This window comes from Manis pentadactyla, chromosome X, assembly GCF_030020395.1.
Source record: "Manis pentadactyla isolate mManPen7 chromosome X, mManPen7.hap1, whole genome shotgun sequence".
NCBI lineage: Eukaryota > Metazoa > Chordata > Mammalia > Pholidota > Manidae > Manis > Manis pentadactyla.
In genome coordinates, this window is record NC_080038.1 from 66,662,313 (window position 1) to 66,806,491 (window position 144,179).

Genomic DNA, 144,179 nt, shown 5'->3' on the forward strand with positions numbered 1-144,179 from the left:
CTCTCCATTTTTTCCCTCTATCTATATCAAGATAGCAAATAAACATGAAAACATGATAAAACTCATGCTGTTAGGGAATTGCAAATTAAAACCACAATGAGATATCAATACATACCTAGTTGAACGGCTAAAATAAAAAAATATGTATAATACCAAGTGCTGATGAAGATATGGAACTAGAACACATATATTTGTGGCAGAAATGCAAAATGATACAAAAACTTCAGAAAAATTTGGCATTCACTCCCACTTGAAAGTTTAAAGCAACTTTATTCATAGTTGCCGAAACTATAAACATCTCATGTCTATTAATTAGTGAATGGAGGAGAAAGCTGTGATACATTCATATAATGACATATAACAATAAAATAGGAATGAACTATTGATTCACATAACATGGATAAATCTTAAATTCATTTTACTAAGTGAAAAAGCCAAACCAAAAAGGTCAACATTTTGCATAATTTCATACATATGACCTTCCAGAAAAGGCAAAATTATAGGAATGGAGCATATATCAGTAGTAGTTTTCAGGGATTTTGAATGGGGAATAGGGGTTTACAACAAAAAGATCAAGAGAAATTATTGATAACTGTTCTGTATAGTATTGGAATGGAAGAATACATGACTCTGTACTTATCAAAACCCATAGAATTACGCATCATAAAAGTGAATTTTACTGTATATAAGTTAGAAATAAACATCTCTGAAAGAAATTTTGCCATCAAATGAGCAGAAATTTAGAAAAAGTCCATGTTTTGGTGAACATGTTGAGATGCACATTTATATACCACTGACAGGAATGTAATTTGTACAACTATATTGAGGATAATTCAACAACACCTGTCAGGTGCCCTAATAAGACTCATCATCCAACTTGGTAATTCCAATTTCAGAAATTTATTCTAAAGAAATAATCAGAGGCACATAGAAATTAATGTTCAATAATGTTTATTACATTTTAATTTTGTAGGCAAAACTGGTAATATCCAAAATATCCAGCAGTATGGAATCATCTAAATAAATTTTGTTAGATCCATATGAAATATTATGTAACAATACTGAGTTTTCAAAGAATGCTAATTACATGGAAATATGCTTATTTTCAAATGGAAAAAGTTAAAGAACACATACAATATATCAATTTTTAAAAATTGTTTTTTTAAAAAAGAGCAGTGTTTTGAGTTACTGTTTTCTAGGCTGTAAGATTATAGGTGTTCCTTTTTAATTTATACCTTTCACTTTATTTTTTAATGAAGATCATCTGTTACTTTTAGCAAGGAAAAAACTTTGTATTTTTAAAAACAAACATCCCAGCCCAATCCAGCCAAGCCCACAATCTATTCAGTTGCTATCTTCACTCAGAAGTGTACACTGTTGTGTCTTGGATGCCTGTTGTCCTCTTGTTCCTTGAGGTACTCACTATAGATGAACACCTGCCAAAGTGAGAGAGTGTGGCAGCATCTCTCCAAGAGCATGAAACCTGTAAGTTAAAATTGCCTCATAAGCCACAGGCTCATACTGGTATCAATCTCCTTGACCTATGTAGGGACAAATCTTTAAAAGCTATAATGTCCATCTTATGTAATTGGAAGTTTCCCCTCTTCTAAATCTCTTCTATAAAAGCATCTTTTATAACCCTCCTCCAAAGCAGCTCTTTTTATTTTAGATATCCCATCATGGTCTGGCAGGTAACAAATAATAAGTTCAAGGATTGACATTTCATTGTATTATTTCCTTATGCCATACCTGGTGTTTGGGGTTGCCTGGAGCCATTCTGCCCACTGCCTCTGGCCCAGCCTGCCTCTGCCCTTGCACTATCTCTTCTGTCCTTGACTCCTTTAACACCCTGTCACTGAACCAGAGAGCTCTTCTAAGTTGCAAATCTTGTTCTGGATTGTTTCTCAATAGCGGTTACCAGAAACCTCCACAAAAGCAATCCTACCTGACGAAAAGTGGCTGGCAGTGATTCTCACAAGTAGCAGTAGCAGTGGTGCAGTGCAACAACCCACCTTAAAAAGTTTCAGGTTTATGCATCAAGTCCCAGTGATTACTCCACTGAAGTAAAGGATTTTATGACTTCCCTCACTTTCCTCCCCTCTCTCCCTCCATTGCTAAGGGCAATAAGGAGTTCACTCCTATGTTCATTTATGAACATCAAAGATCACAGGTTTGCTTCCTTCTTCCTTCACTCATGCAGGTTTCTAGGTCCAACATCCACTGAAATGGCAGGCATTTGTTACTCCATTATGGGATTTCATAGCCTCCTCTACTCCTCATTATATCCAAAGGAAAAAAAAACGAGTGACACTCCCAACACTGGCGGTTCATTCACTCATTCACAATAAGGCTCCTCCCAGGTGGGGACTGTTACAGATGGCTTTGAGGAGGGAAAGGAAAACACCTGCTGAAACCCACTGAGGTGGACAGGGTAGGAAATGAAAGGTGGTTGGAGCAAGGAGTGCACTAGGACTCTGAAGAGAGGCAAGACCCAGGATACCACACCAGATGTGACCAAGGGTGTCCTGAGGAATCACTGAGAATGTATTTGAAAGATACAAGACTTTTCACTTTCCCCATTCCCTATTCTGCCCATTCCAGATTGAGAAAAAGTAACCAGAACTCCTGATATTTACTATTAACCCTTAAGATTTCCTCTTTATATACTATGTCTTAAGTACTAACCTCTTATAACCATTTTAGTACAGGGGACTGCCCTGGGGCAAGCCCTCTAACTGGTACTTCACAATCAGGTGAGACATAAGAAGTAAATCCTGAGGCTGCAGTCTAGGGTAGCTGGCCTCAGCTATAGCTTCTGGCTGCCATAAGATCAGGTGGAAGTGGGTATCAGGCTGATTAACTGAATATTTCCCCAAGTGTAGAGGTAGCTATGACAAATTAAACTCCAACCTTAGCATTCATACCTCTCTGAGTCTTAAGAGATGGGGAGGAAGTGCTAATTAAAGACTGACTCCCAGTGGCATATACATGGGGCAGAAAAAAAAAGAATATGAGCACAGGAATAGGGGTTACTTTCAAGTCATTTGACTGCCTTCCTTTCTTGAAGCTGGAATCCTTTATTGCTGAGCCCAAACTCATCTCTGGTGGCCTACATTCCAGCATTTGGAAGCCAGCAATTTCTACTATTGGAGGCCTAACAGGGCAATTATTATGCCATATTTTGGAAATTGTTTTTTGTTGTGAACATGGGGTGCTCTTTGTGGGAAGTATAGTTCATATACACACATACAGTACAACTTCTGAAAAGAGAAATGAGCCAAGAGAGCTAAGCATACAATTGAAAAGAGCAACCTGTGGTCTGAAGTCTCAAGTGAGTGATGCTTCTGCTGAGTCATGCTTTGTAGAACTGAGATGGAGAAGCTGTAGTTATCCTCTGCTTTTTTCCTTTTCTTCTCCCTCATATGAAGTCTTCTACCAGTTTCTCCTGAGGAATATGAAGCAGCCTACACAGGAGGGGATAGCCTGTCTGAGGGCTTAGTCACTCTACCGCAGTTGTTCTCAACGTTTACTGGAATATCGACTTATCTGAAGACTGTAACAGAAGAAAAATGACTGCATACAGTATCAGAGGGTTCTCAGAAACTCTCTTCTCTAAACTTTACCTTCCAAATCCTAAGGGCTGTCTTTCTGCATTAATCTTCAGCCCTCCTTCCCAACAACATAGGGAACATCTACAATATACCCACTAAACAAGATGCATCCAGACCCTACAATAGCTTTTACAAAGTGGTTTTGTTATTCATGCACTGATGTGAGCTTTCTTTTGTCTGCTCTATCTTAAAAGTGCAGTAAGATAATAGGACTGTGTTTGTTCTAGTTAATCAGTATGTTTTTAAAGTACTGTGCCTGTTTTTTCCCAAAGGGCAGTACTAGCTCAATCCTCAGCTCAGAGGCTCAGAAGCCAAAGTACATTATGGAACACAGCCAACAAAGGTGTGCACGATGTAATAAACTTAGGTCAAGATGAAGGAAATATTTTAATCCTAAGGAAATCTTTTTAAGCCACTTCAAGCTGACCAGTCTGCTGGTCTTCAGAGTTAAGGAGATGGTCACACGATTCCATCAGTGTTTAGGGCCTGCAGCTCCTCCAGCTGTCTTGCTATTGCTGCTCATTCTCTCACACCTGAAATGTGACAGACCCAAAAGGTGTAAATGGATAGCACACAACAAGGTGCCGGGCATTGAGAAGGCTCTCAAAAAAAGGAGGGGATCGTTTTAGCTGGGCATTACGGCAACCAACTCTTCAGTGCAATATGGAAACCACAGGTTTTGTACATCCTAATAACCCCTACCACTACTCATACTACTATCCCACTACATCCTCTCTTCTCTTACATCTTCAGTTGCCATGTGCCAACCTCCATATCATTCCTTAGTGACTGACCTATTGTATATGACCCACAGTATTTGTTCCCAGCCCAGTTTTTGCTATAAACCTGGAACACTTCAATAGCCATGTAAATAACCATCTGACTTCATAGCTTCACAGGTTATCTTGACCACTTCTGTTTTCAAATCTTAACATTTCAAAATCCGCTGATTATAGACCCTGTCATGCCAGTTTTCCAAGTATTCAAAATCAATCTCATTCACTCTAAGGCCTCTTTTTGTTCACAGAATCTGAGTTCTCTTCTGATCTAACTTCCTTCCATATAGCCTGGATTCTCAAGTCCATACTGTCCATTCTCAAGTCCATAACTCCTCCTTGCTATCTGTCCACCCCTCAATCAAGGTGAGTCCAAGGCAACCAGATGTTACTTGTGACCCTGGCCCAAGACCACTTTAAATTTTCCTGAGCTTCAGTTCAAGTTTCCAACTAGGTTCTCCCTTTGATATACCATGAGTTCTTCTGTTAATGGTTCCACTTCGGCCTGTAGGCCTGAATATTTCTTTAGAGACTGTTTTTTCCTCTATAATCTTGTCCCTGGTGCACTTCATCTCCATCATGCTCCTCTACAAATCTTCAGGTACTTCTCCTAACTCCTTTCCCTATCTCTATGCTCCCCTGGAGAGCTAATTCCTTTTATCTAAGACTGAAGCTCCACCCATGTTATAGAGCCATAGGTTTCACCCTCCCACCACTACGTGCACCATCTTTCAGGATCTTGTTCCATGTGTTCTCATCTCTGTCTCCCACATCTACGATTCCCTTCTCAGTCCTTTGTGCTGTGCAATCTGCAGTCACACTCAATTTTATCCCATATTAAAAGGAGTGTATATGACTCATGGTAGGGCCCTGATGGCATGATTTTACTTGTACTCTAGTTGTCACATCTTCTAACACAAAGGCTTCTCCTAGCACAATGATTAATCACACTAAATAAGAAAAAGGAAACATGAGCCGGTTGAGTGGTGAATAGGAAGTGGAGGCATATCTGTCACTGTATGTTAAGAGGACATCTGAAGTAAAGTTGAAAAGGGAAAATTGAATAGAAGCCACAGAAGCAAACCCCACACTGTCAGGTAATGTTTCTGATCAATGATCACCATGGTCCTACCCAAGGAGCAACTGGCAGTACTTGTAGTAGCAGCAGTGGCAGCCACGCAACATCTTCAAGCAGCCAAGACTAAAATACAGGGCCTAGAAACACAGTATTTCATGGAAAACACAGTATTAAATATGACATATATGTGGCATTTGGGCTGCTACTCCCTCCTCTCCCACCCTCACCAAGCATCACCAGTTACAACCTTTCACACTGAGCTGAGACCTGGCTTCAGAATTTTTATAGATAACCAAGGCAGCCACTGTAAATCAACTGGAGATGGTATTTGATGTATATTTGCTATCCTCTCATTACACAGCAAGGTCCTCGGCAAAAGAATTAGCAGAAAGGAGGAGGAAGTTTCAGGAAAAAGCATACTGAAGACAGCTTGGATGTTGTAGGCAACTGGTGGGGACAAGCTGAGCCCATGGAGATCACAGAGCAGGCGCCCAATTAATGTCTGTTGATGATTCATTTTTTCATTCAACAAACATTTAATGAGACCTACAATGTGCACTGGATGAGGCACTGCGAATACAAAGGCACTGTCCTTGCTCGTAAGGAATTTAGTCTGATAGATGAGAACCATAGACACGGACAATGATAATACAACCTGATAAGTGCTAGGACACTTAGCAGGTTGTATTATATCCATCCGAGTAGGATTTCTTCAGAAGAGCACAACTCCAGGTTGCTGTTGTATCCATGAAGTCCTCCCAGCCACCAGGGACTGCTGTTGTTTCTGTCATGCGTCGAGTATCCAGGAACTAACAATGATAGCTGTAATTTACAGTGTTTACAGAAAACACTTTACAAATATCCTCATATAAACCCTGAAAATTAATTATTATATCAGATGAAGACACTGTGGTTCAGTGAGGTTAACTGACATGGCTTAGATCACACAGGTATCAAATAGATGAGTAAGGTTTTAAATCCAGTTTTGACTAACTACAAAGCATTTTCTACTTTTCAGAGATAACCTTTATTTAAGTGTAACACAACTTTTAACAGTTTTCTATTTGGAAAAAAAAGCAAAGGCAATAGATCAGTGAACAGGGCACATACACACAATTTATCTGGTTTCCCAAACTATTTGGCAGAAAAAAAAAAGGCAAAGTGGCTTCACACTTATATACCATTGAAAACCTTGGGGTCACTTAGTTTTTCTTACTTTCTCACACTCCGACATCCTCATTCATGATGTAAAATATAAATAACTCGAGTTAACTATCTTCTTTTAATCCATGTCATGGTCACCATTCATTATCAGCAACAAATATAGTTGATTTGGCAGTTATCATTTCCAGACTCTTCTAAGAAATTTACATATAAATTCCATTAAATCCTTATATTCCCCTTCCCCCAAATCAGTGCAATAAAGGTTATTACCCCTATTTTACATAAAAGGAAATAAAGTCCCAGCGAGGTGAAAAACCATGAACAAGACCACGTTGGTAAGTGTAGAGCAGATTTGAACCCAGGCTATCTAGTCCTGACACTCAAACTCTCACTGTACTGCCTTCATGCCCTATACAGGACTTCTTTTCCCAACCCTTCTCCACCCTACTGCCCTTCAGAATGGCTAGTAACATAAGGTCCACTGAAAATACATGTCTAAATATAACCTCCCATCAATAATTGTAGTCACAGAAAGCCATTCTCTGAATCAGTTTCACAAAGAATATTGTATTTATATTACATTGAGAAAAGAGAAAATAAACATTGGATGTTTAAATTTTCAATTATTGAACATATTTTGCTTGGAAATGTAGCCATGAACATTCTTAAATCCCTCTGTAAAACAAAGCAATTGAGACAATAATAACTAAGGCCATTTCTTCCCAACAGGCACATGAAAAGATGCTCCATTTCGCTAATTATCAGGGAAATGCAAATTAAAACCACAATGAGATATTACCTCATACCAGTTAGGATGGCCAACATCGAAAAGACTAGGAACACAAATGCTGGCGAGGATGCGTAGAAAGGGGAACCCTCCTACACTGCTGGTGGGAATATAAATTAGTTCAACCATTGTGGAAAGCAATATGGAGGTTCCTCAAAAAACTAAAAACAGAAATACCATTTGACCCAGGAATTCCACTCCTAGGAATTTACCCAAAGAAAACAACTTCTCAGATTCAAGAGGATATATGCACCCCTATGTTTATTGCAGCACTGTTTGCAATGGCCAGGATATAGAAGCAACCTGGGTGTCCATAGGTAGATGAATGGATAGGGAAGATGTGGTGCATGTGCACAGTGGAATACTGCTCAGCCATAGGAAGGAAACAAATCCTGCCATTTGCAGCGGCATGGATGGAGCTGGAGGGTATTGTGCTTGGAGGGGTGGGTCAGGTGGAGAAAGACAAGTGCCAGGTGATTTCCCTCATTTGTGGAGTATAACAGCGAAGCAGGGCTGAAGGAACAAAATAGCAGCAGACTCACAGACTCCAAGAAGGGACTAGCAGTTACCAAAGGAGAGGGATGGGGGAGGGTGGGTGGGGAGGGAGGAAGAAGGGGATTGTGGAGCATCATGACTGGTGCACATGGTGTGTGTGGGGTCACGGTAAAGACAGTGTAGCTCAGAGAAGACAGACAGGGACTCTGTGGCATCTTACTACACTGATGGACAGTGACTGAAATGGGGTATGGGGGGGTGACTCGATAATAAGGGTGAATGTCATAACCACATTGTTTTTCTTGTGAAACCTTCATAAAAGTGTGTATCAATGATCTTAATTAAAAAAAAAAGAAACTAAGGCCATTTCTTCCCTGAATGGGCTTTAGATATAAAAACTCCAGTTTTGGTAAAAAGTCCTTTGGAAGACATGTGACAGTGACAGTAGGCCTACTACTTACAAGAAGGACAAGGAACTTAGTAATACTCTAAGAGGTCTGAAGCTGTTTGGATGTCTTCCCGAAATCAACATTTCATATACGACTGCCACCCCAAAAAGAAACTAGCAAAAATCTATGCAGCCAAGATCTAGTCCAGAAGGAACCAAAGTAACACGCATTCAGAGAACACAAGAGGGTCTTTCAAGCCCATGGATAGGGGTGGGGGCGTGCACATTTACCAAAGTCTGAAGGCCTTGATTTTTCTCTCTTTACCACCTTAATTTTCCCATATTCTATTATATCTGTTTTTATGATCTCTTATTAAGAAGGTATCCCCGCTTCTACACTCCCATTCTTCCTGGCCTTAGATCATTTATCATCTTAACTACTACTGTGTCCTGATCTCCCTGTCCAGGTTTGAAAATCTTCCAGAACATACTGCATACTGCTGCCAGAGTGGCCATATTAAAAGCATACCCTTCTTAAAACACTCAAAATGAAATCCAGATTTCAGGCCATACTATATAAAGATCTATTCACAGCCTACATTTCCAGCCTAATTTCAGGAATTGTCATTCCCACATTTCAACAATTCCCAATGTCCATGCCCTTGCTTAAAAGGTCCTTCCCTCTGTTTTCTGCCCGGCCAAACTTTAGTTCTTTTAAGAATCAACTAAAGCATTGATTGGCTCCTCCAACCTCTGGCATCTCAGACTCTGTCAAATGATTTCTCTTCTGAACCCCACGGTGCCTTGTACATACCTCCATTGTAGAGCATACCATACTGCTGTAAACATCTGTGTACATGTTGAACTCTCTCACTAGACTGAGAACTCCTTGAGGGCAGGGACTGTGTCTAATTCATCTCCATATCCCCATCACCCAGCAAAGTGCCTGGCAGCTCAAAAGGCAGCAGAGAGAAGCTGAAGATGTAGAAGAGAGAACAATAAAGCGATATTCTTGAGTTGGGGCACAATACAAATATGCTGAATAAATTGAAGCTGTAGAAGAAGAAATTTCAGCTCAGTATTACAAAGAGTCTTGAAAAAAGAGACAAGTTGACACAGGAAGGTGTTCCCCATCCGCAAGTGCAGTTAGTTACCCAAGGCAAGACAATTTGTTGGGTTTGAATTAGGTTCAAAATAAGCTGTTTTGGATGAGTCTTTTACATTCCTATCTTTCAGGCTCTCAATCTACAACCTATGCCATAATAAAGACAGCCATTGTCTGAGCCTATGAGTCAGTCCCATGAGTGAATGGTGGCTCCCAAAGTGTAGGCAAGGGCTGAGACCTCACTCCCATCCATTCTAGACTGATGGCAAGCTTAAAACATAACCCATTCTTTGGTGGCCTGATTCCCATGTGACCCTTGAACCTGAGCTGAAAGTACTCTAAATGCTTTCAAGGCCACCAAGGACCTCATGATGCAAAATACTTTCTACCACCTGCCACCTAGCCTTAGATTTCCTGGTTAAATTTTTTGTGCTTTTGATCAGTGTTTGTTAAAATGCCCCTTAATCTAAGGTCGTAAGCTGTCATCAAGTGTATACTAAAGGATGAATAAAATCAATGTAATCCTTCTGTACCCCATGAAATAATTTAGTCTGACGTTCCTCTTCCCCCAACAACAACAAAAAAAGAATGCCTCAAAATGTCCTGATTTTTAATTCTGGTACTCAGTTTTCCCAACTGCAAAATATAGAGGTTGTATTGAATGATCTCCCTGATCCCCTTTATTCCAGAGGAACCAGTTTCTTACCTTTCACTTATAAAGTAGATGTGTGAATCTATCCTTGTAATTTCACGAGATTTTTATAAGGTTCAAATAAAACCGTATTTTTCAAAGGCTTCTAAATGATAACAGGCTATACAAACGTAAGGAATTACTATTGCAAATTAAGATACATAAGAGGAAAGGGGTATTAGAAGTATGCTCTGCTATTAATTAGAGGAGTTACCTTAGCAAATTTACTCTATGTCTCTGGGATGCCTCAGAGCGTTGTGGTGATGACTAAGTGGGTGCATGTGAAGTAAGCACACAATAAAAATCAGTTTCTTTGACTTGATTTAGATAGACTCTCAGGAATAAATATGATCTTCAAATGCATGTAATCTAACCTCTCATTCCATGCAGGGAGATTCTCAAATTCCATCCCAAGTGGTCATACAAACCACTGAATCACTTCCAAAAGTTATATTCATCTTTGGACAGTTCTTAAATCTGTTTCTCCACTAACTAGAACTGCCTTCAAAAGTAGCACAACCCAACTATCCCTGACACCATAAAAGATATGATTAAATCATCAAACCCTCCATTTTGGAGGAGCTGTCTCCCACAGTCTAAACAGCTCTGATTCCTGTGGTGCCTCTCATAGAATCTGTTTGAATTCCTTTTTATATCCTGTTGTTCTCCTCTCAGAGAGTTGCTCTTAAAGCTAGAAACAAAATCAAGGATTCTTACCTCTATGATTCTAAGCTTTTGTAGTGAGAACACAACCAGTTGGCTCTATACTGCAGGGTTTGGAGGACTTCAATGGGCAAATACTCTGTAAACAAAAGCACTAATTTCCAGAAGCTTGCAATATGGAGGAAGCACTTCTAAATGGGAAAAGGGGAGGGTCAAAGGGATGCTAACAGCACTAAAAATAAATGGCTTACCAAATAGTAACATTAGCCATCAGCTCTGTTCTTACTAAAACAGGGATATGGAATATTGTAAATAATGTGGATCCTAGGGCCATCTGGAAGAAACAGTAACATCATATCCAAAAAAATACATTTTGTATGACCTTCTATGCTTACAAGTCTAGTCTCTTTAGATGACATCTTCTGCACTTTCCCACAATAATCCCAGTTCCAAAGACATCTGCCTATTTCTTTCAGAAACTCAGGGAAAATACTGAAGATAATAAATGAAAAAGACACATACATACACAATACTGAAGACATAAATAAAAAAACATACCACATTCGTGTATGAAGTTATAAAGATTATAGCTCTCCAAAAATTAATCTATATATTCAATTCCATTCCATTTGCAATTCCAATGGTACATGTGGTAAGAACTTGGCAAGTTGTTTTTACAGGTCTCCTGGAAGAATAAGTACAAGAGAATAAAGAAAATTTTAAAAAAAAAGAATGCAGGACTTACCCTCCTAGATAAATTTGTTGTAAAAAACTAGGCACATAGGAAAGGACAACAGCAATATTGTCTAATCACAATGCAACACAACCTTTATTTTTTATTTTAGTTCAAACCAGAAATCCTCAACATGCAGCATCATAGTAAATAACTACTGGGTTAAAAAAGAAATGTAAATTATAATCAAACATATTTAGCAAACAAAAAAGCAAGAACACTACTTATGAGATTCAGCCAATACTATACATAAACAGACTTAAGTTCTATTATAAGATAATGAAAAAGAATTGATCTCAGTAAAGATAACATAATGGGAGTTAAACAAAGAAAAGGGGACAGAAAGAATGTGTATAATGCCCAAAAACATGCCAAATTTGATGAAAAAATAATAATCTGTTACATGCAAGATCAATGTACACCAAAAAGGATAAACTCAAAGACATTCAAATCTAGACTTAAGATTGGTAAATTGTCAAACTGACTTCACAACCTTGAATGAAGCAAGAGAAAAACTCATCATGTACAATGTATCCTCAACAAGCTAAAACCAACATCTCATCATAAACAATAGACAACAGAAAATAGTGGGAAGATATATTCAAACTACTGAGAATATAGGAAAAAGAATGTCAATCGAGAATTCCGTATCCAGTAAAATTTTCTTGATAAATGGAGAAATTAGGACATTCCCAGGTAAACAAAAATTAAAATAATTCAGTGCTAGCAGACATGCCCTATAAGAGATACAAAACGGAGTCATTCATGTAGAAGTGGAAGGACACTAGAGAATAACTCACATGTATCACATGTACATGAAAAATAAAGAGGACCAGTAAAAGTAACTACATAAGTACACAGAAAAAACAACAAAATCTGCTTACTTGTCATACTTTTCTTCTCATTATTGACTTAAAGACAGTAGCATAAAGGAATAACTAGAAAATTGTGATGATGTGCCTACATTGTATAGAGATATAATTTGTATTATAATAACAGCACAAAGTAGAGGAGAGGGAACAGAGATACAGTGGAGCAAATTTTGTACCCAACTGAAATTAAGTTGGTATTAATGTGAAATCAGTTATTTTAAGATAAGATTGAAATACCAGAGCAAGCATGGAAAAAAAAACCCTCCAAAATACAGTAAAAAAAACAAGGGAATTTAAAATATACAATCCATCTATATGCTTTCTACAAGACACACATTTTAGATTTAAAGACACAAAAAGTCTGCAAGTAAAAGAATAGAAAAAGACATACCAGGCAGCTACTAAGCAAGAGAGGTGGAGTAGCTATACAAATAAAAAACAGAATTAAGCAAAAAATTGCTACTAGAGGTAAATAAGGATATTTTATTATAATCAAAGGACCAGACTATCAGGAAAATGTAAGAATTATAAACATATAGGCACCTAACAAAAGCACCAAAAATAAGACAAAAATGTTGGAAAAAGAAAAAATAGATAACTCAGCAATAAGAACTAGAGATATAAATACTATACTTTCAATAATAGAACAACTAGGCAGAAGATCAACAAGGTAATAGAAGACTTCAACAATTCTATAAAACCACTTGACCTATTGAACATCGACAGAACATCCTCTCAACTGCAGAATACACATTATCCTCAAATGCACACACAACATTCTCCAGGACAGATCATATACTAAGACATAAAACAAGTCTCAATAAACTTAGAAGAATTGAAATCATACAAAGCATGTTCTATCACAATGAAATCAGAAAATAATAGAAATTTGGAAAATTAATGGACATTAAACAAAAAACTCCTAAATAACCAATGGATCAAAGAAGAAATCACCCAACTAGAAAATACTTTGAATGAAAATATAAATAGAACATTTAAAACTTAGGGGATATAACAAAACAGTGCTTACCGACAGAACTGTAGCTAAGTACCTACATTAAAAGTGAAGGTTTCAAGTAAATAAGCAAACTACCTTATGAAATTAGAAAGAGGAAACTAAACTGAAATGAATCAGTAAGAAGGAAATAAAATGAGTTGAAAATAAATGAAAGAAATAGAAAAAAATAGAGAAAATCAAGGAAACTAAATGTGGTTCTTTGAAACAAACAAAAAAAAGTTGTAGCTAAACTAACCATGAAAAAAAGAAAATTAAAATAAATATAATGAGAAATAAGAGAGGGACATATTACCAATTTTACAGAAACAAAAAGAATTACAAGGGAATACTCTCAAAAAGATTATGCCAATTAGATAAATGGACAAAACCAAATCTGACTCAGGAAGAAAAACGTGAACAGACCTGTAAAAACAAATTCAGTAATTAATCTACAGAATTCCTATGAAGAAAAGCCAATGAACAGATGACTTCAATGACAATTCTGTGAAACATTTAAGGAAATTAACACCAATCCTTCACATAATATTCCAAAAATTAGAGGAGAAACACTTCCCAACTCATTCTGAGGCAAGAATTAGCCTGATAGCAAAACCAGAGATAAAGCAAGAAAACTATGGAGTAAGTTACCTTATGAATATAGACATGCAAATCTCCCAAACACCAGGGAAATAAGCCTAGAAATGAATATGAAGGACTATACACCATGCCCAAATGGGTTTTCTCTCAGTAAAGCTTCAATTGGTTTAATATTTGAAAAATCAATGAATTTAATACAACATATTTGTAGAATGAATATGAAAAACCTCATATTGACAAATGTATAAGAAGCACTTGACAAATATTATGACAACCATTCATGATTAAAAAACAAACTTAAAGTAGGAATGGAACTTTTTATACTTGACAAAAGGCATCTACAAAAGTTGTACAACTATCATTGTCATTAATGGTTAAAAAGTAAATGTATTTTCCCTGAGACCAGTAATAAGACAAAAAAGATGCTCTTGCCAATACTGCACAGGAGACTATAGCCAGGGTAATTAGGCAGGAAATAGAAGTAAAAATCAATGAGATTGAAAGAATTATCTGTGGTCATAGGAGATATAATCTTATACATAAAAATCCTAAGGAATCTACCAGAAAAAAAAAATCCTACTGTTAAAACTACTGGAACAGAAAGCAATTCTAATGAGTTCAGAAAGGTTGAATACAAGATCAATAGAAAAATAATTTTATTTCTATACACATCAATGAACAATAGAAAATGAAATTGAGAACAATTCTATTTTCAGTATCATAGGAGTAAAATACTTGGAATACATTTTTAAAAAGAAGTAGAAGATTATTTACATTGAATTCATACTGCTGAAGGAAATTGAAGATGACTAAATGGATGGAAAGACATGTTAATGGACTGGGAAAATAGTGAACATGGCAATACTCCACAAAGAGATCTGTAGATTAAATGTGATTCCTATCAAAATGCCATATTTTTTAATAGCAGCTGACAAAATGATCCTAAATTTCATATGGAAACTGAAGGTCCAACAATCATGCAAAAGAACCCAACTGGAATATTTGTACTTCCAAATTTTAAATTTTACCACAAAGCTACAATAATAAAGACTGTGCGGTCCAGACATAATGATATAAAGATAAATGAAATAGAAATTAAAGACCAAAAATAAACCCTTGCATTTAGAAGCACTGGGTTTTCAATAAGGGTATCAAGTTAATTCAATAGGAATTAGTCTTTTCAACAAATGGTGATGGGAAAACTGTTTATCTGTGTCCAAAACGATAAAGTTGAAACTTCACGTCACACTATATACATGCCAAGTGGATCAGACCACAATATACGAGCTACAACTTAAGTTAGATAATGGTTTGTTTGTTATGATACCAAAATCAAAAGTGACAAAAGAAAAAATAAACTGGATTTCATCAATATTGAAAACTTCTGTAACTGCAAACAATACCATCAAGAAAGTTAAAAGGGAACAGGATGGAATACATGCAAATCACATATCCAATAAGGGTCTATTTTCCAGTTATATAAACAACTCTAACAATATGACACAAAGACATATAACCCAATTCTAATGAATAAAGGATTTGAAGACATTTCTTCTTGAAGAGAATGTAAAATGGCGCAGCCACTTTAATAATGCCAATTACTCAAAATGTGAAAGAGCTGTGATATTAAGCAATTCCAATATTAAGTGTATAATCATGGAAATGAAAATGTTGACATAAAAACTTGTACATGAATGTTTATTGCACCATTATTATTAATAGACAAAAGGTGGGAAACCCAAATATCCTTCAACTGATGAATGTGTAAAATTAGGTTAATGCATAAAGTGGAATATTATTCAGCCATAAGAAGGAATAATACGGATAAACACCCAAAACATCCTAAGTGAAAAAAACTAGACACAAAGGTCACATCTTGTATGATTGCATTGATATGAATGCCCAGAATAGACAAAATCCTTAGGACGAAAAGTTAGTTTAGTAGCTGCCCGGGTTGCTGAAAAGGGAAAATCAGGAATGACTACTAATGGATATAGGGCTACATTCTCAGGTGATAAAAATGTTTTACAGTAAGGCAGTAATGATTGTTGTACAACTCCACAAATATATTAAAAGCCTCTGAACTTTACAGGGTGGGTTTTATAGTATATGAATTACAACACAATAAGAGCTATTTTTTAAAAAAGAAGTTATTACATTATTTAAAGTTACTTTGAAAAGTAGAGTTGTTAAGATAGGTGTTGCTACTGACAGGTTGATGATAAACCCATTGACAGGCTGTCCCCAAGTAATGGTTACCGGTATCTTGGCCATAAGTGAAGGTAAAGTATTTGTACCAGCATCAAACTATCCAATATATATAAGCAAAACACATATACAAGAAAGCAAACATTAAAGATAAAGGAGTACCACATGGAGATTAGCTCTACTACTGAAACATTCTCATCCACTAGGAGACATTAAGTTTTCCAGTGACACCATGAAGTGAAAAGATGATCTCATAGTATAGCTGGGCTAAAGAATGACCTAATAAGAGCAGTAGTAGAAGCAAGATTTTGGAAACAGTCATTAAACAGCCTCAGAAACAGAATAAAGGTACTCCTACGTTTGACCGAAGTGGTAAAAGAATCTTTGGACCATATCTATAATACGAAGGAACTGCTGAGCAAACAACTAGACAGCACATATTTTTAGTAACAAATACAAAACTTGCTAGAAAAGTCCAAGACCTACCAAATATATTTGAATCACCTTGACGACTATGGTTTAGATTACTACTATTCAACAAAGACAGAGGAAATGGCTGCTCACAATTGTAAAGTTCTGGGGTACACTTTTTTGATCAAGTTATTAAGTCAACGACAGTATAATAAATCGTGGACTTATGATAGCATAATAAGGCAAGTGACAGTACCTCCAGAGCCACTTCAATCATGGTTGGCAGATTTTAATACCTAGTGTTTTGCTAGTAGACAAAATCCAGACAGTCAACCAGAGGGCAAAAGACTAAGTAGTTAATACTATTAAAATATACCTAGTCTAAATAGCAAGTCTGAACTAAAAGTAAGCCCTGAACAGTTATGCACATAAGGCACTATTATATGTTGTCACCCAGGTGACGACATTCAAGTGCACCATGTCCACAAGATTTCCCCTGGAAAAATAATGAAATGAAAAGTGAGATACAGCTCAAAGTATGTGAAGCAAATATAGCAGTTGCTAGAGAACACCAAAATTAAACCACCACTCATCACTACATCATATGTATGGACACTGGATTAATAAAAAAAATAAAATGGCAAACAGGGCAAAACTATAGCAACAGAACCTTAACACATACTGTGCGTTTTTGTGCCTTGTCTGCTTATCATAGGACATGTGCTTACTGGGACAATGTTATATTTAACAAAAGCCAGCTTTAGTTGCTACAATATAAGTACACTAAAAGTATATGAAATAATAATACTGAATATTTTGGAATATTAAATTATTTTAGAATATTAAATTAAGCCCTTAACTCCCTCAGACATTTTTTATGTGGAGTAATGTACTCCCATGAGGTTGGCTGGTTTTAGGAGAAACATACGATCTTTGGTACTTCATATATAACCATTTATTTTTAACTCGCTAGTGAAAAATTTTAATTTCTAGTGATAAGCCAGAGTAACGAACCTAGTAATTAGGGATACTGAATTGAACACTTGTACACCAGCACTATGCTATTGTGTACACAAACACCAAAGTCAAACTTTATGAACCACAACCTTTAACTGGACAAAATCAAGAAACAAGCGCCTTTGAAATTCCTCACATGTATTTTTGGCTCACTAGTAGTCATCAGGTTACCCTACTAACCGTCAGAACCAAATCTGTGATGCAAGCAATGCAAAATAATTTCAAAAGGGCGACGCGCTGTGGAGTAATGCAGTACTACAGGATACGGGGGAAAAAACTATTCATTGTACTATTGTGGCAACAAACCTTGAACTACTTCCTGACAACAGGATTACCAAATCGAGGGCAGAAACCGAGTACTATTGGAAAACAGTCACTTTAATATGCTAACAATTTAATTACACTGACCTACTTTAAAAAACGCCTCTAATGTCAGCGAATGTGGAGGTAAAATTAGCAATATTAGAAGCAAACAGCTTCTATCAAGACTAAAATATTTTTTGCTCTAATTAGTTCTATCAGATTGTAACATTAATGAAAGTTTCTTATAACCTAATTTACAATGGGAGTGGTGGTGAACCTAACATCAAAAAGGCTCTGTATTTGGGGAAAATCGAGTAAAGCAGGATTTCCCTTGTGTTTCCTTATTGTTTACTAAACTACACAAAATCTATGTGAACATTTCTTGGAGTATTAAGAGTGAAAACACCACTCTTATGTTACGGAGGACCTATAGTAATTGGCAAGACTACAAATCATATAACAAAAGTGAGCTATAAACAGGAAAATCACACTCCCAATTATATCTAAACCTGCAATAACAAAATCACAATGCCCGCTAAAACCCTGCAATAGTTGCTATTACTGTAGCAAGTTGGGAATAGTAATTCCTGAAGGGAAATATGCAACCAATACCATTAATACGAACTATGAAGAATTAACTACTGGTGAATTTCCACAATCACTACCCACAGGAATGAACAAAATTTAGATGCAGTGTTAATGGGAAAGGCACTAAAGGTACCAATAGCCTTATTACTACCTTTAAAAGAAAAAATTGGGCATGAAATCCCTACTCATTAGATTTCTAATAAAAGCTCAACAATCATACAATGTATTACTGACTCCGAATGGATGAAGCACACTTGACTGGAAAATTGTCGACCAGTTAGACGGGTGGCTTTGGCAAACGGTGGCGCCGCGTAAACAGAGGCCCTACGCAAGCGCTATAATGGTTGTGTCCACAACACGACGCCAAATTCCCACTTATCTCATATTTGATTAGTAGTAAATGGCACTGCGGATGGCACTCATTTCCAATATTCACGTCAACTTCAACCATGTAAATTCCCAAGGGGAAAATGTGCCAACTGGGTACCATTAAATGGTATCAAAACAAAGAGAATCAGGCATATATGTATAATGAAATTCACCCATGTGTATTTCATTATAGGTCCTTCAGAACCAAGTTTAGTATGCAAACTCACCTGCCAATGATCCCGTGCAGGCAAATTACATTATCAACCAGTTACCTAAATCCCAAACAGTGCTAAATCTAAAATTTAAAAATATGCCAGCATAAACACTATCAATTCGAGGATGGGGCAGATGTACTAAAATTATTTGCAAATGACATTAATAGATAACATTAATCTCTTGAAAACATTAGAAAGAATTGTCTTCTGATTCATCTGATTTATAAAGTACAACGAAGGGAAGGCAAATGCACTAGAGATTTATGGCAATGCCTTTTTGTCCAAGACATTAAAAATGACTACCCCCCAAAGTACACGTCAGTAAAGGACAGGGAAGTTGCGGTGAAATTTTTTTTAAGCCTATCGTACTGACCCAGACTCAGGGAATCCAAATGAAACGCAACTGGAAAACACCGAGACCTTGAAGTATGTCACCCCTAAAGGGACGTCGCAGAGTGCACAATTAAGGAACTAATTGTATCATTTTTAAGCCTCCATGCAGTGCCGACATATATAAAGTAGAAGAGGTTACTTGGTATGTTAGTAACGACTTAGCGAGAAGACCTACGGAAAAGCATAGCCCAATAGCAAATGGCTACATTATAACAAATTTCAATTAGTGGCTCAGTATTACAAAGTTGGTCACAAAACCTGTATTTTCACTGGATAACATGATTGTCTTGCCTGTTTGCACAGGATAGAATAGCCCAACTGACCACTTCTAAGCGAAATCAAATAATGTACCTAAAAAGTGTATGGTATATCCCTGTGTATTCACATGAATCAAAGGCCCATGACATCTTTTTTTTTAAAGTAGCAAAATTTTACTAGAACCTTATAAGCGCAAGGTTTGGAACCGAGGTTCTGTACCAGATTGCCAAAATGGACAAAACTATGCAATTACATAGGGAAAATCACTTTCCTTCTCATTTGTCCAGAGAAACCAAAATTGTGAATTGATTACAACCATATCCATGGCAAAATAATCCATTTGCTATGTTTAGCTGCCAGCTGAATGTTAAATCCCACTGGAATGATCAGTTCAGCTAGAAGTGTTACAATAGCACTTTGTCTAAGATGCTTACCTTCAGGATAGCACTCCAGAAGTGGCTGTCAGCAATACAGCAGGATTACATATACTTAGAAGGGGTAGATGTTTAATTAGAAAGGGGGTTTCACTTGGAGCTTTCAACTCAAATATTCCAAAGGTGTTTATCACCAAAAAAAGCACTAAATCTTAGCTGCACTACCAACTCTGTATAAACTTAGTAAAATTTTACTGTCAGAGGCAGAATGCTTGAAACAAATAGTAACAGCTACTAAAGGTACTAACAGAAATTTAACAGTGAAAACATAACTCAGCTCATCAAGGAAGAGTTGAGAACCACAGCATTCAGAAGTTCTTCAGTTGGTTAAGACAAAAAGTGCTAGCACTATACTAAAACAGCCTCTTAGCCACTTGCAGGAAAACAACCTGAAAGCCAACGTGTGGATTCTATTGTAAACATATGATTCCCAGAGGGCAGAGACACTACTGGTGGCAAAATTGTATTAGCACTTTTTTGGATATCAAGTATGTCGAAGATAGGCATTAACACTGCTTTGCATTAATGAATTTCACCACCTAAGACTGTTGCCTATTTGTTCAGTGCTGGCAAACTCCCATCCGAAGTTTTGCTTCCTAGCTCACTTGAGGGAACACTTCATCAATGTTGTCATTAGGTGATTCAAATTTTTCTTTAGTCCTAGGGTGCATGATATGGGGCATTTCACAATATGCTGCAGTCCTAGAAAGTATCTTTGTATGGATGTTGTCTAGGACAGACTACAGGAAGACCTGTTTCTAGTTCACATAGTCTAGTGCAATGTGGCAATGAAGGTAAACTAACCTTAACTTCCAACGGTGAGAAAAATCTTCTGCAGCACAGCATGGGGCTCCTTTGAATCATTGCAACAGCCAAGCAAGTAAGTGTATTCATCCCACCCAAACTCCAAGGACACAGTAAAAAGCATTTATTCCCCCCCTCTTGTGGAAAATTCACCCAGTTTGTAGATGGTCCATACATAAAATGCTTAATCAAAGCTTCAAGTACATCAAGTCTTTCCTTTCTTAAGTGCTTTTAACATGTGGTTGATAGTGACATGTGAGCCAGAAGTGCAAAGTAAGCTCTCAGGGTTCCTTTTAAAAACTAAGCATGGTAAGCACCTCATCCAAAGGACAAATAACTCGATCCAAGGTGCACTGGCCAATTTGGCTGGTAGTCATTGAAGATAAACTTCATCAGTGTTTGTAGGCATCTCAAAGCTATTTGGGCCAAGTGTGCCACAAACAAAAGCTATCAGGCTCATTTCTCCTCCTGATGAAAGCAAGGGCAGTCTTTCTTTGTCCTCATTCCAAACCTATTCTGGATTATTCTTGAGGTCAATGCCCACAACATTCCTTCTTGGTGAAAACCATCTCACTTTATCCTTTACCACATGCTCTAATCCTAACATAAGGTATGGGATTTTATTTTGGAGCCTCATCCAAGACCTCCTAACTTTAGAGTACATGCAGCACAACTGCACTTAGTTAAAGCAGGGCAGTGAGAACTAGAAATGAACACCACAAGTTCGGAATAGTAGTGTGTCTGGACAGCCTTTCATCCTAATAAGCAGAATCCAGTGGCAAGTACAGCTAAACCACAGACATTCCATACCAAAGGACAGGTGGAATTTCACCAAGACCCCTAAGACTCCTCAGGGGATGCAGGACCTTGTCTACATGGTGTACTATTCCCTGGGAAACAAAATGTTAGGTGTTGGTTCCTTTTATCTTACAGAGGCATTCTCTTCTTTAAAGAATTCGGCTTCCTATATTAGGTGAACAGAGCTGCAGTATCAACTAAAACTTCTCTGCCCTTATCTTCGAGTGTCTAACATGGAAACTAGTTAGTGTTTAAGGCCAAATTACTGAAGCAGATGATCTATAACCTAATGTCTGTAGTTGTATCTGTGGCCTCAATGTCCTATACTTAACAGACAGTATGATTCTTTGAGGCAGGTGAAATCCACCAAAAACTCTTTAATATCTTAACATTCCCAATTTGCCACTGTGGTCCCCACCCATCTCCCATCAGCCCCCAAGTTGAACACAGTGGCAAGTACTCAGGAAACACTGGCAAGACACAGGCTAGCCCATGAATCCCATGAGGCACAAGGCCAGAGAAAGGGTGGAGAGGCCACTTGGATATAATAGCAGAAGCAGCTCAAGCTGGGGCTTCCTACGTAGAAGATACAAGATACTGAAATGGTCCATGAACTCCAGTTTCAACACACTGAGCATCCTGAGAGTGAAACCGGAAGTGGGAATGGAATCATTATTTTCAAAATCACTGCTAATAACTACACTGCTTCTAGATAGGACTGGGTAATAGAGCTGTAGCCATCACTAACTTTGGAGACACTTGATAAGTGACAAAATCCTGCATCACTCAATTCCTACTGGACATGCACCCTTCCCTCCATACTTCCCCAAACACCTCTGATACTCCCCATCAGCCTGATGTCACATACCCATAACACAGGAAAGCACTCGTCCCCTACTGCTTTGGTGGTCTAAAAGATAGCCAGAAGTGGTCCCTTTTCCAGTGTTTGAACTCACCTACAGCACACACAACTGCCCACCCCCAAATTACACAGAACCAGGACTGGTGAGGGGGCAGAAGCATGGCTGGGCCTTGCCAAGGAAATGGAGTGAAGATGCGTGCTGAGATCACATTTCTTCTTAGACTAATGCTTGATTTATTCAAAGCGCTATGCAGTCTTTTCTTCTTTGCAACACATTCCAGATGGAGCCTCCATCCCTTTCCCTCTTTTCCTCTTTTCCCAAACCCTCAGCCCCCACCCCTAGCTACCTTCCCTACCCAATAACTCTCAAAATTCCCAAGAGCATCAACTTGTATGACAGGAAATGTTGACCAGCTATTCACTATCCACACTTTCACATCTTTCCTTATTGTTTCTTAATAGATGAGAAAGCAAGACTAAATCCCCTTAAACATCAATAGCAGAAGTACTGGAAGGGCTCACATGGTTTGCTTGAGTTCTCAATCTAGCTCAGGGAAGGCTAGACAAGCCAGTTCACATCCAACCCCAAATATCTCAGTGTTCACACTTAAAAACTGATGGGACTCATAGGCAATCATCTATTCAGCTGTAATATTCTATAAAATGCAGACTTGCATTCCTTCTCTTAGACCACACACTGCTTACCTTGAGGCTCAGGAGAGGCACTGTCCAATCCAGAACAGCTCTGGTGGCAGCAGTGGCCCCAAAAGCCTTGGATGCACCAATTCTTCTGAAGCAGCAACAGGTTGTTGACCATGGGGAAGTCTTATCATGCCAAATGAGTCCTTGTCCTACCACCCTGTTCCTTGGACGTGAAGATACCTCCCAGATTCTGACTAGAGCTATTTTACAGTTTTGTGTGAGAGGCCATTAGGGACCCAGCAGCAGGGTAAACAAAGTGGTGATAGTTCCTGATATTTGGCATTCCTCAGGGGCAGGGCAAAAAAAAGCAACTTACTGAATAGACTGTCCTAATTTACAGGCACTATGAAAGAATGATATATCACTGGTGATGTGGTACACGGCTCAAGATCAGTGGGGGAAACCTGCAAAGAGCTCCCTAAATCACCCTGCTCATCCCTTTAGTAGGTCAAGCTCAAAATTCCTGCTGCTGTGATCATTCATTTACTTAACAGCTAAGCTACTACTAAACTAGAACTGAGTCACATGGGATTAAAGCCTCACAAGCTGAAGCAAGGAGGCAAGGCACAGAGCATAAGCTAGAATCTAGAAACAGAAGCCCATGACAAGGCAGCCCACCACACACAATCACCATTTAAGAGGAAAAAGGAGAAGTTTTAAAATGAGACCGGTGAAAGAAGGCATATAGACACCAAGGGGCACACAACTCATTCTTAAAAGACCATAAAACCACTCCGTTGCCTGGCTCCAGAAACAGACCCCAAAAAGCCAGCACACAGAAGGTGTACCATACCACAAACTACAGCTGTGTCAATGATGCTCCTGAGATCCCAGGAGACCATGATCACCACCCCCAACACTTTCATATTCCAAAAGGATAAAAGACCCCACACACTCACCCCCATCTGCTCTGCTGTGAATTTTATGAGGGTTTATTTCTTTAAGCCTGCCAGCTTTAACTAGGCAGGTGGTTAAGCTCTGAATATGAAGGACTAGAGGAGGAGGAGGTTAAGAAGGAAGATTATTAAACAACAGCAACAACAAAGAATATGAGACATTAAATGGATGAATGGGGGCAAGAAGGAATGATGACTGCATGTGCCAGAGGAAAGACAATCAATCAAGAATCTATGTGGGGCCTTGTACATAGGGCCTAAGAGTGTAGACCCTGCAGTATGATCACGTGGGTGCAAATCCCTGCTCTACAAATGACTATGTCACCTTTCACAAGTCACCTAGATTCTGTAAGCTGCCTCAATTTTCCCATCTGTAAAATGTAGATAAAAATACTCATAACACCTAAAGGAAACCCACTGCCAGTATTAAATGTTTTAATGTATCAACAGTGACTGACACATAGTGAACTCTCCAATAAATGTTTTTGGCTTCTGAATCTGGGATCTACCAAGTCACTATGTTTTGCTGTTTCAAACTTGATACAGGTATGCTATTTTCATGAAGGCCATTGCCAGGTAAGAAAGTGGAGTCAATATTGTGCCTAGTATACACTTGTGTATACTACAACTGAAGTGACTCATGCAGATGAATTAACAGTGCGTAACTTAAGGGCATGAAAAAACTTAAGAGCTAGAAATTTAGAAACGTTAAATTGAAGTTACAGCTGATAGCCAATAAATAGCTAAGGAGTCCCTGAAAAAGGAGTAAGTCCTAATTTTCAGAAATGCTGTAGTCCACACTGTTGATGCAGGTCTGACACCCAAAGCCTATCCTCTTCCTACCCTGTTCAAGCAGGTCTGTCAAGACAGTGAGCATTAACAGCCCCAACCCACAGAGGTATCCTTGAAGAACAGACAGTGTGCTCAGTTCTCCCTCTGTGCACAGCCATTTTCTTTCCTACCAAAACAAAAACAAAAAGAAAAACTTATTTAGAAAAAAACCTGCCATACTTCAGTTGCATCGAATGCTTAACTACTGAGGAACCATATGTATCCCATACACAAGTGTGTGAGTACATATGGGTCCATCTGTTGCCAGCCGAATATTAGGAAATCTTCGTTTGTGTGAAGGTTAGCCATGCTTCTCTTCCTTTCATATGAGCAAGTTAACTGAATCCTAAACAACTCAAAGCTTTCCTTGGAATGTAAAATGCCATGAACTGAGCTTTCAAATTCAAACTGTATCTTAGAAGCATTCTAATCTTGGTTTAAATTATTTCCTCTCCAATTCGCACTTTGATTCTATGTACAGTATAGGTGACACTAACATGAATTATAATTAACTCATTAGAGGATACAGGGAAGAGAATATCCACAAGGCCCACGGCAGATAATAATCAATAGGAACACAGACATAAGATACTCAGTTTGGCACAGTAAAACTATGCTATTAGTGGGTTTTCTTCAAAATCAACCAACTGGACAACGCATTACAGTTTATTATTTATTCTGTACTTAAACGAATACAACTTTTTCCCTCTTAAAGAGAGGCTTCTTCGCAGCCAAATTACATACCATGTGACAGAACATTTCCTCACCTGACTTAACTCTGCAATCCTCAGTGGACGAGATGAGAAGTCAAATGGCGACTGAAGACCTAAGGTAGAGAGGCCTGAACTTCCAAAGCTAAACCTGGAAAGAAACATCTAGGGCAATACTTGATGGCAGGTTGGCTCGCAGGTATCTCTTGGTCCCAGTAGCCAGATAAAGAAACCAAAAAGCAGTTCCCTACTTGGGAAGCCAATGGACTACTTTGGAACAAGTCTCATTCTAAAGGGCTTCTTCCATGGAGTGTGGTTAAGTTGCAAAAACATGTGTATAATAAGTGGTAGGATGGAGACATCAAAAGAAGATATACCAGAGAGGTCACAGGGATTTAGGGAGCCCAAAGATGACACTGTAGTATCCTGTGGCAATTAAGAGCTTAGGCTTTTGCACCATAACATAAGGGTTCAGAAAAGGAGTGTACAGTAATTTCCTGGCTGTCCATTCCTGGTCAAGTTTTTAACTTCAATTGGTTTGATAACCTGCCTTTGAAATGTAATAAAAATGATACTAACATCAGAGTTGGTGAGATTACATCAAGTAAAAGTGAAAAGAACAACTCTATGTTTGGCTACCTCTGAAACAAACCAACTTTGGCAGGAAATGGCCTTTATTAAGGGGAGTTTCTGGGCAGTTCATTGTGACTGCCCTGTTTGAAAAACAGATGTGGAGACAAGGCTCACAATCCAGGTGTTTCTACTACAGAAGCACCTCAGTTAATCCTTACACACCTATCCTATAAATTCTGACAGTATCTTTGTTACTAGTTCGGCATTTAAACTTTAAAAAAAAATTTTTTTAAGTCATTTCCTGATCTTCCTGAGAGCACAGTCACCACTGGGCATTGAAAAGGACCTCATTTTTACCTCCAACTAAAGTGTCACCGATAAAGATGAGAGAGAGCCTACACTGCAGAGACTATGGGGCCGAATTGCTTGACTCACTCTGTGACATTTGGGGGCATGTTACTCAGTATAACTGATCTCAATTACCTAAGCTGAAAAAATACAGGATAATAGGAGAATTTACTTCCTGGGCATTAAAACTGAGTTAATGCATACCTAGTAAATATTTACTCTGCATTGAGTCAAGATGAACTAGTGTTAGCAAGAGACTATTATAAAATTAAAAAAATGTATTATATAAAACGGCCTACTACCTAGAATGGAACAAAGTAGATGTGATAATTAAGAGGTATTTAAATGAGAAGAAGGAATTGTTGTATTTGGTAGAAAGTGCTGAAAAAATGCCTCCTAATTCCAGTGGACTGAAGTTTTACACCTTAATAATCCAGAGCCAATTTCAAGATTTTTATTGCAGGAGTTAAATAATTCTCTATTGTACAGTTTACTATGACCAGCTTAATTAGATTAATAAAATGTGGAAACAGTTAACCAAAAACATTACATTCAGTTTCTAGAGCAGTACTTTTCATTAGATAGTGCATAAATAAAATATGTACCAACATATGTGGTGAATAAACAAAATGTGGCACAAAAAACAAACTGAATGGATAACCACAATGTGGTGTATACATACAATGGAGTATCATTTGGCCTTAATATAAGAAAATAAAGTTCTGGCAGGGCAACAATACTTATGAACCCTGAAGATATGCTAAGTGAAACAGGCCAAACACCAAAAAAGGACAAGTACTGTATTGCTCCAATTATCTGAGGTACCTAAAACAAGCAAATTCACAGAAACTGAAAGTAGATTAGAGGTTACCAGGGACTGGGCAGAGGGTAATTTTGATGAATGTACCATAGTAGTATTAGACAATTTAATTACACCAACTTAAGTAACTTCAGATTAAAGAAATAAAAAGGATGATACCGTTAAGAAAATGTGAAATCATAGTGTTTATCTTTCTCTGACTCACTTCACTTAGCATAATATCCTCTTTTGACTGTCTTTATTTAGAAGCTTTTTGTACATTAATGGAGATTAGCACTTAGTAATATGTGTTGCAAAAGTGTTTCCAAGTTTCTCATTTTCTTTTGTCTTCATTTACAATGCATTTTAACATGAAATATTTTATTTATGTAGCTGCATTTATAAATCTTATTTTATGGCCTCTGAAGACACAGCAAGATAAAGGTGCATTTACAAATCAGTGAGCTTTGGATGGACTAACTATAGAATAATTAAACAGCTGGGAGAGAAAAAAGTAAACCCTTTTCTCTTAAAAAAAATTAATTAAGGATAAAAGCATGGAAAAATAAGAAAAAAATACATAAGCAAGTATAGTAAAAAATTGGTCTTGGGATTTAGAATTCTTTTCTAAAAATATACCCAAAGCTAAGGATTTAAATACATTCAATTCAATTCAATTTTATGTCTTGACATTTATCAATCTTTTACATTAAGAATTTTGGTAGTATTAGGAGGATAGATACCCTTAATATTTAAAGCACACTTTAAAGTGGAAACATTTTAATGCTGTTTTAGAAGTGCTTTCCATTATAATAAGCCTGTCCTCCCTTGGTACCTACTACCTAAGGGATAATTCTTTGTCTGTGAGCCCAAGACTACTACTACACTACTTTCAATTTCCAAGTCCCAGCTGACTAGCCCAGGAAAGAGCCAGCAGAATGATCAGCTGTCAAGCATTCATTTTAAATATGCATAACCAAGTAAGAACTACAACTGGATCTCTAAAGATTCACAGAGAAACAAATTATTAGTCAGCAGAACCTACTGGGTAAAGAAGTCCACAAGGAATCAAAGGAGAGAGCAACATGGTCAGAGGCATGAGGATGATAGAGCAAAAACACAGAGTAAACATGGCCAATGAAAGAAAGATAGATGGAGGAACAACCTAAGACAGGCACAGTCACAGGGGGGCCATCAGGTGAGAAAATGGGGATCAACAGAGGTGAGGCTTAGAACCTCCCCCCCCCCCCGTTCTGAGCGAAATCTTCTGCATACGTGGATGTTTTATTGCCCTTGTCTAGCTTGGATTAACACATAGTCTACAGGCACACACCTGATCATCTACATTTGCTCTCTTACAACACTAAACTCTGTTTTCTACCTTTATCTCGTATCTACCTACCACTTCAGCATTTTATTAAAAATAATAATAAAGAGAGAAATGTGGTATCCACATATAAATCAAGTTTAAAAATCAAATGAATATTCATATTTGAACTGACTGTTTATAGTTCATAATGCATGAGCAAAACCGAAAGCTTCTGTGATGACTGCCCTTGTAATGTTCACCATGTAACTTATTCACTATGTAAGAATTTGTTCTCCATGTAAGAACTTGTTCGTTATGCTTCAGAAGATTGGAGACTGATGAAAATTAGGCTTGGGGTGGATTAATGATTGTGCATTGAGCATTGACCCCCCCTATACAGAATTTTATTGTTGTTAACAACCATTTGATCAATAAATATGAGAGATGCCCTCACAAAAAAAAAATACACACTTCCAATTGTAAAATAAATAAGTAACTGGGATGTAATGTATAGCATAAAGAATATAGTCAAAATATTGTAACAACTTGGTATGGTGATAGCTAGTACCTAGAATTATCATGTATATAAATGTTGAATCACTGTGTTGTACACCTGAAACTAATGTAATACTGTGTGTCAACTACCCTTCAATAAAAAATAATTATCTAATAAAAAAGAAAGATAGATGGTTTCTTTCTCCAGGTGCCTCCATTTCCTGTTGGCTTTCTAGTTCCCATTCCAGAGGCATAGAAACTCATTAGTTCTCTTGGTGGATTTTCCAGTAAAATCTCTATATCCCTACTGCTCACTACCCCTTGTAGACTTTCAAAATTATGATTCCCTCACTATATCTATCATTTATCATTTGCATTCTGCATAACAAAAACCTTACAAAACCAGGATCAAAATATAAAAATGTATAATACAATAAATCTAGCCTTTGTTTTCCCTGTGGGTAGCAGAGCTCCAAAAAGCCTGAGTGACAGAAGTATTCTTTTGTTATTCCTAAAAAGCCCCCTTTGACCACACCTGAGTTTATGCTAATGAGGTGACTCAAGGTGGGCCCTTAGTTTCTGGGGTGCAAGGATGGCCATGCCAGAAAGACCAAGCATATGAAAAGAAGGTTAGAACTTTCAGCTCCACCCCCCAGAACTCTGGGGTGGGGTGGAGGGTTTGGGGTGTGTGTGTGGGGTACTGTAGACTGAACTTTAATCCAGTGGCCAATGACATAATAAGACCCCCAGGTCTTATTGGGCACCCAGGGCTCAAGGAGCTATGATTGGTGAACAATTCAATATGCCAGGAAGATGACATGTCCTGAGTCCAAGGGGACAGAACATGGAAGCAACTTATCCAGCATCCTCCCAGAACTTGTCCTACGCATCTCATTCACTTGGCTGTTCCTGAGTTGTATCCTTTATTAAAACAAACAAACAAACAAACAAACAAAAAGCCCTGTAATTCTAAGTATGGTGCTTTTAGAGAGTTTTGGAAATTATGCTAGCAAATTAATGAACCTGAGATGGTTATGAGACCCCTTGAATAAAACCAGCTGGTCATTAGTACAGGTGGCCCTATGACTTCCTGAAGGGCAGCCAGTCTTCAGGGAGACTATATACCCTTAACTTGTGAGATCTGGCATTAATTCGGGGTGGTTAGCATCAGAATTGAATTGAATTGCAGGAAGGCCAGGTGGTGTCAGAGAACTGGTGTCAGAATAGTATCAATCTCTCACTGTGTAACAACTAACTAAATGATTAATTTTTTTCCAACACAGTGTATTTTTATTAAGGAGAAAACAAAAAAAAACAAAGAAACCAAAACATCCCAGAAGAAGTGACAATTACATAAACCTGCCTCAAAGATAACCAAAGTGAGCATTTTTGGTGTATAGACTTCAACATTTTTCACTTTACCAGGAAAATGCATCAAAGAGGTTACAGCAAGTCCTTCAATTTCTTATAAAGAGAAACTGATGCCCAGATAGCACGACACCCAAAGTTTAAAATTAATAAGGTTCTCTCAGTTAACTATTTTTAATAGGATGAGGAGAAAAAAAAGAGAGAGAAAAACCCAACCCAGCCAATATATCAGATTTTGTTAAAATACTTTACAAATAACCATAGGTCACTTTTTGAGTGACCTAAAAGGCTCTCCAAAATTTTTTTACAGTGCCCAAATAGGACAGAGATTATATATTTAAAATCACTTTTAGCAAAGTGGCCCAGCCCACCCTCTTCCCTTAAGCACAGTGTGAATGTGATCAATTACAGAATGCTCTAATTTTGATCTATTATTATACATTTGACCCATGCACACAGAAAAGAGTTAACACAGCAGGCCTGAGACTATCCCCAGAAAGGCCTGCGTGCAAGGCTGGGCCATGGGTGGCATCTGGGAACTTTACTGGTACACGTTCCCTACAGTGACAGAAAATTTTCCCTAACTGGTAGGGTTGGCTCACTGTGCCTAGACTGCTTGTGTTAATAATGTGGATTGTGCTCAATACCTACTTTCCTTCTGGAAGACTGGAATTTTGGTGTGTGCTAAGCAGAAGGTGGCTGCCTATGTGACCAGCCCACTATAAAAACCTCGGGTGCTGAGTCTCTAACAGACTTCCCTGGCAGAAACATTGTACACAGGAGGTTGCATTTTGATTGTGGAGTATGCACTCACGGGAGGAAGAGAGCATAAGGAAGCTGCACAGGAATTCCTCCAGACTACAACTGTGCCTTTTTTCCTTATGCTAATTTTAGAAAGGCTGTGTATCCTTACTATGCTGCTGTTGAGTACAATTCATATGTTGAAAGTCTTGGGATCTAATGACTCCCAACACACCATCTGTTTTTTGATATTGAGATACCAGATTATGTAGGCAAAATTTATTTTCCTCCAAGTTTCGAAATTTAGTTTTTATAAACATAATTAAATATAATACATATTTACATTATAACAATTGGAGGTTTTTGGTTATTACTGTCATATTTTTTTAAATCACTGGATTAGAATTGTCAGTAAATGAGGTCACAGCTGTAGAATGTAAAGTGCCCAGCTTAGTAACTACTTCTGACTTAGAACAAAATGTAAAGCTGATTTTTAAACAAAATACTGTTATTTTCCTAGCTACACAAGTTTTCGGTTTTTTCCAGCAGGGGTGAGCAGGAGGAGCTTTCTCAAAAAAAAAAAAAAAGAATATGTATATATTTGTTTCCTAGACTTGTTCCCAGTGAGACATTTTTAAGGATCAGAAGTTCTTTTAGTTATTTAGCTATTATTCTCAGTTAAAATATATCTTCTATACTATTCTCAGTTAATGACATTTCTACCAAGTTCCAGGCTACTAATAGCAGTCACATGTTTTTCAATTACAAAACTTCATGCAATTCTTTCTACTGAGATGACCTTAAGGAGTGTAAAAATCCTTTGGTGACCTATTGTAGCTAACTTCCAGCAACAGTGCCTCAGGCCCAAGACAAAGCATATACATGATGCTATCTCTGAACTGACAAAAGTAATTCTCTAGGTACAATCAGAATGAGGGAATTTCTCCTAACAAACTGTAACTACTGATTTTTATTATTGCATTCTCTTCTCTAATACTTCCAAATGCATACTTACACTGAGGCCTGCTGTGAGGAACATGTTCACATTATCAGTCTTTCATCAGGTTCTTTTCCATGGGAACAAACCATGCTTCAGGGCCCTCAGAGAATGGGCTGCAGCTTCTGTGACTAAAAATCATGGTTGGTAATGAAATGATGAGTCAACTGTGCAAGGAAAAATTACAAGGGCATTCATTATAGCTGATATATTATGAGAGGTAAATGATCTTTGACACTCCAATTTCTTAATTTCTATAAGAAACATACCCATCAATGTAACCAGAATACTTATTTCCATATGAAGAGCATATTCTTTTCCTGTGGCCAAATTATGACTACACAATTGCTTAATCAGCACAGAATCTGGACAGGTGACATAATTAGATAAAATAAATGTTCAGTAACGTCAGACAAAGGCAGCCTCACATTCAAGAGGTCTATACACCGAAGGTTTAACAGTGATTTTAGGTGAAATAGAATTATAAGCTTATCTTGAGTGTTTATATCTTGTGTTATCTGAGTTGCTTATAATAAGTACCGCTTTATAACCAGGAAAAATACGACTTCCATTTAAAATAAGCTATGAAAAATAACCAGTTATTAAAATTAATAGAAAAATCTAATTGTGGCTACATCTGGCATAAACACCTATGTAATAACATAAGAAACATTGGGGATTCACATGATGAAAATTATGACTATTAGGACATAAAAAGACTTGAATAAATGTCTCTAGAAAGAAGAAATGTTGCAAACATGTTAATTCTGACCAAATCAATTTATAAATCAAATACTATTACAATATCCCCAAGTAAATTTTTTTAAACAAAGCAGAAATTTACAAAGTAATTCTTAAATTCAAGTTAATGATGAATTGGAGAACACTAGCTAAGAAAATATTGAGAAAGAACAAACAAGTTTTACTATAAACAAAGAGGGAATAGACCAAGCATCAGCAAACTACAGCCAGTAGATCAAATCTGGCTGCAGACACACTTTCATTATCTGTGGTTGATTCTCCCAGTGAATAGTTGCAGTAGAAACTGTGTGGCCCACAAGCCTAAAGTATTTACTATCTGGACTGTTTGCCAACCCTTACGAAAGATACTTCAATTATGCTGTCATGCCCATTGCCTCTTCTCTAAGTTCATGAAGGCCAAGAGAAGGCAAATTTATGAGGTTCTAGGATTCATGAGTACCACAAGGAAGCAGTAGCTATAACTTAGAGAAATAAAGGTCAGGGAAGCCCATTAATGGCAAAAGAAGCCTGAATACTGGTAAGGACCTTTAAAAATACTGATGCCCAGGGCCATTCCAGACCAATTAAACCACAGTAGCTCACCCTGGTTCATTTTTAAAGTTCCCCAGTTTATTCTAATATACAGCTCTGATAAGGAACCACTGAGAGCAAGGAGGAACAACAAATGCAGAGTGGCTGAGTGATGTCAGTGGTGCAGCACAAGTGTAACAATCCAAAAACACCTGCTTTGGTGCCAAGAGCTGCCTGAATCCAGATTCCATGCTCAATATTGTTCCTATATTTAGATTCTCATTAAATTCCAGTCTTCCATATTGTTCCACATATTTACACACAGTAAACCCCTATGAGTTAGGCTGAAGTGATTCCTCATTTCTTGAGGCCAAAAGGGCCAAATTACTATAGAAATTTGTATCAGATACATAGTTGCATGAAACAGAACCTCATTAGGAATGTAAAATATTTGAAATTTTTAGGGTGTGACTGTGGAGTGAAAATCATACACAAACCCCTCCCTACATGGCAAGACAAAGCCATTAATTATACAATTGCCTTTGTGACTCATACATGCAACCATTTAGGGTGAGGTGAAGCTCTAACTGGTAGTGGCTGTATTAGAGCAACTTCAAAGAAATGAGCACAGCAGAGCTTGACAGTTATTTCTCTTCTGATGACAACGTGCAAGTTCTGATATAACCATGAGGTGCTGACCTTGGAAAGCATGATTTTGTCTCTGCTACAGCTAGACATGGTGCTCAGTTACCATTCCAACAGGCATGGCATAACATGGATTAGACCACAGGTTCTCAAGTTTGAGAACCACTAAACTAAACATGCCAGTTCAGGTTCCTCCCTAACATACATCCACTTTCTTCTAAGGACCATCACCCCTGTTTCTTGTCATAGCTGTAAAACAGCCCTTGAGGACAAGGTTTTGTTTCACATTATCCAGTATTACTGATAATCATATCCTCTTCACTGAGCACAGGTCATGGGACCAATCCATACATTGTCAGCAACCTATGACATGTCTAAGCATGAAAAAGCACTGTGCAAACAAAGATAAACTAGGCCACTAGACTCTTATTGGTAATTAGCAATGAAAGCTGAGGAAGATGAGACAAAAAACAGATTATAAGGCAGGAGAAAAGAGGTGAATCAAGTCAATCACACAGTAGAGAAGGCCCACAAACTCCATGTGCTTAAGTCCCTAGAGCTACCACAGATACAATTCCATGCCACATTATTCTTAAGATTACTATGAAATCCCCTACCTTCCTGTATCTTACCAAGTGTATCTATACAATAAACATCTATTTCTTGAGCTAAGCCTATGTCTTATTTTGTGAAACCAGAAATCCTACGTAATTTAGAAAACAGTACAGAGCTGGGCTCCATGAACAGAACTTTGGCAGGAATCTGAAATATTCAGACCTGGTTATTACTTGGTAGTGAGGTAGGGAGCAGATAAGCTCCACCACAATCCAGGTTGGAATGTTGAGAGCCTACAGGAACTATGGCAAAGTTATTATAACAGGACCACACACATCCAATGAAGGTAAGTTTTGGCACAATAACAACAACAGAAAAAATTCAAGTGGCCAAGGAAGATGACAAGACAGGTGGATGCTTCTGAAATTGGCAGGTAAATTACCAAAATGGCCTCATGATATTCCTTCAGACTACAGCATCTGGCTGTGACTTTGTTACTCTCCAATACTCCCGCTTGAGTTAAGAGTTGGAAAAGTATACAGAAGCATCTTCAGAAATGAGGAGGGGCATATGTCCTTAGAAGTCAAGATGCAGAAATGCAATACAAACACATATGAATCAAGTTATGGCCAAGCTCATAGGCCATGTAAGGTAAACACCCATAGTTCTAGAGAAGGGGCAGTTCTGGACAGCAGTGAATTTTTAAATATGACCTGTTCTAACCTGTACATTCCAAAGCAGAATATACCAGGTGTGGGACACAACCCAAATGCTGTGATACTGCATGACTCAAAAAGTGACTACCCAAGCAGAGGTAAGCTAAGCTACTGAAAATCTTGCACTGAGGAATCAAGTTTGTGAAATGGAAGGAGTAAGGCCCATAGCAGAGAGATGTGAACCTTAAAAGGACAGAGTTGGGAAACATGACACAGAGTTGAGGACTCAAAGCAATAAGCATGGTTTAGTGATGAGTAATTGAAAATTTGTGAGGAAGTAGAATACAAACAAAGCTAGGAAATAAACTAAAACTTTAGTAAGTGACAAGGAAGGCAAAAAAGCAAAGACAAAGGGAATTAAGATGTGATGTACAGCATGCTGTCTTCAGTTACTACTGTACTGAATACTGCAAATTTGTTGAGAGTAGATTCCAGGAGCTCTTAGGAAAAAAAAGTAACTACGTAGAAGGTAAGTTAATTAGTTTGATGTGTGAGTACAGTAATCATTCACCATATATATCAAATCATATTGTATATCTTCAATATAATTTTTATTTTTACAAAAAGATGTTAAAGGTGGCAAATGTGATAAATGATACAAACCCCTGTTGCCAACATTTCCAGCTATGTCTTGGAACCATTTCCAATCCTCAAACCATTTTCCTCAAAGAGGAAACTGAACTTGGTTTTTTTCATTTTTAAAATTATCTTTATTCAAATACAGAATTTTCTTTTTCTGGATCCTTGTCTAACTTAGAGGCTCGCCATGCATAGCCATGGGTGCTCCAGAGTGCCAGGCTGGAATTAGAATTGGGCTATCAAAAATAATCATAGAAAAGTAAACTCGAAATGGATCAAAGACTTGAATGTAAGTCATGAAACCATCCTCTCTTAGAAGACAACATAGGCAAACATCTCCTGAATATAAGCATGAGCAACTTCTTCCTGAACGCATCTCCTCGAGCAAGGGAAACAAAAGCAAAAATCAACTCATGGGACTACATCAAACTAAAAAGTTTCTGTACAGCAAAGGACACCATCAACAGAACAAAAAGGCATCCTACAGTATGGGAGAATATATTTGTAAATGACATATCTGACAAGGGGTTAACATCCAAAATATATAAAGAACTGAAACGGCTCAACACCCAAAAAGCGAATAACCCAATTAAAAAATGGGCAGAGGATATGAAGAGACAGTTCTCCAAAGAAGAAATTCAGATGGCCAACAGGCACATGAAAAGATGCCCCACATCACTAATCATCAGGGAAATGCAAATTAATACCACAATGAGGTATCACCTCACACCAGTAAGGATCGCCACCATCCAAAAGACTAAGAACAACAAATGGTGGCCAGGATGCAGAGAAAAGAGAAGCCTCCCACACTGCTGGTGGGAATGTAAGCTAGTTCAACCATTGTGGAAAGCAATACGGAGGTTCCTCAAAAAACTAAGAATAGAAATACCATTTGACCCGGGAACCCCACTCCTTGGAATTTACCCAAAGAATACAATTTCTCAGATTCAAGAAGACAAATGCACCCCTATGTTTATCGCTGCACTTTTTACAATAGCCAAGATATGGAAGCAACCTAAGTGTCCATCAGTAGATGAATGGATAAAGATGTGGTATATATACACACTGGAATACTATTCAGCCATAAGAAAGAAACAAATTCTACCATTTGCAACAACATGGATAGAGCTGGAGGACATTATTCTCAGTGAATGAAATAAGCCAGGTGGAGAAAGACAAATACCAAATGATTTCCCTCATTTGTGGAGTATAACAATGAAGCAGAACTGAAGGAACAAAATGGCGGCAGACTCAGAGACTCCAAGAATGAACTAGTAGTTACCAAAGGGGAGGTGTGTGGGAGGGCGGGTGGGGAAGGAGGGAGAAGGGGATTGAGGGGTATTATGTTTAGTACACATGGTGTGGGGGATCATAGGGAAAACAGTGTAGCACAGAGAAGGCACATAGTGGATCTGTGGCATCTTACTACACTCATGGACAGTGACTGCATTGGGGTATGGGTGAGGACTTGATAATATGGGTAAATGTAGTAAGTACATTGTTTTTTCTTGTGAAACCTTCATAAGAGTATATATCAATCACACCTTAATAAAAAAAAGAATAATCACAGTTAGCAAAGGGAACTGAAGCTGGAAGGATGCACAGCAGGCTACCACAACGCACAGGTGAGGCCATGGAGAGCCACAAGCAAGCAAACTTCATGACAAAGGCAAGGCCCTAAGTTAGCAGAACCTATGAATAAGCTATGAGGTGAAGAAAAGAAGAGAGAACAGAGGAGTCTGTTACTTGAAAACAAAAGAGCCTACAATACCAAACTGCTAACTGGATTCCAGCTACAACCAAGCTGCCAAGAACACGAGTTTTCTGGAATAGGTTAGGGTGTCACAGTAGGAAATAAGGAAGTGGAAATCCCCCCCAACCCAACACAGAATAGAATGATAATAGCCACCTGTAGTCCATGACAAAGCTACTAATTATAGGCATTTAAAGTCATCAACAACTGGAGGCTCTGAGGATCTGGCTACTGCTACAAGAGAGCAACTTCAAAGTTTTTCTGTTAAAGGCCAGGTAGTAAATGTTGAAGGTTTTGCAGGCCATATGGTTTGTCACAACTACCCTACTCTGCCCCTTTAGTCACAGATAATACATGATGTGTGGTTGTGTTTCAATGAAGCTGAAATTTGAATTTTGCGTAATTTTCACATGTCATGAAATATTATTCTTTTGATTTTTTTCAACCATTAAAAAATATAAACACCATTTTTCACGCATAGGCTGTAAAAAACCAAGTGTGAGGCCACAGTTTGTGGACACCTGATATACAAAAATGGAAGGTTGCACCAAAGATGGTCGTGCACCTTTTTTAAAATTTGAAGATGTTTAATTTTTAATATACCCAAGGATAGTAGTCTGATGACTGTGTCAACTTTGTTTAATGGACTATTCTTGTTCTCTGTTTTACTTTTACCATCTCAACCAATTTTAAACGTACAGTTGAGTAGCATTAAGTATATTCACATTGTTGAGCAATAAATCTCCAGGCCTTTTTCATCTTGCAAAACTGAAACTCTATACCTATGAAACAAATCCTCATTTTCCCCCTCCCCCAAGCCCCCAGCAACCACCAAATTTTTAAGAAACACCCTGTATGAGCCAAAGAAGACCTATCTACAGGAAGAATCTAGTCCACAGGATGCCAATTGGCTCACAATGTTTCACGTAGTGTCTTGTAAAGTTGTTTAATCCACAGTAAGAAATACACTTACATTGGACCAAAGATACACAGATAAACATATAGCTGGAACAAAACTTTAGCTCAGTATTTACCCCTTCCCAGATGGAGTCTAGTATTTTCTTATTTTATTTCTATTCTATCTTAATCTATTCTTTCCTAATCTAGTCTACACTAAGCTATACAATTACATTCAAAATAGTGACCTAGTTTAAAACACTACCCTAGGGAAACTGCCGGCCCTCAGGCAGAGTTGAATGGGTAGTGCTACACACCCATATTTCAGGCCACATGGGAAAAAGCTAACACTACAAGTAAGTCAATATTATGAAGAAGCAGAAGCTATGAGGTTATTAAAGCATTTATAAACATATTGTGTTGGCCTGGTGCATTAAAAAATTTTTTTAAGCTAACACAGCTCAAAATCAGGCTCCTTGTAAAGAGCTAGAAATCCTGTCAATATTGGACTGCATTTCCACCGGGCAACAATCAGCAGAAGCCATGGAGTAACAGCCTTCTCCTTTGAATGAAAGGTGCATATTCCAGTGGACCACAATTCCAAATAATGCATACCAATACCCCTTAAGAGCATCAGCGGTTCTCTGCCACCACATTTGCACTCTTATTTTTTAGGAGCAGAGAATCTCTTTTCCAATGTCTCTATCAAAAGTCGATTAAACACACACAAACACTAAGCAATGTTTCAAAAATGAAGAAAATAAATATCAGAACCATCTTACACGTTTACCCCATCTGGACCCTACAGGCATTTGTGATTGCAACTACTGAAATAAAGAGTGGAGAAGCCAGTTGCTAATGCATAAGAAGCTAGAATATATGAAGCAGAGTGAGAAAAGCAGAGACTGAGTACAATCATTCCATGAACTGAAAAACAGGAAAGTAAAGACTCACAAACTGCTACTGTTGGTATATAAATACCTAACTAAATAAGCTGGGATAAGTCAGGCCTAGTAAATTTGTGTTCTCAGGAATTAGAATTGGGCTATCAAAAGTATTCATAGTTAGCAAAGGGAACTGAAGCTGAAAGGATATACAGCAGGCCAACACAACGCAGAGGTGAGGCCATGAGGGCCACAAGCAAGCAAAATTTATTACAAAGGTGAAGAAGTCCTAAGTTAGCAGAACCTATGGATAAGCTATGAGGTGGAGAAAAAAGAAAACCAGGTGGACAGGCAAAACAATAGTTGTAAAAATAAGAGAGAAATAAGACACAGAAGATAAGCAGCAAGAGTGAGTAGCTGTGTCATAAATGGCACAATTCTAACACAAATATCCACAAACTCCTGCTGCTGAGTTTCCTACAGCTTCTCTGGACCTAAGTCCCATCCCTAAGAAGCATAACCATATTAAGGTCCCCCTATATTTGTAATTTTATGTGATCCCAGTCATCATTATCTCTCCATGAGTGGCCAGCCAATAACCTGTCATTAGCTTACTGGAAAATTTGTTTCTAGCAATCAGAAGTGCCTAACCAAACATAAAAAGCAGAACAGCCCTCAGGAGAAATGCAATTTAGGGCTATGGATGAAAATGGCTATGATCTTGTGGAAAAATCCCCTGTTTTAAAGATGTTGTACAAACCAGTTTGTGACATCATGGAATTTAGACTTTATACCCACCAGAAGGTAAGATTGGAGAGACTTGGTAGATGCAGCTTTAGGGAGCTAAACCAAAGAGAATATAGTTTCATCATGTTGCCCAAGCCCAAAATCCTTCTAAAGGAAACAGTACTGCAAAGAAGCCTGTCTGAGAAAGTCTTCTTGTGACCAACGATCCCTCCTCTAATCCATGGCCGGTCAAATCAAGAATATAAGGATCTGAACCAAGGAGAGACATCCACAAACTGGTCAACAGCCTATGACTTGTCATGACATGAAAGCTGTCCCCAAAAAAAGGGTAAGGTGAGAAAATCAGATTCAACTTAGAACCGGGGAAAAACAGAGGAACAGAAATTCGGCAGCTGAAATGAATGGATATGCAATGAAAGAACATACCACAGCCTACATAATAATCATGAAGGATTTAAGAGCAAGTTGTAAGCACAGGATTCAGAAGCTAAAAAGAAGCAGAAACTATCCATCAGCAACAGGATAAAGAATAGAGGAGGAGGAAGCCAGTTGGCAGCAGGAAAAGACTCAAGGGTGTAAGAAAAGTAGACTATACAGTTTTGTGAAAGTGTCACTTCCAAAGATGGTCAGGTGTGATATTTCTGATGTCCCATGACTGGGATGCCTTCTAGTTTTTGAGCAAGGATATATTTATGATAGCTGAACTGTGTTAGTCTAAACAAAAAGAAAAACGTTTGCACATAGCAATCAATGTGGGGAAAGTGTCCTAGACCTACCAAGGAACACTGCTACCTCTGTAGTCTCAGAAAACTTAACAACCCACAGACAATCCGATTCTCAATTTAATGACAACTAGGCAGGCATAGAGAACAACAGCTAAAGCAGATAGTCTGCAAAGAGAAAGATGAGGTAGAATGAAGGCCATGCCTATAGAGGTTGTAAAAGCTCAAATTATGAATAAGAAAAAAACCTTTAAATATTCAGTAGCTAGAGGAAGACAGACTTTGAGAAAAGCAGTTGTAAGAAGGTGACAGGCAGCAAACTAGAGAAATAAGTTGAATCCCATTAATGATACCGCAAGAGTTGAGATCTATAAACTTCTTAAACTGATCCTAATGAGCCCACTTCTTAAAAATAAAATTTGGATTGCAAGGAACAGACCCTCAAAAGGAATGGAACCATTTGGAATAGGTTACGTTGAAGCAAATAAAGCAAACAGTTAAGTAAGTCACTTTCACATCCCAGAACATACAAATGACTAATAATGCAAAGCATGCCATCTGGCCACCACCTGTACTCTCAGAAACTTAAAATTGTGAAATATGGACAGAAACAGGTCATCAGTAGCAGAGACTGGAGGTGACAAAATGCTGTAAGAGGTTAAGAGGGGAGATGAGAGGCATGCCAAGTAGAAACTATGAAAGCAGAAGGTGTAAAAGTAAAATGTCAGAGAAGGTATTGGCAAACTACAGCCCATGGGCCAAATCCAGCCACCATCTTTGTTTATAAATACAGTCTTGTTGGAACACAGCCGTACACACATGTATTGTCTATGGCTGCTTTCATGCCACATGGCAGAAACCATGTATGACCCACAAAGTCTAAATTATTTACAATCAGGCCCTTTACAGAAAAAGTTTGCCAAACCCTGTCACAGAGGACAGCATAGGCAAATGGTAGCAAAACTGAGAAGATACACACAGAAACAGGCAGAGATAACATTTAAGTCATGTTAAAAGCAGAGCACTGGTACAGCTGCTGTGGAAAGCAGCTCTGGAGGTTCCTCAGAAAACAAAAAAATAGAAATACCATTTGACTCAGTAATTCTACTTCTAGGAGTTCACCTGAAGAAAACAAAATCCCTGATTTGAAAAGACAGATGCACCCCTATACTTATCACCATATTATTTACAATAGCCAAGATATGGAAGCAACCAAAGTGTCCATCAATAGATGAATCCATAAAGAAGTGGTACATATACATAATGGAATATTATTCAACCATAAAAAGAAAAGAAATCCTCCTATTTGGAAAAACATGGATGGACCTGGAGGGTACTGTGCTCAGTGAAATAAGCCAGGGGGAGAAAGACAAATACCATATGATTTCACTCATTTGTGGAGTATAACAACAAAGCAAAACAGAAGAAACAAAACAGCAGTAGAGTCACAGACACTGAGAAGTGACTGGTGGTTACCATGAGGGAGGGGTTGGGGTGGGTAATAAAGGGGCACAAAAAATCTCAATCATAATATAGACTGGTCACAGGGACGGTAGTAGAGCATGGAGAATATAGTCAATGATTCTGTAACATCTTCCTATGTTGACAGATAGTAACTGCACTAATGGGGGTAAGGATTTAATAATACGGGTAACTGCTGAACCACTGTGTTATATACTTGAAACCACTGTAAGACTGTATATCAGCGATACTTCAATTAGGGAAAAAAGAACAGAGAACTGGACAAAAGATTCTGAAACTTCTGTTGAGATCCCCATGAGTACCTTTATTATAAGCCCCTGAACCTTGAATGTGCTGGGCATTTAGAAAAATTAGTTACATGCCACACACGAAAGAGATCCACAAAAGAAAAGACTTGTATTTAAAAGTAAACTAAAAAATTATGAACTGTAAGAAGACATATTTACCTTCATTGTGAAATGCAAGTGGAGAATAAACAAAGATATTTGAGCTACATAAAAATTAACAATTTCAATGCCAAATTGGGGAAAATATGTACAATATATGGTAGATTAAAAAGCAGTGTGAAAAAGAGACTCAAAAATAAGACGCAAGAAAAAATTTCAATTTTTCTACCTCATTAGGAATCAAAGAAATAAAAACTAAAACACCAAGAGAAACTACTTTTCACCTTTGGAATTGGCAGATTTTTAAAAAACTGTAACATAGTGTATTGGTGAGAATATGAGAAAAAATGAGCATTCTCATATACTACTAGAGTAATTGTTCATTTAATCCAGTCTTAGGAAACACGTATACATGCAAAGATTTATCTAGAGATGTTCATATAAGCATTATTTACACAAAATTAAAAGGTAATAATTAAACAAGGGCCCAAATATCAGATACAATAAAATTTTTATATTCAAGCAGTGGTATATTATGTGCCAATTTTTAAAAGGCATAATTAAAGCATATTTAATGGCATGGTACAAGTTTGACGTCTACAAAATTTAAAAGATTGGGCAACAAGACTTCATTAATGACCCTAACTTCAACAGTTGACAAAGACTGCCACCCCAACCAAAACTCACTTTTGAACATAGAACCAAAATAGTTAAAGAAGAAATAGAAAGTAACATTAAAACTAGCAAATTTAGCAAATCTAATTCAACTTTCTTCTACAAATGCAAGGTAGCTTCATTATTAGGAAAGCTATTAAATATTACAAATACAACAAAAGGTCAAAGAAAAGTATTTACTTCCATGTTCAACAACTTACTTGACCGAAATACACGTTCCTTTGTCCAGATCACATTTTGAGATATCAATGGAAAGATGAAGTCTTCCTAATCCTGAAAGCCAAATTTAAGGTTTTACATAGCAAATCACCAAAACAACAGCTCCCGACCTTTACTGTTAGGGTAGTGATTATATCCAAAGTAACCTCTGTATTAGATTCATTTATGGACCTAAATAAGATAGAAGACACATGCTGGTGAAGAAGGTAAATACTGGAGCTGATAATGTAAGGATAAGAACATATCCTTATGCCATGGACATACAATGGCGAAATGACAGCCTCTTCAACAGCTGGTGTTGGCAAAACTGAACAGCTACATGCAAGAGAATGAAACTGGATTATTGTTTAACCCCATACACAAAAGTAAACTCAAAGTGGATTAAAGACTTGAATGTAAGTCATGAAACCATAAAACCCTTAGAAGACAACATAGGCAAACATCTCCTGAATATAAGCATGAGCAACTTCTTCCTGAACCCATCTCTTCGAGAAAGGGAAACAAAAGCAAAAATGAACTCATGGGACTACATCAAACTAAAAAGTTTTTGTATGGCAAAGGACATCATCAACAAAACAAAAAGGCATCCTATAGTATGGGAGAATATATTTGAAAATAACATATCCGACAAGGGGTCAACACCCAAAAAGCAAATAACCCGATTAACAAATGGGCAGAGGATATGAAGAAACGATTCTCCAAGGAAGAAATTCAGATGGCCAACAGACACATGAAAAGATGCTCCACATCACTAATCATCAGGGAAATGCAAATTAAAACCACAATGAGATATCACCTCACACCAGTAAGGATGGCCAGCATCGAAAAGACTAAGAACAACAAATGTTGGTGAGGATGCGGAGAAAGGGGAACCCTCCTACGCTGCTGGTGGGAATGTAAGCTAGTTCAACCATTGTGGAAAGCAATATGGAGGTTCCTCAAAAAACTAAAAATAGAAATACCATTTGACCCTGGAATCCCACTTCTTGGAATATACCCAAAGAATACAATTTCTCAGATTCAAAAAGACATATGCACCCCTATGTTCATCACAGTACTGTTTACAATAGCCATGATATGGAAGCAACCTAAGTGTCCATCAGTAGATGAATCAATAAAGAAGATGTGGTACATATATACAATGGAATACTATTCAGCCATAAGAAAGAAACAAATTCTACCATTTGCAAAAACATGGATGGAGCTGGAGGACATTATGCTCAGTGAAATAAGCCAGGAAGAGAAAGACAAGTACCAAATGATTTCCCTCATTCGTGGAGTATAACAATGAAGCAGAACTGAAGGAACAAAATGGTGGCAGACTGAGAGACTCCAAGAATGAACCAGTGGTTACCAAAGGGGTGGGGTGTGGGAGGGTGGGTGGGGAGGGAAGGAGAAGGGGACTGAGGGGTATTATGTTTAGTACACATGGTGTGCGGGATCACGGGGAGAACAGTGTATCACAGAGAAGGGGCATAGTAGATCTCGGGCAACTTGCTGCACTGATGGACAGTGACTGCATTGGGGTATGGGTGGGGACTTGATAATGTGGGTGAATGTAGTAACCACACTGTTCTTTCATGTGAAACCATCATAAGAGTGTATATTAATCATACCTTAATAAAAAAATTTTTAAAAAAAGAACATATCCTTATGATAATGTAAGGGTAAGAAATAACATAAAGACAAAGTCACTTTTAAGCTATGCAAGGACAGACCTGTGGCAAGGAAGAGGATCCTCTAAGGGATGGTAGGAACATGGCCCATGAAGATTCTATCACTCTACCAAGAACTCAAGCCAATATCTAAGACTATGAAGTTGTGCATACAACACATGGATCACAAGACACTTTCTAGTGCTAATTCAAGTATAGCTGTTATTATTATTGTATTATGCACATGCTGAGTAAATATCCCTCTGAATGTTTGCTTTAACACACCACCTCAGTCTTTGTTCTAACGTCTTCATTTGTGTATGTAAACCAGAGAGCAGAGATGGCATGCTACGGCCCATGGGCTGACTCCAGGCTCCTACCTCTTTTTGTAAATGAAGTTTTACTGGAACACAGCCCTGCTCATTTGTTTCCATATGGTCTATGGCTGCTTTCATGCCACAAAGGGGGAGATGAATTAAAATTAGGGTAAAGTCATAATTAGGAAACGTGAGTTGTAACTTTTTCCATATTTGAGAGCAGCTCAATTTTAAAAGTTATTCCTGAAAAGAGGGGAATTAATGGGGGAATCATACAGGATAAATGAATAACTACAATGCGGCATATAAAACATAGCTCTGTATATATAGCTCAATTTGTGAACATGCTTTCTTGGTGAGCATAATTTGAGTGGGAAGAAATTCAGAGGCAAACTGATTACAGTGAATTGCCATACTTTCTAGGATCAGCTGTAAATCCAAGTCCCACAGAAAAGAAAATGGATTTGGGGCAAGGATTTATAGACATAGTACATTTAGCCCTATGACAGGAGTTGGGAAACTGTGAAGGGCCAGATGGTAACATTTCATGCTCTGCGGACCATACAGTCCCTTCACAACTACTCAGCTCTGCTGTAGCATGAAAGGCAGCCATGGACAACAGTGAATGAGCAGGACTGTGTTCCAATAAAACTTCATTTCTAAAAACAGGCAGCTGGTATGTGGGCCATAGTTTGCCAACTCTTGGTCTATGCTAACTACCTAGATATTATTAGCTTCCCGACAATAAAATTTATTGAAGTATTAACTGACAGTACTCTTGTTTCCACTTGATATGAACCAAAAGTAATTTTATCAGTATTGTTTGCTAACAGAACCCAAGTATATATGGAATTACAGCCAGGACGTGATGACCTGCACGGCAGGCTGCTCTAGTCCCTGACGTACCTGCACTGGAGTTAACACTCTACAAGTGATGGGATTTTTAGTTGTGACTTTGACTTGTGATTCCTTTTGGTTTGGTGCTGAAGTATAACCTCATAGAAACTCTCCAATATAAACATCATGCAAGAGGTTGGGGGTAATAATAAAAGGTGGGAAGACAAAGATAAACAAATGGTAAATGGCTGTGTTAGAGAAAAATAAATGCTCCTCTATCTAAAGTGGTCATCCCTAAAATTTAAGGGACCTACACATACCTCACAACATCTCTCTTGCACATCTGAATCTCCCTTTGACAATGAACTTTTCACATGAGCCCCTATGTACTGGAAGAAGACAGTGATGAGAGCCCAGGAGGCAGAAGGTCCCAGGAACTAAGAATGTCCTCACCATGTTCCAGTGCTTAGAGTATATTAAGGTTGTTTAGATCTTGGAGTGTGACACATACAGCTCCATCACTGGCTCCCTGTTTTATGTTGGTGACATCACCTCTCTGATTCTCAGTTTTATTACCTGTAAAGTAGGAACAAATCCTACTTTTAATGTTAAGTTAAAATGAGACAACAAATGTGTAAAAACTTTAGAACATAAAAGCACTTATAACTGATAAGTGCTATTATTATTATATGACTTTAGAAAGGAAATTTTCAAAAGTTGTGTGGGTGCTAGATGACTAGCGTAAAGAGAAAGGCAGAAGAAAACAACAGACCTGTTGTCACAAAAGGAAAGGAGGATGGATAACAGGGATATGGAAGAACTAGAGAAAGAACTGGAATTCAGACCGCAAAAGTCAGATTTATATAACCTATTTTGGCCAATATGGAAAGATAGGAGGACTTTTTTTTTTAACAGCGTGCTAACATTCTTATCCCTATATGTGAGCAAGGTCATTTCAAAATCAGTTGTGGAGGAGGATGGAGAATAAAGGGATTCCCTTTGTATCAAGGACTATTCCAGGCTTCTCCTCAGGGTAAAGCCAACTTTTATATCATAAGGTTCCCTGTGCAGACTAATTACCTAATTCTGTCAGTAGGAATTATCCATACACTACTCCAGAGCCTGTATAAGGAACATTATTCTGTGAAGGCACCATCTCAAGACCATTCTCATGGGAAATGGTTTTCTTTATTACTTTCATGAAAAATGGCAGATACCAGAGAATGATCTGGCCTTCAGGCATTAACTCTGGATGGAGGTGCTACTAGCTTAAAGTAGGGCAGCCTCTGCATATTTCTCCCAAGACAGATGTTGCCTAGTTTAATTACGAACCTTTTCAGTATTCCCTGAAGCCGATTAGGGGGCTGATCCTGAGAAGCCAAAAATGAACGTTAGTCCAATTGGTTTAAGAGGAGACCAAGCTAGAAGACCCTGCTGCCTCATATTACTGAGCCAAAGTGCTATATACAGGCTGCTCTTGCAACAATGAGCCTCTGACATAAATTGACTTTTGACAACATGTATGCAGCTACTAAGTTTAATAAAGACAAACTTTCAACAAGTTTGGTTTGAAAGAACAGACTCTCCCTTGAAGGGGAGTACGACTAGTATCATGTTTACATTACTTGTGACAGCAGTTTATGCCACCTAGTTTACCTGGGAACCATTTCAGTTCTTCTGATCTTCCAAGGAGTGATCACAGACTTGGTAAGCATATTATCTACCCCAACTGTTTTAAGAAAGCTGTATTAAAGAATAAACTGTAGGCTTTAAAAGTATTGGTCCCTGGGAGGTAGTACAGCATGGAGAAATATAGGCAATGATTCTGTAACATCTTTCTGTTGATAGATAGTAACTGTACTAGAGGGGGTGAGAATTTAACAATGTGGGTAACTGTTGAACCACTGTGTTGTACATTTGAAACCAATATAAGATTGCATATCAAACATACCTGAATTAAAAAAAAACCTAAACATATTCTTACCATACAATCTAAAAAAGGATTGGTCCCTAGAAACATTTCTAAGAACCTCACTGACAGGAGTCAGGGAAAAGTCAGCCTTTCTTTCCCTACTTACCTTAATCACGTGTTAATCACTGAGAGGACTCCCTCTTCTGCCTGTTCACACATGTGGAAGATCTGGTAGACTTCTGTAAAATGCTTTTAAAAGATACCCTTTACAATTCAGCCTCGTAAGAGGTTATAAAAAGGAAAAAGACTACTTTCATCATCCATGACCTTCTCATATTCAGCTTGGTCAGCACTGAGAGACAGTGGCAGGTATTAAAAGGAAGAATAGGAGGTGGTGGAAAAAAACACAAGCTGTTGCTTAGCGCAACCCAGCTATTTTTAATGTAATTTTCACATCATAATGGAAAAACTTCCAATATAACACTTAAAATACATTCCACACTTACCAGTATTTATTTCTTTGTCTATTCTCACAAGAATGAAAGTTCCATGAAGGCAGCACTTTGTTAATATCTAGAACAATCTCTAGCACTTAGTAAGCTCTTAATAACTGTCAGAAGTCTGCTGAAGGAAGGGGTGAAGTACTACATCACAACCATCTCCTCTCTACCATGAAATGGGGAACCCCACCCAAACTACCAATAACTTATCAAGGCCTCCCAACTGCCTTGCAAGGACATCTATGGCAGCAGTGATTTACTCTGGCTTACTGATGAACCTACTGGGCAGGAAGACTCAGTAGGTCAGGTAAGTGTTGGTCTTGACCAATGACAAGGCTTCTGGTTGCCCAGGAAATCTACATTTTTTAACAAGTCTCCCAGATGATTTTATGCATAATCAAGTTTTATACTAGAGAAATTTCTTTCACCAGTGAAGCACAAATCAGAGGCTATTATAAAAATCTTGCGGTGTGGAATAAGAACATTTATCTCACATGACCTCCTCGGACTTACAGGGAATCAAGAGGAAGCTGTGGGTAAAAGACACAGTACTGACCTGGATTCAAATCCATTTTCTGCATCAACTAGCTATATATAGTACTGGGCAAGATATCTAATTTTCCCATCTGCAAAATATGGGAGAATGGGAAAGGGAGAGGTTAAGTTCTTTACTCTCTGCTGCAGTCTGAATATTTCAAGATCTTTTTTCATTATCATAATGGGAAAACATTAAGAAATTGCCTAGTGCTTATTTAAGACTACCTTCCTTGCCCCTTCCCACTAACTGGGCAAGCCCATCAAAGCCACTACTTACCAAGACTTCACAATGGTTTGATAACCACCTGCAAGACGCTGATTTGATCCTTTTTCAATTCTCTAGTAACCTTGCTAGGCCAGGCAGGGCTCACCTCTTCACCAGTGACACGGTTTCTAATCACATTTGGTGTCACCTGTAGGAAAGAAGGAAGAAGAAACAAGTGTTCAGACAGAACAGTCAAGGTTTTGAGATCTAGCTTTAATTTTACTTTTACCACTTTAATCAACTTACCCAGCCCACACCAGATATCTCAGATCTTACTCTTGCTAAGCATTATTATTAGCATCACAATTACGTTCTTAATCTGGCAAAAGCTACTGCACTGCCTACAATTATTAACTAATAAGAATTCTTGCCTCCATTTTAAACAAGGAAACTTGGATACAGTGGCACCAAGTAACTATACCAAATGAAGTATTAGAATTCAGATATGCACTCTGATGCTGATCTTCCTAGCTGCCTCAAAGTTCTTCTTCCCTTTAGACCTAAATATCCCTATCTTTGGATGGCGATAACTTTGATCTCCTAAGGGCCCTTCTATGTCTGGTGGTTAAGACCCCCCATTCTGTATTCCTGAGGTAAGAGCCCCCTAAAAGTGAATGAAACCTCCATTCAGTCATCAGGTGGCATTTGGTTCACACTGAGGAGGAAAGGTAACAAAACTCTGAAGTCTAGATCAAGGCTTGTCATTTATAATTTCAGTTCCCACCAGGACTCACCTCACCTGTGTGTAAAAAGGAACTGAACATATCTGTTCCCTTATCAGCTGCCTGGGTTATCCAAAAGATCACAAGGAACAAGGTAGGCCCATGGCTAGTCCCCTACCTTCAAGACATTCACTAGTAGGAATGAGGCTCTTAGACCTAGACCCACACAGGACAAGCCAAAGTCCCCCAAGGGCCTTTTCTTTCTAAGGGAGCAGCCTATTGCCTCTAAGTTTCCCTGTCCCTAGACGCTTAGCATAAAAACTATCCAGAAACCTGTAATTCAGCGATGGCCTGAAGCCCAGGTTATTAGTTATTATCATTAGATGCTGACAGCACCAGCTAGTGCAACTAGGTTTCCTGTTACGCGGTGAGAAGCAGGCAACCCTCAAACCCCAGGAACAGCCAAGAAGCAATTTCTTTGGGGCTCATTTTTAACTACTGCACCTGCCACTGGCAAAAAAGTATGTCTTATAATCTACTAGTGATCATGAGACCCAGGCAGAAAGGTCATGCTGCCAAGTGTGTAATGTGTGTGTTGGGGGAACAGGAGCCCTGCTGAGTTTGAGCCATCTCTTTACTGGATAAAGTAAAGCAGCCATTACTAGAGCAAGAGCTGCACACCCACAAGCAGCTGGGGCCACTAGCAATTATTTAGCTTCCTAAAGCCTAGAGAGACAGGGGTAGGAAAGAAATGTAAACAAGGCCTAATTCAGAAATAAATAGTTAAGTGTAAACCCTGATGCGTGAAGTCCCTGCACCAAGGAGCCAAGAATAGAGTAGTTGGTAGGTAGGGCCTTTCTCTGAAGACAGACATCTTACTTTCACCACTCCTTTTTCCCACCCAACCCAGTTCTTTTTCAAACTAAACTGCTCCAGTTTCCAGCTCCCTCACCACCCCATGTATTCCACTTCTGTTAAGGTCAACAAATTTCAAAATGGAAAGTTTCAATGTATGTCTAACTTTTAACATCATAAATGCACACTGTGAAAAAAAATTCCAGAAACAAATTAAGGATAGAAAGTAAAAATCTCAGAATCCCAGAAAGTTTTAACACTTGGGGTATGTTCTTCCAACTACTTTCAGGTACATGTACAAACATGAACTTTTATTTTACAAAAATTAGAAAACCAAACTACCGCTCTGTAGCCCTTTTTTGCCATTAATATACTGGGTACATCTTTCCAAGTCAAATATTCATTTACATGCCTATTTTTATTTTTAATGCCTATGCTTTATTATTACATGACTATACCAAGATTAATCCAAATTCCTGTTTGTGGAGAGGTAAGTTTTTCCATTTTTACTGCCATGAACATTGTGAACATTCCCATTCCTAAATCTTCTAGAATATCCTTGGAATATTCCTTCAGAGTTTACTTAGAATATTTAGAGTTTATTTAGAGTATTTTAGGATATATCCCTAGAAATGAAATTGCTGGGTCAAAAGGACATGCAATATTTATTTTGCCCACTAGTATATATTGCCAAAGTGTCCCTACAAAGAATTACACACTAAAATGGGACATAACCCACCAAGACTAATATAACATTTTAAAACCACGGCCCATGTGATAGGTGTTAAATGTAATAATGAATTTTTAATGAATACATTTATTACTCAGAGAATTACTAAGGTGAATAAGATATGGCTTCTGCCCTTGAGCTTAAATGAAGGGAGAGAGACACAAACAGGTAGTGGTGTGGGCCATGATGCTTATGCTGTTTGACAAGGTCCAGGCCCGAGGTGGAATCCTGAAAGCCAGGAAACCTCATAGCTGGCCCCTGCTAATTCCTGCACTTATTTTTGCAGTTATGATGTTGGTGATTGGGCTCATATATGGGAAATCTTATGTATCTAAGATTGACTCATCTTTAGTAAATAACATAACCCAAAATTTTGATCAAAGCAGCAATTCCAGAAGTGAAAGCAGTGTTACGGGACCAACTGTTCCAGGCATACTGCCACAAATAAGTGAAGCAGAACAACCCAGGCCTCTCTTAAAACTAGATGCAGTTTGTCCTCCCTTTTGTAACAATTTAAACAAGACTAACCAGGATTTCTTTACAATATTGGCAGAGAAGAAGTTCTGGGAACCTGGGACATGGAAAAACCCATTCTTCCAAGAAACTTCTATGAAACAGCAAAGTAAAAGAGATTAATAGTCTCCACTGCCCAGGGTCCCCCTTATGTTGCTTATAATATTAGAGGATGCCTCTGGTATCCCCCTCAAAAAAAGAATTTATGAGCAAAATAGGAAGACTTACATTTACAAATATCCCATATATAGAAGTTTATGATAAATCTATGACAAAATATTACTATATTAATGGTAAGGTAGTAAGAGCAGATTCAGTGTCATTATATAAAAGATTAAAGAGGACTGCAAGGCCCTGGTGCCTGTGGACGCAGGAGGAAAGGTGTAAACATCTGAAATTATGGAATGAATATTATGAAAGAATAAGGTGTTCCTATTGTATTCATAGGAATGATGAAAAATGTCAAAACTTACAGGTAATAGTACCATCCCTAGACTTTGGATGTAAGCCTAAACCCACATGTGTAGGATAGGATTTAATTAATAATATAACATTACACTCAATAACCAAAAGACATATAGCTTAAATTTTATATAACCTGTTTAAACTTTATATAGCCTTAGACACATATCTTAAACTCTATATAACCTTACACGCTTAAAAGTAACAATCATAACCCAGACACTGTCTCACACCATTTTCTGTCTAGCACCTAGCACGTAGCTCAGATGAATCATTAATCAAAACAGACTAAGAAAAACTTAAAAATTAAATGTTAAAAGGCTACTATTAGAGGAAATGATGATATTTACTTAAGGGTAGTAAGCTGGAATTATGCAGAAACTGACAAATAAGATTGTATTATTAATAATTAAAGAAAAATGTTTAACATTATGTAAACCTTAAAAAGATATAAAAATAAAGATCCTGCTGCTTAATGTCAGGAGATGCTTCAAACTTGATCGGCTGTTTCATCTCCTCATTCATCTCCTCACTCGCCGATGCTGTCCTTTCCTTCATGACCCACACCTCAGTTGGAGCTTGACTCCGGTAAGGTAGCATTTACCATTACCACATTCATGAGACAAATAAGATTGCAATGCAGTGTGACCTAATTAACTCTGTGGTTATTGATAATAGAAAAGGTCCAAAAAATATTATTAGACAGTAGTCCAAATTAAAAATCTATTTGCTAAAATTCCAAGGAGTTGTGCTAATGCTGAGTATCACCCTCAGTGGCATTTCGATGTGACTTTCTTTCTCCATCAAGTCTTAAAGGAAAGAACCAAGTAGAAGCCCCTCAGGAAACCACTTGACCTATGACCACAGAGTGAAAGAAATGCAGGCAGTGTATTATTGGAAGCACTTATTGTCACTGGACCTGGACTTCCATCTTTCCTTTTCCAACTAGTTCTAGTAAACAACAGTGAGCTGGCAGCCATTTTCTTTCAGAAACAAAATGGCTTCTCTCCCTGGGACTCTCATACTCAGGTAGATCTGTTCATATATAGTTAGGCTGCAGTGGTATCCATGCCAACTTGGAAAATACAAATCAAAAGAAACTATTTTTCAGCACCATGATGGGGGAGATACAGATGAGATCAAAATGGATGACAACACAAGTATTCTGAAAATCTATCCAACAAAGATGGATTAATATGCATTAAGCAAATAATAGCAAAATGTTAACCATCTAGGTGGTAGGTATGTGGGTTTCACTGCATAATTCTTTCAAGTTTTCTATATGTATGTTTCAAAATTTTCATAATAAAATACTGAGAAGAATCCAGCAAACAGCTTGAAAAACAATACTGTAAGGTCTTTCCTTCCATTTTACTGCTAGAATGAGACTATCGGATATTCTCTCCAGTTTGTTTTTCTGATGTTTCCTGCATCAGACTTGGAGCTTTCCACCTTTTAATTAAGTGGAATGAATCACAGTGTTCTCAAAGGCAGGTGACCAAGACAATGTGTGGTTGGTTACAGAGGATAGAGGGGAGGGCCCTGAGTTTTCGGAAGTCCAGGCTCTCTACCTGAATAAGTCTGAATAAGTGAGTATTTGAGGAAGTCCATTTCTTAGTTTAAAAATCAGCATTCTGATCCTCTAACATTTGCCTGAGTGTACCTTTCTATCTTATCTCACATTAATTCCCTATTTCCCACATTCTCGTTGCAAAGTTGTGTAGGAAAGAGGGGAAAAAGGCATAAGGCACCAAGGCATGATAAGTCCATGTGCTTCAAGTTAGGATATAACAAGAGGAATTTCTAGCATTGAGGCCAGAAACTTGATATTGAAGTAAACAGTATAACTGACTGCAGGATCCTGGGGGAGGCCTTATAATCAATCTCCCAGTTTTAAGTGTGTCCTGGCTGGTCCACTGTAAAATAGGAAAAAAGACTTGTCATGTATAATAATGAATGGGGTAAATAAATCAATTTTTGAGAAAGTATCTCAGATGAATGGAGAAGGAAATTAAACCATCACCATGATGATCCAAAACAGGGTAGACAATCTTTTTCTATTAAGTGCCAGGCTTTGTGCGCCACCATATATCTGATGTAGCTACTCAACTCTGCAGTTTTTAAGCCAAAGAGGCCACAGACTAAAACAACAGATGAGCATGGCTATGTTCCAATAGAACTTTATTTGCAAAACCAGGAGGCCCCATAAACTCTATTTGTGCCCCCTCCCCCCTCCCCCACCTCTGATCTAGAATGTAGGAATACCATTTGGAGGATGACCTGAGAAGGAGTGAAAAGGGAATGAGTCTAAAAATAGGAAACATTTAGTAAACACTAGGCAGTGAAGATGAGGCTCCAGATCTGGCAGCTATCACCCAGGTCCTACACCAAGGAAGAGATAATCAGCAGTAGCAACACCTGTAAACATCAAGGGCTGAAATCCAAACACAAAAATTGCATTAACTCAGGAGAAACTCTTGAGAAGATAAATATACATACATATATACATACATGCATTCCTAGAAAGAAATAGCAAGTTTCTGACCACATACATTTTGAAGAAACAGTTGACAGTCCAGAGCCTGTGGAGATCACGTGTTAGCAGACACACAATAAATGTTTGTTGATGAGTCATTCATTTATTCATCCAATAAACATTTACTGAGGCCTACTAATGTGCCAGGCTGGCCTCTGGAGATGAAGACACTGACCCTGCCCTCAAGGAGCTCACAGTCTAACTGATAACACATAGGAAGGGAGACAGGCATTATACACAGACAATTACAATACAACCTGATAAGTGCTGTTTAACACTTATCAGGTTGTATTATAATAGCCAATGTAAAATTTCTTTCCAGGGGGCGCTGCTTCAGGCTGCTGCTGGCTGTTAACATCAAGAGAAGGGAGAAAAATTGTAGAAATTGAAGGTTAAATGCTTTTAGGCTATTTCAAATATCCAGGCTCTCCTTAACTCCTGATCATAGATGAATTTGGGAACTAGACACTGGCATGATGTAAAATGGGACTTCCATGAAGATAGGCACAGACTTCCAGTAAAGGAGGTTCTCAACCCCTTCCTCTACAACACAAGCTTTGTTGTTGCTTTTTTTTCATTTTATTTTGCTTATTATACATCTAACAACCTCCCCACTACATACGTAAGCCTGGTTTAACATTTGCAACTGGCAAAATGCTAAAAAGTGAGAGCTTACAACTAACTGGATTAACCCAATTTAACCAGATAGCAAAAAGCATTAAGTAACAGCTCACTTGGCACCTCTAAATGCAATAATCCCTACCCTTCACTGAAAAAAATAAAAATTATAATGTTATTAAATATAAGAGAAGTATACAGCTCATAGAATTTAGAAAAGTTTACTTAATAATTAAACATTCTCTGAACCACAAACAACAGACCCAGTTTCAAGAAACCAGAATGATATGCCCCCACCGCATCCCCCAAGACCTTTGAGAATATCTAATCTAAATCACCAACATATAGTAAGAAAAATGAAACAGAGAGGTAACACCTTCTTCCCACTCTTTTCGAATTCAGTCAGTGATAGTAAGAGACTCCTTGAGATTACTAGGGTTAACTAGTCATCTGGTTCAGGTGTTTTTATACAAAGATAGGACAGAATTTTTCTATGTCCCACACCATTCTTAATAAAGCCAAGGTTTTTAATGTCTCATTTTTGTCTGCACCAGCAAATTGGGCTGATGACACCAATAAGGTGTTGCCATTTACACTGAGATCCCTGTCTTGGGAACCCATGTCTCTGAAGCCACTGTTTTATATGCTTAACATACAATTTTCCCCTAAAGTCATTACATTGCTCTTGCCTACAGTTCCATTCTGCCAATTGTCAGCCCACACCCACAATGCCTTCTCAAGTGTTGCCGTTTGTTCCTATTAGCATTTTACATTTCTCAAGAGCTTAGTGTTGTCTATAAATGTGGACTTTACACTATGTCCATGATCCTACCCTAGATCATGCATAAATACTCAAAATAAGATCAGTCCCTGAATGGATGGGGAAGAGAGGACTACTGTTTTGTGTTTTGCCTAAGTTGGGTTCTTAATAGGAACAAAGTGTTGCCACATCTTCTCCCCACACCACTGCTGAGCAACACTAAAGACTGCTTTCCTTTTTAGATAAAAAGAAATGGCTATCTACTTAAAGAACAAACGTTATTTCAAAATGGCTACCAAGAATGTAATATTCCTTGCAGCAATTGTCTTTGGTATCACAAACATTTCTGCAGACTCAATGGCAACAGACCTACCAGCAAAGTATGTGCAGCAAATGAATTATAGTACCCTTAGAGGTAATAGAGATACACAGAGCACATAATACAGAGCTCTTACAAACAGGTAACATTCAGAAGCAAATCCAATAGTTCACAAAAGGAAGTAAGAGCTAATAATTAACATTTGAGAGTCCAGCTTCACCAATAGCCAGAGAAATTTATCATAAAACAAAAGTACCACTTTTACATATAAAGTTAGCAAAAAAATTTTTTTAAATACCTTAAAGAGTACCAAAATTGACAATTTTTTGGAATGCCGTTATGACAAGTCTTTATATTGTTTAAACTTTTTGATGAATAATTCTAATACTGAAACTCCATTCTATAAAGAAATAACTCAAAGTAGATAAACAAAACTAAACGAAAAAACATTCATTATATAATTTAAAATACTTCCATACGACAAAATATCATGAAACCACTAAATGACAATCACAAAGAAAGCATAACATAGGAAAATGCGTGTTATAATGTGAAATACAAAACACGATATAAAATAGTACAAATATAAGGTCAATCGTAGAAAAATGCAGAAGGAATGGAAAGAAGTTAACACATTTGTTTACACTAGTTATCGCTGGGTGGTGAAATTATGTTTTTTTCTCCCCCAACCTGATGGTTATTCTCAAAGCTACAATGAATAGTAACCAAATTTCTAGACGGAAGGAACTACTCAAATTTAAACAATTGAAGAAAAATCACAAAACAAGCTAGAGATTTGACACATGATTTCAAATCCCTACTATCCAAAAATTAAAAAAACAAAAGGCAAACAATAACCTCGAGCATATATTTATAATATTAGAGGAATCTGAGTAATAAGCCTTTATTTACACAACACATTCAAATAAATAACAAATGCTAAAGTAAAACTCCAACGGGTAAATCAGTATAAGACATGAACTAACATTACATGAAAGAAAATAAAACTAAGAAACATGAAAAACAGAATCCAAGCTCACTAATAACCAAAGAAATGCAAAATCAAAGCCATTCTGTTTCTTATCCATAATTTTTTAAACAAACACTACTCAATGCTTGAGTAAAAACTGGTTGTTAAAAATGTTCATACCCTTTGATGCAGTGGTAAATTCCTACTACATCAACCAATCTATCCTAACTAAATAATAAGAGAAATGCATGTTTTTTCAGTCTTTTATAATAAGAAAAATAAGCAACAACCTTTACCATTGAACATTCGTATTAACACACCAAAATTTTAATAATGGTAAGAAAAAATCTTTACTGCAGCAAATGACTGGTTTTCTCAAAGCATCAGACCAACTCAAATCAGGCAAAACAAAAAGGGTGTGTCCAGGGTGCCGCAGTCGGCCATTTTAAACTGCAGAACAAAAAACACAGAAGGCTGGGTAGATACGGATGGCCCCCTACTAGGCTCCACATCAAGAATCCTTTACTTTTTGTGTTCTACGTCTGTAACCCAGTAGACCGCCCTGAGTAAACAGCAGCAAACAGATCTCCTCTCTTAAACAGCATAGGTTAAGTTACAAACAAAATTTAAAATCATGAAGATCCTTTAAATTTACCCCCTTATTTTACAGGATAAAGCATGTTTTAAGAGCACAGGATTCTGGAGCTATACGACCTAGATAGAAATCCAGTCTCAGCCTTTCAACTGGATTTAAAGCCTGGGGCAAATTACTTCTTTGTGTCCCTCAAATTTCTAATTTGTAAAAGATAAATAGTGGCGCTGCCATTCCTTAAGACTGTCTAGGGTACTAAATGTGTTAAGACGTGTAAAAGGCACTGGCAGACTAGTACCTGACATATAGTTTAAATGCTATAAACGTTTAAGTGTAATTATTATAGATAGGAAAATAGGCCCAGAGAAGGAAAAGGACCAGCATGAGATCACAGCTAGTATTAGAGAAGACCTGTCTCCTCATTTTGAATCCTGTGTCCTTTCTACTGTGTAATCTAAGCACGTAATTACTATACTTAGCGATTAACAATAGTTCCTCACTGACATTGCTCTGAGAGCCATCACAGCACGGCTGCCTCCCCCCAACGCCAAGTCTTCCCCCTACATGAAACTGTGCTCAAAGTTCTAAAGAAAGTAATAATTTAGAGGAAAGGGTGTGAGCCCAGGTCACCTTCGTATCATCATAACCGTATGCCCAATCTTAGGTTTAAAGCAAAACCCAACAAGCATTTGGAAAAACAACCAAATCCTCACCCCTATGTTCTCAAGGAATCAAGAGCTTCTGACTAACGTTAACAGTAGATTATCATTATACTGCAACCACGGTGTTCTGCTACTCTGAGAGACCGTGTCCAGAGTCAAGGAAAGCAGCCCAAGATCTGCAAGTCCGACAGTGAGGCCTCCCAAATGTGCGCTGCCTGCAAGTGGCTTGTCTCCAAGTGCTCCCATTTTATGTATTTCCTACACAGAGCCGGCTGTCACAAGTTTTTATGGGTTCATCGTCGCCTCCGCACTTTTAAACGCACATTATCGATAGGCCAGTGAAAGCCCAAGATCCCAGGTTAGTTTCTGGTGAATTTGGCCACAGCCTAGGGAAACTCCAACTGAGGATTATCCCTTCACTGGAAAGGTAGACCTACTTCTCTAAAGGGCCTCCTAGCCCAAGAAGGCCAAGCAGAAACTACTTACCTCCCCCCTCACCATTTTGCAACCTTAATTACACGTAAGGAGCGCGCCTCCCCTTCCCGTCATTCCGTCTGAAATGAGGATGCGTCCCTCTCCCCTCCTACCGCTAAGGCCAACCGTCAGAAAGTTGCCTCAAATACGCATGCGCGACTCTACTCCCGCCTCCCAACAGAGGCTGCTAAAGAGAACTTTGCTGTCTTACAGACGCATTCGATCCCCAGTCCTCACCCCAGGCCCTGCGCGTGCGTCCCCCCTCCCCCTTCACATTAATACTACCTCCGCGCTCCCGCGCCGCACCTCCCCAGCCTTACAGGCCCACGAGGGCACCGTGCCTGCCCTCCCCTCTTCTCTGCCCTCCCCACTCCGTTTCTTATGTATACATGCCTGATACCTGAGTGGTTTTCGCCACAGTTGTGCCCCAGTGTTCAAGGAGAGCCGTTAACCAGCCTTCCCTAATCGAAGTAGGTGTGATAAACTAGGGAGGCGGAATGCGGGAAAGACGGCGTTGCAGGTGATGGGAGCAGATGCCAAAATCTAGATTGAATCCGCCCCGACCCCCAAAGAGGGGCTAGAGTACCCTTATACTCCGTAGTGAGACCTACCATCCTGAACAAAGGCAAAGAAAGCACCCATAGGTGAAAAACCTAGTCCTAAGAACCCGACCTTTAAATACACCTTTCTCTACCTAGGAGTGGGGACCTCCAAAATTTTTAAACAGGGAACGTTAGGGAAATACCGACGCTCGGCTGTCTCAAGCTGAGAAAAGAGTCTGTATTCCCTTCACAATGGGAAGTAAATGTTCATTACCCTTTTGTAGGTCTGAGGCCGGTAATGGCCTCAGATAATTTAAATTATCATTTAAATTTTATTGAGGCCGGTAATGACCTGTTTTTCCTCTCGTGAACAGGGAAAACGCACAAATTAAGATTCCCGGCCGGAGTTCCCTCTGCCGCCCTCCATGTTCCTCCCCTACGTTGTTCCTTTACCTCCTTAGCTGAAGGGAACGTCGCAGCACGAATTCTTGGCGCCGGACGTCCCAAGACAGGGTGCAGGGAACGGCGGCACTGAGGTCGGGTTGCCAGGGTGGCAGCAGCAGAACAAGGAGGCAGTGAACAACAGGCGAAGGGCCAGCTGCTGCGCTGTCGCCAGGAAAGGACTGCCTCTGCGGGATCGCAGCAGTGTGGTTCCGGCGCGTGCGCAGAGCACACCCTCAGCTCCCTACCCCCACCCACAGCCCTCTCTCGGAGCTAACACCTCGGCCTTCCTCGCCCCTTCGCCAGTGCCCGAGGTCCTAACCCACCCTGCTCCTTACACTTTTCCTTCCCTGGGTCACAGCAGCCTCCACCACCATCCCTTCCTCAACCTATCCTCCCCTCGTCAATCCCTCACCCGTTCTTCCTGGCCCACCACTTCAATGCCAAATCTTCTTGTCAGCTGCCTTTCACTATGTTACTCTTAGTGGCCTATTCCATTCTTGGCCTTCCCTGCCCATCTACAGCAATACTGGACCTCTTGTGCTTGATATTGCAACTTGTAAAAAATACTGGAAAAATTGTTGTAAAAAAGGTACATCCACATAATATTCAAAGCAGCTCGCAAGTTGGGCCCAACCAGCTAATATTGGACTAACGGAAGGCCAGACTGATGATGAACCCATAGAGAAGACCCAGAGCCAGGGACCAAAAGACCCCTTGCACAGATCAGAAAGGGCAAGGGTTGGTGTTCAGTTAGTTTGGGGGCAAGAAACAGTATGCAACCCCTTTTTCCTTCTCTTCACAACCCTGGTATTTTCTGGGCATTAAAAATACTGTGCAGTGTCCTTTGCTGCTAAATGTATTTAGGCTTGTCCCAGTCTTCTGTGAGAAATTCACATATTAATTTTAAGAGAAGTGGCATCAGTTATTCAACAGGCTCTGAAATGGATTCCTCTTTGGATGTGACAAGGAGAGAATACAAAAAAATATTCCGTTTCTCTTTATGATGTTTTACTTTGGTGGCCGGTTCTTCTTGCTTTTTAAGAAAGCTAGTTGGGAAATATAAAAACTTGAAACCCACAAATCCATAAATCCTGAGACCCATAAAATCATCATCCTCTCTAATTAACTAAAGAATGTCATATTAACATAATTCAGAGAAATAATGGAAGTTTGTGTTTTTTTTACATAATATGAACAAAAAGGTTATACAATGTGCAATATGCAGACAGGAAAAAGATAAAGAGAAATTCCTGAAGTTGCAGTGGTACAAAGAACTTCTCAAAAAAATAATTTATCATTGCACAAAACTTAAAAGGTAATTTGCCCTGGATTCTGCAACACTATTATAGCAAATGCTTTTATTTCTTTGTGTTCTCTTTTTCACTACAACTGTTTTATTGAGCTATAATTCACATATCACATAATTCACCAACGTAAAGTATAGAATGCAATGGATTTTAGCATATTCATAGAGTTATCCAGTCATTACCACAATTTTAGAATTTTTCATAACCTCCAAAAGAAACCTCATGCCCATTAGCATATCTTTGTGTTTTTTTAATATTCAATTAAATATATAATGTTTTAACATCAAATATCATATATTTTGTAGATGTAATCATGTTTTAACAATTTTTCTATGTTCCTAATCATCATCTTTATTTTTAATAAATGGACTGAATTTAAATTTTTTAAAAGTATTATAAAATTGAGGTCAGCACATAATTCTTGCAGATGGAGTTAGTTGCTCTTTCTATTTCTTTTCCTTTTAACAAAACTTCCCTAATCTACTATAGTCCCATCTGAAGAGAAATTCAAGAAAGAGGCACAGCTTGTAAATCTTGAATCCTATGAAATATTTAGGGTCCTGGGCCTACCTATTTGTCTGAACTTCCCAGTTCATAAGAAGTTACTCAGAAGTGATAAAGGAGAAATTTGGGGACCTCTATGGTATCCATCCATCTTAGGCCAACATTCTGATGCCCTATTTCCCTTTTTCCCCACCCTATACATTTATTAGGAGAATGACCCTGTTTAGAGGATATAATGGTTGACTTTATATGCCAACTTGGCAGGGCCACAGTGCCCAGATCAGTAGCCAAATATTATTCTGGAAATTTCTGTGAGGGTTATTTGGATGAAATTAACATTTAAGTCAGTGGACTCTGAGTAAAGCAGATTGCCTTCCATAATGTGGGTGGGCCTCACCCATCAGTTGTAGGCCAGAATACAACAAAAGACTAACCACCCTGAGCAAGAGAGAATTCTGCCAGCAGACAGTCTTTGGATTTAAACTGTGACATCAGCTCTCCCCTTTGTCCTCAGCATGATAGCCTTTGGACTTGAACTATGGCATTGGCTCTTCCCTGGGTTTCCAGACTGTGAGCCTACCCTGCATAGTTTGGACATCTGAGCCTCCACAATCATGTGATCAATTCCCTAAAATAAATAAATAGGTAAATAAATAAATATCCATAGGTAGATAAATACAGGTATACAAATCCACATATAAATACATACAACATATATATGTATATAATATATGCATGTATATATGTGTATGTACATATATATATATATATATATAAAATATCATGTTGGCTTTGTTTCTCTGAAGAATCCTGACTAACATAGAGAATTTCCTGAAACCTATGAATACCCTGAATTGAGGTTGGAGTGCAGGAAGGAATAGTAGTCAAGAATACTCATCAATCCCTTGAATACAGCTTTGCCTTGCTAAATTGTACATGGACCAAATCTAATATGGAACTGTTAACTCTGCAAAAGCTACCATTACAAGGATGTAAAACAACTGAGGAAAAAAGTATCATTATCTTCTGAGAGTCCAGTAATTTTTCCATGATAGTACTAATCTACTTTGGCACAAGGAGAACTGGTCTGTTCTTTGTGACTTTGGGTAATGAGGTAATGGGAAAAGCAGAAATTGGCAAGATGGTACAGTAACAAATTCATGTTAAGAAAAACCTTTATTTCATTGCTAAAGGTCAATTAGTTTGAATATGTGAACAAGATGGCTAAGAGACCAAGAACAGGATTGATCTGATTATTGACTTCCTGATAAAAATTATGCACCAAATGAACTCTTGCAACAAAATCCAGCCAGTGGGGAAACAGTAGATACACTAGGGCCTAGAATCAATCCACTTTTGTATATGGGCAATAAGATAGTTGGTTATAAAGCAAACAGGTGTTATTTGAGAGGTCGTGTATGTTTTTAAGGATGTCATAATTATAATTTGGGAGAGGCTCATGTCAATCAGGGTTCATTGCAAGGAACAGAAAAGTCATCTGGATCTTAGAAATAGGAAGGAATTTGACAAAATCTAATGCGCTTTCATGATAAAAAAATGTTTAACAAATTAGGAATAGGAGGGTATTTCTCAACCTGATAAGGACATCTGCTAAAAGCCCACAGCTAACATCATACTTAATGGTAAGACTGAAAGCTTTCACCCTCAGATCAGGAACAAGGCAAGGATGTCCACTCTACCACTTCTATTCAGCATTGTAGTAGAAGTTCTAGTCAGGGCAATAAGGCAAGGAAATGAAATAAAAGTCACCTGGATTGGAAATGAAGTATTCAAACCATCCTAACTATAAATAAGCATTTATATATAAATATATAAAAATAAGCATTTATGGAGAGGGATTAAAGATGTTGGCATGAGAGGAGAGACAGAGGCTTCCTCCTAAAACTGGATACAATTAGAAAATTTAATTGGCGCAACTAATCCTGAGAGAGCAACAGGAAAGAGGATGGCGTCAGACTTCATACACCTGGAGAAAAGAGCAGACCTCATGGAACGGGGGGGTAACGTACCAGAGCTGTGGCTCTGTGGGACCCGAGCCCCTCCCCCACCCCAGCTCACCATGGGAGGAAGAGAAATAGAGCAGGGAGGTAATGGAAGGCTTGGGACTGCTAAATACCTAACTATGGAGATCTGCTCTGGGAGCACAAACCTATATTTCATGGTACATTCATGAGACTCGCATGACTACCGGGTTGGAAAGTTAATACAGGCAGAGTTCCTGGGGAGACTGGGATTCTGGCTGCTTGTGGAAAGCAGGGATCCATGTCCGGCTGCTCTGGGACAAACACATACCTGTGTGACCAGCCCACTGGCTCAGGCAGTGGAGACAGGCACAGGAGACAGGAGGCGGGGAATAGCTCTTTCCTCCCACCAGGTACCACTACCACTCCACGGTGACCCCCGACATTGCTTCAGTGGTGGAGCAGCTCCAGAATAGAGCTTCTGGACACTACAGGGCACCATATACAAACATGAAACACCAAAGGAACCTTGTCCAGAGTAAAATTATTAATATAACTCCCAAGAAAGATTTAAATGATATGGACCTTGTGACTCTTCCTGAAAGGGAGTTCAACATAAAAATCATCAACATTCTAAAAGAGGTATGGAAAGACATCCAAGAACTCAGTAATGAATTCAGGTCGGAGATCCAATCGTTGAAGAACATGATGGAGGGTATTAAAAACAGGTTGGATATGGTGGAGGAGACAGTAAATGAAATAGAAAATAGAGAAGAGGAATACAAAGAAGCTGAGGCACAGAGAGAAAAAAGGATCTCTAAAAATGAAAGAATATTGAGAGAACTGTGTGACCAATCCAAGTGGAACAATATTCGCATTATAGGGATACCAGAAGAAGAAGAGAGAGAGAAAGGGATAGAAAGTGTCTTTGAGGAGGTAGTTGCTGAAAACATCCCCAATCTGGGGAAGGAGATAGTCTCTCAGGCCATGGAGATCCACAGATCTCCCAACACAAGGGACCCAAGGAAGACAACATGAAGACTCATAGTACTTAAAATGGGAAAGATCAAGGATAAGGACAGGCTGTTAAAAGCAGGCAGAGACAGAAATAAGATCACATACAAAGGAAAGCCCATCAGGCTAACATCAGACTTCTCAGCAGAAACCTTACAGGCCAGAAGGGAATGGCATGATGTATTTAATGCCATGAAGTAGAAGGGCCTGGAGCCAAGATTACTTTATCCAGCGAGATTATCATTTAAATTTGAAGGAGGGATTAAACAATTACCAGATAAGCAAAAGCTGAGAGAGTTTACCTCCCACAAACCATCTCTGCAGTCTATTCTGGAGGGACTGCTATAGATGGAAGTGTTCCTAAGGTTGGATAGCTGTCACCAGAGGTAGTAAAACCACCATAGGGAGGGTGGAGCAGCTGATTGCGAGGCAAATGAAAAATTAAATTGACTATCCCCAAACTCAATCAAGGGATAGACAAAAAGTACAGAATTTGATACCTAATATATAAAGAATGAAGGAGAAAGAAAAAGGAGGAGAAATAGAAAAGAACCTTTAGATTGTGTTTGTAACAGCATACTAAGTGAGTTAAGATACACTCTTAGATAGTAAGGAAAGCAACCTGGAACCTTTGGTAACCATGAATCTAAAGCCTGAAATGGCAATAAGTACATACCTATCGATAATCACCCTAAATGTAAATGGACTGAATGCACCAATCAAAAGACATAGAGTCAGTGAATGGATAAAAGAACAAGACCCATCTATACGCTGCTTACAAGACACTCACCTCAAACCCAAAGATATGCACAAACTAAAAGTCAAGGGATGGAAAAAGATATTTCAGGCAAACAATAGAGAGAAAAAAGCAGGTGTTGCAATACTAGTATCAGACAAAATAGACTTCAAAACAAAGAAAGTAACAAGAGATAAAGAAGGACATTACATAATGATAAAGGGCTCAGTCCAACAAGAGGATATAACCATTATAAATATATATGCACCCAACACAGCAGCACCAGCATATGTGAAACAAATACTAACAGAACTAAACGAGGAAATAGAACGCAATGCATTCATTCTAGGAGACTTCAACACACCATTCACTTCAAATGACAGATCCACCAGACAGAAAATAAGTAAGGTCACAGAGGCACTGAACAACACACTAGAACAGATGGACCTAATAGACATCTATAGAACTCTACACCAAAAAGCAACAGGATACATATTCTTCTCAAGTGCACACGGAACATTCTCCAGAATAGACCACATACTAGGCCACAAAAAGAGCCTCAGAAAATTCCAAAAGATTGAAATCCTACCAACCAACTTTTCAGACCACAAAGGTATAAAACTAGACATAAATTGTACAAAGAAAGCAAAAAGGCTCACAAACACATGGAGGTTTAACAACACACTTCTAAATAGTCAATGGATCAACGAGCAAATTAAAATGGAGATCCAGCAATATATGGAAATAAATGACAACAACAACACAAAGCCCCAACTTCTATGGGATGCACTGAAAGCAGTCGTAAGAGGAAAGTATATAGCAATCCAGGCATATTTAAAGAAGGAAGAACAATCCCAAATGAATAGTCTAACATTACAATTATCCAAATTGGAAAAAGAAGAACAAATGAGGCTTAAAGTAAGCAGAAAGAGGGACTTAATAAAGATCAGAGAATAAATAAACAAAATTGAGAAGAATAAAACTACAGAAAAAATCAATGAAATGAAGAGCTGTTTCATTGAGAAATAAACAAAATAGATAAGTCTCTAGCCAGACTTATTAAGAGAAAAAGAGAATCAACACACATCAACAGAATCAGAAACAAGAAAGGAAACATCACGACGGACCCAACAGAAATACAAAGAATTATTAGAGACTACTATGAAAACCTATACGCTAACAAGCAGGAAAACCTAGAAGAAATGGACAACTTCCTAGAAAAATACAACCTTCCAAGACTGACCAAGGAAGAAACACAAAATCTAAACAAACCAATTACCAGCAAAGAAATTGAAGCGGTAATCAATAAACTACACAAGAAAAACAACCCCGGGCCAGACGGATTTACCTCGGAATTTCATCAGACATAGAGACAAGATATAAAACGCATTCTCCTTAAAGTTTTCCAAAAAATAAAAGAGGAGGGAATACTCCCAAACTCATTCAATGAAGCCAACATCACCCTAATACCAAAACCAGGCAAAGAACCCACCAAAAAAGAAAACTACAGACCAATATCCCTGATGAACATAGATGTAAAAATACTCAATAAAATATTAGCAAACCGAATTCAAAAAAATATCAAAAGGATCATACACCACGATCAAGTGGGATTCATCCCAGGGATGCAAGGATGGTACAACATTCAAAAATCCATCAACATCATCCACCACATAAACAAAAAGAAAGACAAAAACCACATGATCATCTCCATAGATGCTGAAAAAGCATTCGACAAAATTCGACATCCGTTCATGATAAAAACTCTCAGCAAAATGGGTATAGAGGGCAAGTACCTCAACATAATAAAGGCCATATATGATAAACCCACAGCTAACATCATACCGAACAGCGAGAAGCTGAAAGCTTTTCCTCTGAGATCAGGAACAAGACAGGGATGTCCACTCTCCCCACTGTTATTTAACATAGTACTGGAGGTCCTAGCCATGGCAATTAGACAAAACAAAGAAATACAAGGAATCCAGATTGGTAATGAAGAAGGTAAGCTGTCACTATTTGCAGATGACATGATATTATACATAAAAAACCCTAAAGACTCCACTCCGAAACTACTAGAACTGATAGCGAAATATAGCAAAGTTGCAGGATACAAAATTAACAAACAGAAATCTGTAGCTTTCCTATACACTAACAATGAACTAAGAGAAAGAAAAATCAGGAAAACAATTCCATTCACAATAGCATCAAAAAGAATAAAATACCTAGGAATAAACCTAACCAAAGAAGTGAAAAACCTATACCCTGAAAACTATAAGACACTCTTAAGAGAAATTAAAGAGGACACTAACAAGTGAAACTCATCCTGTGCTCCTGGCTAGGAAGAATTAATATAGTCAAAATGACCACCCTGCCCAAAGCAATGTACAGATTTGATGCAATCACTATCAAATTACCAACAACATTCTTCAACGAACTGGAACAAATAGTTCAAAAATTCATATGGAAACACCAAACACCCCGCGTAGCCAAAGCAATCCTGAGAAAGAAGAATAAAGTGGGGGGGAACCACTCCCCAACTTCAAGCTCTACTACAAAGCCATAGTAATCAAGACAATTTGGTACCAGCATAAGAAAAGAGCCACAGACCAGTGGAACAGATTAGAGACTCCAGACATTAACCCAAACATATATGGTCAATTAATATTCAATAAAGGAACCATGGACATTCAATGGGGAAATGAGAGTCTCTTCAACAGATGGTGCTGGCAAAACTGGACAGCTACATGTAAGAGAATGAAACTGGATCACTGTCTAACCCCATACACAAAAGTAAATTCAAAATGGATCAAAGACCTGAATGTAAGTCATGAAACCATAAAACTCTTAGAAAAAAACATAGGCAAAAATCTCATGGACATAAACATGAGTGACTTCTTCATGAACATATCTCTCCGGGCAAGAAAAACAAAAGCAAAAATGAAGAAGTGGGACTATATCAAGCTGAAAATCTTCTGTACAGCAAAGGACACCATCAATAGAACAAAAAGGTACCCTACAGTATGGGAGAATATATTTGTAAATGACAGATCCGATAAAGGCTTGACATGCAAAATATATAAAGAGCTCACACACCTCAACAAACAGAAAGCAAATAATCCAATTAAAAAATGGGCAGAGGAGCTGAACAGACAGTTCTCCAAAGAAGAAATTCAGATGGCCAACAGACACATGAAAAGATGTTTCACATCGCTAGTTATCAGAGAAATGCAAATTAAAACCACAATGAGATATCACCTCACACCAGTAAGGATGGCTACCATCCAAAAGACAAACAACAACAAATGTTGGCGAGGTTGTGGAGAAAGGGGAACCCTCCTACACTGTTGATGGGAATGTAAATTAGTTCAACCATGGTGGATAGCAATATGGATGTTCCTCAAAATTCTCAAAATAGACTTACCATTTGACCCAGGAATTCCACTCCTAGGAATTTACCCTAAGAATGCAGCACTCCAGTTTGAAAAAGACAGATGCACCCCTATGTTTATCGCTGCTCTATTTACAATAGCCAAGATATGGAAGCAACCTAAATGTCCATCAGTAGATGAATGGATAAAGAAGATGTACATATACCCAATGGAATATTACTCAGCTGTAAGAAAAAAACAGATCCTACCATTTGCAACAACATGGATGGAGCTAGAGGGTATTATGCTCAGTGAAATAAGCCAAGCGGAGAAAGACAAATGCCAAATGATTTCACTCATCTGTGGAGTATAAGAACAAAAGAAAAACTGAAGGAACAAAACAGCAGCAGAATCACAGAACCCAAGAATGGACTAACAGTTACCAAATGGAAAGAGACTGGGGAGAATGGGAGGGTAGTGAGGGATAAGGGCAGGGAAGAAGAAAGGGGGTATTATGATTAGCATGTATCATGTCGGGGGTGGGGGAAAGGGGAGGGCTGCGCAACACAGAGAAGACAAGTAGTGATTCTACAACATCTTACTATGCTGATGGATAGTGACTCTAATGGCATTTGTGGGGGGAACTTGGGGTAGGGGAGAGCCTAGTAAACATAATGTTCTTCATGTAATTGTAGATTAATGATAACAAAGTAAAAAAATAAGCATTTATATAAAATATAAATATATTGTTGCATAAATAATATTTATATAAATATTATACAGATATTAAAAAAGCAAAGCATTTTTTATATGAATACTTATTTATAGTTATAGTTAGGACTCTAACTCAATGTGTCTCAAACTGTGAGTTACAATCATTTAGTGAACTGAGAGGTCAGTTTAATGGGTCACCAGCAGCATTTTTTATAACGTGAGTATAAAACCTCAAAACATATTGTACATTAAATATATTTTCTTTAATTTATTTGGGTTATAACACACACATGTGTGTGTATATGTGTGTGTATATATATATATATATACACACACATATATATATACACTCTACTATGATGTAAAATGCATTTCTTTATGTCTTAATTAAAGCTGTATGAAAATCAATGCTTTAAAAATACAATAAAACAAAACTAGTGCTTTAAACTATGGGTATGTAATATTTTAATAAAAAAATAAACCAAAAGGGGAGTTTAAATGTAATTAGATAAATTTAATAACCAAATTTTGAACCACAGAATCTTTGCCTTTTGAAACAATTTATGCAGTATCATTCAATTGTTTATGAATAAAACATTTCATTACTCTATATGCCACAGCTGCTCATGTTGTTCTAAACTTTTGTTAATTTTTGAAAATATTTTTTCTTTGTGGCTGCATTTAGGCAACCAGTTGCACATGCCAGTCCAGTCATATTAAAAATGAAGACCATCAGAACCCTGTCAACAACTTGCTTTCAACTTAAAAATAAATAACTAAGGACCAATTGCTGCATTCCCTGTTCTTATGTCTGTGTTTACCAAATGCATTTGTACTGGCTGCCTGAAAAAAATTCACATGCAAAGCATATAGTGAACTAGTAACTTAAAGAAAAATATCTATTCTGGATTTTTAAGATTACAGCCAAAAGTGATTTCAATACTTGTAAAGCACAGAGAAAGAAAATAAAGAGAAAAAAGTTATGTTCAATCATATAATCCAAAAATGGCTGCTGTTGATATTTCAATGTTTAGTTTTCCATATATAATTCTATATCTGTATAAATGAAAAACATATCTATATATCTTTATGAGGTTTACATAAGGTATAACCAACTTGGAAAACAAAGAGGAAATCTGTCCAATATTTAAATTGTGGCTTTGTCATTTATTGTCCAAGTAATAACATGTATTGTATATGGAATGCTTCAATCGTTATGTTTTATAAGTTAAAAGGTGGTGATCATGTTGCAGACTTAGATTACAGCAATAAAATAGTGTAAATTGTGAATAAACTTTCTCAAGGTTGCATTTCACAGAGTATTTCCCTCTGTCTTGTGTATCTCATATGTTTATGGACATTTGCGTTTTATTTTTTTAAGGGGTTACTCTAATTTGTTATCATTTGCTTTTGTTTACTGGATTAGATATATCTAATCATGCATATTTTTTCTGTGTCAATTTGCATATATAAAAACTGATCATCTACCAGAGCAAAAAGAAAGTCTAAGTCTTAATTATTAGAAATCCTGCTGGGCACATTTTATGAACTGGGAGGGATTCAAATTCAGACTTAACGACCCAAGAATTTATTTTTTTAAAAATAAACCGAAAACACCACAATTCTGGCTTCAAGCGGTTGGAACACCCATGACGCCAAGAACCGGGCCTTGCTCAAGCCTAGTGTGATGTCGCTGAGGCCCCTAGTGACAAGCAGTCATTTCTAAGCCACCCAAAGGGGAGCTACGTCGGGGCCTCGGGGCAGCAGTGGCTGACTCACCCTAAGATCTCACCCCAACCATGAGCAGTAAGGAGTGCTTCAAGTGTGGACAATCTGGCCACTGGGCCCGGGGATGCCCTAAGGGAGGAGCACCTCAAGGGCGTGGGGATAGAAGCTGTGGCAGAGGTGCTCAGGGCAGTTCCAGCACCCTATCTGATATGTGTTACTGCTGCAGTGAGTCTGGTCATCATGCTGAGAACTGTGACCTTCTCAAGGACATCTGCCATAACTGTGGGAGAACTGGCCACATCGCCAAAGACTGTATAGAGCCTAAATGTGCACGAGAGCAGTGCTGTTATGCTTGTGGCAGACCTGACCGTCTGGCTCGTGATTGTGACCGTCAGGAGGAGCAGAAGTGCTACTCTTGCGGTGAATATGGTCACATTCAGAAAGACTGCACCCAAGTCAAGTGTTACAGGTGAGGCGAGACCGGCCACGTGGCCATCAACTGTGGCAAGACAAGCCAGGTCAACTGCTACCGCTGTGGCCAATCCGGACATCTAGCACGGGAATGCCCCATTGAGGCTACTGCTTAACTTTGTTGCCTTGCCCACACCGCGCCCCCATCGATAATTGTATCTTCTCTGAACCTTCTTCACTGACCAAAGGTTGATAGATGAAGGCTGCTACCAGGCCAGCGAGCTTTAGTTACATGTTAAAGGAGGAAAGGGCTAGAAGAAAAATTCCCAACAATGTTACTCACTTTTAGATATCTTATAATTCACTTGTTTCTGTGCCACTGATGAATCTGGTTATTGAACCAGTCATTCTGAACATTCTGCAAAGTCTAGGTTCTTTGGATGTAATTTAATTTAACATTTAATTAAGAACTGTTGCCAGTTAATAACTGTTGCTAGCCACTGTGGTTGCTGAGGGTTTATCTGAACAAATCAGAACAAGTTTGGGAACACAAGCCTAGAATCTATTAACAAGTAAAATACATAGTGTGTGAGAAGAAGATAAATTGATACAGAAACGAAGAACACCAGGTGAAAGAATAATGTGTGTGTGGTCTGGGGGGCATGTGGTTCTGTCTAACGTACACAAGACACCCTGAGGAGATGACATTTCCTCAGAGATTCATTGCATAAAGCTGCTGAGAAATGTCTATGACCTTAACAAAGTAATTTTATTATATATTGACTACTTTGAATTACCTGACCTCATTAACTTTTTTTAAATTGAAGTACCGTTGATAGACAATCTTACGTTGGATTCAAATATACAACACAGTGGTTCAAGTTACCGATATTATTAAATCCTCACCACCTCTAGTGCAGTTACTATGTGTCAATGTAGAAAGATGTTATAGAATCAGTAACTATATTCTCCATGCTCTATTAGTCCCTGTGACCAACTTATATAGTGATTGCAAATTATTGTACCCCTTTATACCCCTCCCCAACTCCTCCCCCTTAATAACTACTAGTCACTTCTCAGTGTCTATGACTTTAGGCTATACTGCTATTTTGTTCCTTCTATTTTGCTTTGTTTCTACATTCCACAAATAAGTGAAATAATACAGTATTGTCTTACTCTGCCTGGTTTATTTCACTGAGCATAATACTCTCTAGAACCATCCATGTTGTCATAAATTGACCTCATTAACATTGTTTTATTAAAGTATCATTGATATTCAATCTTATGAAGGTTTCACATGAGCAACATTGTGGTTACAACATTCACCCATATTATCAAGTCCCCCACCACACCCCATTGCAGTCACGATCCATCAGTGCCATAAGATGCTACAGAGTCATTAATTGTCTTCTCTGTGCTGTACTGCCCTTTCCATGCCCCCCCACGTTAACAATGCTAATTGTAATGCCCCTTATTCGCCTTCTCCCTCCTTCCTCACCCACCCTCCCCAGCCTCTTCCCTTTGATTAGTGCCAGTCTCTTGGAGACTGTGAGTCTCCTGCTTTTTGTTCCATCAGTTTTGCTTTGTTGTTACACTCCACAGATGAGTGAAATCATTTGGTACTTGTCTTTCCCCGCCTGGCTTATTTCACTGAGCATAATACCCTCTAGCTCCATCCATGTTGTTGCAAATGGTAGGATTTGTTTTCTTCTTATGGCTGAATAATATTCCATTGTGTATATACACCACTTCTTTATCCATTCATCTACTGATGGACACTTAGGTTGCTTCCATTTGTTGGCTATTGTAAATAGTGCTGCGATAAAATAGGGGTGCATAGGTCTTTTTGAAACTGGACTCCTGCATTCTTAGGGTAAATTCCAAGGAGTGGAATTCCTGGGTCAAACAGTATTTCCATTTTTAGTTTCTTGAGGAACCTCCATACTGCTTCCCACAATGGTTGAACTAATTCACATTTCCACCAACAGAGTAGGAGGGTTCCCCTTTCTCCACATCCACACCAACATTTGTTGTTGCTTGTCTTTTGGATATTGGCCATCCTAAATGGTGTGAGGTGATATCTCATTGTGGTTTCAATTTGCATTTCCCTGATAATTAGAGATGTGGAGCATCTTTTCATGTGCCTCTTGGCCATCAGAATCTCTTTGGAAAAGTGTCTGTTCAGATTCTCTGCCCATTTTTTAATCGGGTTAATGCTTTTTGGGTGTTGAGGCATGTGAGTTCTTTATATAATTTGAATGTTAGCCCCTTATTGGATAAGCTTTAGTAGATAGCAATTTCAGGAGATAAGAAAATAATTATAAGTGATAACATACCAGGACATATCAGATTTCTAAGAATTTCACATAATTTCTAAAACACTTATATATCTATACAAATACAGTATAAAAACGCCTAGTATTACTCTTTACTCAGCAATACTTCTCAGGATATTTAACATGTCAAATAAGCCTAATTAGTTCAACAAATCCTTCAGAATGTTCCAGGTCAACAGGACTTCATTAGAATTTCATTTTGAGACTTTTATCAAAAATATCAAAACTCAACATCCATTCATGATAAAAACTCTCAAAAAATGGGTGTAGAGGGCAAGTACCTCAACATAATAAGGGCCGTATATGATAAACCCACAGCCAATATCATACTGAACAGTGAGAAGCTGAAAGCTTTTCCTCTAAGATCGGGAACAAGACAGGGATGCCCACTCTCCCCACTGTTATTCAACATAGTACTGGAGGTCCTAGCCATGGCAATTACACAAAACAAAGATATACAAGGAATCCAGATTGGTAATGAAGAAGTCAAGCTGTCACTATTTGCAGATGACATGATATTGTACGTAAAAAACCCTAAAGACTCCACTACAAAACTACTAGAACTAATATCAGAATTCAGCAAAGTTGCAGGATACAAAATTAACACACAGAAATCTGTGCTTTCCTATACACTAACAATGAACTAATAGGAAGAGAAATCAGGAAAACAACTCCATTCACAATAGCATCAAAAAGAATAAAATATCTAGGAATAAACCTAACCAGGGACGTGAAAGACCTATACCATGAAAACTACAAGATACTCTTAAGAGAAATTAAAGAGGACACCAACAAATGGAAACTCATCCCATGCTCTTGTCTAGGAAGAATTAATATAGTCAAAATGGCCATCCTGAATCTCGCTAGCCAACTTCAAGCTCTGCTACAAAGCCACAGTAATCATGCCAATTTGGTACTGGTACAAGAACAGACCCACAGACCAGTGGAACAGAATAGAGACTCCAGACATTAATCCAAATATATATATTTAATTAATATATGATAAAGGATCCATGGACATACAATGGGAAAATCACAGCCTCTTCAACAGTTGGTGTTGGCAAAACTGGACAGCTACATGTAAGAGAATGAAACTGGATCACTGTCTAACCCCATACACAAAAGTAAATTCAAAATGGATCAAAGACCTGAATGTAAGTCATGAAACCATAAAACTCTTAGAAAAAAACATAGGCAAAAATCTCATGGACATAAACATGAGTGACTTCTTCATGAGCATATCTCCCCGGGCAAGGAAACAAAAGCAAAAATGAAGAAGTGGGACTATATGAAGCTGAAACGGTTCTGTACAGCAAAGGACACCATCAATAGAACAAAAAGTTATCCTACAGTATGGGATAATATATTCATAAATGACAGATCCAGTAAAGGCTTGACATCCAAAATATATAAAGAGCTCACACACCTCAACAAGCGAAAAGCAAATAATCCAATTAAAAAATGGGCTGAGGAGCTGAACAGACAGTTCTCCAAAGAAGAAACTCAGATGGCCAACAGACACATGAAAAGATGTTTCACATCGCTAGTTATCAGAGAAATGCAAATTAAAACCACAATGAGATACCACCTCACACCAGTAAGGATCACACCATCCAAAAGACAAACAACAACAAATGTTGGTGAGGTTGTGGGGAAAGGGGGAACCCTCCTACACTGCTGGTGGGAATGTAAATTGGTTCAACCATTGTGGAAAGCAATATGGAGGTTCCTCAAAAAGCTCAAAATAGACTTACCATTTGACCCAGGAATTCCACTCCTAGAAATTTACCCTAAGAATGCAGCAGCCCAGTTTGAAAAAGACAGATGCACCCCTATGTTTATTGCAGCACTACTTACAGTAGCCAAGAATTGGAAGCAACCAAAGTGTCCATCAGTAGATGAATGGATAAAGCAGAAGTGGTACATATACACAATGGAATATTATTCAGCCATAAAAATAAAACAAAACATACCATTTGCAACAACATGGATGGAGCTAGAGGGTATTATACTCAGTGAAATAAGCCAGGCAGACAAAGACAAGTACCAAATGATTCCACTCATATATGGAGTATAAGAACAAAGAAAAATCTGAAGTAACAAAACAGCAGCAGAAGCACAGAACCCAAGAATGGACTAACAGTTACCAAAGGGAAAGGGACTGGGGAGGATGGGTGGGAAGGGAGGGATAAGGTGGGGGGGAAGGGAGCACTATGATTAGCATGTATAATGTGGGGGGAGGGCTGTGCAACACAGAGAAGACAAGTAGTGTCTCTACAGCATCTTACTACACTGATGGACAGTGACCGTAATGGGTTCTGTGGGGTGGACATGGTGAAGGGGGGACCCTAGTAAATATAATGTTCCTCGTGTAATTGTAGATTAATGATACAAAAAATATATATATTAAAAATAGCTTTTAAAACAGTAGGTCAAATAGAATAATAAGTCGCTGTGGAACAATACTTAATATCTATTTAACCAAAGTGACAAAGACTTCACAGGCAAATACAGAAGGTTACATAGTTACTAGCAAATCTTAGCTCTATAAATAATGAAAACCAATCTATAATTTTTCAACAGTGTGCTTTTGATACCACAACTAATTATCTTTATTTATTGAAGTATCATTGATATACAGTCTTATGATGGTTTCATATAAACAACACAGAGGTTTCAACATTCACCCATATTATCAAGTCCTCACTCCCTCCATTTCACTCACTGCCTATCACCATAGTAAGATTAACACAACTCATTCTTATATAAACATATTTGATCTTAGCCAGTTTGACCAAACATTAAAATTCCTTTCCAAAGATTCCTTTTTTACAAATCTTCCACAACTTGCATTTTACACTTAGATTTTTAAGTGATGTATCACTGACATATGATCTTATATTAGTTTCAAGTATACAACACAATAGTTCAACAGTTACCCATATTATGAAATCCTCACCCCCATAGTACAGCTACTCTCTGTCAACATAGGAAGATGTTACGCAATCATTGACTATACTCTCCATGATGTATTACTATCCCCATGACCAACCTACTATATGATTGAGAATTTTTATGCCCCTTTATCCCCCTTGCACACCCCACCCACCCATCAAACACCTCCCCATAGTTACCACCAGTCTCTTCTCAGTGTCTATGAATCTACTGCTGTTTTGTTCATTCTGTTTTACTTTGTATTTATATTCCACAAATAAGTGAAATCATATGGTGTTTGTCTTTCACCACCAACTTATTTCACTGAGCATAATACCCTCTAGATCCATCCATTTTGTTGCAAATGGCAGATTTCTTCTTTTTAATGGCTGAATAATATTCCATTGTGTATATCTACCACCTCTTCTTTATTCATTTGTCTATTGATGGACACTTAGGTTACTTCTATATCTTGGCTATTGTAAATAATGTAGTGGTAAACATATGGGTACATCTATCTTTTTGAATCAGTGATTTTTTTTTCTTCTGTTAAATTGCCAGAACTGGAATTACTGGATTGAATGGTATTTCGTTTTTTAATTTTTTGAAAACCTCCATACTTCTCTCCACAGTGCCTGCATCAGTTGACATTCCCACCAACAGTGTAGGAAGGTTCCCATTTCTCCACATCCTTGCCAATTCTTCCTATTTCTTGTGCTTTGGATAGTGGTCATTCTGACTGGTGTGAGGTGATATCTCATTGTGGTTTTGATTTGTATGTCCCTGATGATTAGTGATGTGGAACAACTTTTCATGTGCCTGTTAGCCATCTGTATTTCTTTGAACAAATGTCTGTTCAAGTCCTCCACCCATTTTTCATTCAGTTATTTGTTTATTTGGTGTTGAGGCATATGAGCTCTTTATATATTTTGGATGTTAACTCTTTATTAGACAAATCATGTATGAATATTTTCTTCTATACTGTAGGTTGCCCTTTGTTCTGCTGAAGGTGTCCTTTGCTATACAGAAGCTTTTAGTTTGATGTAGTCCCATTTGTTCATTTTTTATTTTGTTCCCCTTGACTGAGGAAATGTGTCCAGGAAAAATTTGCTCATACTTATGTTCAAGATATTTTGCCTATGGTTTCTTCTAAGAATTTTATGGTTTAATGATTTACATTCAAGTCTTTGGTCCATTTTGAATTTACTTTTGTGTATGGAGTTAGACAGTTACATTCTCTTGCATGTAGCTGCCCATTTTTCCCAACACCAGTTGTTGAAGAAGCTGTCTTTTCCCATTATGTATTCATGGCTCCTTTATCATATATTAATTGACCATATATGTCTGGGTTTATATCTGAGCTCTCTATTCTGTTTTATTGATCTACGGGTCTGTTATTGTGCTACTACCATGTTGTATACACTCTTATAGCTTTGCAGTAGAGCTTGAAGTCAGGGAGTGTAATCTCCCCAGCTTTGTTCTTCTTTCTCAGGATTGCTTTAGCTATTCGGGGTCTTTTGTGGTTCCATATGAATCTTAGAACTATATGTTCTAGTTCATTGAAAAATGCTGTTTGAATTTTGATAGGGATTGTACTGAGTCTGTAAATTGCTTTGGACAGAATGGCCATTTTGACTGTATTAATTCTTCCTATCCATGAGCATTGGATAGATTTCCATTTTTTGGTGTCATCTTTAATTTCTCTCATGAGTGTTTGTGGTTTTCAGAGTATAGGTCTTTCACCAACTTGGTAAGGTTTATTCCTCGATATTTTATTCTTTTTGATGCAATTGTGAATGGAATTGTTTTCCTAATATCTCTTTCTGCTAGTTGTTAGTATATAGGAATGCAACAGATTTCTGTGTATTAATTTTGTATCCTGATACTTTGCCGAATCCAATTAATAGTTCTAATAGATTTTTTTCTTGTAAACTGTTACACTAGCAATCTTTTTTTTTTAAATTTTGGTATCATTAATCTACAATTACATGAAAGACATTATGTTTACTAGGCTCCCCCCTTCACCAAGTCCCACCCACATACCCCTTCACAGTCACTGACCATCAGAGTAGTAAGATGCTGTAAAATCACTACTTGTCTTCTCTGTGTTGCACAGCCAATCCCATGCCCCCCACACACTACACAAGCTAATCATAATGCCTCCTTTCTTTGTCCCCGCCCTTATCTGTCCCTTCCCACCCATCCTCCCCAGTCCCTTTCCCTTTGGTAACTGTTAGTCTATTCTTGGGTTCTGTAATTTTGCTGCTGTTTGGTTCCTTCAGTTTTCCTTTTTTCTTATACTCCACATATGAGTGAAATCATTCGGTACTTGTCTTTCTCCGCCTGGCTTATTTCACTGAGCATAAAACCCTCTAGCTCCATCCATGTTGTTGCAAATGGTAGGATCTGTTTTCTTCTTATAGCTGAGTAATATTCCATTGTGTATATATACCACATCTTCTTTATCCATTCATCTACTGATGGACACTTAGGTTGCTTCCATTTGTTGGCTATTGTAAATAGCGCTGCGATAAACATAGGGGTGCATCTGTCTTTTCCAAACTGGAGTGCTGCGTTCTTAGGGTAAATTCCTAGAAGTGGAATTCCTGGGTCAAATGGTAAGCCTACTTTCAGCTTTTTGAGGAACCTCCATACTGCATTCCACAAAGGTTGAACTAATTTACATTCCCACCAGCAGTGTAGGAGGGTTCCCCTTTCTCCACAACCTTGCCAACATTTGTTGTTGTTTGTCTTTTTGATGATGGCGATCCTTACTGGTGTGAGGTGATGTCTCATTGTGGTTTTAATTTGCATTTCTCTGATGATTAGTGATGTGGAGCATCTTTTCATGTGCCTGTTGGCCATCTGGATTTCTTCTTTAGAGAACTGTCTATTCAGCTCCTCTGCCCATTTTTTAATTGGATTATTTGCTTTTTATTTGTTGAGGTGTGTGAGCTCTTTATATATTTTGGATGTCAACTCTTTATTGAATCTGTCATTTATGAATATATTCTCCTACACTGTAGGATACCTTTTTGTTCTATTGATGGTATCCTCTGCTGTACAGAAGCTTTTGAGCTTGATATAGTCCCACTTCTTCATTTTTGCTTTTGTTTCCCTTGCCCAGGGAGATATGTTCAAGAATAGGTCACTCATGTTTATGTCCATGAGATTTTTGCCTATGTTTTTTTCTAAGAGTTTTATGGTTTCATGACTTACGTTCAAGTCTTTGATCCATTTTGAATTTAACTTTGTGTATGGGGTTAGACAGTGATCCAGTTTCATTCTCTTATATGTAGCTGTCCAGTTTTGCCAGCACCATCTGTTGAAGAGAGTGTCACTTCCCCATTGAATGTCCATGGCTCCTTTATCGAATATTAGTTGACCATATATGTTTGGGTTAACATTTGGAGTTTCTATTCTGTTTCATTGGTCTGTGGCTCTGTTCTTGTGCCAGTACCAAATTGTCTTGATTACTGTGGCTTTGTAGTAGAGCTTGAAGTTGGGGAGCGAGATGCCCCCCACTTTATTCTTCCTTCTCAGGATTGCTTTCGCTATTTGGGATCTTTGGTGTTTCCATATGAATTTTCAAACTATTTGTTCCAGTTCACTGAAGAATGCTGTTGGTAATTTGATAGGGATTGTATCGAATTTGTATATTGTTTTGGGCAGGATGACCATTTTGACTATATTAATTCTTCCTAGCCAGGAGCATGGGATGAGTTTCCATTTGTTAGTGACCTCTTTAATTTCTCATAAGAGTGTCTTATAGTTTTCAGGGTATAGGTCTTTCACTTCCTTGGTTAGGTTTATTCCTAGTTATTTTATTCTTTTTGATGCCATTGTGAATGGAATTGTTTTCCTGATTTCTCTTTCTATTAGTTCATTGCTAATGTACAGGAAAGCCACAGATTTCAGTGTGTTAATTTTATATCCTACAACTTTGCTGAATTCTGATATTAGTTCTAGTAATTTTTGAGTGGAGTCTGTAGGGTTTTTTATGTACAATATAATGTCATCTGCAAATAGTGACAATTTAACTTCTTCTTTACCAATCTGTGTTCCTTGTATTTCTTTGTTTTGTCTAATTGCTGTGGCTAGGACCTCCAGTACTATGTTGAATAACAGTGGGGAGAGTGGACATCTCTGTCTTGTTCCCGATCTCAGAGGAAAAGCTTTCAGCTTCTCGCTGTTCAGTATAATGTTGGCTGTTGGTTTATTATATATGGCCTTTATTATGTTGAGGTACTTGCCCTCTATACCCATTTTGTTGAGAGTTTTTATCATGAATGGATGTTGAATTTTGTCAAATGCATTTTCAGCATCTATGGAGATGATCATGTGATTTTTGTCTTTCTTTTTGTTGATATGGTTGATGATGTTGATGGATTTTCGAGTGTTGTACCATCCTTGCATCCCTGGGATGAATCCCACTTGGTCATGGTGTATGATCCTCTTAATGTATTTTTGAATTCGGTTTGCTAATATTTTGTTGAGTATTTTTGCATCTACGTTCATCAGGGATATTGGTCTGTAGTTTTTTTTTTTGGTGGGGTGTTTGCCTGGTTTTGGTATTAGGGTGATGTTGGCTTCATAGAATGAGTTTGGGAGTATTCCCTCCTCTTCTATTTTTTTGAAAACCTTAAGGGGAATGGGTATTATGTCTTCTCTGTATGTCTGATAAAATTCCGAGGTAAATCCATCTGGCCAGGGGGTTTTATTCCTGGGTAGTTTTTTGATTACCACTTCAATTTCTTTGCTGGTAATTGGTCTGTTTAGATTTTCTGTTTCTTTCTGGGTCAGTCTTGGAAGGTTGTATTTTTCTAGGAAGTTGTCCATTTCTCCTAGATTTTCCAGCTTCTTAGCATATAGGTTTTCATAGTATTCTCTAATAATTCTTTGTATTTCTGTGGGGTCTGTCGTCAATTTTCCTTTCTCATTTCTGATTCTGCTGATGTGTGTTGATTCTCTTTTTCTCTTAATAAGTTTGACTAGAGGCTTATCTATTTTGTTTATTTTCTCGAAGAACAGCTCTTGGTTTCATTGACTTTCTATTGTTTTATTCTTCTCAATTTTATTTATTCTCTGATCTTTATTATGTCCCTCCGTCTGCTGACCTTAGGCCTCATTTGTTCTTCTTTTTCCAATTCTGATAATTGTGACATTAGACTATTCATTTGGGATTGTTCTTCCTTCTTTAAATATGCCTGGATTGCTATATACTTTCCTCTTAAGACTGCTTTCGCTGCGTCCCAGAGACGTTGGTCTTTGTGTTGTTTTTGTCATTTCTTTCCATATATTGCTGGATCTCCATTTTAATTTGGGCGCTGATCCATTGATTATTTAGGAGCATGTTGTTAAGCCTCCATGTGTTTGTGAGCCTTTTTGCTTTCTTTGTACAATTTAGTTCTAATTTTATACCTCTGTGGTCTGAAAAGTTGGTTGGTAGAATTTCAATGTTTTGGAATTTACTGAGTCTCTTTTTGTGGCCCAGTATGTGGTCTATTCTGGAGAATGTTCCATGTGCACTTGAGAAGAATGTGTATCCTGTTGCTTTTGGATGTAGAGTTCTATAGATGTCTATTAGGTCCATCTATTCTAATGTGTTGTTCAGTGCCTCTGTGTCCTTACTTATTTTCTGTCTGGTGGATCTTTCCTTTGGAGTGAGTGGTGTGTTATAGTCTCCCAAAATGAATGCATTACATTCTATTTCCTCCTTTAATTCTTTTAGAATTTGTTTCACATATGCTGGTGCTCCTCTATTGGGTGCATATATATTTCCAATGGTTATATCCTCTTGTTGGACTGAGCCCTTTATCATTATGTAACGTCCTTCTTTATCTCTTGTTATTTTCTTTGTTTTGAAGTCTATTTTGTCTGATACTAGTATTGCAACACCTGCTGTTTTCTCCCTGTTGTTTGCATGAAATATCTTCTTCCATCCCTTGACTTTTAATCTGTGCATGTCTTTGGGTTTGAGGTGAGTCTCTTGTAAGCAGCATATAGATGGGTCTTGCTTTTTTATCCATTCTATTACTCTGTGTCTTTTGATTGGTGCATTCAGTCCATTTACATTTAGGGTGATTATTGAAAGATATGTACTTATTGCCATTGCAGGCTTTAAATTTGTGGTTACCAAATGTTCAAGGTTAGCTTCTTTACTATCTTACTGTCTAACTTAACTCTCTTATAGAGCTATTATAAACACTGTCTAATGATCCTTTATTTCTCTCCCTTCTCATTCCTCCTCCTCCATTCTTCATATGTTGGGTGTTTTGTTCTGTGCTCTTTTTAGGAGTGTTCCCATCTAGAGCAGTCCCTCTAAGATATCCTGTAGAGGTGGTTTGTGGGAGGTAAATTCCCTCAACTTTTGCTTGTCTTGGAATTGTTTAATCCCTCCTTCATATTTAAATGATAATTGTGCTGGATACAGTATTCTTGCTTCAAGGCCCTTCTCTTTCATTGCATTAAATATATCATGCCATTCTCTTCTGGCCTGTAAAGTTTCTGTTGAGAAGTCTGATGATAGCCTGATGGGTTTTTCTTTGTAGTTGACCTTTTTTTTTTCTCTCTGGCTGCCTTTTATACTCTGTCCTTGTCCTTTATCTTTGCCATTTTAATTATTATGTTTCTTGGTGTTGCCCTCCTTGGGTCCCTTGTCATGGGAGTTCTGTGTGTTTCTGTGGTCTGGGAGGCCATTTCCTCCCCTAGTTTTGGGAAGTTTTCAGCGATTATGTCTTCAAAAACACTTTCTATCCCTTTTCCTCTCTCTTCTTCTTCTGGTACTCCAATGATGCAAATATTGTTCCTTTTGGATTGGTCACACAGTTCTCTTAATATTCTTTCATTCCTGGAGATCCTTTTATCTTTCACTGTATCAGCTTCTCTGCGTTCCTGTTCTCTGTTTTCTAGTCCATTAATGGTCTCTTGCAACTCTTCCATTCTGCTTTGAAGTCCTTCCAGAGATTGTTTTATTTCTGTATTCTCCCTCCTTAGTTCTTGCGTATTTCTCTGCAAGTCCATCAGCATGGTTATGACTTTTGTTTTGAATTTTTTTTCAGGAAGATTGGTTAAATCTACCCCCCCAGATTCCTTTTCAAGAGAGGATGTTGAAGGTGTCTGGGTTAGCCTGGTCGGGATCAAATTTTTTTGCCTTTTCATGTTAATAGATACAGTGGTATGCTATTGACTCGTCTGTCAGCTGGGAGAGCCAAGACGTTTTCCACTTGCTCCTGGCCTTTCTTTACTGGGACCACAGCGCCCCCTAGTGGCTTGTGTTGGGCACTTGCACGTAGAATGGTTCTGTTTCTTCCCCAGCCGCTATGGAAGAAGCTCACTTGCTGTGGGCATGGCCAGCCTCAGGCCGCTGCTCTGCTATGGCGGGACACCAGAGTGGGAACAGACGGGGGGCTGTTTATTGCCGTGAGGGTTCTCAGAGCTGCTGCCCTGTGGGTTAGGGTGCCCGGATTTCCCCAGGATTTCCAGCTACTAGGCTACATGTCCTGGGACGCTTCCATCCAGCTGTGGGGTCCCTGTCCCTTTAAGACTTTCAAAAATCACTTGCTTTTCTTTGTCCCAGGGGTGCCGACTGTGGGGACCCACTCACAGGTCTTACTGTCCTGTTTCCCTAGTATCCAGCACCCCACGCTGGGTGCGGATGGCTAGGGCTGTGTATTTAGCAGTCCTGGGCTCCCTCTCCCTCCCCGCTCTGACTCCTCTCCTCCTGCCAGGAGCTGGGGTGAGGGGCACTCAGGTCCCGCCAGGCCGGGGCTTGTATCTTACCCCCTTCGCTAGGCGCTGGGTTCTTGCATGTGTGAATGTGGTCTGGCTTTTGTCCTGTATCTTCTGGTCTCTCTTTTAGGGATAGTTGTATTTGTTGTATTTTCAAAAATATATATGTTTTTGGGAGGAGATTCCCACTGTCCTACTCACGCCACCATCTTGGCTCCCTCATTATCTCTAATAGATTTTTGGTGGAGTCTTTAGAGTTTTCTATGTATAATAACATGACATCTGCAAATAATGACAGTTTAACTTCTTCCTTACCAGTTTGAATGCCTTGTGTCTCTTTGTGTTGTCTAATTGCTGTAGCTTAGACCTCTACTACTATGCTGAATAAAAATCGTGAGAGTGGACATCCTTGTCTTGTTCCTGATTTTAGAGGAACAGCTTTTTGCTTTTCACCATTAAGTATAATGTTACCTATCTGTTTGTTATATATGGCCTGTATTATTTTGAGGTATGCATGCTCTGTGACTATTTTGTTAAGAATTTTTATCATGAATGGATGTTGAATTTGGTCAAATGCTTTTTCAGATCATTGAGATGATCATTTGATTTTGATCCTTCTTTTTGTTAATGTGGTGTAAGATATTGATTAATTTATGAATATTATAGCATCCATGCAACCCTGAAGTAAATCTCACTTTGTTGTGATGGATGATCCTTTTTATGTATTTTTGAAGTTGGTTTGCTAATATATTGTTGAGGATTTTTGCATCTATGTTCATCAGGGATATTGGTCTATAATTATCTTTATTTGTGATGTCTTTGCCTGGTTTTGGTATAAGAGTGATGCTGGCCTCAGAATGAATTTGAAACTATTCCCTCCTCTTCTACTTTTTGAAGGATGGGTATTAATTTTAACTCTTCTGTAACTGGTAGAATTTATCTATGAAGGCTTCTGGTCCTAGGATTTTGTATGTTGGGAATTTTTTGATTACGAACTCAATTTTATTGCTGGTAATTAGTCTGTTCAGATTTTCTGTTTCTTCCTGGGTCAGTTTTGGAAGTTTGCATGTTTCTAGGAATTTTTCCATTTCTTCTAGGGTGTTCAGTTTATTGGCTTATAAATTTTCATAGTATTCTCTGATAATTCTTTGTATTTCTGTGGTATCCATTGGGACTATTCCTTCTTCCTTCCTGATTTTGTTTATTTGTGTACTCTCTCTTTTCTTGATATATCTGGTGAGGGTTTTACGTATTTTGTTTGTTCTCTTAAAGAACCAGCTCTTATTTCCATTAATTTTTCTGTTTTCTTATTCTTCTCTATGTTATTTCTGCTCTGATCTTTATTATGTCTCTTCTTCTACTAACTTTGTATTTCATTTGTTCTTATTTTTCTAGTGTCTTTAATTGTGAGTTTAGTCTGTTTATTTTGGATTATTCTTGTTTCTTGAGGTAGGCCTGTATTGCTATGTACTTCCCTCTTAGAACTGGCTTTGCAGCATCCCAAAGATTTTGGGCTGTTGAATTTTTGTTTTCATTTTTCTCATGTATTGGTTGATTTCTGTTTTAATTTTTTTCATTGATCCACTGATATTTAGAAGCATGTTGTTTAGCCTCCATGTGTTTGTAAGCTTTGTTTTTCCTTGTGTAATTTATTTCTAGTTTCATACTTTGTGGTCTGAGAAGCTACTTGATATAATTTCAGTTTTTAAAAATGTATTGAGGCTTTTCTTGTGGCCTAGTATGCGATCTGTTCTGAAGAACGTTCCATGTACACTTGAGAAAAATGTGTATCCTGCTACTTTTGGGTGGAGTGCTCTGTAGCTATCTATTAAGTCCATCTGATCTAATGTATTGTTCAGTGCCTCTGTTTCCTTATTTATTTTCTGTCTGGTTGATCTATTGTTGTGAATGGTGTGTGAAAGTCTCCTAAAGTGAATGTGCTGCAATTTATTTCCCCCTTTCATTATTTTAGTATTGATTTTTCCATACTTAGGTGCTTCTATGTTGGGTGCATAGATATATATAATGGTTGTATCTTCTTGTTGGATTGACCCCTTTATCATTATGTTATGTTCTTCTTTGTCTCTTGTTACTTGCTTTGGTTTGAGATCTATTTTTTCTGATATAAGTACTGCTACTCCTGCATTTTCTCCCTATTGTTTGCATGAAATATCTTCTCCCATCCATTCACTTTTAGTCTATGTATGTCTTTGGGTCTGACATGAGTCTCTTGTAGGCAGCATATAGATAGGTCTTGTTTCTTTATCCATTCTGCCACTCTCTGTCTTTTGATTGGTGCATTCAGTCCATTTACATTTAAGGTAAATATTGATAGGTATATACATATCACCATTGTTTTCTGTTTGTTTTAATAGCTCCTCTCTGTTCCTTTCTTCCTCTCTTATACCCTTCTCTTGTTATTCGATGGTTTTTTTGGCATTGTAGTTGGGTTTCTGTTTTTTAATTTTTGTTTAATAATTATAGGCTTTAGGATTGGGATTACCAAAGTTGCAAGGATAGTTTACTGACTATGTAACAGTCTGTATTAAGTTGCTGATTGATATATTTCAAACACAATTTAAAAGTACTTTTTCTTGTCTTCCTCCTCCACACATTATGTATTAGATGTCATAATATCCACTTTTTGTGTATTCCTTTATTTTGTGTATAGTTGATTTTGCTAATTTTGTTAATTTTGTTCTTAATTTGTAATTAATTGTACTATTACCTTTAGTGTGGTTTTAATTTCCCTGTTGTAAACAATTTAACCTTAGGAACATTTGCATCTATAGCAGTTCCTTTAACATATCTTGTAAGGCTGGCTTAGATGCTACAAATTCTTTGAGCCTTCATTTATCTGGAAATAGTAAATCCCTGCTTCAAATTTGAATGATAATATGCTGGGTAGAGGATTCTTTGAAAGTCCTTCTGTTACAGTAAATTGAATATTTCATGCCATGCCCTTCTGGCCTATAAATTTTGTGGTGAGAAGTCTGCTGATAGCCTGATGGGGTTTCCCTTATAAGTAATCTTTTTTCTCTCTCTGGCTACTTTCAATACTCTCCCCTTATCCTTGACCTTTGCCATTTTAATTATTATGCTTGGTGTTGTCTTCCTGGGGTTCATTCTGTTAAAGGCTCTCTGAATGTCCTGAGTGTCTATTTCCTTCAACAGATTGGGGAATTTTCAACAATTATTTCCTCAAAGAGACTTTGTATCCCTTTGTCTCTCTCTTTTCCTTCTGGTACCCTTATTATGAGAATATTATTTCATTTGGACTGGTCACAGAACTTTCTAATCATTCTTTCATTCCTACAAATCCTTTTTTCTCTCTGTTCCAAGCTTTGTTGTGTTCCTGTTCTCTAATTTCCCTTTCATTGTCTCCTCTACTTGAAGCAATCTGTTATTCATTCCCCCCATTGTATGTTTCATTTCAGTTACTGCATTCTTCAGCTAGTGGTTGTTTTTCAGCTCTTGTATCTCTTTGTATAAGTCATCCCTGATATCTTCAATACACTTCCACAGATCAGTGAGTGTATTTATGAATTTTACTTTGAAATCTTTATCAAGAAGATTGGTGATCTCCATTTTACTTAGCCCTCTTTCTGGTGTCTTGTCTTATAGTTTTGTTTGGAACATATTCCCCTGTCTCCTCACTTTATCAGTGTTTCTGTGTTTCTTTCTTTGTATCAGATGGATCTACTATGCTTCTGGTCTAGAGAGTAATGGTTGTATGAAGGTGTCCTTTGGTACCCAGAAGCTCAGGACTCTTTCCTCTCCAGTGTGTGGTTCTCCTTTGCTGTGGAGCCCCAGTTGGTATTGTTAGGCAATGGGCAGGGTCGCCTTTCTGTCTGTTGGTAGTGGTTTATCTCAGTATGCTGAGGTTGGCAATTTTCCTCAGTTGACCCTTTGTGATCAGAGCAGTGGCTTCTGCTTGGATTGTTTTGGGCAGGGCCCCCCTCTGCCTGACCTGCAGCAATCATGGGGCTGATGGCTTAATGGGATGGGCAGGACATTGGCATGGTGAGTTGGACAATGACAGGGTGAATGGGCTTGTGGAGTGGTATGCTGCCCTGTTGCAAAGCTTGTGGGTGCTCGGCAATGGTGGCACACCATCTGGTGGGAGGGCACATGGGTGCACAGAAGCAGCAATGATTCGTGCAATGGTAGGTGAGTTTGTTTGCAGTGGAATGGCACACAGGCTTGCTTAGTGTTATGGGTGCAGTGTGAGGCTATACGGTGCAAGTCACACTGAGTACCCCTTGCAGCAGCAATGCATGCAGCACTGGGCTTGGCCACCCACTGGGAGGAAGGAGCTCTTGGCGCTAGCTCCTGCAGGTACCTCTACAGTTGGGATGAAACAATGTTGAGAAAGCTGTGAGAGTCTCCATTTGCTCACCAGGCAGCAAAGTACGATGCTGTTGGCCTGAGTGGGCTGGCATGTTAGAGGTGCACAGGGAAGCACCTTGGGGCTGAGAGGTCAGTGAGGGAGATGGAGTGTCTGGGGCTCCTGAGAATGCCTGACCTGCTGGGCTGAGGGAGGTCTACAGAGATATCATCCACCTTCCCTTTCTCCTGCAGAGATTACAATGTCCAACCTTCCCCTGCGGCTCCACTTCCACTGCTGGCAAGTCTTTGACTTTCGCCTCTGTGTTGTATCTCAGTAGGAGCAGTGGACTGTACCTGTCCTCCACCAGTGGCTGGTGTCTCAGCCTCCCAGAGTGTTCTAACTGTCCCTGTGTTTCCAGCCCCACTAATCACCAGAGCCCAGTGCTATGTGGACTTGTGTTCCTAGAGCAGATGTATAGGGCCAAGTGTGCAGAGCTCCTGAGCACCTCTCCCCTCTTTACTCCATTTCTTTTCCTCCCACCTGTGGGCCAGGATGGGACAAGGGCTTGGGCTTGGGTCCCACTTGATCTCTGCTCTACTAATTTATCTTTTTCTGTGTGGTCTTCCTCCCCCAGTGTAGGTGGTCTGTTCTGTAGTCTTCAGTTCTTTTTCAGGTTTAGTTGTATTTGTTGTAGTTACTTCCTTTGTGTGTGTATGTGGGAGGAGGTTTCCACCTTGCCTTCTTACTTTACCATCTTGGGCCTGCTCCCTCTCAGTATTTAATTTTTAAAAACTTTTTTCTAATTGGGAAATTTTCTGATCTCAGTTCATATTGAGCCCTCTACATTTAGATTTTGCTCTGTGTTTTCCCTCTTTAAATAACTAGCTTCATTTTAGGACAAAATTACTTTCTTTTCCCTCAATAAAACTGCATTTCTATTTCTCATACCTCCTTTTATCATAAGCATACATCCTACACTTTTTCGTGCAGAGATGCTTTCCCTTATTATTCCTATTGGCTTTAATCACATGTATTAATTAGAATTAGAATTCTTAACCCTTAGAAGTCTTGGTTTCTGGTAAAAACTAAGTATTAAGCAATTGTGAACTGTATCAGCATTTTTTGGCTTTACAGATTTATAAATACATTTCATAATTTCTAGAAGCATATGCTTTCTCATAGTAAATTTCTAATAATGGCACAAAATATGTTCATCAACAGACCCAAATATCTTTAGTTTTTCTATTAATAAGAAGACAAAAGTAGGTAAACTCAGACTCATTTAGCAAGTAATGTTTCAGTATTTTATCTTATTGGAAATGATCTAGATACTCAATGAGTTTAACTTAATTCATTACTTAAATCAGTAAAGTTTTAAGGTTTCAGGTTATGAAACAGATTTTCAAGCTATTTCTAAGTATACATACCATAACACATAATTATTGCTTAAAAGTTTACCTAAAAACTTTTATCCCATTGCATCTATTTCATTTATTTGTTCTTAATAATTATGTTGGTTAACACATAAAAACTTCATGAGGCATCAAAGTCAGCCATTCTTCTCATATCTTTTTAAAAAATATGTTGTAACAGAGATCACACCAACTTATTTGGCTTTAAGTAAACCCAGGAAGAATAAGTTTTCACTTTAATGCTGATAACCCTAAAGGCATATTTATATTTTACCTAAACCAACAACCTTAAATTTGCTTTAATACCAAATATTTTCTCAGATCATGTGAGCTTGAAAAACATTTAGGTCAGATTCTATCATAATTTCTGAGAGTTTTAGAGTAGTCAATACTTAGAATCATTTGTCTTTAAACCAACCAGATATAGCTGTTTCACAAATTAATTTTAGCAGTACTAACTAGAGGCAGAAAATATCTCACATTTACAATATACATAACATGGACACACAAAGATAAACACAGACAGATGCAAACAAATGTCTGTGGAAAAGATTTTTTATTTGCCTAATTTTAAAATACTTTCTTTTTTTGTCCGTTGATGAGGAACTTCTCCCTAAAGTTTGCATTTTAAAGAATGGCTCTCAGGTCTTAGAGAAGATGGGGGTAGAAAATTTACACCACAAAAACACAGAGAAAGTATCTAAGATTTTTCAGAGTTGGAGATTTTGGGGGTATATTTGCCTATTAACAGAGGTCTAGGGTAGTTATTTAAATTTTTCCTTTCCTCAAGTGCAAAACAATCCTATCTGCAAGCATTTTAAGATGAATAGGCAAGGCCTGGGGATTGGTAAACATAAGTGGGCTCTGATATGTTTTTGGAGCCATTACTCTAGTTCTGAAGGACTAGAGTGGCAACACAAGAACAGCTGTTTTAAAATTTTTAAAGAATTGGGTTTTGTAACTTAAAGAATATGAAGGACTGACACACCCATAATATCTTGTCAGTTTTCAGCGGGACAAACAGTAAATATTTCTGATGGTATTAAACATTCTTATGGACCCAAGAGGCATCCTTAAAGATAGAAAAAAGTTATTAACTTCACAAGATCTAAAGTCACTCCCAAAGATAGCCCAAGAAAGGAATTCCATGTCCCAGGCAGGCAGAAAGCCAAGCCAAGTTCTTGGGATATAAAATGAGAACAGAACAATATCAATTTGTCTGGATTTGGAAAGTAAAAGACAACATGAAATTTTATTTTCCTCTCTTGACTGAGCACTACAGACAGGGATTCGGAAGAGCTGATTCTGATAGGAATTTTCATCCTTTTGCTGGATTTTGCCAGTTTTTCCAGAGTGCCCTCCACAGACTCTGGTATCTATCAGAATTTACCCGTGGCTGTTTAAGGGAATAACAAAGCAGTTTACTGGAAAATCTCTCAGTTTCATCAACTCTGGAATGAGCCTATATGGGAGTGCGGTAAGGCCATTAACTTGAAGAATTTTTGTTTCTGGTTGTGTAGTCTTTTCATAGAGAAAAACAATTCAGATAGAGGAATACTGGAGGAAAGCCGTAGAAGTTACATTAGTCTTAATGTCTTTTGTTTTAGGTACCTCATATCTATAATTTCTCATTATGTTTTTACAAAAACTTCTAAATGAAGTTATTCTGGAATTCTGGAGACTTTGCTTCTAAGTGCACTTCTTAGATGATTTTATCTAACTTGAATGCTCCTCATACTGGCCATAGTTATTCTAGGCTTAGTAAGATTTTGCCACTTTTGCTAGATATTCACAGCCTCCAGAACCATAGTTTTTAGTGTTGGAAGGAGACATGCTTGACTCTTAAGAATTTAAACGATCCCATTATCTAAAGCCTTTGCATTTCTTGAGGTCAAATTAATAATCTAAAAGTTATGTGCCACAGAGTTGGGGATTGTGCATGTTTTACAGTGTGCCTTTTTGCATGGAAGTTTTCTTAAGGTTGATTGATGGGTGACCTAGTGTCAATGTAACGCATTCTATGACCTACTTATCCTATGTTAACCTTAAAAATAAAACTTTTAGTTATTTTACCAGCAAAGATAAGTTTATGTGGGAACAAGAAAAAATTGCAAATCAGGACAAGCAAACTATGGCAAAACCACAGGCATATCCAGAGATAAAGGAGAGGAATGCTCTTTTGTAGAGTAAAGGGGCTAAGTTCAGTTTTGCTGTTTTGTGGGAAGTTCATTAGCTATTTGCTTCATGCAGTTGTGACAGTCTTTCACTGACCGAGCTGTGGCCAGGGGAGGCCGAAAATCTTTCTTCCTCTTTCTGGGTAGTAAAGTAGTTAAGACCGTATGACTGCAAGGTTTTCATCTCTCCCTTCCAGTGGGACCTGCAATTGAAGACGAGCGGTGGAGTGTGCGAGCTCCCCCTGCTGTCCTCCCGCTGCCCTATCAGCAAGGTTTCCCTGTCTTATTTTTCACGTTAACTCTTTTTTATCACAATCTTTCTTTGAAAGCATTGATGATCAAAAGTTGGGTTTTCTGTTGTCTTGCCAATGGGTTTCATCCCCGGGCAAGTTCGCTATGGATTCAGTGTGACCAAAGAAATGGACAATAAAATGTTCTTGGGGTGAAAGGGTTACGTCCAACTTCATTTTCAGGTGGCAGGTCAGTCACTAAAATCCCGTTCAATCAGAGCGAGTCTGCATGCAGCAAGCCAGTCTCTGCCTCTGGGTCCCTCTGTCCGCACAGCCGTCCCACACAGCCGTCCTCCGGGCCTCTCTGCACAGTCGTCCCACATAGACATCCTCTGGGCCTCTGTCCTCGGCACTGCCACCACTCCAGCCTCTGCTCTCCTGCAGCCTTGCAGCCCTGCTACCGTGTCATGCCCAGAGCACTGGGCAGAGCTCTTTTTATAGAGTCAACAGCCATGTATTGCCCACAGGTGTGCAGTGAGCTAGTCAACCAGGGCCAGGTGAGAATCCTGGCCACAGGAACTCTCGTTTTATGCACACTGTATTTAGTGTTTTTTCCCTTAGTCCCAGGAAGGGTCTTTGCTGGTTGTCCTGTCCCATGTTGGAGGGAAAGTGCATAGCAGTTGGGAACTACTTAAGGTACATTTGAGTAACAAGGAAGGTTAGGAGCAGAGCTCTCAAGTACTTCCCATCTATAGTGTATCTTTATGAAGATCTTAAGCATTGGAGATCACCTTATTTTTGGGTATATCACTTTTACAAAAGTTTGACAGGCAACAAAATACAAAACTTAATTATATAAAACAGAAGAAGTAACATGACAATTCCAAATTGCATGATGGTCCTAAACCAGGACCCTAGGTCTCAAAGTAGCCAAGTGAAAATATTGCTTGGAACTTATTCTGACTGAGGGCAGAAAAGGTTTTCCTAGAGAGGAAAACCTAGAGTCACATATGCCTCTTGGAAGTCCTTGCTTAAAGTAGCCATGGAAGCAGAACAGTGAATACTTGTAAGAGCACACTGAAAGAAATTAACCATTGCATTTAGGTAGATACAGTACAGGTGTAAGTATGAAGCAAATAGCTGATGAACTTTCCACAAAACAGCAAAACTGAAAAACATTTAAAACAGTGTTGTTATCTCAAAAGGACTGTTTGGAACCAATTGTGATATCAATAATACAGCCTGTAAGGTTGCAAATTCAGAGACCATAAATAAGAATCCAAAGTCAGTTACTGGTTCAGGTGAATGACTTTTCTGAATTCTGAACTTTCTAACTCCTCAGGAAAAGCTCATGAGGTTATGATGAGGGTGTTTCCAAAAGTCCATAATCAACCCAAAGTGGATTCCCCCTTTTGCAAGGGTTTGTGAAATTCAGACAAGGGCATTTTCTTTCCAAGAAAGATGGAAGAACCAAACAGTGAGAAAAGATGTATAGGCCTGGTCCAGATATCTTGGGAAAGCTGTCCTGACCAATGTATTTTGCTTCAATTCCAGACAATCTTTATTTTCAGATCACCAGGTGGAGTGTGCAGGCCCAGTCAGTGTTTAGTGCTTTTTCAGATGTGTCACACAAATCCAAGAATCTGTTCCTTGTAGTCTGGTGGTACAAGGGTTAGTTAGCAGTTTCTGATGATGACCTTTCCAGTGAGGTTGGAGTCTTTCTGGAGGTGTCATTTCCAATAGATGAAATCTCCAGGTTTCAAAGTATGATACTAAAGATTGCTGTCTCCTGAGAGTGCACTGTGAGAAGATTGCTCTACCAAAGCATGGTTATTTTTAATAGAAGCAATTAGGATCTTACAGTATTGGAGTATCTCCTTGTATCAGCTGTGAGTGAAAGGAGTCAGGGTCCAAGTATATTGAACATCCTGTGACTATCTCAAAGGATAAGTCTATGAGTTCCAAAGGGGTGGATCTGATATTTAGGACTAATGGCAATGTTTTTGGCCAGGATATTTGGACAGCCTCTACAAATTTTACCAATTAAGTCTTAACAGTTAGTTCATATGACTAATCCTAAGGATTGAGAATGTTATGCATAATGAAAGTATTGTAAAACTGGACAGATAGCATAGAGTAGTAACAGTGCCTGACCAGTAAAATGGGTTCCTTGATCACTGTGTAGTTTGAGAGTGGTTCCCCAGGTAGGATAATCTTTTCTAATAAAGTTTTAGCCACTGAAGAAGCATTGGCCTGTCTACAAGGGAAAGCTTCAGTCCAATGAGAAAACATACAAACCATGACTAAAACATATTTATCCATGAGATGGGGTAACCATATGAAATTCCTTTGCAAAACCTCAAATGGCTCATTGGGCAATTAAAAATGCCCAGGGGCCATGTGGGACAAGCAAGGTAGCTACTTTTTGCAGCCTTATTAATAATTCTCCACCAATATTGGTTCATGAAGGCTATCATTTTGTCAGTAGACCAGTGATTTAATTAATGCATGTATAGTGATAAATAATGGGAATTTTGATATTTATGGTAGGGCTGGATTGTTATTTGGTCCAAACCAGAGTTCTCTCTTTTTACTCAACCAACAGTTAGTAGATTTCTAACACTGTTTTTCCTTTATGGGGGTCATTTTTTTTGGTGTCTCTGGTGAGGTTTTCCAAATTATCATTTGGGAGAACAGCCCTTTGGAACAAGACAAAGGCTTGGCTATTTGTTTCCTTGAGAGCTGTGTTTTTGGTGGAAATATTAGCTTAAAATTAAGGCAAGTTTCTTTGGCCTTCAGGGAGTTTAGTCCAAAATGCCCAGGAACCTTAATAGCTAGAACCATTGGCAAAAGAATGGCATCTAATACATTTTGGGCATAGGAGCCTTTTTCAATTTTATCCCCAGTGGAGGTTAGAAAACCTCATTATTTCCATAATATTCCAAAGTCATAAGATTTACCCTTGGCTAACATACAAGCTCAAGTAAATTACATAGAACTCATCCTGTTGGGCTGAAGTAGCCAAAAGTAGAGGTACTGCCTCAAAGGCATCAAAAATAGTTAAAATAGCATACCCTCTGTGAAGCCTTATGGCATTACTGTCCAGTAGTGTTTCTGTTCTTCCCAAGTGAAGCAAAGAGATATTGGCTATCCCTATCAACTGGAATACTAAAAATGCTCTACACTGATCAATTACAGTGAAAAATTTGCTTTCAGTGGGAATGAATGTCAGCAGGTTATGGGTGTTAGGAACAGCAGAGTGCTGAGGGTTAGTCAGCAATGTTATTTATTGCTCAGAAGTCCTGGGCAAAGCCCAGCCTTTGGGTTTTCTCACAGGTAAAATAGGGGTATTACAGGGACTAATACAGGGGATGGAGCCCTGAGCATTATAATGTGCTATTATGGGCTTGATGCCTTAAGAGCTTCTTTATGTATAGGGTACTGATTAATTCTGGGGAGAGGTTTTGAGGGACCTATTTGAATCTTACTTAATAGGAGGTTCACTGTGGATTATGCCAATATCAGTTAAGATTTTTCCCTTAAGGAGAATGCTGGCTGATCCAACAGGAACAAATGATCAGTGCCCTCAGACTCAGCTATAGTGCCATCAGAGACAGAGCAAATAAAAGTGTTGAAGGGTCATTTAATTCCCATCATTCATTATTTTGATTACTATCCTGCTGTCAAATTCTAGAATTATTTCCCCCTTTTGAGAGAAGGAATTATATATATATATACACACACACATATAATACATACATACATATATGATTATGTGTATATATATATTTTTAAATAAAATTTTAAGAAATCTCAGACCAATAAATGAATAGGGTAGAGGAACTAAGAAGAGAAATGTGTGTAGCTGTCAAGGACCTAGACAAAAATTAATAGGTTCAGAGACAGGAACCTATTGAAGTTTGAGACTCCCAAGCTGTTTTAGTACTCCAAGACAGGGGCTATTTCATAGCTGTGCAGTTGAGCACAGAAGATGTAACTCCAGTGTCAATAAGGTCAGAGAGAGATTCATTCCCAATCTGGAGTGGTTTTTCTGAGCCAATTAGGAAGGAGGGCTGGGAAGAGCCCATCGGAGCCCCATCACTGGGAATTAGGACATTGGTAGCCCTCCATGTTTGGGCTCTTTGCAATAATAGCAAAAACTAGGAGTTTTTTTTTTGTTTGTTTGTTTTAAGGGTACTTCATTTCCCAGAGTTCAAAGTTGAGAATTTTAGCAGTCTTTCCTTTAGGGGATGCATCTAGGGTATGAGCAAAGTGATTTACCATATTAACTAAATCTGGAATGGATGTAGTTTCCAATTCCATTCTGGTCCTTTTAACTAAAAGAAAAAATTCCTGGTTCAGCCTGTTAATAGAGTTAAATGCTACCTGGGTGGATCCAACATCTAGAGGAAGACCAGAATTTTCTTTGAAAACAATCTAATGTCAGTTGTAATAGTTATAAGCAGGTTTATTAGGCTTGGTGTGCAAGCATGAATTTCATTCCAATCAACGGGCTTACGAAAAGCTATTGTAATTGCTTGCGAGAGATTTCCAGGTGAGTGAGTGTTCTAGCATTTTGCCAAAAGATAGGGGTCTGTTTCTCCAAATTCCCTTCAGGATATTCCTATTGGGCTAGTTTCATGCAATTCTTGGCCTGGCCCTCTCAAGGGAGCATGTGGATTAATTGATATAAATCTGAAAAGCTAGGTTGGTAAGTTTGAATAACTATGTTAAATTCTTCAGCAAACCTATGGGGGTCCTTAGTCACTAGGAAACTCTGTAACTATGGCTCAAAATTCAGCCTTAGTCCAGGAAACATAAGAAATTTGGGGCTTATTTAGATCTTCATAAACCTTAACTTTAAAGGGACTGGTTTTAATAGGATCAGGACAGGAGGGAGCAGAGAAAGTTTACGAGGAAAAGAGAAGTTCAGCAAGAGTATTAGAATGAGGGAGTAGGGGGCATACAGGAAATGGAGGAGATGGAGATAGTGCAGAGGGAATCTAAGAAAATGGAGCCAGAGGTGGGGTCTGAGCACCAGGAAGCTGTCACATGTGTAGGGACAGAGAAGATGGGGGAGGAGAAAAAGAGGTCTCAGAAGCCATTTTGGCTTCTTTCAATTTTTTGCTTGCCTCAGTTAATATAGAAATAGTATTTGCAAAGAGGCAAATTTAGAATCCTGAAAACACATGAAGCCTTAAGGTATCAATTAAATAGGTATTATGCTCAGGTTTTTTTTTTTTTAAGCCACTGCTTTCTAATTTGATTTTCAAAAAGGAAATTTCGGGAGATTCAAAGTTCCCCATCATGGCTATTGGTGTTCTAAATTACTTTGGTTAAACTGGTCCATTTAGTAAGAAATGCTCATGAGGAGGGACTGTAGTTGTTAAATGTAAAACCAGCTAGGGGAGGAAGGGAAATATGGCAGCGTGAGTAGTTCAGAGGATATCTCCTCCCCAAAACATATATATTTATGAAAATACAATAAATAAAACTACTCCTAAAAGAGACACCAGTGGATTCAGTACCACAGCCAGGATACATCTACATCAGTGAGAACTCAACATCACATGAAGGGGGTAAGATACAAACCGCGGCCAGGTGGGACCCAAACGCTTCCCCACCCAAGAACCCGGCAGGAAGAAAGGAGTTGGAACAGGTAGGGAGTGAAAGCCCAGGACTGCTAAACAACCAGCTCTAGAAATCCACACCCGGAGCGCAGACACAAGGTGCATGGGGTGCTGGATATTAGAGAAATGGTAAAGCAAAACCTGTGGGCAGGTCCCTGCAACCAGCGCCCCTGAGACAAAAGAAAAGCGAGTGCTTTCTGCAAGTCTTAAAGAGGCACGGAGTCCATAGGTGGACAAAGTCATCCCGGCACACTTAGCCAGCAGCTGGGAATCCTGGGGAACCTTAGGCGCCCTAAACCCCAGGGAGGCAGTGGAGCTCTGAAGCCCCTCACATCACTAAGCAGCCTGCCAGACGTTCCTCCAACTGGTGCGGACCCTGACACACTGGCCCAGTAGCAGGAGAGGGGCAGCGTATGCCAGGGGCGGCAGTGCTGGAAGGGACCGGGAGCAGATCATGTGTGCCAACGGTGCCAGAGGGGACAAAGAGAGGCTTGTGCGAGTCGGCTGTGGCAGCAACTGAACAGCCCGGGTGCGGCTCACGTGCACCCGTGGCAGTGGAGCCAGAGGAGCCTGGTAGAGGCCCACGTGGGAGAGCCCCATGTGCACCTGCAGCAGAATCAGAGGGAGCAGGCATGCTCCCAGCAGCTGACCGGAATCCCAGCCCAATGCACAGCTGCCTGGGCCAGACCCAAAGGCCGCTGCTGCCACGCAGCTGCCTGACAGGAGCGCCACTATCATGGAGGAGCGCATCTGGTGTGCAAGCCACTCCCCGCAGGGCTCTGTGCTGCTCTGATGGAGACCCCGCCCACAGCAGCTTAGCGGATTAACCCGGTGGCTGCTTCAGGAGTGTGGGTAACCTACACAGGCAGCGGAGAAGGGCAAGGCACCCAGCAAGCAGGAAAGGACTTTCTTCTCCCAGCTGACACACCCGCAACCTGCCTACAGCCACCGCTATCACCATGAAGAGGCAAAAAAATTTAGTCCAGTCCAAGAAAGATCAGAAAACACCTGAGAGAGGATCTGCAGAGACAGACCTAACCAGTCTCCCTAAAAAGAATTCAAAATAAAAATCATAAACATACTGACAGAGCTGCAGAGAAATATGCAAGAGCTAAGGGATGAAGTCTGGAGGGAGATTACAGAAGAGAAACAAACTCTGGAAGGATTTATAAGCAGAATGGATAAGATGCTAGAGGCCATTGATGGAATAGAAACCAGAGAACAGGAATGCATAGAAGCTGACGCAGAGAGAGATAAAAGGATCTCCAGGAATGAAACAATATTAAGAGAACTGTGTGACCAATCCAGAAGGAACAATATCCACATTATAGGGGTACCAGAAGAAGAAGAAGAGGGAAAAAGGGATAGAAAGTGTCTTTGAAGAAATAATTGATGAGAATTTCCTCAAACTGGGGGAGGAAATAATTGCTCAGACTATGGAGGCACACAGAACTCCCGAGAGACAGGACCCAAAGACGACAACACTAAGACACATAATAATTAAAATGGCAAAGATCAAGGACAAGGACAGAGTATTAAAGGCAGCCAGAGAGAGAAAAAAGGTCACCTACAAAGGAAAACCCATCAGGCTATCATCAGACTTCTCAACAGAAACCTTACAGGCCAGAAGAGAATGGCATGATATATTTAATGCAATGTAACAGAAGGGCTTTGAACCAAGGATACTGTATCCAACACGATTATCATTTAAATATGAAGGAGGGATTAAACAATTCCAAGATAAGCAAAAGTTGAGGGAATTTGCCTCCCACAAACCACCTCTACAGAGTATCTTAGAGGGACTGCTCTAGATAGGAGCACTCCTAAAAAGAACAAAAGACCCAACATATGAAGAATGGAGGAGGAGGAAAAAGAAGGGAGAGAAATAATCATCAGACTGTGTTTATAATAGCTCAATAAGCGAGTTAAGTTTGACAGTAAGGTAGTAAACAAGCTAACCTTGAACCTTTGGTAACCACAAATTTAAAGCCTGGAATGGCAATAAGTACATATCTTTCAATAATCACCCTAAATGTAAACGGACTGAATGCACCAAACAAAAGACACAGAGTAATACAATGGATAAAAAAGCAAGACCATCTATATGCTGCTTACAAGAGACTCACCTTAAACCCAAAAACATGCACAGATTAAAAGTCAAGGGATGGAAAAAGATACTTCATGCAAACAACAGAGAGAAAAAAGCAGGTGTTGCAATACTAGTATCAGACAAAATAGACTTCAAAATAAAGAAAGTAACAAGAGATAAAGAAGGACATTACATAATGATAAAGGGCTCAGTCCAACAAGAGGATATTACCATCATAAACATTTATGCACCCAATGCAGGAGCACCAATATATGTGAAACAAATACTAACAGAATTAAAGGAGGAAATAGATGGCAATGCATTCATTATGGGAGACGTTAACACACCACTCACTCCAAAGGACAGAGCCACTAGACAGAAAATAAGTAAGGACACAGAGGCACTGAACAACACATTAGAATAGATGGACCTAATAGACATCTATAGAACTCTACATCCAAAAGCAACAGGATACACATTCTTCTCAAGTGCACATGGAACATTCTCCAGAATAGATGACATACTAGGCTACCAATAGAGTGTCAGTAAATTCCAAAAGATTGAAATCCTACCAGCCAACTTTTCAGACCACAAAGGTATAAAACTAGAAATAAATTGTACAAAGAAAGCAAAAAGGCTCACAAACACATGGAGGCTTAACAACATGCTCCTAAATAATCAATGGATCAATGCACAAATTAAAATGGAGATCCAGCAATATAGGGAAACAAATGACAACAACAACACAAAGCCCCAACTTCTGTGGGATCCAGTGAAAGCAGTCTTAAGAGGAAAGTATATAGCAATCCAGGCATATTTAAAGAAGGAAGAACAATCCCAAATGAACAGTCTAATGTCACAATTATCTAAATTGGAAAAAGAAGAACAAATGAGGCCTAAGGTCTGCAGATGGAGGGACATAATAAAGATCAGAGAAGAAATAAACAAAATTGAGAAGAACGAAACAATAGAAAAAAAATAAATGAAACCAAGAGCTGGTTCTTCGAGAAAATAAACAAAATAGATAAGGCTCTAGCCAGGCTTATTAAGACAAAAAAGAGAGTCAACACACATCACCAGAATCAGAAATGAGAAAGGAAAAATCACGAAGGACCCCACAGAAATACAAAGAATTATTAGAGAATACTATAAAAACCTATATGCTAACAAGCTGGAATACTGAGGAGAAATGGACAACTTCCTAGAAAAATACAACCTTCCAAGACTGACCCAGAAAGAAAGAGAAAATCTAAACAGGTGATTTACCAGCAATGAAATTGAATAGGTAATCAAAAAACTACCCAAGAACAAAACCCCCGGGCCAGATGGATTTACCTCGGAATTTTATCAGACATACAGAGAAGACATAATACCCATTCTCCTTAAAGTTTTCCAAAAAATAGAAGAGGAGGGATTGCTCCAAAACTCATTCAGTGAAGCCAACATCAACCTAATACAAAACCAGGCAAAGAACCCACCAGAAAAGAAAACTACAGACCAATATCCCTGATGAACGTAGATGCAAAAATACTCAACAAAATATTAGCAAACCGAATTCAAAAATACATCAAGAGGATCATACCATGACCAAGTGGGATTCATCCCAGGGATGCAAGGATGGTACATTAGAAAATCCATCAACATCATCCACCACATTAACAAGAAAAAGGACAAAAATCTCATGATCATCTCCATAGATGCTAAAAAAGCATTCAACAGAATTCAACATCCATTCATGATAAAAACTCTCAACAAAATGGGCATAGAGGGCAAGTACCTCAACATAATAAAGGCCATATATGATAAACCAACATCATACCGAACAGTGAGAGGCTGAAAGCTTTTCCTCTGAGATTAGGAACAAGACAGGGATGCCCACTGTCCCCACTGTTATTCAACATAATACTGGAGGTCCGAGCCACGGCAATAAGACAAAACAAAGAAATACGAGGAATCCAGATGGGTAAAGAAGAAGTCAAACTGTCACTATTTGCAGATGACATGATATTGTACATAAAAAACCCTAAAGACTTCACTGCAAAATGACTAGAACTAATATCGGAATTCAGCAAATTTGCAGGATACAAAATTAACACAGAGAAATCTGTAGCTTTCTTATACACTAACAATGAACCAATAGAAAGAGAAATCAGGAAAACAATTCCATTTACAATAGCATCAAAAAGAGTAAAATACCTAGGAATAAACCTAACCAAGGAAGTGAAAGACCTATACCCTGAAAACTACAAGACACTCTTAAGAGAAATTAACGAGGTCACTAACAAATGGAAACTCATCCCATGCTCCTGGCTAGGAAGAATTAATATCGGCAAAATGACCATCCTGCCCAAAGAAATATACAGATTCTATGCAATCCCTATCAAATTACCAACAGCATTCTTCAATGAACTGGAACAAATACTTCAAAAATTCATATGGAACCGCCAAAGACCCCGAATAGCCAAAGTAATCCTCAGAAGGAAGAATAAAGTGCGGGGGATCTTGCTCCCCAACTTCAAGGTCTACTACAAAGTCACAGTAATCAAGACAATTTGGTACTGGCACAAGAACAGAGCCACAGACCAGTGGAACAGAACAGAGACTCCAGACATTAACCCAAACAAATATGGCCAATTAATATACAATAAAGGAGCCATGTACATACAATGGGGAAACGACAGTCTCTTCAAGAGATGGTGCTGGCAAAACTGGACAGCTACATGTAAGAGAATGAAACTGGATCACTGTCTAACCCTATACACAAAAGTAAATTTGAAATGTATCAAAGACCTGAATGTAAGTCATGAAACCATAAAACTCTTAGAAAAAAACATAGGCAAAAATCTCATGGACATAAACATAAGTGACTTCTTCATGAACATATCTCCCTGGGCAAGGGAAACAAAGGCAAAAATGAATGAGTGGGACTATATCAAGCTAAAAAGCTTCTGTACAGCAAAGGACACCATTAATAGAACAAAAAGGTATCCTACAATATGGGAGAATATATTCATAAATGACAGATCCGATAAAGGATTGTCATCCAAAATATATAAAGAGCTCACACACCTCAACAAACAAAAAGCAAATAATCCAATTAAAAAATGGGCAGTGGAGCTGAATAGACAGTTCACTAAAGAAGAAATTCAGATGGCCAACAGGCACATGAAAAGATGCTCCACATCGCTAGTCATCAGAGAAATGCAAATTCAAACAACAATGAGGTATCACCTCACACCAGTACAGATTGCCATCATTGAAAAACAAACAACAACAAATGTTGGTGAGATTGTGGAGAAAGGGGAACCCTCCTACACTGCTGGTGGGAATGTATATTAGTTCAACCATTTTGGAAAGCAGTATGGAGGTTCCTCAGAATGCTCAAAATAGAAATACCATTTGACCCAGGAATTCCACTTCTAGGAATTTACCCTAAGAATGCAGCACTCCAGTTTGAAAAATACAGGTGCACCCCTATGTTTATCGCTGCACTATTTACAATAGCCAAGATATGGAAGCAACCTAAATGTCTATCAGTAGATGAATGGATGAAGATGTCATACATATACACAATGGAATATTACTCTGCCATAGGAAAAAAAGATCCTACCTTTCGCAACAACATGGATGGAGCTAGACGGTATTATGCTCAGTGAAATAAGCCAGGCGGAGAAAGACAAGTACCAAAAGATTTCTCTCATATGTGGAGTATAAGAACAAAGGGAAACTGAAGGAACAAAACAGCAGCAGACTCACAGAACCCAAGAATGGACTTATAGTTACCAAAGGGAAAGGGACTGGGGAGGATAGGTGGGAAGGGAGGGATAAGGGCAGGGAGAAAGAAAGAAGCATTACGATTAGCATGTATAGTGTGTGGGGGTCATGGGGAGGGCTGTGCAACACAGAGAAGACAAGTAGTGATTTTACAGCATCTTACTACTCAGATGGACAGTGAGTGTGAAGGTGTATGTGGGGGGGACTTGGTGAAGGGGGGGGAGCCTAGTAAACATAATGTTCTTCATGTAATTGTAGATTAATGATACCAAACCAAACAAAAAAAAACAAAAAATACCAGCCAGGATCCCAGAAGTGGTGTGCCCTCAAAGCATTTTTATAACTGAGATCTAATTTCTTAGAAATTTTTCTCTAGAGTAAAGGGAAAATTGCCTAAATAGCAAAGTTTCAACAGGAACGGCCTGTTTCCAAAGGAATTGGACTGAAGGCCAGTGTATTTCTAATAGAAACAGTCTAATTCTGAAAAGGAATTGGACTGAAGGCTAGTACAGTTCCAACAGGAACAGTGTCATTCCCAAAGGCCAGCACAATTCCAATAGGAACAGTGCACTTCCAGACAGGAGTCAGGCTGAAGGTTAGCACAGTGCCACAGAATTAGTCTGGTTCTGAAAATGAATTAAACTGCAGGCCAAATGAGTAATCTCAGAAACAAGGCCTTACAGCAGATCCTAAATAAAGTCAGGAGCTCAAAAATGCAAATATAGTGAAGCTCAAAATCCAGGTGAAAATTTACCCTCCAATTTCAGGGTCAGCAAGAGAGCAGTGAGTTCAGTGGGCTCTGAGGGTACCAGCAACTGTTTGCTCATCAGCCTCAGAGTTGTGGGGGGTCTTCTCTGGGTCCGCCAGTCCAATCACCAAGTAATGCAACCTTAAAAATAAAACCATCAATTATCTTACCAGCAAAAATGGGTTTGTTCAAGAACAGCAGAGAATTACAATTCAGGACAAGCAAGCTATGGAAAAACCACACACATGTCTGGACAACAAAGAACGCTCTTTTATAGAGGAAAGGTGCTGAGTTGGGAAGGGAGTCTTTCTTACGTGTTGTGGCTTCTCATTGGTTGAGTTGTGACAGTCTCTCATTGGCTGGGCTGTTGTCAGGGTTGCAAAAAACTCCTCCTTCTTGTTGAGTAGTAGTCTAGCTAAAACACTAAGACTTGCAAGGTGTCCATCTCTTCCTTCCAGGGGGTCTGTAATTGATGGGGAGTGGTGGGCATAAAAGTTCCCCCTGCTGTCCTCCCACTGCCATGTCAGTGAGGTTTCTCTTAATTTTCACACTAGGGAGTCTTTGAGTTAGGTGGCAAGAACTCTATAGCTTTTAAAGGCTCAACCCTTGCCCACCAATTTTTGCAGCTTTCTGGCCTCTGGGAGCCTCACTAGCATTACCCTTACTTATAAAACAAGACAAACATGTGCACTTCAGCACACCAATAGTAGTTTTGTCCTGGCCAAGAGAAAGTACTGTGTACACTATTACTAATTTTTGTGGGACCTTGGCTTTTCCACCCAGGGAATTGTGGTTTGAAAGGCTAAAGGCTTGGCTCTGGGCAGATCCTTCTGTTAGCTCAGTTTGGGTCCAGGCAAAACTGCCAGCTTAGCTGAGGTCTTGGCAGTAGAAGACAGGAATATTTTCTATTTTTGAAACAGTTTCTGAAAGTTTCTAAAATTAACTTCTTATAAAGAAGCCATTTTGTCTAATTAAATAGCCACTTGTCTGCATGCATAAGAACACAGTTTAGGGAGTTCAAATATTCTCCATTTTGGCCATCACGAGCTTAAATATTTGTTCATTAGTTTTTGTAAATAACTGCAAGTAGATGTGAGGCAGGAATTAATGGGACGTAGGCAGCCTTAGAATTCGTGGCCTCAGTAAGGGGAAGGCAGGAAGGAAATAGGATTGAGGCCTCGCAGTAAACAAGGATCCACATCCTTGACATCTAGAAATTCAGCATAAGAAACAAGGGGCTACATCCTCGGCATCTAGAGAAATCAGCGTGAGAAACAAGATGCTACATCCTGAATATCTGGAGAATTCAATTTAAAAAACAAAGGGGTCTTCCTATCAACAAGCCCCTGCCAATCCTGTGAACTTCCTTCTTTTTGGCTTATAAACCCTAGATACTGCAGCTCTAATGGCCTCTACTCTTGGAGTCCCTCCTATTTAGAGGGAGTCTTTTATGCTTTCCTTTTCACTCATTAAAAACTTTTCTGGATTCTTCATACTCTTCTCTGCTGGCTTCATTCTTCATTGTCTCCAGTACATGATCCTGGAAAAAACAGCGTCTTAACTGGTAACATTTTTTGGGGTCTCATCCGGGATTGCCTTTGAAGGGTGAGTATTGGCTGCAACCAGTCTTTCTTTTACTTTCCTTATACTGACACGCCACCTGCTGCACATAACATCGGGCACCTGACAGCCATGTACATGTGGTTAATGGGGCTGCTGATCTCAAACCTCAGGTGTTAGGTTCTGCTGAGTGCCCCTAAGTTGATCTCCCATATCCCTCAGGAATTGGGAATGTTGGCTGAGTGGGGGCCAGAATTCTCTTTTGAAGCTCTCCTTAGATGTGATAGACTGAAGGAAACAGGCAGACAACTGTGAGGACCCAGGCCAAGGCCACACCTCGGTGGACTCTCGAAGGTTTCCTGTGAGAACTCAGACCCTGACTGCTCAGTTGGATATCCATAAGGAGCTGCTTCTCCTTTTCTGTCTCGGTCTCCTGGGTGGTGTGAGGGAAGTTGAGGGGAGGCTCCCCTGAGTGTCCTCTCTTCTGAGAGTGACTTGGGCAACCTCCTTTAGCTCCTTGCAGAAAGTCCCCTGATACAGATTGAGCATTCCTTTGATTCTTCCTTTACTGTCTGTTGCAAAATGAATGATGTTCCCCCTCACTGGGACCACTCTAGTTTCTCCTTCTTCCATGTCCTCAATACTCAGGACTTAAGGGAATTAAGCACACACTCATATAGTTGATTATTGGGCACAATAACCCTTACTGCCTGTACCTGGTGTCCTATGGGGAATGGGAAAGCAGATGTCTGGGCAGGCCCCCTGAATAAAGCAAATTATTCCCTGGATCCCAATGCCAGCCATGAGACACTGACTCAGTAGGCAGCTGTGTCTGGGGAGGTTTCTTCCTGCATACCAGGTGAAATCTCAACCTGGATGAAGTGAGAAAGAATTGAGCATGTCAGGAGAGAAAGTGCAGGAGGGTGCACAGTGAGGGAAAGGAGACTCTGTACAAGGCAGTTTCCCTTGCCAGCTTGTAACTCGGGGGAAAATCTTTTTCCGAGCCCAGGGCAAATTACCTTTGAAACTGAAATCAGTCAAAGGGAGAAATAAAGTGAGAGAAAACCGTTTATTGCCTACAAGCAGTCACCCACTTCTGCTTGCCCATGTCTCTCATGACCTGGCTGCAAAAACAGACACCACCAAATCTCTCAAGTCCAGATATACCCTCACTCCCCCCACCCTTGTAGTCACACATTGATATGGAGATGCACTAAGGCCAGGTGAGAGATTCTGGAAATATTGCAATTTTACCCACAGCCTGCCCCTCCAGAAATCTCACTTCACAATCTACTCACTCCCCATTTTCCGCAATGGCTCCTGTGCAAGAAAACTGGAGCACTGTAACCAGACTAATGACATACAGAAACAACAGCGGTAAAATCATGATAATCCTCAAAATGGAGGATTCAGCTAGGTTGAAAGTCCTTTGCAGATTAAGTCCATAGCTCACACATTGCACAGGCAGTCAGAAGCTGAATGGGTAGGGAGTTCAGAGCAATCATCATGCAGCAGCTGCAGCCAGAGGGCAGGTCCAGGCCACAGGGACTGTAGAAGAAAATAACCTTAAGGGTAATAAGAAGCATGTTTTAATGACACCAGCATAGGCAAATCTTGTCCATCAGGTAGGATGCATGCAAGACAGTGGTCCTGTGATAGGACAGTGGCAGGAAAGGGATCTTGTCCTTGCCTAATATACCAGACTTTCACCCCCCTCCCTGTGGAAGTTACAGATGGGTCAATATATAAGGCTACAAGAGGTACATGCACTGGCCATAAAGATTAAAAAAACACTTCCCATTAGATGCTCTTACCTCTCTGGACATTTTTGAGGTCACTCTGCTGTTACTCCAGGAAAACACAGGAGGCCAGCTTGGAGGCCTTTTCCCCAAGGTGCCAGAAGGGCAAACCATCACTGGTCCATGTGTTGAAACATCCAGGGCCACGTCCACTTACCAAAGTCTCAAGGGTTCAATGCACTTGGGGCTGGCAGCAGGATGTTGCTCTACTGGCCATATCCTGGCTTCAATAACTCGTCTTTGGTTTGCACATACAGTTGTATGTATAGGAGAGGCAGCAATGTATGTTAGCTTATCCACAGAGTTCACGGCTTCTTTTCAGGGCTTCTCATTCAAACGCCAAAACACTGTCCACAAGCACACTGACCAGCCCCATAGACTATGGGTGTCTGACTTCAGGTCAGATATCAACAAACCATTGTACCTCTCTATCATGCCTACCCCAGTAGGGTTACATGGTACATGAAACTTCCACTTTATTCCTAATTACTGCACCATTCTTGTAACACGTGTCCAGTAAAGTGGGTGCCTCGATCACTCTCAATGCCCTGCGGCCAGCCATAGGCTGCAAAGAGATGCTCTAGGCCCCTTTTGTTCATTTGCTGATCTGCACAATGTGCAGGAAAAACAACTAACAGTCCCATAGCTGTGTCCACAAAAGTCATGGAATACCAACACCCTTCTGATATGGGCAGAGGCCTAATACAGTCTATCTGCCACCTGACAAGGGTTTTGGCCCCTTTACTATTGCTCCATGTTGCTGCGGGACTCAATGTGAGTCCCTCTTACAGCACACAAGGCACTCCTTCCAGGCTCTGCTGACTTCTTCAAAGGTCAATGGCAAGCCCCACCAACAGGCTACAGCTCACATTGTCTTTTGCCCTGCTTGCGACAGATGGTGATGTAACCATTGGGCTACATCAGAGGCAGGCTTTTCTTCTAGCCAGCACACCTGGGCCAATGTGTCTGCTTCATCATTTCCTGGGAATGCCAAAGGCAAATGGCCAGTCACATGATATACAGTACCTGTCTTAGTCTGACCAGGGGCCCATAGGTCTTGCCACAACTCTTGCCCCCAAAGGGGCTCATGACCAGCCATTCAGTTGGCATGATACAATGTCAGTAGCCACAGGGTCAAGCCCTGATAGATGGCCTAGCTGTCAGTGCAGACAACTATAGGGGATGGCTCCTGGGTGATCACAAGCTGTATTGTCTGCAACTCAGCCCATTGACTGCTCTTCTCCTCTCTGTCCTCCATCCATATTGTCTCAGTGTTAGGATGGAAAGCCACAGCCCTTCACGTTAGGGGCTGCCCATGACTAGAGCTATCTATATACCAAGCGTCTTCAAGTATAGGGGATTTTACCTCCCGATAAGGACCCTTGGCTACCAATGGCTCAAAAGCAAGTTCTTCCAACTGGATGCTCATGTCCACCAGCTCATCCTGGGTATAGGGGTGGAACATGGAGGGCTCCACAACCTGGATAGGGGGATGCTCCTCCCCCTGAGTAGCCTGCTGTTGTGGTGGTTTTACTTTCTTAATTACAACCGGGTGAGCCTTTAATACAGGAGGGGCTGGTGCCTCCGGTGGTGGCCTTGGCAACATTTATGCACTCTGCTCCACTCCTTTGTCCTCCCTCAACATCCCCTCTACTGTCTCTGGGGCTGAAGGCATCACGTTTTCCTCCCCCTCCCTCATGGCCTCCTGAAATGCAGATTCTCCTGCTGCCTCCTCCCTCACTGCTAATGTATCTTCTAGAAGCATGACCCATCTTCTCAATAACTGTCTCTTTCTTCAGGGCATCCCATAAGTCATTGCCCCGCTCTTACAGGAAACACTGCAGTGTGTCTTTCCTATAACCCTTTCTACTATATTGACAAACAGACGTCCCACAATCCCAGCTGCTACTTGCCGCTCAGGGCCTCAAAGTAGTCTCCTCTCTCATGGAGGGTTAATTCCACATCTTCCAGTGTCTCCACCCTTCCCCAATTTTGGGGAAGGCCCCACCCATCTAGGAGTGCTTTACCATAGACCAATTTCCCACTACGGGCTCTCCAAGAGGAAGCCCCAGAGATAGGAGGTTCCTGGGTGAAGTGATACCCTCCACCACTGCAGCCACCAGGGCCTCCCCACCATCCACAGGGGCAGCCCGCCCAAGTGTCAAACCCACGATGACAGATTTTGGGTTCAGAGGTCCTGTCAACTACTGCCAGGTGTAACTCTGGGTTGGGGGGAGTTTTTCTCCCTGCACAGGGCAAACTGCCTTTGAAACTGAAATTAAAAGGAGAAATAAAGTGCAAGAACCCCACTCATTGCTTATAAGCAGCCATCCACTTCCAGTCTTCCCTGTCTCTTGCTACCTGACTGCAGAAGAGGCCCCACCCAACCTCTCTGGTCTAGATATTCCCATACTCTCCCTTGTAATCACCTATTGATGTGGAGATGGACTACTCTCCACCTCTTGGAAAGACCTACTGATATGGAGATGAACTAAGGCCAGATAAGAGATTCTGGAAATAACTGCAATTTTACCCACACAGCTCCTACAGCTCCCCATGTCTGCTTTGATATGCATGGCATGAGGACTAGCTTCTGCCATCCCAGTATTTGGGGGAGTAACGGAGCATGGGATAAAGTGAGATTGTGCTCTGAGAGCTTCCCAGGGAGAGATTTTCAGGTAGCCTGCTAAAGAGCAAATCTGCTGTGTAGCTGCAGTTCCACCTGGTTGCTCAGCATAAACTTGCAAGTGTAAATCAAAGCTCTCAGCAGCCCCTTTCTAAATAGCAAAGAGAGAAGGATGCTTGCTACTGGGAAAGCACAGAAACAGTGTTACGTTGAGCAGTTGTGAGAAACACACTCACTGGTCCAAATTCAATAAGTGGACACGGAGACAAAGAGAACAGCGGAGTGAGGCTTTAGTGAAGGTCTTACAAGATCGGGTGTCTGGTGAGCAGGCACACCTGGGGCAATTGGCGCCAATAATTTATATCCTAGTGCACGAGTCCCTCCCCTGGTTCCTCATTTGCTGAGTACTACAGGGTTCACATTCTTTCCCGGATGTCGCTTAGCCAGTTATATTTTCCCCTTATATTTGTCTTAATTTTATTGGTAGGTTTAAAAAACTCAAATCACACAGGTATAGCCAGGCCCTTACTAATTCCCCCACCCCCACCCCTATCAGCCTGAGCATCTTCCACCACATGGCCCTTTGGTAAATACCTTACTGTTTAAATATTTAAACATCCTGGTGGGAAAAAATCACATTTAGGTTTTATGCTCTTTCCCAACAGTTCCCCCTCTTTTTAAGAATTTCTGATTTTATTCCCAGTAATTATTTTGATTCACGCTTGGTCCTTTCTCAGATTTCTCTAGTAGATTTTCACTATCTTCCTCATAGTTCAATTTATATTCTAATAAGATTGTATTGGGTGTAGGTCATAGGTATTTGTTTATTGTTGCCTCTATAAGCCTTTGAGTCAGGCCTCTCACACAAGGGATGATACAGCATCCTACAGCAGTTAAAACTTGCAACTATAACAAGGGACGTTAAAATAGAGGCAACCATACCTTTCCATTTTCCAAACCATCGATCCAGCCAGTCTGTAAAAGGGTCATTGATGCCAGATTTTGCTGCTAATTCATTAGCTAAAGTGTTGAGTCCCTGTAGGGCTTTAGTAATAGTACCATCAGGGGCGGTTTTATGTGGGATAAAAGTACATCTTCCTCCTAACGTAACACAGACTCCTCCTTTTTCTGCTAACATCATGTCTAATGCTATTCTATTTTCCCAAGCCATCCTGCTGGTAGCATCCAGTTGACGAGCTACTCCTTGAAGAGCATCCGTGGTATAGTTAATGAATCTTTGTTGATTATAGTAAATGTAATTGATCCAATCTACATTTTTGTTGATGGTGGACCACCAAAATAGTGCTGATTCAAATCCTGCAGCTATTTGGTTTCTAGCTTTAAATTCATTAGGGGCTCCCCCAGGGACTCCTATTGAGTCAATGTATACACATTTGAATCAAAGTATCCTTGTAATGATCTGCGTTTTCTATGAAAATATTTCATTCAGTGTGAAGAGAAATGCCAGGGTAAATGGAATAGCCAATTGGACTAAAGCACAAGTCCTAATCTAACTGGGTGGCAACAAGTAGCGCAGGTTTCCCTTTCCACAGTACCACCAAACATCCTCTCGGGGGACGCATAATTTGGAGAAGTTGCCCTCTTTAGAGACATTTAAGACATGAATACAAGTCAGTAAGTTCCCCACAGGACCTGTGAAACCTTCCCCTTGCCTAGAGAGGCATGAGGAGTGATTCATCTTCCCTATTGAAAAAGAGGGGATTGCCCTCGGGTATGACTTCTTAAATGCAGGAAAGAGTAAAGACAAGCCCTTGCAAGTCTCATTTCCCCAAGCGTCCTTGTCCTGATACAGGGCCAACATGCAGCTCATCCCAGTGGGGTCTGTGTCCCAGTAGAGAGAGAACGGGACCACTTGCACCTGTGGCCTTCCTGCAGCACATGCATAACAATCACTTTTATTTAAAGCTAGTACTGAAATTTTAACCCATTCTACCTGGCATTGGTGTCTCCATAACCTATCTCTATTTCAAGAGTCTTAGATCTTTTATCTCTGTTACAGTAACAAGTCTAGGATTATTACGGGGAAGCTCTGGCTCATTATTTCCATCAGGATCAGAGGTGGCCACTATGGGTGAAGTCTTGTTTTCGATTAAATTAAGAACAAAACTTCCCACAGGATCAACTCCAATAACATCTGCACCAAGTCTATAAACACGAGGAGCAATTTCAGGGTCTAAGTCTAAGTCTTGAGGTTAATGTACAGTTAATAAGAAGGGGTTACACTGTCTGTTCTGGCAATTATCAGGAGGGATTCCTTTAGCTAAGTGGAGTTTTTCATTTTTCTTAAAAATTTTTAAATTTTTTATTCATTTTATTATCATTAATCTTCAATTACATAAAGAACTAGACTCCCCCTTTCACCAAGTCCCCCCCACAAACCCAGTACAGTCACTGTCCATCAGCATAGTAAGATGCTGTAGAATCACTTCTTGTTTTGTGTTGCACAGCCCTCCCTATGACCACCCCCACATTATACATGCTAATTGTAAGGCCCCCTTTCTTTTTCTCCACCCTTATCCCTCCCTTCCCACCCATCCTCCCCAGTCCCTTTCCCTTTAGTAACTGTTAGTCCATTCGTGGGTTCTGTTAGCCTGCTGCTGTTTTGTTCCTTCAGTTTTTCTTTGTTCTTATACTCCACATATGAGTGAAATCATTTGGTACTTGTCTTTCTCCACCTGGCTTATTTCACTGAGCATAATACCCTCTAACTCCATCCAGGTTATTGCAAATGGTAGGATTTGTTTTCTTCTTATGGCTGAATAATATTCCATTGTGTATATGTACCACTTCTGCTTTATCCATTCATCTACTGATGGACACTTAGGTTGCTTCCACTTGTTGGCTATTGTAAATAGTGCTGCAATAAACTAGGGGTGCATCTGTCTTTTTCAAACTGGGCTGCTTCATTCTTAGGGTAAATTTCTAGGAGTGGAATTCCTGGTGTGAGGTGATATCTCATTGTGGTTTTAATATGCATTTCTCTGATGACAAGCGATGTGGAGCATCTTTTCATGTTTCTGTTAGCCATCTGAATTTCTTCTTTAGTTAACTGTCTTTTCAGCTCCTCTGCCCATTTTTAATTGGATTATTTGCTTTTTGTTTATTGAGGTGTGTGAGCTCTTTATATATTTTGGATGTCAACCCTTTATCGAATCTGTCATTTATGAATATATTCTCCCATACTGTAGGGTTCCTTTTTGTTCTATTGATGGTGTCCTTTGCTGTACAGAAGCTTTTTAGCTTGATGTAGTACCACTTGTTCATTTTTGCTTTTCTTTCCCTTGCCCAGGGAGATATGTTCATGAAGAAGTCACTCATGTTTATGTCCATGAGATTCTGGCCTATGTTTTTTTCTAAGAGTTTTATGATTTCATGACTTACATTCAGGTCGTTGATACATTTTGAATTTACTTTTGTGTATGGGGTTAGACAGTGATCCAGTTTCATTCTCTTACATGTACCTGTCCAGTTTTGCCAACACCATCTGTTGAAGAGACTGTCATTTCCCCATTGTATGTCCATGTCTCCTTTATCATATATTAATTGGCCATATATGTTTGGGTTAATATTTGGAGTCTCTATTCTGTTCCACTGGTCTGTGGCTCTGTTCTTGTGCCAATACCAGATTGTCTTGAGTACTGTGACTTTGTAGTAGAGCTTGAAGTTGGGGAGCGAGATTCCCCCCCACTTTTTTCTTCCTTCTCAGGATTGCTTTGGCTATTCGGGGTCTTTGGCGGTTTCATATGAATTTTTGAACTATTTGTTCCAGTTCATTGAAGAATGCTGTTGGTAATTTGATATGGATTGCATCAAATCTGTATATTGCTTTGGCAGGATGGCCATTTTGACTATATTAATTCTTCCTAGCCAATAGCATGGGAAGAGTTTCCATGTGTTAGTGACCTCTTTAATTTCTCTTAAGAGTGTCTTGTAGTTTTCAGGGTATAGGTCTTTCACTTCCTTGGTTAGGTTTATTCCTAGGTATTTTATTCTTTTTGATGCAATTGTGAATGGAATTGTTTTCCTGATTTCTCTTTCTATTAGTTCATTGTTGGTGTATAGGAAAGCCACAGATTTCTGTGTGTTAATTTTGTATCCTGCAACTTTGCTGAATTCCAATATTAGTTTGAGTAGTTTTGGAGTGGAGTCTTTGGGTTTTTTATGTACAATATCATGTCTTCTGCAAATAGTGACAGTTTGACTTCTTTACCAAACTGGATTCCTAGTATTTCTTTGTTTTGTCTAATTGCCGTGGCTAGGACGTCCAGTATTATGTTGAATAACAGTGGGGAGAGTGGGCATCCCTGTCTTGTTCCCGATCTCAGAGGAAAACCTTTCAGCCTCTCACTGTTCAGTATGATGTTGGCTGTGGGTTTATCATATATGGCCTTTATTATGTTGAGGTACTTGCGCTCTATGCCCATTTTGTTGAGTGTTTTTATCATGAATGGAAGTTGAATTTTGTCAAATGCTTTTTCAGCACCTATGGAGATGATCATGTGGTTTTTGCCTTTCTTTTTGTTTACGTGGTGGATGATGTTGATGGATTTTCGAATGTTGTACCATCCTTGCATCCCTGGGATGAATCCCACTTGGTCGTGGTATATGATCCTTTTGTTATATTTTTGATTTCGGTTTGCTAATATTTTGTTGAGTATTTTTGCATCTATGTTCATCAGGGATATTGGTCTGTAATTTTCTTTTTTGGTGGGGTCTTTGCCTGGTTTTGGTATTAGGATGATCTTGGCTTCATAGAATGAGTTTGGGAGTATTCCCTCCTCTTTTATTTTTTGGAAAACTTTAAGGAGAATGGGTATTATGTCTTCTCTGTATTTCTGATAAAATTCCAAGGTAAATCCATCTGGCCCGGGGGTTTTGTTCTTGGGTAGTTTTTTGATTACCACTTCAATTTCTTTGCTTGTAATTGGTTCATTTAGATTTTGTGTTTCTTCCTTGGTCAGTCTTGGAAGGTTGTATTTTATTAGGAGGTTGTCCATTTCTCCTAGGGTTTCAACTTGTTAGCACATAGGTTTTCATAGTAGTCTCTAATAATTCTTTGTATTTCTGTTGGGTGTGTCATCAATTTTCCTTTTTCATTTCTGATCTGTTGATGTGTGTTGATTCTCTTTTTCTCTTAATAAGTCTGGCTAGAGGCTTATCTATTTTTTTTTATTTTCTCAAAGAACCAGCTCTTGGTTTCATTGATTTTTTCTATTGTTTTATTCTTCTCAATTTTATTTATTTCTTCTCTGATCTTTATTATGTCCCTCCTTCTGCTGACTTTAGGCCTCACTTGTTCTTCTTTTTCCAATTTTGATAATTGTGATGTTAGACTATTCATTTGGGTTTGTTCTTCCTTCTTTAAATATGCCTGTATTGCTGTATACTTTCCTCTTAAGACTGCTTTCACTGCATCCCACAGAAATTGGGGCTTTGTGTTGTTGTCATTTGTTTCCATATATTTCGTGATCTCTATTTTAATTTGTTCGTTGATCCATTGATTATTTAGGAGCATGTTGTTAAGCCTCCATGTGTTTGTGGGCTTTTTTGCTTTCTTTCTGCAATTTAGTTCTAGTTTTATATCTTTGTGGTGTGAAAAGTTGGTTGGTAGAATTTCAATCTTTTGAAATCTACTGAGGCTCTTTTTGTGACCTAGTTTGTGGTCTATTCTGGGGAATGTTCCATGTGCACTTGAGAAGAATGTGTATCCTGTTGCTTTTGGATGTAGAGTTCTATAGATGTCTATTAGGTGCACCTGTTCTAGTGTGTTTTTCAGTGCCTCTGTGTCCTTACTTATTTTCTGTCTGGTGGATCTGTCTTTTGGAGTGAATGGTGTGTTGGAGTCTCCTAAAATGAATGCATTGCTTTGTACTTCCTCCTTTTGTTCTGTTGGTATTGGTTTCACATATGCTGGTGCTCCTGTGTTGGGTGCATATATATTTATAATGGTTATATCCTCTTGTTGGACTGAGGATATATGTAATGTAATGTCCTTCTTTATCTCTTGTTACTTTGGTTTTGAAGTCTATTTTGTCTGGTACTAGTACTGCAACACCTGCTTTTTCCTCCCTGTTTTTTGCATGAAATATCTTTTTCCACCCCTTAACTTTTAGTCTGTGCATGTCTTTGGGTTTGAGGTGAGTCTCTTGTAAGTAGCATGTAGATGGGTCTTGTTTTTTATCCATTCAGTGAGTCTATTTCTTTTCATTGGTGCATTCAGTCCATTTACATTTAGAGTGATTATCGATAGGTATGTATTTATTGCCACTGCAGGCTTTAAATTCATGGTTACCAAAAGTTTAAGGTTAATTTCCTTACTATCTAATAGTCTAACTTAACTCACTGAATATGCTGTTACAAACACAATCTAAAGGTTCTTTTCTGTTTCTCCTCCTTTTTCTTCCTCCTCCATTCTTTATATATTTGGTACCATATTCTGTACTTTTTGTCTGTCTCTTGATTGACTTTGGGGATAGTTAATTTAATTTTGCATTTGCTTAGTAATTAGGTGTTCTAGTTTCTTTACTGTGGCTTTATTACTTCTGGTGACAGCTATTCAACCTTAGGAACACTTCCATCTATGGTAGTCCCTCCAAAGTAGACTGTAGAGATGGTTTGTGGGAGGTTAATTCTCTCAGCTTTTGCTTATCTGAAAATTGTTTAATCCCTCCTTCAAATTTAAATGATAATCTTGATGGATAAAGTAATCTTGGTTCTAGACCCTTCTGCTTCATGGCATTAAATACATCATGCCTTTCCCTTCAGGCCTGTAAGGTTTCTGCTGAGAAGTCTTATGTTAGCCTGATGGGCTTTCCTTTGTATGTGGTCTTATTTCTGTCTCTGGCTGCTTTTAACCGTTTGTCCTTATCCTTGATCTTTTCCATTTTAATTACTATGTGTCTTGGTGTTGTCCTTCCTGGGTCCCTTGTGTTGGGAGATCTGTGGATCTCCATGGCCTGAGAGATTATCTCCTTCCCCAGATTCGGGAAGTTTTCAGCAACTACCTCCTCAAAGTTACTTTTTATCCCTTTCTCTCTCTCTTCCTCTTCTGGTATCCCTATAATGCAAATATTGTTCCGTTTGGATTGGTCACACAATTCTCTCAGTATTCTTTTATTCTTAGAGATCCTTTTTTCTCCCTGTGCCTCAGCTTCTTTGTATTCATCTTCTCTAGTTTCTATTTCATTTATTGTCTCCTCCACCATATCCAACCTGCTTTTAATACCCTCCTTCGTGCTCTTCAACAATTGGATCTCTGACCTGAATTCATTCCTGCGTTCTTGGATGTCTTTCCGTACCTCCATTAGCATACTGATGATTTTTATTTTGAACTCCCTTTCAGGAAGAGTTATGAGATCCTTATCATTTAAATCTTTCTCAGGAGTTGTATTAATAATTTTACTCTGGACCAGGTTTCTTTGGCATTTCATATTTGTATATGGCGCTCTCTAGTGTCCAGAAACTCTATATTCTGGAGCTGCTCAGCCCCTGAACCAATGTCGGGGGTTGCAGGGAAGCAGTATTGGTGCCTGTGGGGAGGAAAGAGCTGTTCCCTGCTTCCTGGCTGCTGTGCCTGTCTCCACTGCCTGAACCAGTGGGCTGAGCACACACCTACAAGCTCTTGTCCAAGAGCAGCCGGATATGGATCCCTGCTTTCCACAAGCGGCCAGAATCCCAGTCTCCTCAGGAACTCCACCTGTCCCAGGTTTCCAACCCCATAATCAGAAGAGTTATGATGGAAGAACCATGAAATGTATGTTTGTGCTCCCAGCACAGATCTCTGGTGCTAGGTATTCAGCAGTCCCATGCCTTCCACTCCTTCCCTGCTCAGTTTCTCTTCCTCCTGCCAGTGAGCTGGGGTGGGGGAAGGACTCGGGTTCCACTGAGCCACAGCTCTGGTACGTTACCCCATTTGGTGAGGTCTGCTCTTTTCTCCAGGTTTATGCAGTCTGGCACCATCCTCTTTCCTGTTGCTCTCTCAGGATTAGTTGTGCCAACTATATTTTCTAATTGTATTCAGTTTTAGGAGGAAGACTCTCTCTCTCCTCTCATGCCACAATCTTTAATCCTTTTTGAAGCTTTCTTTTTAAAGATTTTTGTGCTGCATGTGGGGCTCTCCACCCTTGAAACTGGGTAGTCCACCAAACACTGCTCCACTCTGGACATGGCAGCCCACTTGCCTTTTTTTCCATTAACACTCATCCATTCAGGACACAGACATTGTCTCCAGAAAGCTGTCTTTGGTCATTTAGGTCACCACAGGAGACAACTTGACAAGCATCAAACCTAATGGTTTAGGGGCTTGATGTTTTACTAAAACTGATTACCAGTTTGACAGGATAACCAGGATTTCCTTCCTATTCTAGGGCTCCCTATGACTTGCCTGTAAAATACTGAGTTAGAAGGATAAAAGTGAACATTTTAGGTTCTTTTTAGTTTCAGCCTTAAGGGTTGGTTAGCCACCTGGGGCACCTGCCAATTCTGTTTTTTCCCCAGATTCCTCCATCAGTTTCTTTACTCTGGTGTAATGAGTCCAACCCTTTTCAGCCATCCTCACTGCAGTCTCTGTGGTCAGGAGCACTAGGTAGGGGCCTTCCCAGCTGGGCTGGAGTCTATCTTTCCAGGATTTACTAACATCAGATCTCCAGGCTGGAAGCAGTGAGGGAAAAACTCAAGTGGGGAGGTCTGGACGAGGAGTCCTTTGAGCCTGAGAGAAGATAAGGTAGAAGACATGGCCAGCACATATTCCCTTAAAAATTGATTTTTTGTTTCCATAGTGGGCAAGTCTGTTGCCCTTCCCAGATATGGTATCCCATAGAATAATTCATAATGAGAAATTCCTAAATTCTTTTGGGGAGCAGTTCTAATCCTTAGAAGTGCTATAGGACGACATTTGGTCCAAGGCAACTTGGTTTCTAATATTCATTTGGTTAAATGCTTGATAAGAGTCTGATTCATTCTTTCTACCTTTCCAGAGGATGGTGGGTGCCAAGGAGTATGGAAATCCCACTGTACCTGGAGTGCCATCATTATTCCTTGTAGTACTTCTAAAGTAAAATGACTCCCGTTATCTGAATCAACATTTTCTATTAACCCAAACCTAGGAATTACTTGCTCTAAAAGTACTTTTATCACTGATCCTGCCGATGCAGTTTTTTATGGGTGGGCCTCCACCCATCCAGTGAGATGGTCAACAATCACTACTAAATATTTTAGCTTTACCCTCTTTGGCATCTCAGTAAAGTCAATTTGGATACTTTGGAATGGTCTTATTCCTGGGAGTCTCCCTCCAGATACTGGTTTTCACTTCTTAATTCTTTGGCACATTATGCAACTTCTACAAGCTTGGTTAGCAATGGTGTAAATACTAGTATACCCATAAACCCTTACCAAAGCATCACACATCACCTGGGGAACCCAGTGGCTCCCTCCATGTAACATGTTCATCAGCTCTCTCATAATAGGTTGACTGATCATTTCTCTCCCATCTGGTAAGGTCCACCTCCCTTTCTCATCTCGAGATGCCCCACCACCTATAGCTTCTTAATTTCCTTTTTTTAAAGAAAACTGTGGGATAAGGGAAATGTTAGGGATATTAGGAGTGAGATTTAAAAGTCTAATTTCATCTTCAGATGTGGCCTCTTTGGTGCCTGCACCAGTAATTCTACTACCTGTTGTTTATTAAGAATTTCCTTTCTGGTAACTATTCATATGCATTATAGATATTTCAGATATTCTCTAGAATTCCAGAACCTCCTTGATTAGTTCCCCACGAATTAATTTTTCCTTTACTGTTTATGAGAACTCTTTCTTTCCAAATTTTCCCAAAGGCATGGACTACTACGAATCTGATATTCTATGAGGTCTATGTAACTATGGCTCAATTCTGATTAGCTTTCAGCGTTCTCTGCACATAGGAAGCTGGTCGGATTGAGACAGGTGTCTGAGATTAAGATCAGGTCATCTTTTTCAAGTAAAATTGCTTCATATTTTAAAATTTGAGAATCTGTTAGCCGGCGCCCAGCCCACTGATAAAGTATGACCGAACCTGGTGAGGAGTACTGACTGTGAGGGCTCCTCCAAAAGTTAATTTCCTGCTTTCTTCTACCAGTAAGGCTGTGGCTGCGATGGCCTGAACACATTCAGTCCATCCTCGAGAGACAAGGTCCAACAGTTTAGACATAAAGGCCACCGGTTGTTTCTTTCCTCCCCAGGCTTCGGTCAAAACCCGCACAGCAGAACCTTGTTCAACCATAACAAACTAGTGAAATGGCTTCTCTAAGGACGGGAGTGCCAGGACTGGGGTGGTGACTAAGGATTGCTTTCCATTCCTCTAGAATTCAGAGTTGCCCTGGGTGTAAAGGAATGCAGGAAACACCCTAGAGCAAGAGCCACTCAGTTTCCATACCCTAAGGGGGACGAAACTCGTGACAAGACGTTAAGGAATGCTTGTGCAAAGGTCAGGCAAGCGGCGGGTCCCCGTTTCAACTTTATTGGTCAAAGTATGGGATGTGTTTTAAATTCATTGGTTGTGGTAATGTGTGGGCTTTGGTTCAACGGCTGTGAAAATCCTATATAATCTATACCTAAAGTTGCTTGGGGGTCGACAGCTCGGACTTGACCTGCATGTCAGGGGAGGTGCTGTCGGCCCCAGCAAGCTGGCTGAATAAAGACTTTGCTTGGATTTACATCTCCGTGCCTGTGTGGTTTGTTCTCTGGAGAAGCCCCGGAGACCCAAACCCTAACATTTTGGGGGCTCGTCCGGGATCCGAGCGACTTCCTGGAGAACAAGGGACGGCTGGAGGCAAGGTCTGATTGTCCGGACGGGGCAGTGTAATTCGAGGTTCGCCCCCTCGTGTCTGCATAAATCCAGTATAAAGCGGGAGTCGCCATCCCGTGTCTGGTCTCGGGTTAGTGATCCCGAGTGAGGAAGTCCGGGTTGGTAGTCCCGGCCCCCAGGTTAGTGACCCTGGGTGAAGCCCAGGGAACCAATCCTGGCCCTAAGGTCCGAGTGATTCGGCCTTAGGAAGGGAAGTCCGATCGGCAGGAACCTGGCGCCCGAGGAGGAAATGATCGAGCTCGTCACCCTGCGGCAGTCTGAGTGGACGCCTTTCGGGAGAATCACGAGAGTTTTTGAGGATCCTGAAAGTGGTGAGTGTGGTGCGCACCAGAGTGAGAGAAGGACCGGTCTGAGCGAGTGCGATCAAATGTGGTGTGTGTGTTTGGTGTTACTGTTGATTGTTTTATTGTGTATTGGTTTATATTTCTTTTTGCGCTTTTCCCTTTAAGTTTCTCTTACTCTGAGGCTCTCCTCTTCCTGTTCTTTCCGTTCCTCCTTTCTGCCACTAAATCATTCCCCTGCGGACACGGGTCGGGCAATTAAGAGCCATTAGGGCGCCCGCCGCTGGAAGACTCCCGTGACAGGATAAGGGGGTCACAGCCGCGAATCCCAGATAAATTCGCATCCCCCATGGAAGAAAAACTGTGCAACGACAGGCACCCGTCCACAAGCACATACACCAGTCATCATCTTGTTTAAAGTGGCACTTCTACTTTTCGCCTTTTGTCTTCCTTGCATCATTTACCATGGGCCAGACTCAGGCTACTCCTAAAGGTCTGATCCTTTCCCACTTTCCGAAGGTCAAGGAACAGGCCCTAAACATGAGTCTTAGTATCAAGAAAAGTAAGCTTGATACCTTTTGTTCAGCCGAGTGGCCCTCCTTTGGAGTAGGCTGGCCGACCCAGGGGTCTCTTTCCCTGGACCTTATTGGCAAGGTCAAAGCCGTCATCTCCCGGCCAGACCCTGCGGGCCACCCTGACCAGCTTCCCTATATTCTTGTCTGGGAATATTTGGCCAAGAATCCCCCTTCCTGGCTGAGGCCTTTTTTGATGGGGAAGTTTCACACTGACCCACTAAAAACCTCCGTCTTAGTTGCCCAGGAAGATCTAAAACCCCCTGATCATAGGGCCAGAAACCCTGTGTGCCCGAGTGCGCCGCCTGTTCTCCCTGACAGTTCCCCCCTCTACCCCCCTCTGCTGATTGAGCGGCCACCCCCGTATGCAGGAGAAGGGGGTGAAGCTGCCGGAGGGGTAGAGAACGAGGTTGGGGAGCCCAGCAGGGATCTGGTGGCCACAGCTTCCCCAGACTCTTCAGCAGGAGAAAGCAGGAGGCCAGAAAGAGCTTCCTCACACTCTCCCGCCCTGGCTCCACGCTGGGCGCCAGGTAGAGCGGGAGGAAGGCAGTTGAGGCCTCGAGGGGTGAGGGAGCAAGAAAGGGAGGCCCCCTCCTCCACCTCAGAAGAAGCAGTGCCGGTTCTGCCCGTGCGTGCCATCGGTGCAGGCGGTCCGGGCGGAGCTCAGCAATATCAGTATTGGCCCTTTTCATCTAGTGACCTTTATAATTGGAGGACTCAGAACCCTCCCTTCTCGGAAGACCCCAAGTGTCTTATAGGTCTGGTAGAGTCCATTATGTTCATCCATTGTCCCACATGGGACGACTGCCAGCAGTTGCTCCGCACCCTCTTCACAATGGAAGAGCGAGAGCGCATCCTCAATGAAGCCAGGAAAAATGTCCTCGGAGAAAATGGAAGACCTACTACCCTCCAGCCCATCATTGCCGAGGCGTTTACACTTACACGCCCAAACTGGGACTTCGGGACTGCAGAAGGTAGGGAGCGTCTCCGGGTCTACCGCCAGACTCTGATGACTGGTCTCCAGGCGGCCGCCAGATGGCCCACTAACCTAGCTAAGGTAAAAACTATTGTTCAGGGAGAAAAGGAAAGCCCGGCCGCATATCTGGAGAGGCTGTTTGATGCTTACAGGCAATATACCCCCATAAACCCAGAGGCAGAGGAACACAGATCAGCTGTAGTCCTCTCATTCATCAACCAGGCAGCCCCTGATATCCGGAGGAAACTCCACAAGCGGGATGACTTAGGAGAGATCTCTATTAGAGAAATGCTACAGCAAGCGGAGAAAGTCTTCAATGCTAGAGAGACTCCGGAAGATAGGGAAGAAAGGCTGAAGAAAGAGAAATGGGAAGTGCAGGAGAAAAATAGGAAAGAAGACAGAGAATTTCAGAAGAGGGAGAACAAGAAGCAGAGAGAGGAGATGGCTAGGATATTCTTAGCTGGAGTAGAGGGGAGCCCTAGATCTCCTCGAAGAAAGGGACCCCGCCCATCCCGGCTAGGACGAGATCAGTGCGCCCTGTGTAAGGGATATGGGCACTGGAAAAGAGAGTGCCCCAAAAGGAAGGAACAAGGAGGAGGGAACCCCGTTAAGACCCTGCACCTAGGAGAGGAGAATTGACGGGGACGGGACTTGGCACCCCTCCCTGAGTCCTGGGTAACCATGTGTGTGGAGGCGACTCCTATTGGGTTCATGGTAGATACGGGGGCACAGTATTCGGTTCTCAACCAAGCCCATGGTCCCCGAAACCCAAGACGCACAAGTGTAGTCCAGGGAGTAACAGGGTCCAAGAAATGTGCCTGGACTACTAATAGAAAAGTGGACCTAGGAAGACATCAGGTCTCTCACTCATTCCTGGTTGTACCCGAAAGCCCCGCACCGTTACTGGGCAGAGACTTATTGACCAAGGTTGGGGCGCGCATTCATTTTGAACCCGAAGGGATAAAGATCATGGACAGAGAAGGGCAGTCCCTACAACTGGTGCACATGCTAACCCTATCCCTAGCCGACGAGCATCACCTGTTTCAGGCAGATCAAGAAAAGGGGGGCCAGGGAGAAATAGACTCTTGGTTGCAGAAGTTCCCTTCTGCATGGGCCGAAACCGGAGGAATTGGTCTCGCCAAACATCTGCCCCCAGTTGTTGTTCAGCTCAAAGCCGCGGCCCTGCCCATCCGAGTCCGGCAGTATCCAATACCGGAAGAGGCTAGGAAAGGGATAGCACCCCATATCCACAGGCTGTTAGAGGCTGGAGTCCTTAAATCCTGCCAATCTGCATGGAATACGCCCCTGCTTCCAGTAAGGAAGCCTGGTGGCAGAGAATACCGACCAGTGCAAGACTTGCGAAGGGTTAATGAAAGGACCGAGGACATCCACCCCACAGTGCCCAACCCTTACACCTTGCTCAGCCACCTGCCACCCTCACATGTGTGGTATACTACTCTGGACCTGAAAGATGCCTTCTTCAGTATCCCCCTTTCTGAAGTTAGTCAGCCTTTGTTTGCCTTTGAGTGGCAGGAACCAGGGGGAGGAAGAAACGGGCAGCTTACCTGGACTAGACTGCCACAGGGTTTCAAAAACTCTCCCACTTTATTCAGTGAAGCCCTAAGCCAGGACCTGGAGCCCTTTCGCAGGAGCCACCCCCGCGTGACATTGCTGCAGTATGTGGATGACTTGTTGCTGGCCACAGAAACCCGTGAGGAGTGCGAAGAAGCCACAGGGAACTTGTTGGCTGAACTAGGCGAACTGGGATATCGAGCCAGTGCCAAGAAAGCCCACATCTGTTAAAGGTCAGTGATCTACCTGGGGTACAAAATATCTAACGGAGCCAGGTGGCTAACGCAGGCCATGAAACGAAATATTCTGACTATCCCCATCCCTTTCTCACCCCGGGGAGTGAGGGAATTTCTTGGCTCAGCCGGGTTCTGCAGGCTCTGGATTCCAGGGTACGCAGAAATAGCCCGACCACTATATGAGGTGACCAAAGAAGGGCGGGGCTGGCAATGGACTCAAGAACAACAAGAGGCTTTTGACAGGCTAAAAGAAGCTCTCCTCCGGGCCCCCGCCTTATCTTTGCCAGACCCAGAAAAACCCTTCATCCTGTTTGTAGATGAAAAGAAAGGAGTGGCTAAAGGAGTCTTGGCTCAGCAGCTAGGCCCATGGAAAAGACCTGTGGCCTATTTGTCCAAGCGACTAGACCCCGTGGCCTCCGGATGGCCACCTTGTCTGCGTATCCTAGCAGCCATTGCTCTACTGGTAAAGGAGGCAGACAAGCTCACTTTTGGCCAGAACTTGAGGGTAACAGCCCCACATACTGTGGAGGGGATCCTCAGGCATCCACCAGGAAAATGGATGATGAATACAAGACTCACCCACTACCAAGGGCTCCTACTAGATTCTCCACGAATTGCCTTCTCCGACCCTGTGACCTTAAATCCTGCCTCCCTTCTGCCAGACCCAGATCTGTCGACCCCCATCCATGACTGTAGAGACATCCTCTCCGGAATTATCCAGATGCGAGCAGACTTGAAGGACACACCATTACCGAACTGTGAGCTAAATTGGTACACAGATGGGAGCAGCTTTGTGCAGGAGGGAGTCAGGAGAGCAGGGGCAGCGGTGGTGACCCACGGGGGGGGGTATTCTGGAGCGCAGCCCTGCCCCCTGGCACCTCAGCACAGAAGGCGGAACTTATTGCTCTTGCTGAGGCCCTGGAGAGAGCAGAAGGCAAGCGGGCCAACATCTACACAGATAGCAGATATGCCTTTGGCACTGTCCATGTCCATGGTGCCATTTACCGGGAAAGAGGATTCCGCTCCGCAGAAGGAAAGGAGCTGAGGAATCTACAAGAAGTCCAAAGATTACTGGCTGCTATCGAAAAACCGAAGGCAGTACCAGTTATACATGTACCGGGCCACCAATCAAAGAAGACGCCTGAGGCCATCGGCAACAAACATGCTGATGCGGAAGCTAGGAGGGCGGCCCTCTCGGACTCCCTTGTACTTGCAGCCCTCGAGGTACCCATACCTGAACTGCCCGCCTTGCCACACAAACCTGAGTATTCCCCTCAGGATCTTGAGTGGATTAGAAAACAAGTCTCGGGTAAAGTGTTGGAGGAGAGAAATTGGAGTAGGGACCAAGAAGGTAGATTGATCCTGCCAGAAGCATTAGGACAGCACATGCTTGCTAATCTGCATAAGTCCACCCATCTAGGCTGGAAAAAACTGCTCAGCCTTTTCCAGTCTGCGCAGTTGGTGTTTCCCCACCAGAATGAGGCAGCTGTGCAATGCTGAAACCAGCCCCAAGAGGGCCCCACCCGACAGGTACTCAGGAAAGGGGGAGGACTCCCGGGAGGAGCTGGGAAATAGACTTCACCGAAGTAAAACCAGGAAAGTATGGGTACAAGTATTTGCTAGTTATGGTAGATACCTTCTCAGGGTGGGTGGAGGCTTTTCCAACCAAGCATGAGACAAGCCAGGTAGTAGCAAAAAGATTAATTGAAGAAATTATCCCCCGATATGGGGTCCCTGAAGCCATAGGTTCAGATAACGGCCCGGCTTTCGTTAGCTAGATCCTGCAGGGACTGGCCCAGGCTTTGGGGGTAGATTGGAAGTTACATTGTGCTTATAACCCACAAAGCTCTGGGCAGGTAGAGAGAATGAATCGGACCTTGAAGGAGACCCTTTCTAAATTAGTATTAGAGACTGGCGGGGACTGGGTGGCCCTCCTTCCCTTAGCCATCTTCCGTGCTCGAAACTCCCCCTATGTACATGGTTTAACTCCATTTGAGATAATGTATGGGGCTCCTCCACCCATAACTCGGCGAGTACAGCTTTCCGGGGCAGGGGACCCGGCCCCTGACTACCTGAATGTGTTGCAAGCTCTCACTAAAATGCAACAGGAAATCTGGCCCCTGATTAGAGCATATTATGAGGGCGGGAAGATTCCGAGCCCGGAACATGGCATAGTCCCAGGGGACATGGTGTGGGTCAAGAGACACCGAGTGAGGACACTCGAGCCCAGGTGGAAGGGACCTTACGTTGTATTGTTTACCACCCCCACTGCCCTCAAGGTAGATGGTATCGCTTCCTGGGTGCATCACACCCACGTTCGGAAGGTCCTGCCTCATAAGGATCCAGGAGCCCGCGAGGAAGAGTGGAAGGTGCAGCAGCATCCTGCAATCCTCTAAAACTACACCTAAGCCAAAGATGAAGGGGATCCTGCTGATAAGCGACTTAATGTGGACTTTCGAGGGAACCACATCTGTGAAGCTGATTCCAGAACCCGCAGGAAGACCGGGTTTGGGTCCGTCCGGGTTAGATAACCCCTTGTGGGAGATGGTGCAGGCAGTAGCAGAAACTCTGAACCACACCACTCCCTCCTTCACTGATCCCTGTTGGTTATGCTACCCAGGTTCACCCCCCTTCTATGAGGCAGTCGGGATAAATGGCTCCTACACTATCAACGACTCCTATCCCACTCCTTGGGACAGGGGACCGAGGGGACTTACGATTGCTCAGGTCTCAATCGCTGGTACATGTGTGGGCACAGTCCCTACGGCCCAGAGTCAGTTATGCTCCTCCTATAATAACACCACGTGGGAGCCGGGAAAGTGGATTATACCCTCCTCGGGTTGGTGGCTCTGTTCAAAGACAGGCCTCACCCCGGCCCTATCCACCCTTGTGTTCAATGCTAGCAGTGAGTTTTGTGTGCTCGTGGCCATTCTACCTCGCCTAATATATCGTTCTCATGAATCCCTCCTTTCTTTTTGGGAAGAAGTGCCAAGCCCCCACCGGAGAAAGAGGGAGCCTGTTACTGCCCTGACAATTGGGGCCCTCTTCTCCCTAGGGATAGCAGGGGCAGGCACTGGGGTCGCAGCCCTTGTAACTCGGGAACAAGGGCTCACAGCCCTGAGGCTGGCAATTGATAGGGACCTAGAACAACTCCGACAGACAATGTCAGACCTGGAGCAATCCCTCACTTCCTTGTCGGAGGTGGTTCTACAGAACCGAAGAGGCCTGGACCTCCTGTTCTTAAGAGAAGGTGGGCTGTGCGCAGCCTTAAAGGAAGAATGTTGTTCCTATGTAGACAAAACAGGTGCAGTAAGAGACTCCCTGGCCAAACTGAAGAAAGATCTAGAGAAGAGACATAGGGAATATGAAAGTAGCGAAGGATGGTTTGAGTCTTGGTTCAAATACAAACCTTGGTTCGCTACCCTCCTCTCGGCCATTGCAGGGCCACTGGTCATCCTGCTGTTGCTGCTTACGATTGGCCCATGCATAATTAACAGGCTTGTTAGGTTTGCGCGGGAAAGGATTGACACTGCCCAACTTTTAGTCCTTCGTCAAAGGTATCAGGCCCTAGATGCCGCTGTGGAAGATTCCTCAGTTTAGTCAAGAAAAGGGGGGAATGTAAAGGAATGCAGGAAACACCCTAGAGCAAGAGCCACCCAGTTTCCATACCCTAAGGGGGAGGAAACTCGTGACAAGACGTTAAGGAATGCTTGTGCAAAGGTCAGGCAAGCGGCGGGTCCCCGTTTCAACTTTATTGGTTAAACTATGGGATGTGTTTTAAATTCATTGGTTGTGGTAATGTGTGGGCTTTGGTGCAACGGCTGTGAAAATCCTATATAATCTATACCTAAAGTTGCTTGGGGGTCGGCAGCTCGGACTCGACCTGCGTGTCAGGGGAGGTGCTGTCGGCCCCAGCAAGCTGGCTGAATAAAGACTTTGCTTGGATTTACATCTCCGTGCCTGTGTGGTTTGTTCTCTGGAGAAGCCCCAGAGTCTAGAACCCTAACACTGGGGTCCATTGGAGAGGGTCTGGCTCTCCCTCTAACAATTTGAAATACAAGCTTCTAGCCTCTCTTTAAGAAACACCTTTTCAGCTTCTCTCAGTAATTCCTCTACAGGTTTCTCATTCCAACCATCTAAATTCTGTAATTTCTTAGCAATATCTGGCCAACTTTTGGTTAAAAAATTGACTTTTGAAGACCCTGTCCTACCTGGGCTTCTGGGTCAAGTCCTGAATACTTTCTCATCTAGTCCCTGAGTCTCTGTGGAAATGCAGTTGGGGTCTCTTCCTTTTCCTGTTGGACTTCAAACACCTTAGAAACATTTTGAGATCTTGGGGCTTATTCACTAATTCCCTTTATAATTAGCCCTTGAAGATCCTGTATTTTAGTTCTGTCCCCTAGATTATTATTATTCCACTTAGGATCTACATTTGGAAATAGTTGTCCCACTGGCTGGACACCCTGGCCCAGTGGGTGTTTTTGTTCCCAAATGGACACAGCAGCTCTCCTGATCACCCCCCTCTGACCGCCAGGGAATAGGATATTCATGATGGGCATCAGTTCAATTCAAGTATATATATTAGTGATGTCAGAGTTCTTGTTCAGGAAGCTGAAGAATGAGCTTCACAAACAGTCAAGGTAGGAGAGCAAGGTACAGGCTTTTATTTAGAGATAAAGCGAAAGGACAGAGCTCCCAGCTCACGCCAGGAGGGGACAAGAGAGTCCATAGTGGTGTATTGTCTAGAGGGTTTTATAGGCAGTTGAGGATTTTTTGAGAATGTGAAAAAGAGTTTAGGTGTGTGGACTTGTTAAGTGGACCCTGAATATTAAAACTTAACATAAGGAATTTCCTGCCTTGATTTCTCTCTGGGACACTGGCGCCTTGGTCTGGGAGCACATCAAAAGGCTGCCTGCCCAGCCCCCAAGGTGGGCTGAGGTAGTGTTTGTTTGCTAAAGAATCTTGCCTCTTGAACTTCCTGGGTGTTAAAGTGCAATCTTACCTTTAAGATGGAATTCTTCCTGCCTTTTACCATGTGTACTGCTGGGTCTGCATGCTAAGTTAGTTGCTCAGTTTGCAAAATCACTTTGTCAGATCTGAAAGAGGAAAGACAGCACATAGGCCTGGGCCTTTTACTATGCTAAAGTGAATCTTACACAGGGTTACAAATGATTAGCATAATAAAACATGTGCTACTCTTCTTTATCTGGGGAACATTAACAGATGTCACTGAAGAATGATTCTAGAGCTTAATGTTTAACATAGAGTTTTAGTAGGGGGGTTTCCTTGCCTGTAGTTACATTGCTCTGACTGCAAATATCCCGTCCTGCCCCCTCCAGAGGCCCTCACCCTACTCTGACTACATCCAGGTTCCCTGTCTCATTAGGTCCCAGGAATTGACCTAGTTGGTCCACTAGACCAAGGGGATCTTCTAGCAATGCTTAAAATTTCTCACCTCACTACCAGTGAGGGGAGCATTAACAAACCCAATTTCTCCTTGTCCTAGTGGGACCTCTGTCAATGGAAACATCTTGGGATTTCTGGTGAACTCACCAGAAGGAAGAGGGAAACTCTCTAAGAACTTCTTACATTGTTAAGTTCAGGGAGAGGAAATCCTGTGGCAAAATACCTCTAAAAATTGAAATCAGTCAGAGGCAGAAATAAAGTTTAAAATTTGTTTATTGCTTACAAGCTGCAGTCTCGGGTCGTTTCTCTCTTTCCAGCTCCAGAATCAGCCAAAAACCGTCCCTCCCTCTCACCTCTCAAGTACAGATAAGCCCTCCGTTGCCCAGATAATTACCCATTGATATGGAGATGAACTTCTCCACCCCTGAGGAAAGATGCAAATGCACTAAAGCCATACTTCTTTCCACCTCTGAGCGCCTGTTGATATGCAAATGTATCAACGCCAGACAAGATATTCTGGAAATGTTACAATTTCCCCACAGGGAGGGAAACAAGAAAGTGGGTCCTAATGTTAAATAGGTATGAACAGGGTGGAAGTAGAAAAAGGCCAGGAAAGTCCACTAAAAAGACCCAGAGTTAATTAAAGCTCAAAAAGGCAGGAGCAACTTGGCCTGGAATGTTTGAATATTTCTCAGATAAAGGAGCGTACTTTAGCATAGACTGTCTTTATTACGTTAATCATACAGGCCCAGCTTCTTGAATTACCTAGAGGATGGATAAGAAATTTAAAGTCTCATCAAAGATACTTGAGACCACCTAACAAGTCTACACCCCCAGACCCAGCCACACTCCTAAAGAATCCTTAAAATGGGGTATCCCCACCCCCTGGGGCACTCCTCTCTCTGAGTCTGCCCACACCCTCAAAGTGTGCAACGTTTTAACTTCAAACTTTCTCCAACATCCCAGGGCGCCCCTCCCTGCCGCGGCCTGCACTTTCCCTCTGTCCAAGTAACCCCAAACAAAACTTTCACTCCACCTCACCACCGAGTCTCCGTCCCTCAACTCTCAGCTGAGGTGGGGACAAGGACCGAGGAAAATACACAACACTCCCCCAACACCCCGACTTGTCCAGGGAACTCTCTTGTAGTTCCTCCTCCCTAGCTTTCCCTTCTCTGGTGTTGAGGGGAAATATGGGAAGCACCCTTGGTAACCAACAGAGTGCATAGTCCCTTTCCTCAGGTGAACTGGAGGCTTTATTACTATCAAAAAATAACTTAAACCTGGCAAAGCCAGTTTTCATCTGATCCAACTTTATTCCAGACAAAACAGCAAAATTTGATTACCTTCTGTTTGTCCTTAACCTGTTACAGGAGGTGTTCCCCCAGTACCATAACATTCACCCCAGCAGGCTATCTGGGGGAATTTCAAGGGATCTCATCTGGTTCCCTTTCCCTGCTTCCCTAGGCCTAGAATGTTTATTTCCCATCTTTCAGGAGGTCCCTGTGTCTGAGTTCCCTGTGTACTCAAACCCCTGTAATGGAGGTTTCTGGCACACACTCTGAGATTCACTTCATCCATCTCTGGCCGTTTCCCTCGAGGGAGAATGGAACCGCGTATCGGGACTCCACACTTGCTTCATATCTAGGACATGTCTCAGCCACACACACTCGACCTCCGAAAGATGCCCAACCACCAAGGCAGGACATACATCCCAATTTTCCTACCTTGGCTCTTGCACGAGGTTGCCTGGTTGCTGCGGTGCCTGCTTTTTCTCCTCTGCGTTGGTCACGCTGTCTCCTCACAACAGTCTTGGGCCTTCTCTCCGCTTCTGTGCGAAGGTGAAACACCCAGACAGCGGGCCACCCAAAGCCAGGCGGGACATGTCTTCCCACTCCGCTTGGGCCTCCACATCGCACAGGCAAGAGGATCCCGGACGAGCCCCCAAATTGTGAGAAACACACTCACTGGTCCAAATTCAATAAGTGGACATGGAGACGAAGAGAACACGGGAGCAAGGCTTTAATGACAGCCTTGCAAGATCGGGTGTCTGGTGAGCAGGCACACATGAGGAAATTGGCGCCAGTAATTTATCTCCTAGTGCACGAGTCCATCCCCTGGTTCCTCATTGGCTGAGTACTACAGGGTTCACATTCTTTCCTGGACGTTGCCTAAGCCAGTTATATTTTCCCCTTATATTTGTCTTAATTTTATTGGTAGGTTTAAAAAAACTCAAATCACACAGGTATAGCCAGGCCCTTACTAATTCTCCCACCCCCACCCCCACTCAGCCTGAGCATCTTCCACCACATGGCCCTTTGTTAAATACCTTACTGTTTAAATGTTTAAACATCCTGGTGGGAATAAATCACATTTAGGTTTTATTCTCTTTCTTAACAGCAATGAGAAAGCTTTCTTTGAAATGAAAGCAAAGTGTGACCACAGAGAGGAGGTATCTTTTAAGGGTTTTCAGGAATGTGACAAAGGGCCAGAGGACATAGGTCAAGTGGTCTCAGGATGCTTACCTCTGGCCAGAAACATTATGTTTCTGTAAGGTAAAAATCGAGCCAAAATAACCAGGCGAGGAGGCTACAAAGGAGTCAAAAGTTTAATAGGGCCCAATCCCAGGTGATGTTCGCCGGTCTGGTTAGTCACAGGCCAGAGAAGTCACGCCCAGCAGGGCAGGCAGTGAGTTTATAAAGAAGTTAAGGGGAGGGAGAGCATAGGTTTACAGTGGCATGAAGATTGGCTAGCCTAAGGCACCTTTTCCAGGTTGGAAGGGGGCAGCAGCCAGAGATTTTGGCAGGTCGTCAGGTTCCCTTTCCCTGCTTCCCTAGGCCTAGAATGTTTATTTCCCATCTTTCAGGAGGTCCCTGTGCTTAGAAGGAAAGGAGGATGGGTTCTTGAGGCAGATGAGTACCGGAGCATGATGGCTTGTCACTATAGGAATAGAGGTCTCTTTCTCTTACTAGGAATCTGTTGGTCTCTTTCCCTTACTAGGCCGGGGTTGGGGGCTTTGCAGCCTCCCTTTATTTGGTTAGGGCTGAGCTCCTCTGACATGCTCACTCCTCCCTCTAGTGCCTCCAGCCTTACATTGCAGCCTTTTGGTTATAATGGGTGCCATTATAGGTTCGCACAGAAGGATCTGGCTACTTCTGGCTGAGGAGGGGTGGCGCGGGCAGGGTTAAAGCTGGTGGGAGACTGGAGGAGGCTTGGAGGGAAGGGGCGAGTACTGATGTACCAGCATAGTCTTGTGCACTTTTACCATCTGACCTATCAGTGGCCGGAGGTTCCAGCAGATATGTTGTCCTTGTCTCCCAGGACAGACATATCCAGCATGATTACCCAGGCTTCGCCCCATCCAGTATTGTTGTCCAGACGATGAGAGACAGACGGAGGCTTGTTCATAGCAGGCAGCTGTGGGTGGAGTGACTGAGGTTGGAGTTCTTTAAGCAGGACTTTGTCTCCCGGCTGTAGAACTTCTGTGATTCCTGGATCCAAGGGGGTGGTGGGTTGAGGCAGGAGCTGGTCTGAGTGTTCCTTGAGGAGATGTCTTAGGAGTGAGAAGTAAGATAGGTAGGAGAGGTGTCTGGGGGAACCTGAGATAAGAGAGTATAAGGGTTAGGGATGACCAGGTGAAGAGGGACTATAGCCTCGTTGATTATCCGCAGGTCTTGAATGAGCCAGTAGGGCCCCAATGGCTTCTTGACTGGAAGGATGGGAGTATTACAGGGAGAATTAGTCAGTACCAGAAGTCCTTGGGAAAGAAGACACTTAATGATAGGTTGGATGCCTTTGCAATGGGCTTGGGAAATAGGAAATTGGGGCCTAGAAGGAAAGGAGGACAGGTTCTTGAGGCAGATGAGGACCGGAGCATGATGGCTTGCCACTATAGGAATAGAGGTGTCCCAGACCATTGGGTTAACGTCAGTCGACAGTACAGGAGGGTCTATGGGGGCCTCAGGGACACAACTTATACTGGCTAAGACGATGAGTGAGCTCGGTTGGGGATGACTAAGTGGCAGGGAGATAGAGGCACCAAGCTTGGATAGGAGATCCCTCCCTAACAAAGGGATGGGACAGGACAGAATGACTAGAAATGAGTGGGTAAGAGGATGGCCCTCAAACGTGCAGGCTACCAGACCTGTCTCCAGAGGCTTAGAGGGGATTCCCATGACACCCACGACCAAGACCTGGGAAGGATGTAAACGCCCATGAAAAGAAGTTAAAACAGAGTAGGTAGCTCCTGTGTCCACCAAAAAGGAGATGGACTTACCCACTACCCACAGCATGGCCCTGGGCTTGGCAAGGGTGATAGAGGTGTTTGAGTCTAGGCATCTTCAGTCTTTGAGTAGGCCCAGCAGGACTGGAGGGGAGTCTCTCAGGGGGACCTGCCTCCAGCGAGACTCTGTTGCAGGGGGATGACCTTCCCCAACCAGGCACTCTACCTTCCAGTGACCTCTCTTACCACAAACTGGTTAGGGTTTGGTTGGCTTATTGGTCAGGTTGGGGCATCTCTTTGCCCAGTGGCCTTCCTGGCTGCACCAGAAGCAAGATCCTGGAAGCTCACAAGCTCCAGACTGGTCTTTGGTGTGATGATACCCCTGTTCTGCCGGCCATAGGGCCATCGCGAAGGCTCGGGTCTGGGATGCTATCCTCCTCTCATGTTCTTCATCACGGGTATTAAAGACTTTAAAGGCCATGGTTACCAGGTCACAGAGTGGAGTCTGGGGCCCTGCCTCTGCCTTTTTTAACTTATGTCTTATGTCCGGGGCTGACTGGGTAATAAAATGAATAGCCAACACCGTGGACCCCAACGATGAGTTGGGGTCGAGGTGGGTATGTATGGAGAGAGCCTTGGTGAGCTGGTTAAGAAAACAGGCTGGGTTTTCATCAGGTCTCTCAGTAATTTCTCTCAGCTTATCATAATTAATGGCCTTTTGAGCCATCTTATACCTGCCAGTAAATACCAGAGCATTTGTTCCCACTGAGTTCCCCCATCTTGGGTATTATAGTCCAATTGGGGGTCCGTGAGAGGAACTGCCTCCATCCCAATTGGCTCAGCCTGATTCATGTTATGTGCCTTGTTTGCACAATGTTGGGCAGCGGAGGTTACATGGTCATATTCCTCAGAGGTAAGAGTGGAGGTTAGGAAAACATGTATATCATGCCAGGTAAGTTCGTAGGCCCGAGTTAGGTATTCAAACTCTTTGGTATAAACTGTGGGGTTAGAGGAAAAAGAGCCTAGGCGTTTCTCAATCTGGGATAGGTCCCCTAGGGAAAAAGGGACATAAACCCGGACAACCCCTTCTGCCCCCACAACCTCTCGCAGAGAGGCTACTAATTGGGCCTTTGTTTGTGGTGACCACTGGGCCTTGGATCTGGTGATTGGAGGGCTAGACCAACTGGGCACTAAGGGTGGTGTGGGCACATAAGATGGTGGCGGGGTGGGAACAGGAAGTGAAGGACAAGATGGCAGTGACACCAGAAGAGGAGGATACAAATGGGGAATGGCAGGTGCAGGGAGGGGTGTAGGGTAGGGAGAGAAAGGAGGTGGGTCTGTGCTGGGAGGAGTCTTGTCCATGGCTTCCAGAACTGGAGGATGGGAGGAGCCTGTTCCAGTGGGGAAAGAGGGCGGTGAAGGAGGAAGGAGAGGGGCAGAGGGTGTCCCTGACACCAGAAGAGGAGAGGAGCAGGAAGATGGCATGGTAGAAAATGAAGGACCTAAAGATGGCAGCGATGCTGGTGAGGACAAAGGTCTTAAAGATGGCAGCAACACATGTGAGGACAAAGAACTTAAAGATGGCAGCAGAGAGAGGGGGAGGGAATTGTGAGCTGAGGGAGGCGGGTGACCAAGGTCCTCCGGTGGATCTGAAAAGGAGGAAGGACTGGGCAGAGTAAGACGCTGATAATCCTTAACTGGAGATGGGGCCAGGAGAACCTGGGTCACTGAACATTTAACATAAAGGTCTAGGCGGGAGCGCAATGTCCAAAAGGCCTGGACATATGGGACTTCAGACCACTTCCCAGTTCAGTGACAGAAATTAGTTAGGTCGGTGAGGAGGCTAAAATCAAAAGTTCGCTCCAAGGGCCAGTGAGACTGATTGTCTAAAGGATACTGGGGCCAAGTCTGAAAACAGAGTCGAACCAGTTTCTGTTTACAGATCTCCTCTACTATATCTAGGGTCATCAGATTGGATATGAGACACCGCAGAGGGGGCCTGAGCCTCCAATTTAGAGGACTGGTTCCCCATGTCTGTTACCCATTTCCTGGAGCCCCTAAACTGGTGAGCCCAGTGTCCCAAACTCGCTCAGGTTAGGAGGAGACAGGGAAGTATCATACTCTTTCCTGGAGATCTGGGAGCCCAGATGAGGACGTCTCTTCTATCTTGGGACCAGGACAGGCTTAATGCCCAGAGAACCTAGACGTAGCTATGATTTCGAACCAGGTGGAGACAGGACTAGGAAAACAGACCAGGGGAAAGGAGGGACTCACCAAATTGCCGTCCGAAGTGCTGAGAGTAGGCAGAGGTCCCGGATCAGGGAAGAAGGGGTGGGAGCTGCCGGTGGCCGGCCAGAGCTCCGCACCTTATCTCCTTCCTGGGTTTGGGCACTAGCTGTAAGGTAAAAATCGAGCTGAAATAACCAGGCGAGAAGGCTACAAAGGAGTCAAAAGTTTAATAGGGCGCAATCCCGGGTGATGTTCATTGGTCTGGTTAGTCACAGGCTGGAGAAGTCGCACCCAGCAGGGCAGGCAGCGAGTTTATAAAGAAGTTAGGAGGGAGGGAGAGCATAGGTCTACAGAGGCACAAGGATTGGCTAGCCTAAGGCACCTTTTCCAGGTTGGGAGGGGGCAGCAGCGAGGGATTTTGGCACGTCATCAGGCCAGAATCTGTTGGTCTCTTTCTCTTACGAGGTCGGGGTTGGGGACTTTGCTGCCCCCCTTTATTTGGTTAGGGCTGAGCTATTCTGACGTGCTCACTCCTCCCTCCGGTGCCTCCAGCCTTATAGTTTCCTGTCATCCATTATCAGTTTTCCAGCTAATTCTGTAAAATGAACTTAACACAAGAAATTTATTGATCCAGTTCTTCCGCAGGATAGTGGCTTCCTTCTGAGAATAGTTTGTCTTGCTTTTAAGGTGGCAGAGAGGCTATTGCTTCCACCTCTTCCTCTATTCAACTGGAGGCTTTTCTCAATCTAACTTCCAGGGTTAGGAAGGATCTCCTAAGCTCCCAGTGGGTTAAATGTCCCTCCCTAATAGAAGTAGTCCTGAGCCAGGTGAGTCTCATTAGGAGATATAATTGTGACTGAGAGAGCCCAGGACCAGTTCTTGAGTGACTCACCAGTAATAGAGCACAACTATACTGGCATACATGGAGAACACACTTTTGATGTCACTATGGACATGCAAGTGTTGGGGGAGCAGTGTGTATTTTCCTTGGTCCTTGTCCCTGCCACAGCAAAGAATTGAAGGGCAGAGACACAGTAGTGAAGCAGAGTAAAAGTTTTATTTAAAGTTACTTAAAGAGAGAAGAAGTGCAGCAGGCAACCTCAGCAAGGAGAGGTGCCCTGAAAGGTTGGAGAGAGAAAGTTTAAGATTAAAAGGTTACACACTTAGAAAATGTGGGTGACCTCAGAGAGAGGAGTGCCCCCTGAAAGGTTGAAAAGAGAGAGTTTAAAGTTAAAAGGTTATGCACTTAGGAAGTACAGGCGACCTTAGAGAAAGGAGCTCCCTGAAAGGTTGGGGGTTCCCCCTTTTAAGGATTCTTTAGGAATGTGACTAAGAGCTGGGGGTGAGGACTTGTTAAGTGGTCTTTGAATACTTAGAATTAACTTAACACAAGGAACTTCCTGCTCTGATTTCTCTCTGGGATACCAGGGTCTTGGTCTGGGAGCGTATCAAACAGGCTGCATGCCCAGCACCCAAGGTGAGCTGAGTTATTGTCTGTTTGCTAAAGACTAAGTTAAGAATCTTACATTTTTAACTTCCTGGGTATTAAAATACAGTCTTTAAGATGGCATCCTTCCTGCCTTTCACTATGTTGTTTTCAGCTGGGCCTGCATGCTAAATTAGTTGCCTAGGTTAGAAACTACTTAATTAGGGCCAGAAGGAGAAAAAAAACAGCATATAGGTAAAGGTAAAAAAATTAGCTGGGTCTGCATGATTAACACAATAAACACATGGGCTATGCTGAGGTACCCTCCTTTATCTGGGGAATATTCAAACATTCCAGGCCAAGTTGCTCCCAGCTTTTTGAGCTTTAATTGATTAATTTTGGGTCTTTTTAGTGGACTTTCTGGCCTTTTTCTCTTTCCACTCTGCTCATATCTATTTTCCTGCCTAACAAGAGCAAGGAATAGACCTCCCAAGTAAGACAGGAGGGGAGAGGTCAAGGGATGCCTTGGCTCCCAGATACCAGTAGAAAATGGGACACCATTCTCTTCCCTGGTATCTTCCAGAGGGGCAACAAAGAGGCCAAAACCACCTAAATCACCACCTTTCTGGAGTACATCTTCAAAAATTGGGAAGTTTTTAAATTAGACTCCCTGAGACAGAATAAATTAACCTTCTGCAATACAGCCTGGCCCCTAACTGGCACTTTAAACTACTCTTGAAAGGGCAAGCTCCCAGATCCTATTTCAGCCAATCGGAGCTTAGTCTCTCTCCAGTCAGCAAGAAGTACACCCACCACCCCTAGACCCTGCCAACTGACCAAAGCTATGACTCATCACCCCCCCAACTACCCCCAGGCCCAGCCAATCAGCCAGAGCCACGGCCATCACCACCCCAAACTGTCCTGGAAACCCATAAAACCTTTGTTCTGGGGAAAACGCACTCTCTTTCTCTGGCATCTTGCCACTGCGTTGGTGCAGATGAGAGATTGAGCTTGAGCTAGCTTGAATAAAGGCTCTTTGCTTTTGCATTGGTGTTGGCTCCTTGGTGGTCTTCTGGGATTTGCGACTTTGGGCACAACATTTGGGGGCTCGTCCAGGATCCCAGAGACCCCCAGGACCCCCGACCCAGAGAGCCCTGTGCTGGCTGGTGAGTGCACTCAGTTATCTGTCTGTCTTTGTCTGTCTGTGTCTCACTGTTTTTGTTCACGAACAAGCCTGTATAAGCCTGTAGGAGCTCCAATCTGTATCAGGGTCGGCATTGACTTAGGCGGATGCGCTGGCAGGTCATCGACTGGGGGTCTTGGGAGACGTCCTTTGCCCCCGTCTGGAGGATGAAGTCCTCATCTGTGAGGAAAGTCAGCTGCCGTTGCAGTCCAACAGGCCCTCAACTTACTTTCAGTTTTGCCTCCGCGGCCGTGGCAGATTCTTCTCTGTAGGTGCCTGTTTGTTGTTTGTCATGTTTGTCTTAGTCTTGTTGACATAAGAAATGGGACAGACTCAGACGACCCCCTTCTCTCTCATGACAGACCATTTTTCTCAGACGTTAGGGAGAGAGCTCACAATTTGAGCATGGACGTCAGGGAAAATTTTGTGTTTTCTGCACCTCCGAGTGGCCGTCCTTTAAAATTGGCTGGCTGCCAGAGGGAACATTTAATCCAACCACTCTTTTACAACCTCAGTGTGGAAGTCCAGAAGGGTCGGTGCCAGACTTTTTGTTCTAGTGAGTAGCCAGTTTTCAATGTCGGATGGCTGCCAGAGGGAACCTTATCGTTAATACTCAGTCTGTATGTTTGTATGTCTAAGTGTGTAAATGAAAATATCTTTCTACCTCCGGATGGTATTAATGAAATTGATTTAAAGACAAGCGCTTGTGAAAATTGGGCATTCTAAAACTTCCAGAAAATCTGATAAAAAATGTTAAGCATTAATGCTAATTTGGGTTTGGCTGAGGCGTGCATGTCCTTATAGTTATCAGCTGCCAAAGTTTCAAGTCATTTAAGTTGATGTTACCTGTTAAACATTTCAAGATGCTTAAAGAAAAGCTTGACTTTGTCTAATGTTTAGTAAAAGTTTTCTAAGTAATCTAGCATGGTTGCTAAAAATAAGTAAACAAGTGTAGCAAATAAACATCTTAATAATAATACTGTATTAATATATAACAGTGTATATATATGCAAACAGCCTGAGAATTTTTGTGGTAACCAAAATTTTTAAAGTTTGCTAAGTTATATAGACATATTTTATGTTTAATGAGAAATTGTGCTGTAAGGCACATTTCCAAAAATGATAAAATATGTTCATAAATGTATCAATCTGAAGAATGCTAGTGTAACAGTTTACAGTAGCCTATTATTCAGTGTTCACTGAAAGTTAAAGTATCAAATGATTTTAAGTTCTAATGAAAACTAGTTAAATAAAGAAAACATTTCTCTATGCTAAAAGATGTATGTTTTAATAAGAGAAGGTATAAAGAATGAAAACTCGTCTGCATGCTAAAGAATGTGTTTTTTGATAAAAGAAAGTAACTTTGTTCTAAAGTACAGCTATTTATTTAAAGACAGACAAAGAGAGAGAGAGCAGTGTGGTGCAGCAGCATGGTGCCTTTTGTTGTGGCGGATCCGCTCAGCCTGTTGCTTTGGGGGAGGGTCAGGATGTTTAGAGATAAGGCGGGATAAACCCAGTCAAGCCCCAGGCAAGCCCAGGCATAATTCTCACTGGCTTATGTGCTTGGGACCATGGGGCAAATGAAGAATAAATTACTATATTCTTACAGATATAGTCGTGCTATGTGAAATTAAAGCAAGTGAGTCTTGATATCAAGTGCACAGCAAAATTAGAATTTCGTTTCCAGTTAAAAAAAAAACACAAAGTTTTCTTTAACTGTTAGTCTGCTCTTAATGTTGAAAGATTGCAAAAGGTTCTCTAATTGTTTTATCAAAGCAGTTTCTCATGCTTAAAGTCTCAGGGTGTTGCCAGAATATTTTTTAAAAAATGAAATCTTAATATTAAAAAGACTAAAAGCTAAAGTTTGTTAACAACTGTGTAACCTTTATTTGCCTTTGAAATATTTTGTTATCATTCTGGCTAAATAGATAAGTATTGCTTCATAGCAACCTATAATCCTATTTAAGCAAGTGCCGGAAAAAAAAAATCAAATGCAAAAAGGTGCTTTCATCTCTAGTTAACTCTGATATTTTCCAGAGGGCCCCTGGAACATGTCAGAGGAATTTTTTTCTCATTGGAGAAAGTATTTGATTAATTTGGCTTATTTATCTGATATATATATATATATATGTATATATATATATATATATTTACCAGGAAAGCACTGACAAAGAGAATGATGCTAAACTTTGTTACTGAATGTTTTGTGTTACAGAAATATCCAAATTTTCTTATATCAACTCTTATAGTAAGTTCTCATCAAGTCTTTAACCATTGTCATTTGTAAGTCTTTTGTCATTTATAGTCACTGTTTTATTATTCCTAAACTAGTAAAGAACTAGATTTCAGCAGAACAGGTATTAGTTACATAAGATTACATAAACTAAAGAAAATGATTTTGTGTCTTTTTGTTTCAAATGTTGCTGATAAAGTGTTTTAAGCTTGTTCTCTTAAGCTGACAACAGTTTAGTAAATTACTATCTTTATAAGCAGAATTGAAACATTTAACTTTCTCTCTACCTGATCACTCCAGAATTTAAAAACTTTCAGTGACTATTTTTATATTCCATGGTGTTAGGGTTCTGGACTCCGGGGCTTCTCCAGAGAACAAACCACACAGGCACGGAGATGTAAATCCAAGCAAAGTCTTTATTCAGCCAGCTTGCTGGGGCCGACAGCACCTCCCCTGACACGCAGGTCGAGTCCGAGCTGCCGACCCCCAAGCAACTTTAGGTATAGATTATATAGGATTTTCACAGCCGTTGCACCAAAGCCCACACATTACCACAACCAATGAATTTAAAACACATCCCATAGTTTAACCAATAAAGTTGAAACGGGGACCCGCCGCTTGCCTGACCTTTGCACAAGCATTCCTTAACGTCTTGTCACGAGTTTCCTCCCCCTTAGGGTATGGAAACTGGGTGGCTCTTGCTCTAGGGTGTTTCCTGCATTCCTTTACATTCCCCCCTTTTCTTGACTAAACTGAGGAATCTTCCAC

General features: G+C 40.5%; 1 protein-coding gene and 1 long non-coding RNA gene across 29 annotated transcripts; one reads left to right on the forward strand and one right to left on the reverse strand.

The window, feature by feature from the left end:
- Positions 1 to 312: 312 nt before the first annotated feature.
- On the reverse strand, positions 313 to 61,404 carry LOC118931425 (uncharacterized). Of its 28 annotated transcripts, XR_008995155.1 has the most exons (10): positions 61,090 to 61,376; positions 49,954 to 50,089; positions 48,806 to 48,888; positions 48,060 to 48,097; positions 47,181 to 47,303; positions 43,900 to 43,972; positions 32,405 to 32,517; positions 25,059 to 25,173; positions 11,317 to 11,443; positions 314 to 9,274 (listed from the first exon to the last, which is right to left on the reverse strand). It is a non-coding gene; the product is annotated as an uncharacterized LOC118931425 (long non-coding RNA). The 28 variants fall into 28 exon arrangements; XR_008995146.1 differs by having other exon boundaries at positions 313 to 9,274; positions 32,405 to 32,553; positions 47,181 to 48,097; positions 61,090 to 61,397; XR_008995144.1 differs by having other exon boundaries at positions 313 to 9,274; positions 47,181 to 48,097; positions 61,090 to 61,395.
- An 11,100-nt stretch (positions 61,405 to 72,504) lies between these two features.
- Positions 72,505 to 73,020, forward strand: ZCCHC13 (zinc finger CCHC-type containing 13). The gene is given in 1 exon segment (XM_057495623.1): positions 72,505 to 73,020. A coding segment is annotated over 1 exon segment (516 nt).
- Positions 73,021 to 144,179: the final 71,159 nt, after the last annotated feature.